We start from the raw sequence: 144,179 nt of genomic DNA, 5'->3' as shown, positions 1-144,179 counted from the left end.
ACTAAACCCATAACAGTTAGTGGGGAAACAGTTTGAAGGGCAGTGTTGGTATGCACAGTTAGATACCTTCCAGTATAGCCTCTTCTGAAAGGAGTCTCTTGACTATCTCAATGAAATCATAGATTACTATATGGTTGAATATCTCATTGAAATGGGTTGAAACAGCCAGACAGATCCCTAGATGTATTTGGTCAGAGTTCATCAGCTAGGTGCTATTGCTCAGCTGCCATCTTACCCTGTAGGTTCTTGTGTTTCTGCTGTCAGTCATGTCTAGAGGGCTGATTCAGCTCCTCAGGCCTTGCAGTACTATAGCCCAGACTGAAGCCTGAGGTTCCCTGAAGCAGGATTCTTGAACTCTGAATGTATTTTGGACAAATCCCTTACCATAGGGTAGTTTAAAGATTGTAACATTCACATTTGATATGTGACCCTGTGGTTTGATGGAGCATCAAAACTGGCTATGCAAGATGTGAAGCAGAAACTTGCACTGGATTTCCTGCATTCCAGATGAGTGCATTAAACACTGATGCAAGACATGTTATGGGATATATTTTCTCATTATCTACTATTAACTTTCCTTTGTTTTAAAAAATATTTAGGGCAGAGTCTTGAGCCTGTTTTTATGCCTTAGGGAGCTGCTGGCTATGAAACTAGTGTGATGGAGTCCCCTTGTCCACCGTATATAGACCAGAGGCCATAATTCATTGTGCCCAGTTTTGTAACATGTTTCTTTAGTTTGGTCTCTGTTTAGTGGGGCAAGTTGATTACTTACAATATTCACAAGGTGGTATAATTGTTCCACTTAACTTACCAGTCGCAACAGATGAAAAGCCTTTCCTGATTTTGATTGTTTTCCAAGCAACGATGAATGGGCTAACAGGTTTTAAAAAAAAAGTGCAAAATGAAAGGGAAGATCTTCTGCATTTGCACTGAATGCAGAATGCTAGATGAAACCAGGCTTTTTTTGTCAGGAAAGCAGTTCAGAGTTTGAAGTCTTTACTTAGAAGGGCCTGCTATTTTAAGGGAGTCAAACCAAGCACCATTGCTTTTCCACAGACACCAAATGAGTATGCAGTATTCTGAAGGTGTATAAAACACTTGAAAGCCTGGGTTTCCTTTACTGCATACTTTAGCCAAGGTGTATTAATGTCTCATTAAAGAAATGAACAGAAAGGAAAAGAAGACAGGAAACGGAAAATGTTGTGTGAACTGAAAATGTTATGTATGGAGTCTACAGAGTGGAGTCTCTCTTAGTAGATGGTCCCAATCAGTTGCAAATAGTGAGCAACGGGAAAACACCTTATGACTGAAATTATCCACATACATGATATCCAGTCTGTCGTATTTAATATAATTTTGAGGACAAAATTGCTGGGCTCAGTAGCACTGAACTTAAGAAATCTATACCTAAGGTGAGGAAAAAAAAAAGGATTGTCTTCTACAAAACCTTTGTGATGTATCTCTAAGTGAAGTGCTGTATCTAGGGGAAGTTTGAAAGTGCGCCATTTCTCTTTTCTACTACTGCCTGTACAGAAATTGAAGCAGGGCAATTTTTTCCATTTGGTAAGGAGAACCAAAAGTCCTAATGCTTCAGAGTAGTCTAATGAATTAATAAATTAGCATGAGGCAGCATCTGTCTCCTTCTGCCCAAGACTGCATGTCCGATAACTGTGTAATTGCTTGGACTATAAAAACATGTAACATCAGGATATATTTGGGGAAGTGTATTTGGTCCAACAGATGTCTTACTGAAAAACTTAAGAGCAGGACTGATTCAAAATATCGGAAGTTATATTCCCCAAAGTGAGTGTGTGTTCTCAAAGTTTACAATAGTAACGTAGTAAATTAGTTATATTATGAAATAGTTTAAGTGGTGTCTAAGTATGTGAAGGTTAGTGTGGGTAACAGATTTTGAGTTTTTCTGAAGTATGGAGTAGGTAGAGCTTTTCCGCTGCACTAAAATAAACATTCAAAGGGCTCAGTGGTCTAAAAGTCACTGTACTCAATAGATGTTCCCTTCCATTTTAGGGACAAGGGGTGGTTAACCATCCTTTCTTAAGTTTTACTGTCATGTATGCTGTAATTCACAGAATTATATAGGTTGGAAAAGACCTTTAAGATCATCAAGTCCAACTGTAAACCTAACACTACCAAGACCACCACTAAACCATGTCCATAAGGACCTCATCCAAATGTCTTTTAAATACTTCCAGGGATGGCGACTCAACCACTTCCCTGGGCAGCCTGTTCCAATGCTTGCAACCCTTTCAGTGAATACATTTTTCCTAATATCCAATCTAAACCTCCCCTGGCACAACTTGAGGCCATTTCCTCTCATCCTATCACTTGTTACCTGGGAGAAGAGACCGACCCCCACCTCTCTACAAACTCCTTTCAGGTAGTTGTAGAGAGCAATAAGGTCTCCCCTCAGCCTCCGCTTCTCCAGGCTAAACAACCCCAGTTCCCTCAGCCGTTCCTCATCAGACTTGTGCTCTAGACCCTTCACCAGCTTTGTTGCCCTTCTCTGGACACGCTCCAGCACCTCAACGTCCTTCTTGTAGCGAGGGGCCCAAAACTGAACACAGTATTCGAGGTGTGGCCTCACCAGTGCTGAGTACAGGGGCACGATCACTTCCCTAGTCCTGCTGGCCACACTATTCCTGATACAAGCCAGGATGCCATTGGCTTTCTTGGCCACCTGGGCAAACTGCTGGCTCATATTCAGGCGTCTGTCAACCAACACCCCCAGGTCCTTCTCTGCTAGGCAGCTTTCCAGCCACTCTTCCCCAAGCCTGTAGCGTTGCATGGGGTTGCTGTGACCCAGGTGCAGGACCTTGCACTTAGCCTTGTTGAACCCCGTACAATTGGCCCCAGCCCATTGATCCAGCCTGTCCACGTCCCTCTGTAGAGCCTTCCTACCCTCGAGCAGATCAACACTCCCGCACAACTTGGTGTCATGTGCAGACTTACTGAAGGTGCACTCGATCCCTTCATCCAGATCATTGATAAAGATATTAAACAGGACTGGTCCCAACACAGAGCCCTGGGGGACACCACTTGTGACCAGCCACCAACTGGAATAAACTCCATTCGCCACCACTCTTTGGGTCTGGCCATCCAGCCAGTTCTTTACCCAGCGAAGAGTACACCCGTCCAAGCCATGAGCAACCAGTCTCTCCAGGAGAATGCTGTGCAAAACTGTGTCAAAGGCTTTACTGAAGTCTAGATAGACAACATCCACAGCCTTTCCCTCATCCATTAGGCGGGTCACCTTGTCATAGAAGGAGATCAGGTTGGTCAAGCAGGACCTGCCTTTCATAAACCCATGCTGGCTGGGCTTGATCCCTTGGTTATCCTCTACATGCCGTATGATGGCACTCAAGATGATCTGCTCCATCAGCTTCCCCGGTACCGAGGTCAGGCTGACAGGCCTGTAGTTCCCCGGGTCCTCCTTCCGGTCCTTCTTGTAGATGGGCGTCACATTTGCTAATCTTCAGTCAACTGGGACCTCCCCAGTTAGCCAGGACTGCTGGTAAATGATGGAAAGGGGCTTGGTGAGCACATCTGCCACTTCCTTCAGTACTCTCGGGTGGATCTCATCAGGCCCCATAGACTTGTGTGTGTCTAAGTGGTGCAGCAGGTCACTAACCATTTCCCCCTGGCTTATGGGGGCTCCATTCTGGTCCCCGTCCCTATCTTCCAACTCTGGGGGCTGGGTACCCAGAGACAATTGGCCCTGCTATTAAACACTGAGGCAAAGAAGGCATCAAGTACCTCAGCCTTTTCCTCATCCTTGGTCACTGTGTTCCCTCCCCCGTCTACTAGGGGCTGGAGATTCTCCTTATCTCTCCTTTTGCTGCTAATGTATTTGAAGAAGTATTTTTTGTTGTCTTTTATGGCAGTAGCCAGATTGAGCTCTAGCTTGGCTTTGGGCCTTCTAATTTTCTCCCTGCACAGCCTTGCTACACCTTTGTAGTCCTCCTGACTTGCCTGCCCCTTCTTCCAAAGGTCGTAGACTCTCCTCTTTTTCCTGAGCTCGAGCCAAAGCTCTCTATTCAGGCAGGCCAGCCTTCTTCCCCGCCGGCTCGTCTTTCAGCACCTGGGGACAGCCCGCTCGTGTGCCTTTAGGACTTCCTCCTTAAAGAATCTCCAGCCTTCCTGGACTCCTTTGCCCTTTAGGGCTGCCCCCCAGGGGACTCTGTCAACCAGTCTCCTAAACAGGACAAAGTCTGCCCTCCGGAAGTCTAAGGTGGCAGTTTTACTGACCCCCCTCGCCACTTCTCCAAGAATCAAAAACTCTTATCATTTCGTGATCACTCTGCCCAAGATGGCCTCCAACCATCACATGGCTCACAAGTCCTTCTCTGTTTGTGAACAAGAGGTCCAGCGGGGCACCTTCCCTCGTTGGCTCACTCCCCAGCTGTGTCAGGAAGTTATCTGCCACACGCTCCAGGAACCTCCTAGACTGTTTCCTCTCTGCTGTATTGTATTTCCAGCAGACATCCGGCAGGTTGAAGTGCCCCACAAGAACAAGGGCTAGAGATCGTGAGGCTTCTCCCAGCTGCTTATAGAATGGTTCGTCAGTCTCCTCATCCTGGTTGGGTGGTCTGTAACAGACTCCCACCACAATATCTGCCTTGTTGGCCGTCCCCCTGATTCTTACCCATAGACACTCCACTCTATCATCACCATCATTAAGCTCTAAACTATCCAGACACTCCCTAACGTATAGGGCTACCCCACCACCTCTCCTGCCTCGCCTATCCCTCCTGAAGAGTTTATAGCCATCCATCGCCGCACTCCAGTTGTGCGAGTCATCCCACCATGTTTCCGTGATGGCAACCATATCATAGTTTTCCTGATGTACAATGGCTTCCAACTCCTCCTGCTTGTTGCCCATGCTGCGTGCATTGGTGTAGAGGCACTTCAGGTGGGCTGTTGTCCGTGTTTCCTTCATAGAAGAACACCCCTTGAGTGCTTTGAGGCATTTCGCTGGCGTTTCCCTCTTGGCTCCTATTGCCTTGGTATCCCCTGGCTCAACTCTGTTTGACTTCGGCTGTGCCCCAGCGTACCCTGCACATCTCAGAGACACAGGCTGAGGGCCCTTGCTGGCACCCGCTCCCTCTAACTGTGGCACGTCGTCCCTCGGCTTCCCGCAGGCAAGCCTGATATTATCCCCCTCCCCCTTCGAGTCTAGTTTAAAGCTCTGTCGATGAGCCCCGCAAGTTCCTGAGCAAAGATTCTCTTTCCCCTTTGAGAAAGATGAATTCCATCAGACGCCAGCAAACCTGGTGCCGTGTAGGCCATCCCGTTATCAAAAAAGCCAAATCTGTGGCGATGACACCAGCCACGGAGCCATGTGTTAATAGATTGGATACCTTGGTTCACTTCTAGTGTCACTGCCCACAACTGGAAGGAGAGAGGAGAAAATAACCTGTGCTCCAGAGTCCCTTACTAGCCGTCCCAAGGCCTTGGAAGTCTCTTTTGATTGCCCTAGGACTTCGTGTTGCAGCTTCATCGCCCCCCACATGGAAGAGCAATAGGGGGTAATAGGCCGAGGGCCATACCAGGCTAGGGAGTATCCTCGTGACATCCTTCACCCGGGCCCCAGGGAGGCAGCAGACTTCCCTAAGAGGAGGGTCCGTCCGGCATATCGGACCCTTGGTTCCCCTCAGAAGGGAGTCACCCACAACTATAACCCGTCTTCTCTTCCTTGTGGAGGTGGTGTTAATAGGAGAGGTACGTTTTTCTGACCTGGGTGACACCTCTGGCGTAGATGCACTGTCATCCCCATCCTCCATTGCCTGGCCTTCCACCTCCAGGGCCACGTACCTGTTGTACAGAGGCACCTGGGAAGGCAAGGTGGGCAAGGAGGGCATTTGTCTGCTGCCACGAGCGTGGACTTGCCTCCATTCACTCTTTTCCTTTGAGCTGCTGCCTTCAGCCCAGTGGGGGGGGGATAGAGGATCCCCTTGATCATGGGTTCTTACTGGTGGCTGCTGCTGCTCCTGTTCTTGTCTTGGGGGGGCAGAGCATGGCACCACCAGTCGATCTCTTTCTCAGCCTCCCTGATGCTCCTTAACCTTTCTACCTCCTCCTGTAGCTTTGCCACCATGCAGAGCAAATCCTCCACCTGGTCACACCTGACACAGCTGTCCACACGGCTGCCATGCGTGAACAGCGAGAGGCCCTGGCACTCCCTGCAGCCTGAGACCTGGGTGGCTGCGTGTTTTTGTGGGAGCTCCGTCTGGGTAGCCGCATCCATTCTGGCGAGTGCAGAGGGCATCGCTTTCTGCCGAGTGAATACCATAGCTAAGTTTCTTCTGGAATTCTTTCTATAGTACATCTGGGGAAGGCACTCATTTGAGGATCATAAGCGATTGACTCCAGTTTTGTATTGGTGGCATTATGAAATTGTGGCAGCTAGAATAATTTTATATCTGTCACTGACCTTTTCCAAAGATATTTAATGTGTATGACTTCAGTGATTGGAATAATTCCTTGATTAATACCATGCAGATATCGAAATTGTTTGGTGAATTAGGGCCTAAGAGAGATGTTTAGAAACTGATCAGCAGGTGTGTGTCAGCCTCAAGTAGTTCGGTTTGGAAGTTCAGTTTAGATCATTATTTGTTGTCAGAAAAATGGCAGATTAGCTAGAAGCAAGACATGTCTCTACATGTGGAATGCTGTTCTGGTTCACTTGTGTCCGCTTCCCTCTGTTATTGCCATTCTTGTTCTTCAGTGCTTCTGTCTCAGATCCTGCCACTTCTCCAAAGCAGCGACTTTGCTCCAGTAACCTGAACAGTGTTTAATTAAACTTGATGTTCTATGACAATTAAATAGTAAATCTTTATAAAAATGACCCAGAGTGGTTCATTTACATTGTTAGACACAGAAGTGTCTTACTATGTACACCTGTGTTTTGTTGTTTCCTTAGCCTAGGGTTCCATGTATGGGGTAAACTTAAAGGATAAGGATTATTTACATCTGGTGATACTAATTAAAGTTACAGACAAAGCTATTACTTTCTGCCTTTCATTTCTGCCTTCAGAACAGAGGAATTTTCTGATTTCCTGCTCATCCCCTCCACAGGAGGGACAGATTATCTGTGCTGGCCTTATATGAATCTAAGTGATGTGGCTCCCAGCTACTACAATTGAAGTTGGTCTTGGCTTTCTGCCAGTTCCAGGTCTCTTGGAATTTAATTTCATAGTGAAGAGAAGAATAGAAGAAAGGGTAATGATAATCTGTCATGCTTTAGGATGGCTGCTGCTTCCATATATGCTCAGAAAAGTTTCAGCTGTTTGAATTGCAGTAGCTGTTTCCTTTGGTGCCATATAATGATGTGAGCTCTTCGCCTGAAGATATTGTCCTAGGTACCCCTCTGACGTGAGGTCACATTCAAGGTTCTGATTCTTCTCTTCAAAGCACCTAGCAGCAATGTGTCCAAGGAGGCACTCCTTTGCTGTGGTATCCAACTGACATAAAATTCTGCAAGAGATCAGGACAAAAACATCAAATCTCTTAAGAGGACAGTTGATGTGTTTTAGTGCTGACATGATTTTGGACAGCTGCAAATTCTGCACCTTCAGGATCCTAGTATAAAACTCATGTCTCTTTAAAATTATTTTTCCAGTGTCAGTGTATAATAAAAAGAAATTCTAAATGTGTGCTACTGTCTTACCTCTAAGAAAAAAGGAATAGCAATTTGTCAACAGTACTACTAATGTGTGGAGGTGCCCTGATGATGAACCTGGCATCATACCCGAATAGACAAACTAAAATGCACAGAAATCATCCACGATATAAAGCAAGCCAAGACCTATTTCACATCTTCCAAAAGAAGGTGCAGAAAAATAATTCTGTATCTTCTGTAAATGTTGCAAGACTGAGTACTCCAGGAGTCTGTTATAAAAAAATGTAAACTCAAGAATCTGCTAAACTTTTAGACTAAACCCATAATCTTTCACCAGATGATTTACTGCAGTTTGCCGATTCCATGGTCTGTACAGCTGAAGTGCTGTGTGTTGCAATTTGTAGTTCTGTTCTTCCAGTCCTTTTCTGGTGGCTTTCGGGCACGCAACTTAGCAGTCTGTCTGGGTGCAAACTGAGATACGCTGCAAAACACTGTGCAGCTTTGTGCTCCTCTTGCATTGCATTGGGATTGGGAGAGCACTCATGGAGATCAAGCGCTGATGTTCAAATGTAGGCTTGGTCAAAGTGGAACTGTTAAATCTTCTCACAGTGCAAAAAATGCTAAATAGAACTTTCCCTGAAAATTAGAAGTATCCTTCCCACGTATTGGTCAGTGATGAAGTCAAATTGACAAGCACGTGGTTCTGTAAAAAGAATTTTTTTAGATAAGTTGTGGTCTTTACAGAAGAGTTAAAATGTGCAATGTAGGGTCATACAATGTTAAAAGTAGCTATGGAACAGATTCTGTCTCAGAGCACGCAGGGGTGAAGTAAGCATTTGGAGAAGGTTGAGGTCGTTCTGTGGTGAATATGTGACTTTCCTCTGCCGTAGACATAGTACCTGAAAGCTTAGAAATCTTTACATTGGTCCTTGACTTTTTTTCCTTTTTCTTTCTGGGCTTTTGGGTGTATTATGGATAGTTTTTCCTAGGTATCATCTGCATTCCTTTCTCTTTAATTACTAGGTTTTTTTCTTTCTGCATATCTGACACCAAATGACTATAGCACCTTTTATGTTTCACAGCCTCCTTTAATTTTGAAAGATGCAAAGTGCTGCAAAAGGACAAATATGTGAAATATAGGTGGGTAACAAAAAAGGACAGTCAGCTTAACATTTCTTTTTTTTTTTTATCAGCAAACAAATAGCAAGCCCCAACACATCTTTGCTGACTTTTATAAAACTTCTGTATTTTTTATGTTTTGCTCAATATTTACCAGTTTCATCAGCCTTGAAATGGGAACTACAATTGCTTTGAAAAATGGATTGAGGTTATTTAGTTTCACTCTACTCTCTATAAGCAGCAATGTGTCTTCTGCTGAAATGCTATTTTGTAACTTCAAGGAGGGTTCTTAGGAAGTTATGACCTATACCCTCTCCCTCCCATGAAAACAGTGGGAAGGGGGTGGTTTTCTAGCATACCAATACTTTCTAGAATGTAATAGTGTCAAGCCTTTCCTTCATTAGAGGAACATGGAGTCAGTTGTAACTACTTTGGTCTTGCAGCATGAAGGTTAGTATAGTCTAGACCTCATTTGGTAGAAAATAATATTTGGATCAAAACTGTCAGCTCAGGCGTAAATAATTTATTTTCCCTCACTCATAGCGAGCCACTTATCTGACATTCTTCCTGTGGGTGAGAAAGGATTTGTTGAGGGGTTTGTGGCATGGATATGGCATGTGAATGCCACATGTTCTGAGCAGTATGGATGAGCACTAAAAGAGCTGGTATGAGAACTGATACAGGCTATGACATATCTAGTGAAATACTCATCAGGAATGTTCTACAACAGCCATTTAGGCATGCCCACTAAGAATTTGTGAATTATTCAGCTTACCCTGAGCTGTCTCATCTGTCAGTTCAGAACCTGTAATGTTAAGACTGAATGAGCTTGCATTGAATGTGTGTTATTTAAAGAATACTAGACAGCCCAATGTTTTAGTCTCTTCAAGTTACTAATTTTCAGTTAAACATAACTAACAAACTTGACTAGGCTTGATGGACAGGCTTTGTGCAAGAAACTTCATCATGTTTGGAGAGAACTTGGAGCTATGCCACAAATACAGTTCCAAGCCCACCCAGACATCCTCCTGTGCTCACTCTGCATTGGTAAATCTCAGCCTTTTCCCTTACCTGCTTTGCATATCCTGCTCCATGCTGGTTTCTTTAGAGCTAATGCAGAGCCTATCCGTGTTTTATATGAAGTACTCTCTGTATAGTTGATTTCTTTCATTTGCCCTCTTGCTGGTTTTTTTGTAGGTCTTCCATTGCTGTGAGTTTCGTGTTTTTGTCAGTTGTGTGACTGTGTTGTAATTATGCACGTGTGCATGATTACACTGACCTCGGTGCAGCCCTGCGTTTGCAATTAAGTACATTAAGATTAGGACTTTACTGTTTAATCTTTCAGTTCTTCTAGGAAACAAGATTTTGCATTATCCAGAGGCACACCATCATATGAACAACACTGTAATAAAAATATTTACTGCTAATAAAGAGAAAACTATTCTTAAATAGGAACGTGGGCCTTGATCCAGTTTTTGAGTTATCAGCAATGCTTTTGCAAACTTGCAATGTGCAGGATTGTGTATGAATTTAGCTGACACGGGATAAATTTTTAAGTCTGTGTTCTTGTTGGGATCCCAAATTTAGAAAAGTAAATGATCTGGAAAGTTAAAAAAGGGTAACTGCAATGGAGTTAAAGAATGCGACGTTGAATATGTTCTGTATGTATGTGATATTGTCTGTAAATATGACCAGTCCCATTTATCATGCAAATTAAACATGGCTAAATCTGCAGGTTTCAAGTTTCTTTTTTTGACAGGAAACCACACAGGCTTGTTTTAATTTGTTCCATCTTAGAGAAAGAAAAAATAGTAGTTCTCTATTGACAACATAAACCCTACTGTTCTGATAAAGCACCTGTAGCCTATATATTTAGAGCTGCTTGTCTTTGGTCTGGGAGTCTACCTACCCTTTCAATCCATTTTTATATTACGAAATATTGAAGTTTTGCATGACATTTATCATCCTTCAGCTGAAGGAAGAAAATTCATTACTGGCAATAAATGGATACAGCCATACTGCTCTAACTGAAATAACATCTGCTTATGTGGGGGGAACTTTGGTCCAATATTTAATTTTTTTTTCTACATCAGTAGAATTAAATTGGGAATTAATTTTTCTACATAATAATGCTAAATATTCTCAGCAGTTGAAAATCAGTAACATTTTATAAATGAGCATATCATATAAACTCAAATATGTATTCCTTCGGACCTTTAAATCCTGCTTTCAGCATAAAGACAGATTGTTGGTGTAGTAAATTAAAGCTGCCTTACTGCAGCTATTTTGTCCAATGTTCTATCACAGACCCATATTAATATTTTATCCCCTTTAATAATATTACATGATGCAGGCTTTATTTAAATGGATTTGACGGGCCTCATGGTTGGCTTGACAACCAGAGGGAAAAATTAATGTTCTGCATTTAATCTCAGCTCAAGGCGCTAAATTATTTTGGAGGTCGAAGCTGTCATGCATATCATGCTAAATTATTGAATGTAATAACTATTAGCCTGATGTCTATTTATAGATATATATATATATATTTAAATTGTTGTTTACTGCATGCATCTTCAGCTAATTTTGAAGGGAACATCTCTTAAGTTTTCCTCATCCAGTACAGTACTAATGTATCTTTTACAGATACAGCACTGGAGGTTATTTAACCAGCAATAGAAATGGAGATGATGGAGTCAGCAATCTTTAAAGCTGTGGAAATAAAATAGCTTTCACGCTGATGAATTGTGTGGTGTACACAGCCTGTGTAACATATGCAGTCTTAACTACTTCAGTTCAAATATATTTAACTTTAAAAGTTCATAAAAGAAAGAATTATTTCCTTGTTTTTCCTATCATTGAAGAGATGTAGATCCCAAGGAGGAACTGAGCTGCTAAGCATGTAAGTTAGAAACCCAGATTTAAAGCTTAAGGACAGTGACTTGTTACCTGAAGAGTACCATATGCTTTAGGAAAAGTGTAATGCAGGATAGACTGAACTATGAAATGTTATTACCAATTGTTTAAAGAATGCTACAATAGGAATTGTCACATTAAAGCTTGAGATAATATAATTATTCTCAGTGATGTTGGTACACGTTTTCATAGCTTTACATCTCCCCTGCTTTCTTAATCTGCCATGCTAAATATGTCAAGAAGTGTGATAATGTATATGCTCTAGAACACTGTTAGGCTTACAGGCCTGTTTGTGTAGCGAGGGCTCTGAGGAAAACCAGTCTCTAAAAGTGGGTGTGTATGACACATCACTGTCTTCTGAATTGCCTCAGCTCTCTCCTGGCACAAGAATCAGTTTCTCATCTCTGTGTTTTATTCTCATCTTTTTGAGTATGAAAATAAGAGGTGCTTTTATCTGTATCATTTAATAGCGATCCCTATAGGATGCTCTGTGAAGTCAAGCTTCTGTAACTGTTTCCCTTGAAGCAGCATCAGTTGTGACCAATGGATTATAAGAAAGTGCTAATATCTGGAAGATTTTGTCTTCCTTGGAGGGAGTGATGGACCAAAAATATTTCTGTGCTATCAAACAGCGCATGCTTATCACAAAGGTGGAGACTTTGTACTGATTGTATATGAGTTGACACAGTTTTTGTGTAGATGTATAACAGCAGAGAGAAGCCAGCCTATGGTGGTATGTCTTGTAGGATCCGTTGATTCGATATTAGACAGCTAATGTAATAAACTGACTCCTTTTAGGCATTAGTATAACCAGAGTAACTGCAGCGTTGGCTTGTCATTCTAACAAAACAAATTAAATGCATCCTTGTACAAAAGCCCACAAAAAAAAATTTTTTTAGATTCGTGTTACTTTGAACCAAGGCAGGATGAACAAATACCGTTTTTTACATAACTAATTTAAATAGTTCTGCTGTTCACTGTTTTGACTGCAGTAGAATGATATGTTTTCTTAGTGGAGTTAAATTTTCCTTTGGTGGTGTTTTTTTATGTGCCCTCTAAAACCCAGCCCACATCCATCTCGCTAACTCTTCAGCTGCTGCCAGTTCATTGTTGTAACACAGGATTTGAAACTTCCCTGTAGCAGACTCTATTGAATAGCTTGAATTATGAATAGAAATGGATAGATGAAATAATTGCCTTGGCATCACTACACAAATGTCTGTAGCAAAGCTGGGGATAAAGCCTTAGGTGGCTCAACTCTTTGTGCCTTGACCATGGTCCTTCTTGACTAGGGAAAAGACTTGTGTCCCTTCACTTCAAGAGCCAGATTGTCTTTTCGAAAAGATTGTCAGTTACTTGATGCAATTTATCTTCTTTGTGATTGGAAAGGGGGATGGGAATAAGCCAGTTTGTTTCTTTCTCTTGACCCCTCTCCCCCCCCCCCCTTTTTTTTTTTTAACCTGATCGTTATAAGTGGAGAAAATAACCCTAATGGTGACATTAATCCTCTATGGACTTGTTCCCACTTTTCTCTAAAAGATGTTGGAAAAGGAGAGGAAAGATAGAGGGCAGGTTTTTCTGATACAGGATTAACTCCGTAGTCCATGTAGTGTCTCCAGTGTTATGTCTCTGATGGTAAGGATTGCTAGGTACTTCGGAGGGTTTTTTGGTTTTTTTTGTTGTTTTTTGTACAGTCTTTTTATCATTCCAGCATTCTAAAGGCATATCCTTAGATTTCAGTCACAGAAATAAAGGAGAGACTATTTTCTCTGGTTTTCTGTGAGTTTTGTCTTTTCCCCTTAACTTGAACTTTAACCTCAATGTCTTTTTAAATGAAGTGGATCTGGATTGGTTTTTCTCACCAAAGGTATTTGGTAGTCTTGAACATGAATGTTAGTGTTTTAAGCTTCTTTTTTTTTTTTTTTTCTCCTGATAAAGGTTTACTTGCATTATATCCAGGTCTCTATACTGGATGGGTGAACAGCCAGAATTCTTACCAGACTCCTGTATTTAGCATCCATATGTATGTGGGCTTGGTACTGTGGTTTTAGGTACGTTCCAGCATTACCTCATTTTTGACCCCGACACTCACCCTCCACGTACTCTGCCTCCTACATCAGGAGGGAAATGGAGTGTCTAATTGCTCAGCAGTCCAGGACCAGTGCTGATGCTTTCCTTACAAGTTCTTAGTTGCTGAAGCATGCTGTTTTCCAGAGGTTTTGCTTACTGTTTTGTGTATTTCTTAGTGGACTAGAGAAAATTGAAGATAGGTATTTCTGTCTTTTTGCAAAAAGATATTCTAAACAAGTACAGCTGGTAGAGGACACATGCTGTCCAGACAAATGGTAGGAGCCTGTGTATGCTTTGTTTGCCTCTTCACCATTTATTATTTTTATTTGGTCTGAATTACCTAAAGTATTTATTCCCTAGAAGATTTTTTTTCTTGCATGTAGCTTCTCTTCCAAGTCAGGTAGCCTTTTAGCCTTTCATGCTAAAACTGATGGGCATTTAACTGTAAATAGAAGAACACTGAGTCTTAGTTACCTGCTGGGGTGTATTACTACTACTAACTTTACTAAATTACTTCTTATTTGTATCTTATTATATTACTTTTTGTCATGTTGCTACTCTTTAAATTCCTGATCAAAATGGAGATATAAAGGCAGTCCACTAACTCTGAGTGAAGTAAGATTTGTAGTTTTAAAAGTGCAGGAAATTCAGTCTTGAACCAAAATTATAAATAGTCCATAGACTCCCTTATTCATCACAGCTTGCGTTTTGCTGTGCCCTGTGACATGCTGATAAAAAAATGTATGGCTGTATAGCAGATTAGAATAGTTTTCTGGATACAGTACATAAGTCATAGCTTTCTGTGCTGTGTTTCTGTCACTTTCTCTTCCAGTGAATTAACATGACATGCCACTGTTAAAACAGTTAGGGTATGTCTTCATAAGCAAATAGGAGTCTGTCCTTCAATCTTGTGAGCTCAACTAAATGAACTTAATATGATTAAATAGTGTCATCTTTAGTTTGGTCAGCTAATGTGGCTTTAGATTTTCTAGCCTGCTCCTAAACAGTGCTTCTCAATCATATCACACCCATTCAGTTGAGTAAACACGACTGAAAAAACACATTCAGTTTTTTGCTCATTGAGACCCAGCCTTAGAGAAATTGGTTGGGAAAGAGCCTGAGGATGCCAAGTTCAACCTTATTTAAAGTCAATGGTAGCTTTGCTATTAACTTCCGCAGGATCACAAACATAGTATAAGAACATGATTTCTCAAGCTATTTCACTAATTAAAAATTGATTTTTGGCTTTGTGTGGATTAAAGCTGCTAGATACAAAGTTGTAGGTGTTTATATGTTTCCACCCTGTAAGCCCTGTTGCCATACAGCGCGTACAAGAACTGAGCTGGAAATAGTGGTACATCAAATTCTGCTTTAAAAACAACAAAAAATACTGGCAACAACTGTGTACAACAACTATATACACAAATGTCTGGTACCTGCAGAATTTCACTGACTTCAGTATAAAGCACTTAACAAAACTGCTAGAATCAATGTTGGCTACATTTTTTTTTGAGGCGAAATCCAAGTTCTGACTGTATATCAATTTCTTTTTTGCTAAAATTCTGTAGCTTATTAAGGTCTTTTTGGACTGCCAGTTTTCACTATCCATGATGATTTAAATTAGTTATTCCTGAAGGGAAGCAGCAAATGCCTTCTGGGTTTGGTTGTTTGTTCCTTCTCACATGGAAAAACCTTCCAGGTGACAACAGTCTACTTTCCAGAAACACTGGTGCAGGATGTCTCTCCCTGCATCTGTCCAGCAGCAGTAGTCTGAGTAGAGTCTGAGTAGATTCGTTGTGATTCTGAGCTGCTCCCATAAAAATTTTAAATGAAGAACTTTTTTCATTACCTATTTTCAGTTGGAGCAATGCGTTGAAGTTCATAGCTGAAGTCAGAAGAAGGTCTATCTGGACTATAAACTTCCAGTACCATTTTACTATTGGACAATTCTAGTTATTTCTTCAGTGTATTCTCAGGAATGAATTATCTTAATAATCTTTTTTTTTTTCCCCTTGGTTTGGCCAGGCAAGTGCAGGCTGGCAAGTATACAAGAAGCCTACAAATCTGCTGGAGGACTGAAGCATGTTGAGTATATTACTTGCATGCAGTGACTATGGACTCTAAGACTGCATTAAATGAAGTTTTCCTACTGAGTTAAGTGGGAAATTCTCAGCTAAGCAGAGAGCTTAGAGCTCACTTAGAGCTTCATCCAATGTATCTACCATTTAACATTCCACTCTGTTTTTCCTCATTGTGACTTACACTGCAGTGAGGAGAATTTAAGTTAAACAACAGGATGAGCTTTCTGGTTGTAAGCTGTGAAGCAAAGGGATAGACTGTCTGGGGAAGCTCTGGACCCTTAGGGAAGCTAAGAGGTTAGACATGTATCTCAGAATGGTTCAGGTATTCTTGATTCTGGTTTAGGTCAAGGATGTGGACTAGATGCCCCCTTTAAAGCCCTGCCAGTGCTATTTTCTGATGGTTCTGGCTTAGCCGTGTTATACCTTATAGTGAGCATGTCAGTATGGGTGAGTGCAATATAACGAGAAGAGAGCTTGAACTTAATAGAATGTACTTAAACCAGTACAGTGTATTTCTTTGTGTCATTCAGAGGTGGGAAATCCATGTATTTTTTAACTTCCTACTATCGTAGACATATAATGAGAGGTTTTACTTGCTCAGATTATAGCATTCAACTGGAAAAACAAAACAATTTGGGGAAAAAGGTACTCTTGTCTCCTTATAATGCATAGAAATCTGATGCACAGTGATATTCGGAGTCAATCAGTGAGCCTGAAGTCCAGGATATGAACCAGTACCATTAAGTCATTGACCATAAGCAGCATTTGCTTAGCTACATGTCCCCAGTGTAGCAGTAAAATGTGTGGGTGTCCAGAAACGTGTCAAAGAGTCATTTTGCTGTTGTAGAGATATGCTGTCCCTTTAAGTATTTAGCCTTTAACACTGTTTTTAATGATTCTGTGCTTAGTAACTGAGTTTCTTAGCTTAAATAATTAAATAGAATACGCAGGTTAACTTCTATCACTTGTTCATAGGTGAAAGCTGATGAGAATCCTTCTCATTTTGCATTTTTTCCTAGGGAAAGGGACAATATTTTTCATATTTCCTAGAGCAGACAGCCTCTTTTCTATGCTGCTGTTCAATAGGATGAACTAAGCTCTCTGAGATCAGCAAAAGGTGTTTGAATGACAGTAGACTATTAAAAAGGATTAAAAAAAGTAGCTAGCTACACGTTTTAATAGAATAGATATTTTAATGGTGAAACGTTCCTGTATAAGCAAGTCTATTGCTGAAAGTCCACAACCTTTTAATGCTCCTTTCATTATTTTCTGTAATTTCACATCATATTTACAGTTACCTAGAATTCAGAAATCCCAGTGAATAATATCTAGTCTGCTTTCATTTCTTAGCAGTGATCCTCCTATGCAGTCTTACCTTCTGTTGACCTACATTTGAAGTGCAGCTCTGTGCTGAAAAGCTGCAACCGTCTGTTGAAAAGCATTGTGTAAAATGGACTTACTGCTCAACATCCCCTCTTAGAGTGAGAAGTCAGCAAAAAAATAACATTCCTGCTTTTTCCTGTGAGCAACTTGGAGGCAATAGTCTTAAAAAGAAATACAGGAAATTTGCATTGCATATCGTTCAAGGATTGGTTGTTGAGCTTCAGTGAGAAAATTGAATTGTATAATTGCAGAAGGTGTGATGGTGACAGTTGCAAGGGCCCCAGCAAAGTGGGGTGGGGGAGTTGGTGCCAGCAGGAAGCCTCTCCTCAGCTGGTTAAGATCTGCTCAGAGGCAAATCAGACATATTCATTCCTTCATGCTGCATAAGCAGCGCGGGTGAGTAGCATTGGAACAGGGCCCGAAAGATGTACCAGATTTTTTAGCTTTCCTGGCTGGCTGACTTTTCTTTGAAGGAAGCTTATTTGAAAGTGGTATTTATGTATGTATTGACTGGCGAGGAACATTCTGGATTGAAACACTAGCAGCTGTGGGGCTAGAGACATTAATTTCTCCTCTGATTTTTCTTTCTGAATGTTAGCTTCCCTGTAGGTAGAGCAGAGGCTCCTCTTTGGTATCAGTTCTGATTCTGAGTTTTCTTTAACCATTATCAGGGCTGGAAGTAGAAATAGAGAGAATGGAATAACAAACTTTGGAATATCTTAATCAAGAATCATTGCAGACGATTGGAGAGGGATCACGGATAAAAGTAATCTCTTAAGTTAGTGAAGTTATGGAAATTGATTTATTTAATAGTATAGATTTATTTAATGACATGCAATCCAGTTATCAAACTGGTAAGGAAAGAGGAATGATGCTGTGCTTTGTGGAAATAATTTTCGGAGAGGGATTGCAAAGAGAAAGAAGTTGGATAAACTTTGGAAATGTTTTGAAAGATTTGAGACTTACTCAAGCATGCAGTTTTTGAGGCTGGTGGAACCCCTAATTGAAACCGTGTTATAATGGAGCACTATGGTAAGAAAAGACTGCCAGAACATCCTGGCGGGATGTGGAAAAATCAATGAGAATTTGCCTGCTGCAGTGTGAGATCAGGCTGTAAACTTGGAAAAAAAATAGGAAAATGTTATCCTTGAACCTAAGAAGGAACTTATAATTTAATCAAAAGAAGCTTGTAAGAAATAATACAGAAGATTTCACAAATCACGAAAGAAAACCCTGTCTTAATCTGTGTCCAGTTTTTGGACAGGTAATTGTGAGAAGTGAGAGAGGTGTGCCGAAGCCTGAAAGTAAGAATGGAAAATACCTGAGGAGAAGCAAAATATATTTTGTGCAGCAGAGGAAAGTAACTGCGAGAAGTTTTCCATAGACCTTTCTATCTAGTGACTAAATTATCACCTTGAACACAAATGAAATTTATAGGCTTATAAATTTGACCGGTCATGCAGAAACCAATACACTGTAACTAAAGTTACAATAAAGGATATATGACCCGGTCACACTGAACATAGACAGGTGTTTGTGTCGTAGCTTGCGCAGCAGGGGAACATGCTTACTAAATATGTCTGTGAGCTAGATGGGATTGCGTCAGGAAATGAAAAAATCATGTATTCTAGGGCTGAAAATATGCCCCAAAAATAATTCAGAAAGACATGCTATCATAGAATAACAGGAACTACTGTAGATAAAGTGTAGAGAAAAAAGCCAAACTAAGTGAAAATATGGAAATACTCTAGGACAGGACAGATTCTGTGAAAGGAGGTGAATGATCCCATTAAGCAAAGGGTAAAGCTAATATTTAGCATGATTCAGTGTCTGACAAAGAATATTACTACATGTTAACATGCTTAAGAAAAGGTAAAGGCCTCAGTCTAAACCTGAAGTGTTTGTGCATCCTATACCATAATTATTCTATGTTCCTTCATATGTTTGTTATTTCCACAGTCCAGAAATAACATGTCAGAGTGCCACTCCTAAACATGTAATTTGATCTATAAATTCTGCACTGAGTACTAAATGTGACAAATACCCATAATAGATTCGTTTGATCCTTATGACTTGCCCTATCAAAATACAGGGCATCCAGGGTCTGTTCTAGTCTGTGGTGCTATTAGCTGAAATGCTGCTTCTTAGAAAACATGGTATCAGGTTCTTGGTTGTATGGTCACTCTTGTTACAATAGAAGAAACCCCAACCAGATCATATGCTACAGTGAGGGTAGACATGACCTACTTAGCTGAACCTGAGGCCACTAGGTAGATTAGGACCTGTGTGCTGGTTGTGGCTGGAGTAGAGTTAATTTTCTTCATAGTAGCTAGTATGGGGCTATGTTTTGGATTTGTGCTGGAAACAGGGTTGATAACACAGGGATGTTTTCGTTATTGCTGAGCAGCGCTCACACAGAGTCAAGGCCTTTTCTGCTTCTCACCCCACTCCACCAGCGAGGAGGCTGGGGGTGCACAAGAAGTTGGGAGGGGACACGGCTGGGACAGCTGACCCCAACTGAACAAAGGGCTAACCCTGACCATATGCCGTCATGCTCAGCATAGAAAGCTGGGGAAGCAGAAGGAAGGGGGGGACATTCAGAGTGATGGTGTTTGTCTTCCCAAGTAACCATTACGTATGATGGGGCCCTGCTTTCCTGGAGATGGCTGAACACCTGCCTACCCATGGGAAGTAGTGAATGAATTCCTTGCTTTGCTTTGCTTGCGTGTGCGGCTTTTGCTTTCCCTATTAAACTGTCTTTATCTCAACCCATGAGTTTTCTCACTTTTACTCTTCCAATTATCTCCCCCATCCGACTGCGGGGAGTGAGCGAGCGGCTGGGTGGGGCTTGGTTGCTGGCTGGGATTAAAACACAACAATGCGCAACTGGAGATGTTACAGAGGAGCATCTGGAATTTCAGCAACCCAAGAGAGCGTTATCCATGGGGGAACCAAGTAACAGCAGTATGAACGTCTGAGCAAAACAACACAGACTAAAACTGACAAGGTAGATCTTTTCATGTGGATGGTGCTATCTCTGACTGTCTGGCAACTTTGGTTTACATGTTATTTTATCAAGACTTTTTCTTTCTTTCAAAGAAGGGAATGATTAGACTTAGATTAGAGTTAGAGCCTGACAGATGGAGATCCTTCCCTGCTTCTCATGTATTGCCTTTTAAAAAGTAGTTTTGGTTTAGGTACCTAGTAATATATAAAAATCATAGCTACAAGATCATACTGAGTGTTTTCCTTGATTGCTTTCACCTAAAATACTGCAGGATGTTATTTGTAAGGCTGGTGTCTAATATTACAGTGCTAATTGGATATGTTCTTTTCTCATCTGTATTTCCTCTTACATATCAATGAAGTGCTTTTAAAATGTAAGATATCAGATGTCACAACTTTTCTTCCATACTTTGTTTTTCTGTTTTAAAAATTTTTTTTTTTTTTTTTTTTTGCTGTATCCACTAGTTCTAAATCAGCTAGCTGCATCTGCTCCTATAAACAAGATAGTTATAAGCAAATTATCAAGAGACAGATGTGAAATCTCTTTTCTCCTTGTGGCTAGTCCTCTCTTCATTACTGTTAATTATCATGGAAGTTCCATGGACCAGAAGGCTGTTTTGGCCTCAGATTAATTTGGCCTGTGAGTTGCTCCACTTAAGGACAAATATCACGCTAACTTCTAGGAGAGAAGTTTGAAGCAGTGTAGCTTGGGGTACTTCAAACATTTCAAAGTCTCCACTTTTGAATCAAATTTGTCCTGGCGCATGAGGAAAAGCCAAGGGGTCTTGAATTTTACACTACTCTTTCCTTGATCCTCTGGCATGATAGCGTAATATGTAGTTCTGAATCTGGCTCACTGAATGCTTTTTGTACAGTGGTAGTATACATAAATGCAGAATCCCACAATTGCAGATTCATGTAACTCAGCAGAATTTTAACCTTCTATTTTATGGCTTTTCTGTGCCAAACTTTCAGGTTCTGATCAGGAGCATCTCATGATCAACTTTTTATTTGAAATCATCTACACTGAGACACGTTAAAAATCTACATAGATATTTAGCATCTAAAGCTTTTCATATCTTTACCATTATCACTTCTGGATTTTTTTGAAAACAGAATCCTAACTTGTCAAAAGGAAACCTGGCACTTTCCATCTCATTGTGGTGGCATAGGATTTTCCCACAAATTTCTGAACTATGATAAATTCATTTTATAGTGGAAGCATCTTTTAGGCTGCTGAATTGCTTAGTATGTTTTTACATGTTGAAAGCTGTTCTTCAAGCACACATTACTGCAGTTTAGGCTGTTGGACAAAATTGTAGACAAGTTTTGTTGTTCTGAAAAGGTGGTGGTGTATTCAGTGAGAAGTAATGTCAATGGCACATTCCATCATTCAGTGGAGGAAAAGTATTAGAAGATGAATTTAGAGTAGAAATCTCAAGGACTCCGTTTAAATGTATTTGAGCCTCTGGGTCCATGATCTTGTTGTGCAGCCATGGATGTAGCAGAATGCTTGTCTCCAGGGAAAAGGAATGCAAGATGATGGTTCACTCACTCTGGGACAGTGGATATGACAGATAATGGAGAATGTCCTTACCTGCTGATTCACGTCAACCGATAACTTATTTTCATTAGCAATAGTCCAGTCAAATCCTTTCATCACACTTCTAATTCAGTGACCTGTAAAATCAGAAATGTCCAAGTCATTGTCATAGAAATATAGGTCTTATAAGTGCACATTACAGTTGCTAGTATTCAGTTCAAGCTGAAAATAAAAGGTGAATTTCATCTTGTAAGGAGTGTTTGAAAGGATGTTTTAAGAAAAGTGATATGCAAATATGATTGAGGTTGGTAATTAGCTATAAATGCTTGTCTTCTGGGAAACTGAACTAGAGTAGCAACCAGCATGCCAGAGGCTGTCCCCCTCTGACCTCTCCCAAAAGGTTATAAAATAACAGTATTCTGAGATCCCAAGTGCTGGTATTTTTGGCTGTCATGGAGATTAGTTGATTTAATTGCATTTAATTTATTGATTGAAATCAATTTAGTTGATTTAATTATATTTAATTATAGTACTCAGATTCTTCTTCAGAGTACTTTTGACTTATTAACAATTGTTGAAAATATTTGTCATACTCAAGATGAAATTCTGTCCACAGAGATGAATGGCAGTATTGCCATGGACTTTAAACAAATTGATCTCTTATCTACTAGACCCTCCTGTAAGCAGTAATTATATTGTATTAAAACAAGAAGTCAATGAGCCAAATTTTCAGTGAAAGGGTGAAATACTACTTAAATCAGATCTTTGCTCATTAATATGTTAACAGCATGGCTGGCTTTTAAATAATGTTAAGTTTGCTCGGTTAAGGATTCAGAAGCCAAGGAAATGGCAAATCTTGGTCTTGTGGATGTGTAACGTCACAGTTCCTGATTAGATTAATGCGTACTGTTTCTCAGATCATGCCATATGATGTTTAACTGGCTAATTTATTCATTAGATTGTGTTTTCAAGCCTTTGTTCTTTGTATAATTTGAAATCCATGGTTACATACAAAACTAATCTTTCTAACACATAGAATTCAAATAATGTGAGAAGACAAATCTTTCTTACAGGGAAAAATATAGCTTATCTCTAGAGATATCTTTTATAAACTCCTTGCAAATGAATCCTTTTCTTTCCCAAATACTTTATATAATGGTGGTACATGTGCTATGCTTTTCAGTCTTTACATCTTGTTTAGAAAACGCCCCTGTGATTAAAGAAAATTATTTAGATTAAATTATGAAGATTCACACTTGATGTATGTAAAGTGTATTTGTTTTGATAGTTTTCTCTTTATTCCTGCAGTCCTGAACTAGTGTTTTTTGTGATGTCCAGCATCTTAAAGGGGGGAGGGGATAAAGAGGGGAATAATTACTTTGCTAACAAAGTATAATGTTATGGCACCAGACTTCCATCAAGTGATATCTAATATTCCTGAAGTGTGCGTCCTCTCTCTCCACAACCCCCTTCAAAGCAGAGTTAAGTAGTAGAAATAGGTGCTAATGGTCATATTACAGTAAATTGTGTTGGACTGTGGAAAGGAGGAATGTCAAGAAGCAAAAAAGACATTAATTCTATTACATTTTATCCATATTCTACAGTAATTTTACCCCCACAGTGATAATGGCAAGGGGTAGATATACTCTGTATATAATGGATGACTGCTCTTCCCAGTTCTGTTACTGCATCGGTGCTGGTTCTCTGATGCTTGCAATTCTTTTTTTTTTTGGGTCTAGACCAGAGCCAGAACTCAGATTTTCTTACTCAGTAGTTTAGAAAATTTAAGAATATGTCTGATTTGAAGCCCCAGACACCTTATTCGGAAGAAGAATCACACTGCTGCTTTAGGTATGTTCATGCCTGTGATTAAAAGCTTTTTACATATGCATCCATCTCCTTTAGCTGTTCTGCTGCCTCTTTTGAGAATAACAGTGCTATCAAAGTGACAAAAGGCTAGGTTGTACTCCTAAGGGAAGTAATTAGAGCAGCATAGAGCAGCAGGTAAAATTATCATTTGTTTGCTATTTTATAATGCAGTACCAAATATTTATCATAGTATTAGTAAAAAAGCCATAAACTTTATGTAGATTTTAGAATATAACAATAAATGAACTTGTACTGCAATGAAAAGCTAGGTTTTCATGAGACCAAAAGAAATCTGTTCTAACAATGGCTTAGTCACAGTACAGAATATGCAGGATACAGTATTCTGCTGTCTTGTTTTATACAAAAAATTTGGTAGTTTTATCCATGGGTACTCTTACAAGTTTGGAGAGACTGTTCTCAGGCTAAGCTCTAACTGCCAGGGCTTAGTGTATCAGAAGGGAGATGTCACACATGTCAAAGGTAGGCAATGTTTTTCATGTTTTGGAAAAAGCTATCTGCAGGATGGCCTCAAAATCTGTATATTTACCTGAGGTATCAATGTAAAGGAATATTTTGCTGATCTGCAGTTATTTGGGATAGTCTGGACTGTGGCAGTAACAAGTTAGACCTTTCATGCAAGTGAGAGAAGGGGACCATATGCGCTTCACAAGAGACAGCTATGGTTTTGTACCTCTTGTTCCTTATTTTCTGTACCGCCCTTCATGCAGTATATACCCCCACAACAATTAATCCAGTCCTTGAATGTGCCCACTGCAGGAAGTTAAATATTTGTTCAGCTCATAAATGACTTATTTCAAACAATGCACTGGTGAGTTCTTACCACCGTGCAACGTAATGCATACAGTGATTATACTTCTTGAACAGGTATAGCCACAGGGAAGATGCAGACCTCTGTCAAATCGTGTATGCTGTTCATACTTGTGAAACTAAATGCTTGTTTGTCCCAGGGCAGGCAGTAGGACAGGTTGTTCAGTATGTGATCTGACACGTTTGCATGGCTCAGGCAGCATACAGGCTTGGTGCCCAAGTGGTGTAGGAGAGCACCCCAAGGTTTGCCTGCCTATGTGGTGGGACAGCTCCCATCGCCCTGTGGAACAGGGTAGGTGTGATCGGCTCCGACGGCTGCCCTCTGTCCCCTAATGCATGTAGTAGCACTTCAATGGAGGGGGGCGGGGGGGAAGAGTTTGTATCCCCAGATTCAGTAAGAGGAAGGTTAATATTAAAGATAACGCTTCCCATGGCCAGGTTTCCTCTAGCAGTGAAGAGTTGTTCTGATGAATGCAGATCAGATACAAGAAAGTTTTTTTTTCTGTGGAAAAGTCAAGGAGATGTATTTTCCACAATACAGATGTGTAGGTGCTGAAGAGCTCGAGTTAATGTGACTTGGTGAAGGCTGCATTGGATTTGTTCTCCTATTTTACGTTCCTCTGAAATCTTATCTGCTGGCTGGTGAAATTTTGAGATGTAACATAACAGACCTTCAATGTGACTTCAGTACAGAGACCATTTAAAAGCTCCAATCTCGGATTCTTCTGCGAAGTTCTACAGATACTCATTGTGGCTCTGTTGATAACACATATGGCCCTTAAGGTGAGGCAAGGGAAAAAAACCTGGCATAAATAGGAGTAAGCATGTAGATTCATACGCAACATTATGGTCCATATATTGAAGTGTGTTATTAATTGATAAATTCATGTTTGATGAAATGTTTAGTAAACATTCATGCCAGCTATTCATGAGTCCTGCTCATACAATGAAGCTAAAAAAAAAAAAAAAGGATGTAATTTCATTTTGTCTGCACAGGAGAATAATGCTCAACTCTGTAGACCATTAATGATTTGATTGATGCATTGATTAATTTTGGTGCATTATGCTAATACAGATCACAAAAAATAAAGATACATGGTGTTATATATCATATGGTATATGATTATACATCTAAATTCTATATATTTTATCGAATGTAATTACTTTCTGTGCTTTTTTTACCTGCTTCTGATATTATCTTATAGAAGAATTCTGTTGAAAGAATCTGCTTTTAATAAAATTTTGAATTAAAAATATTTAGCATCACATATCAGTAACACACTCCAAAGTACATTTACCTTACACTTAATCAGTGTGTATGTATCCAGTAAGAAAAATCTCGATTTTTCAGATCACTGGGTTTAGGCACTTCTCTATAAATTTTGAATTAAAATCTTTTTGAGCCACGGAGCATTTTCCAAGTATGTTATACTGGAATATTTTTAGTAACTTTATCAATACAATTAATACACTTTAGGTAGGACAGAGTAAGTGCTATAAGCAGTAGTAGATTCCAGGTTGTACTCCCAGATGGGGGCAGCATTGCTTTAAAAAGAAAAACAAGAATCAGGCAGTCCTGGACTGATAATTAAACTGTTCACTCTGAGGAAGTAGATAGGCTCCCAAATCAGACTAATAAATCTGTGGGTTTATAACACGTTAGTTAGATCAGCATGCCCCATAATCACTGCTGTTGATCCATTTGTCTGTCTTTACACAGTAAATTGATTTTAACCAAGGATTCATCAAAGAGGAAACTTCCATAAGAAAAAAAAAAAAATCAGAAAAATTAAGAAAACTACCATGCTTCTTTCTTCTTTAGCCTTAGTGGATAATTTCTCCTTAAAACTATGCTGCTATTGTTAATCCTGTTGGGAAATTAATTCTTGGTGTTGCAACTTAAAATATTCTTCAAATGTCACCCTGTGTTTCCCCAGTATTTCTTATTGTCAGTAACTGATTATGTAAAGAATTGCAAGAAACAAGGCTGGTGCTGTAGAGATTGAAGGCAACTGAGTTTACTGCTAAGAGCCTGCAAAAGCATCAGCTTCTGGGCTTTGTCTCTGGTGGTGCATTTTTGGCTTCTCCATAGCAAGAGAGGAATTCCTTCTCCTTCGGTCAGACAGGTGTTTATGCATGCTCACTTACCTCCCCTGTCTCAGAGGACCACTGCAGCAGATGGAAAATCATCTTTATTAATCCTGGAAAATGGGGAATACATTGAGCAAATAGCAGTTTGCTCAATAAAGGGAAAAAAAAAGGCAGTTAAATGATATTTAGAGTGTGTTACAGGTACAGCTTAGACCAATTTAAAATTCTGGCATTAACTTGCTTTGGAACTAGATCATCATCGTTTTTCTCCAGTTCATAAAGTTTAGTTGCATTGTCAGTGTTTCTATGGCGTAAAGATAAAAGCTGCACAAAAAGTTAATGAATTTCTTGGAGGTAATTTTTTTGCGGCTTGTTTTTCTGTGGCTAGAGCAAAGGATAGAGTTGAGAGGAGATGTCCCATTGCTGCTCCTGCAGAACTGCTAGATTAATTAGTCTAGAAACCTGCTGCCAATTGCTTGTTCATTTGTTAACTAGAAAAATCCATTCCTTGTTCAGTCTGAAAATGGAGGTGTGGCAATCGGAGGATTTGCATCTTTGTTTTTATTACCAAGGATGGTGATCAAAGCCTTGTAAGAATAAATTGGTGACACTTGCTACAGAAAATTTCTTCTTCCAAGCAGATTAACTGTCAGCTGTAAAATCCCCTTCTGGGACGAAAGCAAGCTGGAGAGAGATACCTGTAAAACTGCACTTGTGCACATAAAGTTTTTGTGGAAGTGTATATAACCCAGGGTATATTGGCATAGATATATTTAATAATGAAAAATAAGTCGTCTTTGGATGTACAAAAGCCTGCAGAAGTGTGTTATAACACGGATGGAGTTGGGATTATGACTGGTAGGAAAACTACACATTTCTCCTCAGAGATGCCTACATTCATAATTTGTGTTATCACGTTTGTGTGCGAAGAAACCCACCAAAGTGCTCATGGCAATGGCTTTCAGGTTTGTTATGAGCAGAGACAAGGGCAACAGAGCAAACATCCTTCTCCTTCCCCCCAAATTTTAGCATTAATAAATCATAAAGGTGTGTCCTCATGTCGAACACTATCCGAGAAGACTCACATGCTGCATGTTATTTGCCCCACGTATTCATTGGCTGACTCTGATGTTGTACAGGTTCAGAAATGCCACCGTGTGCTCTGGGCCAGCTCATGTGACGAAAGCATGTGTGTCTCTGGTATGGCAAAGGGGGACTGAGGTCTAGATAACACTGAATAAGGCTGAAATCTTTCTGGATGACTGAATGAATTAACTGTTGGATACACAGGATTGCCTGCAGCAGGTGTGAAATTACATTATGTTCAACCTTTGTGTGAGAATTGCAAGAAGAGTAGTTTTGAGTTGCAATTAGGAGGAGAATAAATCAAAATACTTCCTAGGGAGAGAAAAGCTAGAGGCAAGTTGTGTAGGGACGATGATCGTTTTGCTTCTTTCATATGTCGGCATTGCAGTGAGAGGTGTAATTACAGCATGCAAAGGCATACCTGAGTGGTCTTTATCCAACTCAGCTGAACACTGATGCCTTAAGGCCATGGTAATATTGATTTCAGAAAGGGAGGGAGCATCCAGAGATATTAGTGACTTCCTTTTTACTGAAAATAAGTCTAAAACTGCGAGAATGGGGTACTAAAAATGCCAACTAATATTCTTTAAAATAATACAACTGATATTAAACTTGAGAGCCATCTCCCTAGATGGGTATCTCATGTGCACATATTATCACTAATATGGCTTAATTGCACTGTTCATGTGGTCACTGTTAGAAATGTTCTCAAATTCTCAGAAATTACTTATGTAGTAAAAGATGGGTCTGAAGTGATAGCATTTCTTCTTTTACCTGATTATGGTAGATAGGCTGAGGCTGTAGGACCAGTTTAGAAACCTAGTACTTTGTTGGATTTTTTTTAAGGACATTAAAAAAAACAACCTGCTTTATTTTGCATTGTCTTCAGGAATATGCTTTGAAACAAAACACTGCTGCACATATTTCAAGAGATTGTGTGGCTATGCAGATCTGTAAAAAATGGAGGACCTAGCAGAGCACTAAATATTACAGTACACAGGAACAATATTTTCTTTCTCTCTTCCCTTTTCATGGTAGATTCTTTTAATTGGAAAAAGTAAGCTATTAAACAGATATGGTTGTTTTGATTACTCAAAATATTCCCAATGTTTTATGCATGCAGGTTGATTGCAAATGTATCATGACTAATTTATTTCTCAATTAATGTTAGTCCATTAACTAAAATATTTGTCTACTTGGACATATTTTTTTAGACAGTAAACTAACTCTGGTTCTGTGCAGTTGCATTTCAATTTCTGCATTGAAACAGTGTTTGCAGAATAAAGATGCTTTATCACATCTGTCCTGGTGAAACTCCATTGACATTGGCCGTATTTGACTGTTAAAGTCAGCCAGGTTTTACTGCACATGATTGGCTCTACAGTGATCAATGATGAAACACTAATGTTATGTTCTTCGTGGTTTCGGTAGGTGAGTAACGTTCACTGGTGTGTATAGCAGATAGATGGAAAACCAGATCTTATTTTCAAAAATGAAATTTGTGCAGAATGTAATTTTTAAACCATGTTTGCTGTATTTCACACTTAAGGAAGCTTCTCTTCACTTTTATTGTTCAGAAAATCTGTAATACCAAAGCATAACAAATTGTTCTGTTAAGCCCAAGACAGGTTATGAGGAAATCTGTATGCAAGGAAGATATGACTACCTTCCTATCTTTAATTAATGATATATTTAGCAGTAGTAACATATCTAACTCCTGGTCAGGGAATAGCAGAAGAGGGTTAGCTTCTGTCATAAAGCCTTTTGTACTCAAATATAATGGGGCGGAAGTATAGGGGATGGGAGGCAGTATGTTGCCTTTAGGCCTTGTATTTCATCTTTAAGAAAGAAGTAGAGTTTGTCTTCATTGTATTTTTTTTAAGTTACCAACTGATTTCTTCTTTTCATGACGTGTACAAGACAGAGTACTGGTCCTTTCAAATGATATCTTATTTTTGGTAACGTAAAGTGAAACTAAACGTATCAGATACAGCACGATGGTACCATGGCATTGTGAAAGCTATCAAGAAGTGAATTAAAAATAGAAAATACCAGGGAATTTCTGGTGGAACCTGTGTCATCACAAAAGGCTTAATAGTGTTGGTATTAATCAGGGATGTTAGTGACCCTGATCTGTATTCTTGCTCCCAGCCAGGGAGCAAAAGTTGTTAAGATACAGGAAATCTGGATCCAGGTGAGTGACCAAACACTGATTGCTGCTCTTGGCTAGGCCTCTCCTTAACTTTATGTGAAGCTTTTTGAAAAATGTCTGTTTTGTCCTCATATAGAACAAAATAAACTTCTCAGCCTTGAAACTTTTTAATTGAAATGGTATGTTTAATTTCTGACCTGCCCAGTCATTTGAGCCTTGTGATTACTTTCAAACTCTCTCCAGGACAGCATCTCCTCTCCTAAGGGCACTGAAGCTCAACCATATTTTATTGTTTCTTATATATTTCTCCTTCAGCAATGCAGGTCTCTGTCCTAGGTTGATTCTACAGCTCTTTTCAGCCTTTCCCCACTCATTTATTGGTATGGAGAGCTGCTCAGTAAACTAGACGTAACAGTCGGTTTATGTCTGGAAAAAAAAAAAGTAGAAATGCCTACCCCCTTTACCATTACTCCCAATTACAGTCTGTATAAAGTGCTTAGTCTGATAAACTCTTTTAATATACCCCAGGTCTCAGGCAGTAAAAGCCAAAATGAGACCCTTTGTTATCAGAATTTTAGGCAACTAAACAAATTTAAATGTACAAAAGTATTTAATAGCAGTTGATTTTATCACACTAATGCAAATATCCTGGGTCACTACGGGTGAATTGTAATGTCTTAACAGTAAAAGCTATGTGAAAATTCTAACCTGAACAAAGCTCAGTTCAACGAGGGTTTTCTTCTCAAGGCAAAACTCAGCCTAGTGTGTTCAGGGGGATTTGCTCAGGTTCAAAGCTCTTTCTGGATAGCATACATGGTAACATTGATGCTACCTACCTGTGCTGTGTGTTTTTCACTGGTTAGTATCCATTTAGTCTGCTAACTGGAAAGAAGAGTAATACCAGTTAACAACTTTTCACTGTGGCACAATCTCAAAATTAGATTCTAGGAGACTTTTTCTTGGCTTCAGAAGCCATGAATTTGAATCAAACTTACTAACCCTTCCTAAACATGTGTTCCACTTAAGCTCTAAAGTATTTTGAACTGTTTCGCAGTTGGTAAGAAAAGATATGTCTTTGAGATGTACTTTTTTTTGTATTTGACCAATTTCTAGCATGACGATTAATTTTTTTTTAACCAGAATTTTCCTATTCTGATCTTAAATTTTCACCTTCCTCAAATTATAGCAGATGCTTTGCAAGACTGGAGAAGAATAGAGTGAAGGTTATATTAGGAGTATCTCAAGGTTATATTAGGAGTATCTCTCTTTATCTTCCCCCCCCCTTATTTTTCCCTGGAAAACTCTAACAACATTATCATTTTGTGGCCTGACTTGATTTAAGAGTAAGGTAGAGAGCAAATTTCTTAAGCAGCTTCTTTTCAAAGAATCTGAACCATGTCCATGGAAACCACTCCACTGAACTACTTAGTTTCTTCCCAAAAGTGAACATTTTCATGCCACAAAGAAGAGAACTTGAAAAGCAGTCTGGAATGTTACTAGCTAACATTTCTTTATAAGGATAAATACCAGATGTGGAGTAGGAAATTTCTCTTACCTTTGAAGGTCCTTGCTATATACATGCAGATGTTTAACTCTGTGGCAGTCCATGTAATGCATCATTAAATAGTTCTGGGCTCTCACTGGATTTTTATGGTTTCATAAAGTATCTAATTAAGTATCTTTTTTTTTTTTTTAAATGTAAATCTGCACTTCTTTCTCTATACCTACAAGAAAAAAAGGGAAGACAAAAAAGTGTAAAGTTCAGAAATGATGTGATTTGCTAGCAAAAAAGCAGCTATTTAAAACTACAGGATGATAGTTTCATAAATGAATGTCACGGTAGGAACATCATTATATAAAGACCTCCAAAATTTTATTTTCTTATTTCATTTTTATTGGTGAAGTTAAAAATGAGGTGGATATCTTCTACATAAAAAATTGTACTGCTCTGAGTGCATCTCTTTATATAAGGAGATTTAACTAAAACTTGTGTCTTCAATTTTTGAAGGAGGTTCAGTGGTGAAGTATGGCCTTTTATAGGCTTATCATGGAGCATGTACTACTGTGTAGAACCACATGAAGAAAGAAGTTTACATGACACCTTGAAAATGTAGGGGGAAAAAAGTAATATTACAAGTTGCTTTAATGTTTGTCAGGGCAAATTTGTGCAAGGATGGTGACTGTGTGAAATTTGACCTATCAGTGGAGCTGCTCTAAGTCTGAATAAATGTACAGCTGCATTTCATGTAGTGTTGAGTACACCCAGAATTACACCACCCAGGAAAAGCAAAGAATCAAACAAATGCTCTCTTTATCCTTTCTCTTCCACTCTGTTGATCCTTGAGGCGGTCTTTACAGCTACGAGGGCAGCTGTTTGGTGAGCCTCACATGGGCAGTCCTCTACTTTATGCCTCAGATGTTGCATTCTCATCTTACTGGTTATCTTCTTCTAGATGAAAACAAATATTTCTTTTCCATAAATTACAAGCTTGATATGTTTTAAGGAGCACTTAAAAGCTTTATGCTGTGTTCTATTGTATTTCCTTACTCATCACTTTCATGTGTCCTTTCTTTTACTCTCTGAAGTGCAGGAATGAGCCCAGTGACTCTGGCAGGTTAAGGGTGTTACCAGGACGAATCTGATCTGCACTGACAATGGTGTGGGACTGAGCAGAGAATACATGGTTAGTGTGAGTATAAGGATGGGAGTGTCAAAGATTTCGTATGTGTTACTCTTCAGAATCTATTTGCTTGCGTGCCATGTTCTTCAGTTGTCTTTTCTGACCCTCTGCCTGAGTCTTATTTGATGTCCTTTGTAATCGTTAATAAAAAGTCAAAACCACTTTGCTTACTGGATTAATGATTTAGAAGAAAAAAAGCCCATATTGCCATGCTTACCGTGTTTAAAATTACTGTGACCTAACTTTGCCACATAAGAGTAAGGGACAAGCAGGAAGAGCAACTTAAAAAAACACAAAACCAAAACCCCACTGTTTTTAAGAATTTGTGCACTCTTGTGTGTCAGGTTTTACACACTCAAACTCTTTGGCGTTTGTATGTATACCAAGTGTACATACAGGTGCACTGGAAAGGTGAAGGCAGCGCAGGCTCCTAACTAGGTGTCCCTTTCCTTTCTGAATCATATTTAGAACAAACATGAATTTTTTTCTGTTGTTGTGGGAATGTTCTTACAGCTGTTTGGAGACCAGGTGAAAGTTTGAAGCTGTGGGCTCCTGTGAGCACACGTAACACAGCTTGCCTACTCTGCCATAGCACTAGACCCTAAACAAAATAAATAAGGCATTCCATGGTAGTTTTTCCCATAAACTGAAGTAATTGATTGTGACTTGCCTGATAGTTCTCAAGGGCTCCAAAGACCTATTACAATCTGTTAGTTAAAAAGAAATATGCTTTGTAGAATTCCACCAAGAAAGGTCTGCTGTTGTCAAAATGCAATCCTGTGTTGTTTTATGTATTTATACAATACTGGAAATTTTGTATGTAACTGATCATATGCAATTGATGTAATATTGTACTGCTACTCCATGCAGCTAGGGGCAGCTAGTGTTCCTTCGATAAGCTTTGTGTGAGTAAAGTAGATGATTTTAACAGAACCTGCTGGATGAGTCATTGTTAAGAGATTAGGAGCCCCAAAAAATTAAAGGAAGAAGCCTCTAGGAAAATAATTGCCAGTTGTTAGATAAAAGAATTACAGTAACAATGTTATCCATAAACTTGGGGTCTGCCTAATTATTCATAATCTTACACTCAAAGAGGAAAATGGAAGGGGAGGTAAAGCAGGCTATTACAGTAAATGTTGGGACTTAATGGAGGAATTGTTCTGTTTCCATCTTTGCTGTAGACTTTCTGTGTATTGAAGGCTTGCTACTGCTCCACAGAGTCATACGGTCCACCTCTATAAATGAGGCTGCTAGTTTTTTACCTGAAAATGAATATACAAGGCCTTTGTGGTTGTTCATTAAAAAATAAAATCAGATCTTAAAGCAGGAGACTCATTTCTGTTTATTGCTTTATGCCACCACAAAATAAACGGATTAATAATGTAAACAATAAAAGACTGGATAGGAAGTCTTGTTCTGGAGGAATTTTAGAAATAATAAGAAAATTCAATCTATCTTTGACAATAAGCTCTGAAAGCAGCCTGTTGTCCCCAAGTTTTACAAAGTGCTGAGAACCTGAAGTAATGGTGTATGTTGGATGTGCTACGATATCCACAGCCTTAGGGCTGAGCTGAAGAATGAATGTCAACTGTGATGACAGTTCTCTTGCTTTTGACAATTTGTACCAGATTTAACCTCTCCTGAAGTGTACTTCTGCATTTGCTTTTTAGGTTAATATTCGCAAAAAGGATGTAGTGTATGTTTACAGTTGACTTTTAGGAATGTTAGTTATATCTTCCATACTATCACAATCATGGCCCAATCCATTTTTTTAGAAAACATACATAAATTATAATCTAGGAGGAGGGAAATCACATTTAGAACTGAATAAGCTGCCATCCCACTGAAGTGTCAAATGTAACTTATTTGTGCAAAAACTTAGTCCTAGAATTTGATCATGGTTCTAAATTGATTAAACTTTTTTACCTATTACATTTCTTACGTATTTTTCTTTGCTAAGACACAGTTACTAAAGATGGTGTTAAAATGTTAATGTGAATCTGACATAAGATTTTTTTTTTTAAACTTCTCACCATTCTGCTCATGTGTTTTACAGTCAATACTACTGCAACTGCCTCTTCTCATTGTGTGCAGGTGTCTTAAAGGAAAACATAGTTCTGAGGGAATTCACCCTTGGGGGACAGTCTACTAAATCAGAGCCTGGAGAAATTAGAAATTGAGAGTGAAAATGCAAAAAAAACCAGTGCAGATGAAGACTGGCTAATTGCAGTCTACATGAGGAAGCAAGTGCTTGCAGAATTGGTTACTGACCATGCCACAAAAAGACAAAAATGCAACTTAATGGCTCATTTTCCAGAAATAGGAGCTCTTTACTGAGTGCACACAGTTGCATATGCTAAACCAGTTATACAGCCAGACATTTGCCTGCACATAGCCATTGAGATACTCACCCTAATACCTAAAAGGCATTCATCACCATGGCAGAGGTCTACAGTGTGATTTCAGGGAAATGAAATGGAAAAATTGCTTGATCAGAACACATTACATTTCAAAAATTTTTTTGAAATTTGCCTTGAAGCAGCAAATTATGACAATAGCACTTTTGCCTTTTTCTTGTTATCTTAATTCTAGAAATAAGAGGCATCTGTATATATGCAATTGTATCTCAGATGTTTTAAGTTCCTTTCCAACTTCTTTTTCCCCTTCTGTGTACACGCTGTATACAAGGAAAATTGTATTGCAATGAACGTGTCTATTGCAATAAAGACAGTCTTTAGTGATGGGGTTGAGAACAAATGTGGTAAACATTTGTCTTTCCATCTGAATGAACTTCTCTTGCAGTTTTAAAAACTGTGGTTTTTGTGTAGTCTTTTTTTTTTTTAACCTTCTGGGAGCTATTGATGTGAATGGAAGATAAAGCTGTTAAAACTAGGGTAGTATATGACTTCAGAAATCAGGGGAGTAACTAGCTTTAACAGTGTAAAATGATTAGTTAATTCTATGTGCTAGTTACTTTCCTTTCAAACTTCATCTTGCTGTTGGATGTGGATAAAAACAACACAAGTTTGAGTTACAGTCCACTTAGTGAAGCTAGACCATGGTAAACGAACACTATGCTACTGTGAATATTTGGGTTAAACTATGCGCTTGCATTTAGAGTTCCTGCTGGCAGAAGTGACTGACTGAGCATGTTTTAAGCAAGTTATTGCCCCTCCACTGCAGCTTTACCTTTGCATTGAAATAAAGCTGGCTAGTGTAATGGCCTGGTGATGGTTTTCACAAGCCGGTTTGGGGACGGGGGATATTGGGCAGTCAGAAGTCAGCATCGTGGAAGAAACCATTCTCAGCAGGGAGCAATGGGTAGCAGCTGATATCAGTAGCTTACTCAAAGCAGGTCGATGTGCTCACTGGTGGGGCCCTTGGAGCTTTAGATTTTCTATTAACCCTAATCCTAACCATTGCTGAGCCACGCACAAGTAACCCAACAGCCATCACCCAGATGGAAGATTTTCCCACAGTGGAGTTATCTTGAGAAATTTTTCATTTTGGCAATGTTTGGGGCTTCTCTAACGCTTGGACTGAGGTGAGGGCAATCAAAGGAAAGTGCAGGCTGCAGCAAGAGCTTGGCTGTGTTTCGGCAGTGGCTGCGAGGCTTATCGAGTAAGGCTCAGCCAAGTGCTTATGGTGGAGAGAAAGCTTTGAGTCTTGGTGGTAGTGGGGCTAAACAGAGACTGTCAAATAATTATTGTAATGTCATTCTTTTCAAACTAGTCAATTTTTGAGAGAAAATATTTGAGAGAGTCAATTTTTGAGAGAAACCAGGGGAGTCAAACACAGTTTATGTTCTAGAGAAATAAGGTTGGTTTTATCTCCTCTTCCATCATAACCATTTTGAATTTTGCTCATTTTGTCTTAAGTCAGGTTTATAAAATATTCATTCTAGATACTGTATGGAAAACAGGGATAGGAATGGCTTTTGGTAGAGAAGCGTGTATGTTCAGAAGTCTGTTTCTGATATGCACTTTCTCTCCCATTCTTGTGTTTTCTGTACTTGTGATTTTGTAAGGATCTGAATATAATGTTCTTGGTTCAGATGGGGTTTCTTTTTCTTTTTTTTTTTTTTTCCTCTTTTTGCTGTGGCCATGTGATCTCAGCTGGAGCCTGAGATGTGGATATGACTCACAGCACCCCTTGAGCAAGGGACGCTGAGTGAGAAAGAACTGATGACCTTCACATTATTTTCTGATAATTAAAGCTGTGATCTAATTGACCCTCATTGCCATCACATGGTTCTTCTGAGGAAAACCATTTCTCATTTCTTAGTGGAGTTCCCATGCTTAATCAAAATTGCAAGGAAGTGGATAATTCTGGACTAGAGCTTACCTGAATGCTTTTAAAACTCCTTTGCTGTAGCATTGCTATATGACATCATCTTCATTACCTCTAGTGTTACTATTTTTATGTATTTGTCATCCTAAATTTACACTGGAATTACATATTCACTTTGGGAACGCAAAGCCATTTAAGTCCTCTGAAATTTGCTTTGCTTAGGAAGGGAGGTTTTTAATGCCTAAAATAAGATAGAGGCAGGCAGAATTCAGGACACACACTGTTCAAGAAATTGGCTTAGAACAACTGATCTTACTAATGTGACTGTAGTGAATCTTCTCTTGCTTTACCTCTTCTCTTACAGCTGACAGGATTCAAAATGATGCTTTCCTTACTGAGTCCACTCTTGTCTTCCTCCCCTATTTTCAGTGTTTTCTCAAGGATTTAAAGAGGTGGAGAAGGGATTCATCTTTAATGACACCCTTTATCCAGAAGGCAGCACTCTGTTTTCTAACTTAGGATGCCTTGCCAGAATCCTTCTTAGCTAAATTCTGAAGTGCCAGCTTTAGATTTAGTGTCAGTAGTCAGGAAAATGACTCAGACTAAATCAACGCCACTGATACTCAGCTTGGAAGAATTCAACACTATGGATTCCAAAGCAGATGGAGAAGAGTTTCAGGGTATCTAGTGTTTAGTGAAAGAAGGAAGAGGAAAGGGAGTAAAATGATGTGAAAATTACAATTGCCTATTTTCAAGTGATAGAAATAGCATTTCTTTATTGTAGGAAAACAAATAGGAGAGCATGAAAAGCATGATGTCTTCCCATGACTAAGCTGTTCCTAAGCATATTCTTTCCTTTAGTCTGCACAACGTTCTTTCCTGTTCCTACACAACAATGTAGTCCCAGTCAGGCAAAGGCTGTGCCTTATTTTGATTTTATAAATCACTACATTCAATTATATATTAACAGCAAAAAATCTAGAAATTCCCCCAGAGAGTGCTGATATTGTTACTTTAGTACTTTAAAGTCTAAAGAGAGGTTCATTGCATTTTGTCCTGTATATAGTATTTAAATAAAGCAGTATATGTAATGATTATCATCACTTAATGGTACCTTTCCACCTCCCTGCTAAAGATAAGAACAGAAGAGTTTAGGTAGCTGCGTATGGACTGTATAAAGTAAAATCAGCTCTATAAAGTGAAGATTACAGTGATACATTTGAACTCTGAAGGAAGTTGATCGTACAGCCCTTTTTCAGTCCAGTAATGCCAGAAGGGACCTAAAAGATACTAATCACTATGCCCTGCATTGAGCAAAGCTTTTAAACATATGCTTTGTTTTAATACTGGGATTTTATTTCCATAGTGCTTTAGGGATTGCTGTTAGTACAGAAAATAAAACTGGAAGCACAAAGTACAGCCTGAACCTGTCCCATGGAGCAGGTGGAGCTGAAGGAGCTCAGCTGACTTTGTTATACTGCCTGACTAGATAGGCTGCCTCCAGGTAAGTGTGGCAGCCCAGGCTAAATAGCTGCTACTATTCATCTTGACGCCTTTCTTGTAGACTGATGTGAATAAACTGATGTAACAGGTTTAGTGTTAACATTTCGGCTAACGGGCTCTGCACAGCTGTATCTTCCTTTGGACTAAACCTTGTGGGACTCAGTTTCTGATGATGAAAGTACAAAAGCATAGAAAAAAAAAATAGTTGCAGGCAAAAATATACCTTCTAAGAAATAGGCAATGCCAGCCACTTAACTACAGTTCCAGATATTTCAGTGGTTGCATCCTGACTTGCAAGAATAAAGTTCTACTCAATTTATTCTACTAAAGAAAAAAGTAAACTTCCCTATGAGATAGATTAAATCCAGTATCTGATGTATTTTATTTGACCATACCCAAGTTTTTCATAAGATGAAGCAATTTTAAACTTGTGTGGCATTCTCATATATTCAGATGCTTGTGATGTGTCCTTAGTGACTTGCAGTATACAACTATTTAAAATTTAAATTAGGTTTTAAAAGGAAGCATTTAATAATTGTTTACATATCTTTAGAACTAAATTAAGTGTTGGGTATCTGCCACAATAGGAAATTTTAAAATGTTAGATATCCAATGTATTTATGCCTTTGAAATTTTTCTCTAACTAAATTTTAGTTCTTGTGGCTGCAGAATGTGACTAATCTTTCTTTGCTTCTTGCCTCCATTGGGGAGATCTGCTGTAATCAAAAAAACTTTAAAAAAAGAGAAGAAAAAATAAAAACCCTCTGTCATGGTTTAACCCCACTGGCAACTAAGCCCCACGCTGCTGCTTGCTCACTCCCCCCCGGTGGGATGGGGAAGAGAATTGGAATGGTATAAGTGAGAAAACTTGAGGGTTGAGATAAAGACAGTTTAACACGTAAAGAAAAGCCATGCACGCAAGCAAAGCAAAGCAAGGAATTAATTCACTACTTCCCATGGGCAGGCAGGTGTTCAGCCATCTCCAGGAAAGCAGGGCTCCATCATGCGTAATGGTTACTTGGGAAGACAAACACTGTCACTCTGAACATCCCCCCCTTCCTTCTTCCCCAGCTTCATATGCTGAGCATGATGTCATATGGTATGGAATAGCCCTTTGGCCAGTTGGGGTCAGCTGTTCCCCCTCCCAACTTCTTCTGCACCTGGCAGAGCATGGGAAGCTGAAAAGTCCTTGATTCAGTATAAGCACTACCTATGGGCCATCTAAAATGTCCATTGAGTTAAAGGATTTTAAAAATCTGAACACACGGGAGGAATGTGCTGTTTTCCTCTAATTTTTAGGGTTAACAAAGGTCTAACTTGTTGAGAAAACTTTTAGCTTTAGATGCTTAATTTTATATCCGTATTCTAGAAAACTTGTATGATTGTCTTGTCTTCCATCTCTTCTTAGCAGTACTAAAGCATTTCTAAAGGACCACATTAGCCTGTTGAGTCCAGTCAACACCTGCTCTTTTGCTATGCAGACCAAAGTAATACTCAAAGTATTCTTTTAGGATGGGGTGCATAATGCCTCTTACAACTGCTAATGTAGTAGCAACTTACACAAGAACAGGACAAATTTGAATAGTGTCAGAAATGGCGTTTAAACCTTTCTGCCATGGCCTTTTTCTTATGAAATGGTGAGACCTGGCAGCAGAAGATAATTGATAATGGATCAGCATTCATTGCTAGAGGTAATAACGTGCTCTTGCTTTCCTGATCTTAGCATTTTGATTTTCATTGCAACCTTCGTGCATGTCTCTCAGAACAAAGAGTGATTTGCATGGGTGTAGTGTTGCACATGAGCTGACTTCCCTACATCTGCTGCAAATGGAGTTCCTTTGTTAGCAGTCATATTTTTCTTACGAGGCTGACAATAAAAAGTCAAATTACTGCTAATCATGCCAGAAGTTTTAATAAATAAGAAGTTATTTATGGTTTCACGCTGAGTGTCAGCTTTCTTAGTGATATATATCAGTATGGTGTGTTTTAGCTGAGAATGTGTGTCCTCATGTGACAAAATCATTGGCTCAAATCCACCCTTAAAAGAGTTGTGTTCTCCTGGCAGCCAAGCGGGGCAGAAGGCCCGTGTGTTGATATGTTCTTTGACATTGGGTTTGAAATGTTGCTCTACTCTGTTGTACGGCTATCAAAAAGAAACTTATCTGACATTTAGTGGTTGTAGGAATGGTTTTCAATGCAAACCAAGCTGTTGTCAGCAGATCTGGGAAGACGGTGAGGGAAAGGGAAAAAGTATTTCAAGGCTGAGCATCTAAACTTAGGTGCCTAATTTACCAAAAGTGAAAATGTGTAGTGTAATTGACTTGATTTCTGGAGTTACTGAATACCCATCTGAGTGTACTTAGCAAGCCCGTTTGGGTGCTGGAATTGACTCTCTGCCTAGCTTTAGAAATTCAGATGTCTTTACCTTGGTTTGGTTAGAGGAATAATCCCATGTTTGCCAAGAACGTTTTGGCTAACAGACAAGAACTGTTCATTTCATGCCAAACCTGGCTCTGGTAAGCTAAAAAAACTGTACTACTTTGGATCTAGTAGTGGCAATCTGTAATAAGATGATGGGATGTTGTTAGTGATGCTAATATGTTATTGAGACTTGGGATCTGAGGGAGACCAAGGAGTGCTGAAGGTACCTCTTTTCAAAGCACTACTACTCTGGTATAGTAGAAGAGAGGCAAGTGAGAAGGGGGAATTTCCTTCTTATCATCTTATATGTTAATATATGAGCAGGAACACCATCCAGTCATAGGAAGGAAAGCTATTTCAGACAGCCAATTGCTTCAGTATCCTTGACCCCCAGCTATAGTCAATCTCTTATGCTTGTGGGGAGAAGGTTATCCTCACAACAGTCCTTCAGTAGAAGTTATTTACTGGGGAGGAGAGAGGTCAGAAAATAACCTCGTTCTTCTATAGGGACTTTATAAAGTATTTATTATAATTATTGTCTTAACAACCTAGAAGGTCATGACCATTTTGGGTAAAATGAACAACCCATTATCCAAAGAGACCTGACAATATTAGCACAGAGACTGGAATAGAGATCTCTTGCCCAAGCAGGCCAAAGGCTACCCCAGGAAAGCTGGATCCAAGCATAACTCTTAGTAGAAAAAAAAAATTAAAAATCCTTCTTTTAAAATGGTAAATCCACCATCTGAGGTAAGCTGTTTCAGTGTTTGTTCATTTTCACTGTTCGTTTGGAAAGTTTCCACTTTTTGTAGTCTAACTCAATTTAACTCCAGCTTGCAATTACTATTTTTTGTATCATTGTCAGCAAATGCTAAATACATCATCTACCCCCAGTAACAGATCTTTTTCTCCACAAAATTCTGTATGAAGTGATAATCACTTTACAGCCTTCTCTTGAACAGTGGAAAATGGATGTGAGTTAAAACAGCTTTTTTTTGGGAAGCTTTCTGCTGTGTGCTACAAACTGTGACTTATAAGCCTGTATTTCTGTTATCTTGGACAAATGTTTATTTGCCTAACATTAGCTATCCAACTTTGCAAATGCTGATATGAAACTGGTCCTCTTTTGTGCATTTTGTATAATTTCTACAAAGGATTTTCTCCTTACTTAAGCATGATATGATTTGGGGTATTTTCCACTTTTAAAGAGTAAACCAAATTCTCCACATCATTATCTGGATTAATGAGAATGATCTGTTATGCTTTTAAAATACTTAATCTCTAAAAAAATTTTGAAAGCAATTCAAGACTTTAACTCAATGTCCTTATTAGTTATTTTTCATGATCTTGTGTGGTAGTTGTACTCTGTATATATGGATGTGAGAAAAATTTGAGAGGCTTGATTAAAAGAGGCACTGGAAAACATTTCATTACTTAATGAAACCGCACAGAACAGATGTTAACAATCTAGCAATTTACTCCGTAGTGTGAGTTCCTAGTTGGGAGTAACTAGTAACAGGAGAACCTGTATTACTGCGATTGCAACTTGCAGCTGTTATTTGGAAGTTACAATTAATTGTTCTAAAAGCATGATTTTAAAATACTGTTCTGCCATTTCTCTTAACAGCCTGAAATTTGTACTTTCAGATATAATGATTGAGACAAACTCAGCATTAGAAGTATGCAGTCAACCTAAAATGTACTCAACTTAAAAACAAAGTCAAGCCATGTCAGAGATGATACCTACTCCTGTTTTGACTACGTACTGCAGCACATTTTCTCTTCCCTCCATTGTTGTGAGAAAAGAGACAGTAACTAATATCCAGCTTCTGTAAGGAACAAGATATCTGGTTAAATCTAAACAGATGAATAGTCTCACTGAAATCAGTGGGACTACTGGGTAGCTGAAAATAAATTGAGTTTACTTCTAAGTGATTTACTTTTTTTCCTATTAAATATATTGTCTATTTCTTGATATTTCTTATGCTTAGATCAGAGTAATTTTTCTTAGATAAGTGTCTAAGCAATCACTACAGAAAAACTAAATAAAATTTGGAATTAAATTTTATAACAACATCTTATTATGGGATATTTCAAATGTTCCTAGTGAGATTTTGGAACTTCATTTCCTTGAACTTTGAAGTTATTAAAGCTGTAATTGCTTTACGGGTCTAGATTTATATGCCTAGTACATCAAGATGCTTTTGATAATGTGTCTTAACTGTTGGAAAGAACTTCAGATGGTGAGTTGTGGGCATATCATTATACTATTTCTAGGATCTTTCCTTGAAAGGAAAAGTATGAGCCTTTTGACAGTAGGAGGTGTTTTGGTCTCCTTACTAGGCTATATATTCAAGAGTCTATCTTAAATAGAGGTATACTTGCAGAAGTAATTGGTAATAATGTCTGCTAATAACTCCTAAGACTTGATTCTTGCTGCTGCGAATGTGCCACCTGTGCTGCTGTGAATATAGTTCAGTGTTTTTCCTCATTTCTTTACTTTTTGCTGTCTAACATCTAAATATCAGTGCAGGAGTCAACATTAGTAATATTCTTAGATTTGTTTCTTTACCTTGGCAGGAGATTATTTAGCAGTTTACTGAACGTAATAGTGCTACAGAGTCTAGCGCTGATGTGCTCATCATCATGATGTGCCTCCAAATGGCCATTAGTTTACAACAGTTTCTGTACAGTTTCTGTATTATCTTTTGGGAGTCATTGAAGAATGGATTCAGCCAAACTGCTACTTAAAAAAGTAAACTCAGAGATTTTCTTAGAATGTCTGAATTATATGAGGTCATATTTATTTTCATAATTTTTGTTTCTGACTTGTGATCATGAGATCTACTTCTGTAACTAGACATTTATTCTCTGGCTACCTTCCTTTTTATTGAGGAAGCAGAACAAAGCTAGGATGCCCAACAAAGAAACAAAGCAGCCACAAGGGCCTTAATGAAATAGAGATATGCTAGCCAAAATGAAAAAAAAAAAAAAAAAAGTCCTTTTGCCTGTCTAGGTTATTAAATTCAGGAAAACAGTACATAAATAATCTTCTGCCGCTATAGGCTGCCCTTTGACAGATTAACTAAAGTTGAATATGAAGTTATCAGCAAGCCCTTTTAAGCAAGGAGGGAGCCTAAGGCATGCTTGACAATGAGATTGTGTTCCTGGGTGCATAAATGGTGGCTTCTGGGCAGTTTCATATACCTGGCTTTTAGATATCTATGTACTGTTGGTTGATATACTGGGAGAAAATTCTCTTTGGACTTTAGTTCACTTCAACTTCCAAGGATAATGTGAAATGTAGTAATTTGTACTACATAGAGTACAAGGATAGATAAAGGAGTAATTTGCCATTTGTAGCAGATTAAATCAGGCTTTTAGTTGAATCAAAACAGCTCGCAGCTGAGTGTTATAATCTGATTACGTGACATTGGGAGAAAAATTGAAGCTTGCCAAAAGGCCTCCTCAGGTTGTCTTCATGAAATAGAATTTTCAGTTTCTCCCAGTTGCTGAATGGTTTCAGATTTACAAAAAACATCCCCCCCCGCCATGGTTACCTCAAACTTGCATATTGAAACTTAATGAAACCATTAGTATAATGCAATATAATGCTGGTGCTGCTATTCCATTAAAATCAATGAGGCATTTGGTCAACATGCAGTTAGAGTGGGGAAGGATACTTTTGACAATGATATCTTTAAAACTTAATAAAACGTTCTTGTAAAGTTATTTAGCTGAAAGTGTCTGGCAGCACAGTCATATATTTAAAAATGCAGTAGTTTGATTTTTGCTTTTTGTTTTTTTTGCAAAAAATAGAAAGAACTTCTGTCTGCTCATACTTGCAGATTTCTTATTTTACAATTTTGACCTTGGCTATTGAATGTATGCCTGCTTGCTTTCTCTTGGTTTTATAACATTGTGGTTTCTTAATTAATCTGAGTCCTGTTTCTTCTGCTGCCACATTTCCATGGTCCATTCATGCCAACTGGCTTGCAAAGTTATCAAAACTCTTTTATTGGATATCTTTCATAGCAGCAATCGTGCCTGTCTGTTTCCTGTGTGACTATGTAATTTTATAAAAATATATTAATCCTGAACTCTTGCTCCTTGCACAGCAAGCTGACAGTTTGTAAGTGACACATCTGCTGGATGACTTTGCAAATAGAAAAAGAATTTCAAGTAACTGAATAATTGCTTCACAGAACCTTTCGTGTCAGTAAGAGTCTTTTCATAGAGTGCTGTAATCTTTGGATCCAGCCTATATAGCCCATTAAATGCATTTAAAACACTGTAAGGGCATAATTAAATCTTGCAGTATTCCTGTATTCCTTGACAGTATCTCCCTTTAAAGTCGTAACATCCTATTATCTGAAGTAGGTTTAAGTACTAGGTGATCTTGATGTGCTATTCAAAATGGTTTTTGTCCTATGGGAACAGTGGGCCCATCATGTCAAAACCTTTTCTCATTAGCAGTTACAAGTGCTTTCTAAAACTCTCAGATTCAATGATCTAAAAGATGGATCTGTCATCTTAAAAAGAGTCTCCTTCTTGACCGACCTTTTCTCTCTCTCCCAGCCAAGAATTCCTGGGATTATAGGAGGAGTGAGTATTCAGATGGAAACTACTACAGTTTTTTCTCTTTTTACTTTGATGTCACATATGATGTAGTCAATGTTACTTATTATGCTATGGCTGTACTGCAGTTCCAGAGGTGACAAAAACAGGAATACTGGTGTGAAACTAGCTAGAATTGAGTCTAGCTATACTGAGCAGGACAGGGTAGGACAGGATGGTGTGGTAGCTCACTTTGGTGATTGCATTGCTTTGGCTGAAAATTGTGAACTTTCCTTTTGAGGGTTTTGTGCTGCAACAGGGAAAGGAAACCTCTTCAGACTTAGAAAATGCAAATATTTGTGCAAAGACGGGAAGTTCTTTGAGCCTAATACGGTTAGATCACCTTTTGAATAAGACTAGTCTGGTGGTTTTTTTTATACAGCTGAGTGGGCTCTTTTACAGTATACCAAGCAACTGCTTGGAGGTGGTCCTTTATTTATGGGAACTTTTCTCTAGTCCTGCAAAATATGTTCTTAGGGCCGCAGGGGAATCCTTCTCTTTCTTACTGAGGTAATCCAAGTAATTTCTGCTAGGCTCTGTGGAGTTCCTTTGAATTTTTCAAGAACGCAGAGGAAAACAAAACCTGAGTTAGTCAAAGTGAGTTGAAGTCAAAACAAAACTGCAAAGCTGGCGTTGCTGACCAGGTTTTTAAAGGTAGCACCAGTGTGAGTGGCTGTTTAGAGAATTGTAAAAAGGATCTTATAAAAGGGTTAAAATAAACATGGTATTTTAAAAGAAGCAGGTATACAGATGTCAAGTTCTTGACGTGGCTAATGATTTGAAGAGGTCTGAAGGTAAGAACGTGGTGTTTGAAACTAATAGAAACAGCAATATTGACAAAAAGGAAAAAAAAATACACTTGTGAATCGGCAGTCACAAGTCTCACCAGGCGTCAGTTCCAAGGAGCTGCTAATGAATTATTAAACTGAACTGTGGACCTGAAAATAGATTTTTAAAAAAAGGCAGTGGGGAAAATGACACTTCTTGAATGATCTGAAATAAATGTGACAGTCATCGACTTTGGAAACATTGTGAGGATATTAGGAAGATACTATCTGATTCATACATTTCTACATCAATTACATGGCTTAAAGTAAATGTAAAGAGGTTCCTAATTAGTTCTTTGTGCAGCTGTCAGGCTACTTTTATCTTTATTTAGTATTATGCTTTTGTCTGTGATAGAACACAAGTGATTACAGAGACTTAGAGTGACGGAAATAATTTGAAATGCACTGAATGACTTGAAAACAATTAGGTAAGTGCTAAATGGCATTTATCTTGGGACTAGAACTGGGCAAAGGACTCATGGTGAAAAATGTTTTTCTAAATGTTATGGTTTATTTTGTGTGGTTTTTTTTTTTTTTTTTTTTTTTCCCCATAAAACACTTGGAAAAGTTTTATTAATCTGGAGAATTAAATAGTAAGGTTGAATATAACTTCTTTTAGGAAATTCAGTAAGACACTTTGGGCATGCATATATCTGCAAACCAAAACACATACACACTCTCCCTCACACTGTGTATGCTATCTCTTTTGCCTGTAGGAAGAGTTGCACCGATAAGGTACCAGTGTCTGAAATAATATTTCCATACACAAATTTGTCACTTTCCATCCGTATAGGTTTAATCTGAATTTGTTTTCTGTAACCTTGAAATAATAAGATAAAACATACCCCAGTGCAAGTTTTGAGTAAGAAAAAAAATAACAAAGATAAAGTTTCTTGAGGAGACTGTAGCTGCACCATCAATGGGAACAAAATTACTGGGGTGGTTCCACAGAGAAAAGAATGTCTTATTCTGCCAAGGGGATAGTTGGAGATCAAAGAGGATCCTTATCTTCACATAGAAGTCTGAGTGAGTGCAGGCAGGCAAGCGAGTGAAGACCACCTGAGGGAGAGAGAATAATTACATGGGTATCAAGTTATGCTGCTTTTCCTTTAAAATGATGGAAGTTACTTGAGTTCATGGGGATAGAAAGTGTGAGAAAACTCTGCAAGCAGCCCTGATAACTTTTTGCTTAATGGGTTGTCTTGGTTTAGCCTCAGTCAGCCACCAAGCACCACACAGCTGCTTGCTCACCCTCCCCACCCCCAGTGGGATGGGGGAGTGAATCTGAGGAGCAAAAGTGAGAAAACTCATGGCTTGATATAAGAACAGTTTAATAATTGAAATAAAATAATGATAAATTGTAATGAAAAGGAAAATAACAAGAGAGAAAGGAGCAAAACCCAAGGAAAAAATCAAGTGATGCAACCACTCACCAGCCCCCAACCCATGCCCAGCCAGTCCCTGAGCAGCGATCGCTGCCCCTGACTCAACTCCCCCCAGTTTCTATACTGAGCATGACAGCATATGGTATGGAATAGCCCTTTGGCCAGTTTGGCTGTGCCCCCTCCCAGCTTCTTGTGCACCTGGCAGAGCATGGGAAGCTGAAAAGTCCTTGACTGGTGTAAGCACTACTGAGCAACAACTCAAACATCAGTGTGTTACCAGCATTATTGTCATACTAAATCCAAACCACAGCACTATAGCAGCTACTAGGAAGAAAATTAACTCTGTCCCAGCCGAAACCAGGACAGTATCCACCCCTTCTTCTATACCGTCTACGTCATGCCCACGTCCTACCCTTTCCAATACATTCCAATTAATCACCACCACTTTTCCTGTCTTTTGATATATATACACACACAGATATCGTTCCCTTACTCTATGGGCCATCCCTCTAAAATGTCTGTTGAGTTCATTTAGTCCATGACTTTGGGCTCCATCTGTCCTAACAGTCATTCACGGCAGGAGAGATGGTGTGTGGTGTTGGACTGTTGCATGCTGAAGCCAGTTCTGGTTCCATTACTGCTGCACTTTTCTTGGTTTCATCAAAGCTCATTCTTCATTAATCTGGGTGATTCTCACTGAAATACTGTTGATATGGTACATAGCAACCACAAAAGTGATGACATCCAGTATTATATGGCAATTAACATCATACCTTTCAGTTCATTGGCTATTCTCACCCAAAATCAAATCCCCTTGAGGTACACAGCAGAATTCCCCATCCTCCCACATCACCCACCAAGTACACCCAGGTCCTTGACCAAAAAGTAATCCCACAGATGGGCTTGCCTTTGCCCGAGGCAGGAGTAACCCAGACTGTGTCTTCCCTAGCATGTTTTTTATGTGCACTACAGGGATGTTATCCCCTTCTGCAGTATGTAAACGTTTTGACTGGGCAGGGCCAGCTCTATTGGCAGATCCCCTAGTGTTGACTAACCAGGTGGCCTTTGCTAAATGTGTATCCCAATGTCTGAATGTCCCACCACCCATTGCTCTCAGTGTAGTCTTTAACAGTCCATTGCATCGTTCAATTTTCCCAGAGGCCAGTGCATGATAGGGGATGTGATATACCCACTCAATGCTGTGCTCTTTGGCCCAGGTGTCTATGGGGTTGTTTTGGAAATGAGTCCCATTGTCTGACTCAATTCTTTCTGGGGTGCCATGTCACCATAGGACTTGCTTTTCAAGGCCCAGGATAGTGTTCCGGGTGGTGTCATGGGGCACAGGATATGTTTCCAGCCATCCAGTGGTTGCTTCCACCATTGTAAGCACATAGTGCTTGCCTTGGCAGGTTTGTGGGAGTGTGATATAAGCAATCTGCCAGGCCTCCCCATATTTATATATCAGCCATCGCCCTCCATACCACAGAGGCTTTAACCGCTTGGCTTGTTTGATTGCAGCGTATGTTTCACATTCATGGATAACCTGTGCAGTAGTGTCCATGGTCAAGTCCACCCCTTGATCACGAGCCCATCTATATGTTGCATCTCTCCCTTGATGGCCTGAGGTGTCATGGGCCCACCAAGCTATAAAGAATTCACCCTTATGTTGCCAGTCCAGATCCACCTGAGCCACTTCAATCTTAGCAGCCTGATCCACCTGCTGGTTGTTTTGATGTTCTTCAGTGGCCCAACTCTTGGGTACATGAGCATCTACGTGACGTACTTTTACAACCAGGTTCTCTACCTGGGCAGCAATATCTTGCCACAATGCAGCAGCCCAGATGGGTTTGCCTCTCGCTGCCAATTGTTCTGCTTCCATTGCTGCAACCACCCCCACAGGGCATTTGCCACCATCCATGAGTCAGTATAGAGATAGAGCACTGGCCACTTTTCTTATTCAGCAATGTCTGAACGGTGCTGGTGAACGGAGTTTACTCCAGTTGGCGGCCGGTCACGAGTGGTGTTCCCCAAGGCTCTGTGTTGGGGCCAGTTCTGTTTAATATCTTTATCAATGATCTGGATGAAGGGATCGAGTGCACCCTCAGTAAGTTTGCAGATGACACCAAGCTGCGCGGGAGTGTTGATCTGCTTGAGGGTAGGAAGGCTCTGCAGAGGGACCTGGACAGGCTGGATCAGTGGGCCAAGGCCAATTGTACGAGGTTCAACAAGGCTAAGTGCAAGGTCCTGCACTTGGGCCACAGCAACCCCATGCAACGCTACAGGCTTGGGGAAGAGTGGCTGGAAAGCTGCCTAGCAGAGAAGGACCTGGGGGTGTTGGTTGACAGACGCCTGAATATGAGCCAGCAGTGTGGCCAAGAAGGCCGTTAGCATCCTGGCTTGTATCAAAAATAGTGTGGCCAGCAGGAGTAGGGAAGTGATCGTGCCCCTGTACTTGGCACTGGTGAGGCCGCACCTTGAATATTGTGTTCAGTTTTGGGCCCCTCACTACAAGAGAGACATTGAGGTGCTGGAGCGTGTCCAGAGAAGAGCAATGAAGCTGGTGAAGGGTCTGGAGAACAAGTCCTGTGAGGAGCGGCTGAGGGAACTGGGGTTGTTTAGCCTGGAGAAGCGGAGGCTGAGGGGAGACCTTATTGCTCTCTACAACTACCTGAAAGGAGGTTGTAGAGAGGTGGGGGTTGGTCTCTTCTCCCAGGTAACAAGTGATAGGATGAGAGGAAATGGCCTCAAGTTGTGCCAGGGGAGGTTTAGATTGGACATTAGGAAATTTTACTTCACTGAAAGGGTTGTCAAGCATTGGAACAGGCTGCCCAGGGAAGTGGTTGAGTCACCATCCCTGGAGGTATTTAAAAGACATTTGGATGAGGTGCTTAGGGACATGGTATAGTGGTGGTCTTGGTAGTGTTAAGTTTACGGTTGGACTCGATGATCTTAAAGGTCTTTTCCAACCTATATGATTCTGTGATTCTGTCTAAAGCCAGCTGGATGGCCTTTACTTCTGCAAATTGGCTCGATTCACCATCTCCTTCAGCAGTTTCTACAACTTGTCATATAGGACTTCATATAGCAGCCTTCCCTCTCCGATGTTTTCCTACAATATGACAGGACCCATCAGTGAACAGGGCATATTGCTTCTCATTTTCTGATAATTTATTTTACAGTGGGGCCTCTTCAACACGCGTCACCTTCTCCTCTGGTGATATTCTGAAATCTTTGCCTTCTGGCCAGTCTATGATTACTTCCACGATTCCTGGGTGACTGGGGTTTCATATTAGAGCCCGTTGTGTAATCAGTATGACCCACTTACTCCACGTAGCATCAGTTGCATGATGTTTATAGGGGACCCTCCCTTTGAATATCCAGCCCAGCACCGGCAGACAGGGTGCCAGGAGGAGCTGTGCTTCAGTACCAACCACTTCTGAAGCAGCTCAAACCCCTTCATATGCTGCCAATATCTCTTTTTCAGTGCTGCCTCGGATCCTCTGTATCCCCAACTCCAAAACCCTAGGGATCGACCTTGAGTCTCCCCTGGTGCTTTCTGCCAGAGACTCCAGGTAGGGCCGTTCTCCCTGGCTGCATTATAGAGCACATTTTTTACATCTTGCCCTGCCTGGACTGGCCCAAGGGCTACTGCGTGAACTATCTCCTGTTTAATTTATTCAAAGGGTTGTCATTGCTCAGGGTCCCATTTGAAATTGTTCTTCTTCCAGGTCACTTGATAGAGAGGGCTTACAATCAGACTGTAATTTGGAATATGCATTCTCCAAAAACCTACAACACCTAAGAAAGCTTGTGTTTCCTTTTTGCTAGTTTCTGGAGACATGGCTGTTATTTTGTTGATCACATCCATTGGGATCTGATTATATCCATCTTGCCATTTTATTCCTAAAAACTGGTTCTCCTCTGCAGGTCCCTTGACCTTACTTTGTTTTATGGCAGAACCGGCTTTCAGGAGGATCTGGACTATTTTCTTCCCTTTCTCAAAAACTTCCTCTGCTGTGTTGCCCCACACGATAATGTCATCAATGTATTGCAGATGTTCTGGAGCTTCACCCTGTTCCAGTGCAGTCTGGATCAGTCCATGGCAAATGGTGGGGCTGTGTTCCCACCCCTGGGGCAATTGATTCCAGGTGTACTGGACACCCCTCCAAGTGAAAGCAAACTGTGGCCTGCACTCTTCTGCCAAAGGGATTGAGAAAAACGCATTAGCGATATCAACTGTAGCCTACCACTTCGCTGCCTTTGACTCCAGTTCGTATTGAAGTTCCAGCATGTCCGGCACGGCAGCACTCAGTGGCAGCGTGACTCCATTCAGGCCACGCTAGTCTACTGTCAGTCTCCACTCTCCGTTAGACTTTCACACTGGCCATGTGGGACTGTTAAAGGGTGAGCGAGTCTTGCTGATCACTCCTTGGCTCTCCAGTCAACGAACCAGCTTATGGATGGGAATCAGGGAGCCTCAGTTGGTGCGATATTGCCTCTAGTGCACCGTTGTGGTAGCAATTGGCACCTGTTGTTCTTTGACCTTCAGCAACCCCACAACAGAAGGGTCCTCTGAGAGACCCGGTAAGGTGGACGGCTGTTTAATTTCCTCCGTCTCCAAGGCAGCTATACCAAAAGCCCACCGGTACCCTTTTGGGTCCCTGAAATCCCCTATCCTGAGGTAGTCTATGCCAAGGATGCACGGAGCCTCTGGGCCAGTCACCATGGGGTGCTTCTGCCACTCCTTCCCAGTTAGGCTCACTTCAGCCTCCAATACAGTCAGCTGTTGGGATCCCCCTGTGACTCCAGAAATACAGATGGGTTCTGCCCCTGTATAGCTTGATGGCATTAGGGTGTGCTGTGCACCGGTGTCCACTAGAGCCTTATACTCCCGTGGATCTGATGTGCCAGGCCATCAAGTCCACACAGTCCAGTAAAACTGGTTGTCCCTTTCCTCCACCTGGCTGGAGGCAGGGCCCCTCTAGTCCTGGTCATAGGATTCGTTGCCCACTTCTTGTAGATATGAGTCAGAAGTCCCTTCATTAAAATCAGGAGTGAGATCAGCCCTTCTGCTCTATCTGGGAAACTGCCCACTGGAAACTGGAGCAGCAGTTTTCCTGGAAGAACCCCCTTGTGTGATTGTTTTTCCTTGCAGCTCATGTACCCGTGCCTCTAGGGTCGAGGTAGGTTTTTCCATCCCACTTCCTCATGTCCTTTCCATGGTCACGCAGGTAAAACCATAGGGTGGCCTGTGGTGTGTACCCTCTATATCCTCTCTCTTGAGCAGAGGAACGCTGACTCCTAATAGCTGAGACACTGGTCTGAGACACTAATAGCTGGTCTGAGACCTAATAGAGACAATGGTCTGAGACCTAATAGCTGAGACACTGGTCTACAGGTGGGGAGTAGGACCTATCCTTCTTGAGTTGCTGGACCTCCTAGGACAGTTTCTCCACAGCTGAGAAAAGGGAAGAAGAGATACTTTCTTTGTATTCCTGGAGCTGGCTAGCCGCTTCATCCACCATTGGTCCCTCTCCTTTCCAGGTCAGTACTGCCAATGAGTTGGCATACGATCCTGGTGTGTTCCATACCAACTTCTGCCACATGGGTTGCGTGCACTTGATTTCATCTGGATCTTTGGATAACTGCTTGTTGTCCAGGTCATCATAAATCACTTTCAGCATGGCTAATTCCCTTAGGTACTGGCTACTTCTGTCCACAGTGGTCTATTTGTCTAGGCGATATATAACATCTTCCTTGAAGGGTTATCTTTCCTTCATAGCTGACAGGAGTTGCCTCCAGAGGCTGAGGACCTGTGCCCCTTCTCCAATCGCTTTGTCAATGCCCCCTTCCCTAGAAAGGGATCCCAGCTGTTTGGCTTCCTTACCCTCTAATTCCAGGCTACTGGCCCCGTTATCCCAACATCAGAGCAGCCAGGTGACAATGTGCTCACCTGGACGACAGCTGAAATCTTTTCGCATGTCTCGCAGCTCACTCAGGGTTAGGTATCGCATGGTTTCTGTCTCGTTTTCGAGTTCTTCATCTTCATCCTCCCTCTCCTCACGAGGGCCCTTTCTAAATGAGCTGACCTTTGCTTCCAAGATTTCTTTTTGTGTATAGGGGTGACTGATACAGGCATGGGTTGGTTCTCTGGTTCAGCTGCAGTGCCTGTTGCCAGGGTTGGAGTAGCCACAGTGCCCATCACTGGCATTGGAGTAGCTGCAGTGCCTGTTGTTTTGTTGTTAGATTCAGAGATCTTCTCTTCCCTTTGAGGGTACTGAATAGTGTTGACCAGGGCTTGGTAGGCATCGGCCAGGCCCCCCAGCACATTGCAGTGATTTGTGTCTCCCTAGAATTGCCAGGGTGACAGCATACTTTTTCCAAATATTCTACTAATTTTTCAGGATTCTGCACTTGTTCAGGGGTGAAGTTCCAAAACACTGGAGGTGTCCACTGTCCTAGGCATTTGCCCATGCTATCCCACACACCCTGCCAGTCATAACTATCCAGCCTTAGTAAGTATATCAGCCTCTGTATGGTATTCTTAAATTGCTTATTAACCTTAGACAAAACCAAAACAATATTCCCAAGCAATACCGATAGGAGTATCTTAACTACCCAAGGATGTTCAAGATACTGAAAACTTAATGTATGAAGGAGAAGACATCATAGAAGAAGGTAGCAAATATGCCATTCTGTATTTCCTCCATAAAAAAAGCGAGGAAGAAGTATAATTGCTGATTGTTTTCATGAGGTGGTCCCCAATGTATGGTAATGACTTCAGTACAAAACTCAGATACCAGATTAAGCACAAGGCCAGTGTTTTAGTAACAAATCTCCCAGGAAAAACATCAGTAATCACTGCAGAGCCCAGCAAACTGCAAAACCCAACATCGATCTTTAACATGTGCAGCAAAAAAATGAGCATGGTGCAGATCAGGTAAACCAATATTGAGAACAGGTGAATCAATATTGTGACTCACAACTGTTAACAGATCTAAATTCCTTAATACTCTCTGGTTAATCTGTTATTATCTCAAACCCTTTGGGCCCCCCATGTTGGGTGCCAAAAATGACTGTTGTGGTTTAACCTCAGTCAGCACCACGCAGCCACTCGCTCACCTTCCCCTCTGGTGAGATGGGGGAGGGAATCTGAAGAGCAAAAGTAAGAAAACTCATGGGCTGAGATAAGAACAGTTTAACAACTGAAATAAAATAATAATAATACATTGTAATGAAAAGGAAAACAATGAGAGAGAGAGAGAGAGAGAGGAACAAAACCCAGAAAAAAAACCAAGTGACACAACCGCTCACCACCCACTGACCAATGCCCAGCCAGTCCCTGAGCAGCGATCACTGCCCCTCAGCCAACTCCCCCCAGTTTCTATACTGAGCATGACGGCATATGGGATGGAATAGCCCTTTGGCCAGTTGGGGTCAGCTGTCCTGGCTGTGCCCCCTCCCAGCTTCTTGTGCGCCTGGCAGAGCATGGGAAGCTGAAAAGTCCTTGACTGGTGTAAGCACTACTGAGCAACAACTCAAACATCAGCGTGTTATCAACATTATTCTCATCCTAAATCCAAAACACAGCACTATAGCAGCTACTAGGAAGAAAACTAACTCTGTCCCAGCTACAGACAGGACACGGGTAAATAAAAACACTATGTTTTTGGAGAGGCTTGAGTTACTGTGTCACTTGCATTGTAATTCTTACCTGAATGTGCACCTATGGTGTGTTAATACTGGTTGGAATTGCCTTGCATGTGGAATTTAATAAAAGAGATAATTGTAATCCCATGGCTCCTCTGCCAGGAGAATCTCTATATAGTTCTTTAAAAAATTAAAGCATGGAATCCCAGGTTTGTCACAGATGGGAGTACAAATATACAGCTTTCTCTGTAACTATGACAACCTTTAAACTCAGGTAACAGATGATGCTCATAATGAGTTTGGTTATTTCAAATCCTTCAGGGGAGCCACAGAGAATATTAGTACACCAGAACTTAGGTTTAAAATTAATGGAACAAATTAATTTCTGCCTGATATTTAACTAGCTCTAAGGGTTGATCTTTCACAGAGCATCTTAGTGATGAACATTTCAGCTGATGTGATAGCATTTAAATTTCTCTGAGTTTTCCAATTTTCTGACTAGAAAAATTGTTTCATCTTTCTGGGAAAAAAAGGGCCACTGTCAGTTAAAAAGCCTTGCCTCCTCCTAACGGGGATAAAAGCCTGCACTGAGAGCAAGAAAGACCACCTCCTGTCCTGTACTTTCTCTTTATAGCGTTTATTTTTCTGTTCACTCTCAGTAAATCTGATTTTTTTTTTTTATTAAGAACAGTTGTATTTGATAGGAAAATATGAAATTTTAAATACCATTGAAAGTATCTTATTTTTAAGATGGTAACAAATTGTCAGACCAACTGGTGAGTTTACAATGCCTTTGACTCCATTAGGCTTTCTCAATAGTGTAGCTCATAACAGCATATTATGCCATAAGCTGCTTGTGCTGCAAATTAATCTGTGGGATGCAGGTGTCCAACTGTGTGGAAGTCTATAGGATTGAAGACTAAGGATGCTGTGTTCTCTACATACTAGTTCTGCATTCTCAGATATCCAGGTTTCAGATGTATCTAGTACTTAAAATAGTGTGTGGTACTCATAACATTTGTTTTATATAGCCTTATTACAGCATAAATCTATATTGCAACACTTCAGTTTTCTATAAATAGCTATGTCGTGTGGTTAAAACAACAGATATAATGCCTTAACTAGGATTTTTGTTCTGCTTAAAAAAAAAAAGTGAAAGATGAATAACTGATTTCAGGTTCTATCTAGTTGCTTATATTTGCTATGTATATAAAAATAATCCCTTCCTTTAAAATACTCTTTCCTCAGCTGTGGTCTTTGCAGCCAAGTGATACCTTTTATTTTTTTCCATGCTGTAAAAACCTTAATTTTCTGGTGAAGACATTTCTGTATTACATTTTGCTGTGTTCTTCAGTGAGTTCTCCAGATGATCCATGAGATAGAACATGGAAAAGCGTGAGGGTCATATTTCTTCTACTTTGAAAAAGTAAATTAGTGATGGAAAAAAATAGAGATATGTACGAGAATACGTCAAAGATGCACTATGTGAGAAACGTACGTAATTCATCAGGAAATGCTATAACACAAAGGATATACACATGCGGCTTTTAGTTGCACTGATAGCTCCACAGGTAAACTCTGATTAACAGTTTCCTTGTGCTGGGCTAAAGTCAGCCAGGATTTGTAAGCTTCTCCTTGCCTGGAACGTGCAGCAGTACTGGAATCTATAAAGACGATAAAAACTCTCTAAAACAATAGCCTGCTAGTCCCTGTTGTTTTGCCTTTCACATTGCATCATTTAAACAATCTTATGCATGTTTTCTGAAACTGCGTGTTTGCAATTCAGTTGTAGTCATGTCTGGGGTAGCTTAGAGGATCCCCCTGTAGACCTACTCCTTGCTTGTCTGCTCAAATTAGGAAAATGTTGCACTTGCTTTAGTCTATTACTTTTGATTGGCAGAATTTTGGTGGTTTGTGGGTTTTTTTTATTATTATTTTTTTGGGTTTTTTTGGTGTTTTTGGGGGGTTTTTTTTGGGCGGGGAGGGGGGGTGAGGAAAACAAGCAACAAACCAAACCATAAGCCTTACAGACTTCTATTTTGGTGGTAGCAAAATCTCGAATTTAATTGAGTGTTTTAAAATACAATTTGGTTGCTGAGAAATATTTGGGTTTGTTGCAGGGCAGAGATGGTCTATCTTCTACAAACTCCAGCAGAGAGGTCAGGCTCTCAGCTGGTGCTAAGCGAAGTGCTTCACTGAATTCTGTAGGGCTTTCCTCACTAACTCCAATATTGCCTATCTCCTGTCTCAGGTATTACAACCAAAGTATTAAAAAAACCTCCAAACCTCAACATATTCCGCTCCCCCTCCCCCCAAGCTCCTATACTTGCTGCATTAGAAATAAATCTAAACCCTTTTTTAGGCAGGGTCATCTAAGTTCCTCAGTACAAGGTAATAAAATCCTTTCCAGGCTTATTCCAATATAACTAGTGCAAAAATTCTTCCTAAATAGTCTAGCTCCATTCTACTTCTACAGAGATGGAAATATAGGCTGATAACCGTGGAGACTTGAAAGAAGAATTTTGCTTGCGGTAGATGACGAAGTTAACTAAAACTATGCAAAAAATATTCCATTGTTTTAATTATCTTTGTGGTTTGGTGGTAGATATTGCCAGTAGTCCAGTAGAAACGCTGCAGTAGGCAATTTTGTTCATGTCGTACAATATATATGGAAATTCTTCCTTCTGTTTTTAAAATTTTTTTTTACTGGTGTCTGTGAATTGTCTTAGAGGTATGAAAACATGGGTTATTTATTCAAGTTTTCAGCTAGGTAAGTCTACACTGCACTGATTACATATATTTGCTTTTGCTGTGTTAATCTTGCTAGTCATTGCGTGATGAACTTTCCCTGTCCTAACTTTCCTCTCTTCCTGACAGCATGGATTAACAAGTAAGAAAGTGTGGATTAACAAGTAGGAACGAGCAAGCACATCTCTCTTGTTCAGGCAGACAATCAGTCCTACTGTGAACTAGCTGGACCGTCTAGATGTTACTGTGTCGGCTGCCGTGTAGATCTCAGTACTTCTGAGAGAATGAAAGTAGCTCTTCTTACATCTGCTATTGGCAATATATGCCAGTGCAGCTTCTTTTGCCCTTTTCAGTGGAAGTTATTTTTGGTTATTTTTCTTTCACTGCACTAGGGAGAATATAGATATGAAATTTCAGCAGAGATGTCTGAATGCTGAATTCTACATATCTAAATATGCAGTTAATTTACACAGCAGATGGATAGAAATTTTCATTAGAAATGAAATTTTCCATAGATCCTTCTGACACAAGATATGAGTATATTTTGAAGCTAAATATTGTTATCTGGAGTACAACTATGGCATGCAGAATTGTATTTTGAGTGATGATTTTTGAGACAAAATTGTGCTGAATGCTCTAAGGTCACTCCTTTAGTTCTATATAGTGGAAAGGTTCTTCTCAGTACTGCTGTCCTCCCTGGTTCTTAAAGCTATTAAAAGGCAGAAGGAACTAGCTAGCGTCTTAATGACTGTTCAGAGCTTACTGTATGCCTACATATACACACCTATACACACTTTTTCTCAACAAATTCTTGCATGAATTTTCAGTACTATGGTACCAGAGTAAATATTATCATAGTTGTATGTGCATGTCCGTAGCTCTGTGTCCTTTTTACCTTTGACATTTCTTATTATTGCAGTATGCAGTTAGGAGTGGTAGACCAGCGAGACCAAATGCCTTCTGTGCTCTCTTTTAGCTTTCCTTTGCTTCCAGTTGCAATTCAATATATAGAATGTTTTCTTAGATCAGCTGTGATGCAGAAATAGCCAAGACTTTTTTTTTTTTTTTTTTTTTGGCAGGGGTGTGTTATCAACTACAACTGCAGTACCGAGGGACTACCAACTAAGGGAAATTCTTGAGGCAGTTCACGGATTGTAATTACTGAAAATAAAATGAGTCGTGTATTTGTAATTTTTCACCTTGGGTTTTGATGTACCCAGGATCATTCTTCCTGGATAGATTATAGAAAAAAAGGATGATTAGTCTGACTTTATAACTGGATACACAGGAGTTGCATTCCCCCTGGTGTGTCCTAGGTAATATTACTTACAAAAATTCCCAATATTAATTTTAGAATCGCCAATGACAGAAAATCAACTGTTTGTTTAGGAAACCATCCTAAAAGTCTTTGCTCTTAAATGCCTGGATTGTTGGGTCTAGTGGTACTTTTTTTGTGTTGTGTTGTAGAGTTTACTGTCAAAATTTCCTTCCCCTTTTTATTTAGTTTTTCCTTAACTAACTTTTTGATTGTTCTCCTGGCATCTTCTGTAATGTCTGTTTTCTGGTAGTGGAATTTTTCCTTGTGGATCATCTCTGAATCCTTTCTAATTTATGAACTTTAACACTGCAAGATACATTATTCCAGTACTGATCACATTGTAAAAGTTATCTCACTACTCTGACTTGATTCCTTTGCTTGCACACACAGAGACTGCAGTAATCTTCTTATGGTGCAAAGACTGGTCAGTCATCTTCTCATTGTCTGATGGAAGATATTGGTGTCTCCTTCACAACTGCTCTACTTGGGCTATATTTTTAAGGAGTTCAGTATTTAGCTACAACCATGTGATTACTAAAGTTAGTGCAATCATTTATGTGCTTAAACATCTGCAGGATCTGGGCATTAGCTCTGCTCTCCTCTCCTCTGAAGAATATGGCTTTGTAGTATTTGAAATACCATACTTTTTAATTTTTCTTTAAATGCTGTTATTGTTTCTTGCTTTATTCTCTTCTGCTTTTAGTCATAAATCCCTTTTCCCAGATTCTCCTTGACCCTCAGCATTTTTCATTTATGGGCTTTCTAGTTTCTCCTTGACTAATCATCTTGTATTTTTGTAATAGCCTGAAGAACTTTAGCCAAAATGCCATTTTTAATCTCATTTTCTGTTTCCAGCATGCATTTTAGTAATCCTCTTTTCTTATACTACTTGCAATTAATGTATCCCATTAGTGTCCCAGACTATCAATGTTTCATTTGCTCAAAGGATTAATGTTGAAAAATGTATTAGCACTAATACATAGTAAATGAGAGGGATTCCACTTATGCCTTTGACTTCAGCATGCTCAGTGGAAACAAGGATACTGGCTTTACCTGGAGTCCTAACTAGAATGAGTATAAAATAAAAACTAGAATTATTTCTTCATAGATGGATTCTCTCAAAGATTCTTTAAAACTCATTTCCAGTAGTAGGCAATGTTCTCCTGTAGTCTGTTGAGAATCTTTTTGTGGTTGTGTGCTGCATGCTTTATGGTGATAGTCTTTGCCAAATCAGCCTGCAGAAGTAAAAGATAACTGTAATTGTTGAAATATTGTGTTGAATTGGCTTTATCGCTGTAGTTCTGAGAGGAAAGTAGAGTACAAAAATAGCTTTCTGGTGTCTTTGGGCCTCTTCAGTTCTGGCCAGTCCCTGATGGGACTAAGATGAACCTTCAGAGGGATTATGCTGTATTGCATAGGAAGAACTCTTTGCCGTGGGGAGGTCAGGTACCCAAAGTGCATCCTAGTCCAGGCAGGTTTGAGTCAGTCCTGTACCTTCTTGGGAACTATATTGCAAGACGTCAGAGTAATTTCTGTTTCCTGGCCTGGACTGAATATATATGCACTCATTGTCATGTCTTCGTTGATCTAACAGATATTTTGGATGCCAGTGAAAAACAATAAGTTGGCTTAACATGTGCTTGGGAGTGTCTTACCTGTGGGCATTACTATTTTCCCAGCCCACAAGGAAAAAACACTATTTGGGAAACTGATATTTTTTTGCTGGGCTAACCAAAGACTGAAGTGTAAGGGTTTTCACTACTCATTGTTTTATTGTTACAGGATGATCTTGAAATCGATACATTCTTTGTTATGCTTTGGTGCTGACAGAATTGGTGTCTTTTATAATAGAAGCAGGCTCTACTCTCGATATTGGCCTGAACTTTGCCAGAATTTAAGTGGCATTTTCTTCACTGCCTTTTCTTGGATCCTGTTCATCAATATGCCAGTGCAATTCCAGTTTCATAAAATGTTGAGTTTATAGTAAATTATAAATGAAATTAACTTGAACTGTATGAATTTTGCTAACAATTTGCTCAGTTTTGTATTTGTATATTTCTGAAAGATAACCTTCCTAATTAAAATATGGACTTTATTTGTAAAATACCATATATGCATGGGAAAGAAGGAGGATCCAGGGAACCACAGGCTGGTTGGCCTCACCTCAATCCCTGGGAAGAGGATGGCTCGGGGGAATATTATCAATGTGTATAAATATCTGATAGGAGGGAGTAAAGAAGGTGTGGCCAGGCTCTTCTTAGTGGTGCCTGGTGACAGGACAAGAGACAATGGGCACAAACTGAAATACAGGAAATTCATAAGAAAAAACTTTCTTTTTTTTTTTTTTTTTTTTTTTACTGTGAAGGTGATCAAACATTGGAGCAAGTTGTCCAGACAGCTGGTGTAGCCTCCATCCTTGGAGATATTAAAAACACAACTGTACACAGTCCTGAGCAGCCTGCTGTGGCTGACCCTGGTTTGAGCAGGTGGCGTTAGAGTAGATGAGTAGGTGATCATAATGGTATGGAGCTGCGTCAGGGGAAGTTCAGATTGGACATTAGGAAAAGGTTCTTCACTGAGAAGGTGGTCAGTCACTGGCACAGGCTCCCAGGGAAGTGGTCACAGCACCAAGCCTGTCAGAGTTCATGGAGCGTCTGGACAATGGTCTTAGTCACATGGTTTATTTTTAGGTAACCCTGCGAGAAGCAGGTAGTTGGACTCAATGGTGCTTATGGGTCCCTTCCAACTTGAGATATTCTATGATTCAATGATTTCTAGCTGACCCTTCCAAGCTCAGCGATTCTGGGATTCTGTAATTGTTCCTAGGGTGTAGACAAGACATTTGATTGGGATTTTTATAACTGATGAATCCTTAGTATGAATAAGTAGATTAACAAGCATGAACAGAAACAGTGGGAGACAAGCTCCTGGTTCTGTAATAACTGAGTTCATTCTATGATGGTTGAGAGCCCTGGTGCACCAGGATGACTTTGTCAGTTGTTTCTTTGTCAGTTGCATAATCTAGCTTAGATTGGAAATAGGAAATGGTTGCTTCCTTCTGTCATATACCTCTTTCTGCTAGATGTTTAACATCAATTCTCTCAAAAACCAACCTAAATCCCCACTAGAGTATTTGAGGGTCTTGGCTTCAGTGGTCATAAATGGTCTGTACAATGTCTTTAGAAAGAACAAGTTGCTTAGAGTTGAAGATATGGTCAATGTCAGGTAGTAGATACCCTTAAAATTTGAAGACAATTGAAACTGTGTCCAAAAAGAGTCCAGTCAGGATCTGAATTGTGTTTTAGCCTTATAAGTTTATTCTTACCTATAAGGATTCAGAGTGGCCAGATGGGCAGTTTCAACCATAACACCCATGTACTGCAAGCCAGTTAAGGTGGTATAAGTAGTAGAGCTGGATGGAAAAATGAAAATATGAAAATTAGATTATGAAAATTAGGTAGTAGATCGGAAAACCAGCTTTGATTTTTAAAATGGTTATTGATGTTATTAATTGATGGTTGGATCTCTTCCCAGCTGGTGTTGTTGAGAAGAATGTACTCCTCTGTCATGCAGAGGAAGAAGATGTATCGTTCCCATCACTAAGATTTTTAAAAGTACCTGCATTGAGGAAGGAAGAAAGATTTCAGAGGAAGATTGAAATGTACTTATTCTCCCAAAGTTTATATGCCTTATGCTTACATGCTTTCAAAGATGTTCGTTGGCTTCAGTGATAAACTCACAGAGCATGAAAGCATGCGCGTAAGTGTTTCATTCTGTGAGACTGAAAACTGAGGTGGTGCCTCCATTCAACCATTAGCTAAACTGATAAGGCATGTAACGGGGCTCTTCTTTCTTTTCTGTCAGTTACCAGTACTTGATGCTTTGCCTTGTTCAAAAATATTTACTGCAGAATTGTTTCTTAAATAAACTTGAGATGGGCAAGAGCTTTGCTCTTCAGTGAATGCCATGATATGTAATTTTGGGGAGGAGATTCTCACCAAGTTTTAGTTATTGTGTCTTGCTGGATTTCATAGACAAGTACCACTTTCCATATTTTGGGAATTTTGACTTTTCTTAGTATTCTACACACTGTTTGAATGATTTCCAAGCCCTTCCATGAACAGATGTCAAAGTTGGCTTGGGTGTGCAAGTATTTCATCTGGATCCTCTTCAGAACTGGACATCATGTGTTGCAGAAATACAGAATATTCTAGATAATGTTGAATATTCTTGTAGATAAGTCCTTTGTTTTGTCAGTCTTTCAGCTAGTTATATTAAATAAAAATGTTTAGTGAGTTCATCTCTTATCTTGCAAAATGACTTGCTGTATGAATGTATCCCCATTACTTAATAAGAAATAATTTTAAGCCAACCTTAATGTGCAGCTTGTTACAGATCTTACCGTTGCCACTAATTATATGATACAAAGATAGTGCAAAATTTATGGTTGTTGATGCAAGCTGTTAACTGGGTGTTAAGGCAGTGTCGTTTCATATGGTTCAATTAGTGGTTTGTTGACATTAGGAAATAACTGAAACAATTTGGAGGTCAATTTTAATGGTCAGTTATTGCCTCTTGTCTTAACTCATTCCTTGAATATAATTTGACATCATTTTCTGAAGGAATACAATATCCTTAAATCACCATGAATGTTCTTGTTGTCACTATTGTCCAATTAGCATTTGATTTTTTTTCAGTTTTCATTTAAAACTGTTGCTTTTCTCATTTCTGCTTTAATTTTTCTCTCCCTCTGTTCAACCTTCTTTTGTAAAATCTGTTTTGAATACAGCCCTTTATGACTTGCATATGGCCTAAATTCAACACAATTCCCTTGGCATTCAAAAGATCCTACTTCTGATTTTTGGCCTGTCACATTCTTCCCACAAAGCCCTGAGACTGTTGCATGTACGTCACTGCTATATATTTGCTTACAGGACCCAGCTATCACATTCAGATTTTTTTCCAAACACCATTTTCAGATCTTTTTTCTTAGACTTGGGGGCTCCCAATGGAAGTTCTTCCAGTTGTTCTGTGGGAATTGAAAGCCAGAACATCTTACCACATTCACTAAATTGCAAAGCTATTTCAAAGACCTTGCAGGACTTAAAAGTACCTGTGATCATTATGCTTTAGTGACAAATTGGAGTTCTTACTGATATCTTTTCAAATGTCTCTGGCAGTACAACCCTGGGGAGACTTCAGTCGGTGGCTTCCCTTTGAACAAGGTTCCCTCATGATTGATTTGAAGACATCAGGGAAAAGAGAAAGAATGGGAATCGTGTCTAATTTTTTTCCTGAGTGCCAGGTAAAGAAAAAAAGAGGGATTAATTAGGAAGAAGTGATGAAATGTAGGTACCTAACTCCAAAAGTGTAATCCTGGAAACCCTAAACTTAGATACTGACTAACCCTGGAAGCACAAAATTGAACAGGAGCTTCAGTGATAACTTCACTTCTCTTTTTGTTTGTGAGAACATTCTAGCATACATCTTTCCTTTCTTGGAATATCTCAAAAAGACTGGAAATTTTTAGTGCAAATCAAAGATTATATTACTTACAATCCTCATTAAGTAGTGGCTGCTTGTTTCTGATCCCTTGTAATTATTACTTGATCATCTTGTGATTGTGCTTTTAGGTTTATTAAATCCATGAACAGGCATAAGTTGTGACAATATAGCTGCAAAATTAAGGCAAAAGAAAGATGAGTTAATGAAAAATGAATTAACATCCCGTCATTCAATAACTCATTTTACATTTTGGCAGACAAAAGCAATCCCACTCCCATATGTTGCATCTATATAAAGCTCCTGCAGGCTTTTTCACCTCAAAGATTTAGTGAAACTTCATAGTTCCAGAATAGCTCCCAGCCTAGCAGGTAGTGCGTTCTGCTGGGGAAGGGTTGGATGGGTTTTGACCAAAACAAAGTTTTGATCTCAGTACAGAAATGGAAGGAGCTGCCCTTATTTCTAAAATGACACGTGATATCCCTTTGCTTAATCCCTGAATGACTGAGCATAGGGGATGGACTTCAGGAAACAAGTACTAGGTTGGGGACTCCTTAAATGGAGGAAGGAACTGGCTGGTAGGCAAGAAGTAATGCACCAAACCAGAAGGTATTGGGATTGAAGGTATTCTTTCTTTCTTTTTTTTCTTAGTTCATGCTTTTTATACTGGCTATCGGTATCCTATTTTAGGATGCCTGTTTCTGTATGGTGTATGGAAAGCCTGAATGCCTGACATGGACTTTCAGAGTGCTTAATGCTTACATAGAAATGCTGCAAGAATTCATCTTCATGGTGCCTAAGCTGTTTTCTGGACCTTGCTGCAAAGGGGTGTATAGTAAAAACACTTATTTCCCTGACATGCTGCCTTTGCTTAATTGAGATCAGGAAATCAAGTGCTTCCAGGAAGTGGGACGATGCAAGCCTAAATTAAATTTGTCATTTATTTCTAGTGTTATGTTAAAAGCTTGTATTGACCTTCTCTACAAGGAATGATATTTAAAGGGAAAACTAAACAGTTAATGGCATTACTAAATTATCTAATATGGAAAGATAATGGTTTGTATATCTGCAATCTTGATTACAGGAAAAGAGGAGTAGTTCTAACATTTTGTATCCATTTACGATAAGAAGCAAACTCCATTTTTTCCCCTCCATTTTTTTTCCAGTAAAGGAGACGTGATTTATTTTTGTTCTGAAACTTTTCTGTAGTCCTTTCTCTACCTGTCAACGTTGATCAGAATTCTTTTATGGTAACCCTTGTATCAGCAGTTTCAAATGAGGTCAGTATCCTTCTGTGTTTCTTCCTTATACAGACAGTGGCAGAGAGAAAGTATCTGATAGAGAATTTGGATTTCCAGGCAAAGTGATAATGGTACATAGCAAAATTTTATTTGTAGGTATGAATCTAAACCAGAGAATTTGTTCAGTGTCGGCCTAGTAAGTTTGTGTCAGAATCAGTATTGCACCTAGATCTAGTCAGTCTGAATGTATTACCTTTGCTGCAATACTTTTTCCTCTCTTACTTAAAATACATGTGTGTATGCATGTGTGCATACACACACATATGCACAGACATGCCTGCATTTGAAAACAATGCAATTCCCAAGACATTTGATCATAAAGGCAAAAGAATTATTCCTACTGGTATATAGTTTTTGGACAAGAGAGTGAGGTGGAGTAAACAGATGTAACAGAACCTGACTGCTCAGGCTTATTCTTTGTAGTGTGTAGCTATTTCATGACTCCTGTGAGAAATTGCATGCCTACTGAACCTGATAGTTGTTTTAGCTAAAGGAAAGCACAGCTACTGGTTTGTGTAGTACAGAACCTTTTCTGAATTGTGGAAGGGATGAGAATCAGAAGACAAATCTACCTTAGGTTTCCCAGTTAAAATGTTACAACTATTGAGACTGGCTGGTTTTTGTCTTAAATTTATGTACAAAAATTATGGTTTTTGCTTGATTTGTAACAATTTATTTTTCAGGTGCTGGTAATTTATCCTGAAAGCCTGTCCTTCCCACCTGTCTTAGTTAAGTGTTCCACTATAAATAGTTGATATTTTGTTAGGTATACATAAATAAACAAAATCTATTCATGAATTTTTTTTTTATACCAAAATAATCTCTAAAAAAAGCTACATTTATTACCTGTGTGCTTTTAATTTATTGATTACATCAGGACAGTTTCATGTCAGATAAATCAACCAAGAACACATTGAAATGTTTATAGGTTTATATATAATGCTTATGGAATGTAATAATGTGCTATTTCCATTCCTGTAAAAGTTAAAGATTATAAACAAGTTTTTAAGTACTTGATACTCAGGCTGCTGGTAGATATAAATTCTTTCAGGTTTTGGCAAATGTGGTTTGATCTTTGTGATGAATGTGGTGTAAATAGTTGTCTAGAGGGAGGTCAAGAAGTTCCCATGTCCTGCCCTATCATCACCATAGACAGAATCTTCTTTACTGTCAGTTATTTAACATTGTGGGAAACTCTCCTGTATGTTTTAATACCTTTCCAAAGCCACACTTAACAAATCAGATTCTTCTTTCATCCAGTCTGTTTATCAATGATCTAACCAAGCTGCAGGACTGTGTCTTCTCCATGAACGTTTTCAATTGTATTTGTCCAAAGGTCAGATCAAAAGTTGACTGTGTGTTAGTGGTTTGCCCTAAAGGGTTTAGAGACCTGGATGAGCAATAGCAGCCATTCTACTAGATGTGGGAAAATTGAAACAAATATAAACCTTTCCTCTTTCTTTTCCGTTTTACGTTGGTGGAACAGGGTGTGATATGTAGCTTCTGTTCTGAAACCTATGTGGACTTTGCGCTCGTAACTCTGGCAACCGCAACCATAGTCTAAAGTGGCTTGATGTGAGCTGGATGCAGGGAAAGAGGAAGAGATGCTAGGGAGTTGCAAGCGTTCTCCTCTTTACAGGAAAGGGAGACCCACGCTCCTAGTATGCCAAAATAACCATGGCCTCCATTTACAATAGTTCCCAAAGTCCTGAGAAGTCTGAATTTTAGACATTGTCCTACATTTTTACAGTTGTAATCAGGTGTTGGTGTTAATACTTCAGATGTCTGTGAATAGTAATTTGGGCAAAATAAAAGAAAACAAACATCCCTGATTACACGATCTGAATACATTTGAATAAAGATAGTCTAGCCTTGCAGTCTAGTTATAGCACAAAAATCTTAATATCTGTACAGCACTAAAAATGCTATTTTTCAAATATCAAAGTAAATCTTGAGGCTAAAAGACCCCTTGCTTATTTCCAATTTACATCCATATGCCTTCCCGACTCTTACAATAAGAAACACTATATTCCTCCATCCCTGTGGCGCTCTCGTAATTTATTTACCTGGGGAAGATCTGCTTTTAGATGCAGCATCTGGTTTTCAATGATTTCCTGCTCTTAGCCAGCTGAATTGACTGAACCAGAAGGAGGTCAAGTCTGTTGCCTGAGGTCACACATTGAATGAATGCCTGAGCTTGGATTTAAAGTTAGCTCTGGAGTATTCCCTCTTGGTTCTTTGCTGCTTGCAATAAATGCTTATTCTAAAATGTCAGATGTATTTGGGAACAATCAATCTGTATTATATGCAAGCAGAAAATTATAATGCTTAACCTGGTACTTACCAAGTATGTACATAGTTCTTGCAAATATTATCTGTCAAAACAGCTAGTAAGCAGGAAAAGGGTATCTTACAGTTATGAAATGTAAACATACCTAAAGAATAAAAAAATGGTGTAAACTGGTAAATGAGGAGACACTTTTTTTTAAAATCGGATAATTATTTGTGTTAATGGCAAATTTAGCACAATGCTATTTCCTTTAATGGTAATTGTGAGAAGAAAATATGTTCTTTTTTATCTCTGTTCTCAATAATAAATTACACTGTGTGCATCTTTATAGGAATCTGAATTGCAGGACCTTGGACCTCTGTCTAGCATTTTGGTGATATTCTGCTTGCATAATTCTTTTTTTAAATTAACTTTTATGTGAGAATTTGTATATCAGGAATTGGAGAAATTCAGTCTTTACATTATTGTATTGCAAAAGGTTAGTCATGTGATTAAGGGCATGGAAAAATGCGTTTATCTCTATAGTTCAGAAATATGAAAATGTTTGTCATAGATGAAATATAACTTGTAAAGATGTTTTTTTTTCCTTGCTTCTTCTGTAAGCAGAAAAAAACAAAATGTGTGTCTACAGAGATGCTTTATTCAATTTGGAAAAAAGCCATTGATATTGTCAATGGGACTTTTTATGTCTCAACCCAAGCAAATTCTGAAATACTGTTCCAAACTAAAAACTGAATTATTTCTGATGGTGTTGAATTTTTCCAGTTGAAAAAGTACTGCCATAGTTTTGTGCAATTATAACTGCAGTTTCTAGATGGAAACAGTTCATTTGAAACAGGACTCCGTTTTCTGGCTACTGTGAAGTTGGCTGGTCATAAAGCACCTAGGAGAGTAGTTGAAATGACAATCCAGTCTAAACGGAGTAGGAATAATTATGCTCCCAAGTCTTCTTGAAATGAACCTCACAGTCGGTCAGCAATAGCAGTTATCCATAATAGTAGTTTAAGCAGCTCCCGGGAATGTTAACAAGTCCTCTCCCGTCATGCAGAGGCTGAAAGAGGAAAGAAGCTGGGTCAGTCAAGAAGAGAGACACGCTTCAACAAAAATAGCAGAAAGCCTCGACAAGAATTATTTTGACCCATGACACTTTTTTATTTCCTTTTACTTTCTGACCTTATTTCTTTAGGTAATGAAAGGGACCCTTAGAGGACATGTATGAGAAGTTTTATCTTGGCTGTGGAAACAGTGTCATACTAGGGGTCCTATAACACAGAAACAGAGGCTGGAATGATCTGGGAAAGACTGTATATTTGTGAAATCAGGACGAGGGGGGTTGGTTTTGGTTTTGTGTTTTTTTTTTTTTTTTTTTTCTTGAAGAACCCACTGACTTGTTTCATGGAGGTCTGGCAGGAAAACAAAATTGTTCCTGCTTTGGGGCTCCCTGCTTTCTCCACGAAATGTCCCCAGGAAGGATAAAAGCACTTTCCTTTACTGTAGCGTCCCAGGAGCATGTGAGTAGAGAGCAAGGAATGAGATCCCAATGGGAGGACAAGATATGGTGAAGAAGAGACAGGAAAAGCAAAAGCAGGGGTCCAGGGCTGATCGTAAGGGGATCTGTGCAGCCTGAGAGGCAGAAACAGGCTATTTCTCTGAGCTAGCTTTTGGAATAAATACGTGTTGAATTTGGAGACTGTTCAGGCCATCTTTTCTTTTATCACATGAAATACATGGAGGAAAGCTGCAAGTTTTTCCTGCTGCACTTAATCTAACTGTGGGCTCTCTGACAGTGTACATTTTTACTGTGGTTCTGCTGGAGGACTGTAGCATGAAACAAGCCATTGCAGTCAGTAGTTATTTCCTTGCATGGATTTAAAATGCAAAAAAGAATGAGTTTGAAAAAGTTAACCAAGTTATTGATGGAGAAGTTAGACTTGTTAGGAAAAGACTTAAAAATCTGTATTTAACAGAGGGAACGGGCTTTTGGCATCAGTATTGTTTGGAAGATTAGGGGTTTTGACACATCATTAATTTATAGAATCTTTCTGATTAATTTCAGATAGACTTCCTTATTATCACTTTACTGAAAATGCTTGAACTTATAGGAGAGCATTTAGTAAGCAAGAGAGCTAGAGCTTAAGGTGGAAAGTAGTCAGCTTGGCAAAGTTAAAGAACTATTAGGTCTTTCAGACGAGAAGTAAAGGTTTCCCTGTATCTTCATTTGGACACAACTTGGAAATATTTGCATCCTCTTTAAACCATCATGTTTCAACTCTGCTATCCAGCAAAGACAGGAGATACTTAGTTCTATTCTTTGTATGGATAAAGCTGGAAGTGAGATAAGCATAATAAAAAACAAGGAGCAGAACAAATAAATGGTTGCTGTTAGTTAAAAATGACAGTCAAGTTACAAAAAACCGCATTATTCAGATGCTTCAAACATGTTTTGAAAAGATGGTTTAAGTGTATAAGAATGTTGCACTGTTTTGAAGTTACAATTAATAGCCTATTGCAAAGCATTCACTGCCTATGTACTGCTGCAACCAACATATAACCCATAAAATGGTATTGACTTCAAGTATGAGTGGACTTGGACCCTTTAAAAAAATTAAACTTTCGGTAAATACAGTATATAGATTGAAATACTGTATTTCTACTTATACAAAATACTCTATTGGCATATTTTGTAAAGCTCCTTTCGAGGCTGTATTTTGCAATTGCTGCTTTTTTGAGGTCACTGCAAGTTTTGGACTTCCTACACCAAGCTTTCTATACAAAGTTTACTTAAAAAGAAGTCTCTCCCTTTGCTACTTCAAATGCACAAAAATCATATGCTGTGTATATACTTTGGAGGAATGGCAAGAGTGGTTGGAGATGCCTACCTGTAGTGAATGCGTGCTTTATGAGTGAAGCTTACATGGGAGTACCCAGCTCTTGCTGGGCAGCTCTAAGCTGGTACTGCTTAAATGAAGTACAGCAGAGACCAGTGCAGGCTGCAAAATCCACTTGAAAAATGGAAAAAGGTTAGTTAGCGTTCTGTTATTGTGGCTACAATGATAGCAGCTATCAATTAGCTTTTGGTTATGTTGCTGAAAACTGGTCCCCTTAACTTAGAGCATAACCAAGCCCTAATGAACTCTCCTAGACCTGCTCTTTTCTTAGAGGTATGATCTGCCATGAAGTAGTCAAAGCTCAGCTGAAACTCTTTTGTGACATTTGCTATGAAGTGTAAGTGGTCCTAGAAGCGTCTAACGCTGCTGCTAGGCTGAACAAGTCAGAAAGCTTATGGATCTTTTCCTGCAGTGCAATGTCATGTTGGTGGATTTCCATCTGTTTGTTAATCAGTAGCTTGCACCAACTGAAACATGCCCATTGTCATAAAATGCATGGTGGTGAGTAAAAGCTTTGGGCTGGAGGAGTACAAATATTTCACTGTCCTGCATAATATTAGTAAATAGAAGGATCGTATCTTTCCTTTTCATTGTCTGCTTTTTTGAAACATTGCTCTTATCCCTCTATCTTCTCACTTTGGCATGTAACTAAACTTCTGAGGCCTCAGGGAATAGTGCATACTAGTCCTTTTTTCCTTTAAAATTCTTTGCTCTCTCAACACAGTAAGAGGGTGTGCTTTTGAGAGCTGTTTTTGTTGGCATTTTTTGCAGCACACTCAATATTGTAATGCTGTGCTTTGAGTAGTCAAAAGTTATTGTTTCTTCAAGCTGTTACAAAGCTAAACTTGTACTCCAAGTTTTATATGCATATCTGGCTTGAAGGAAGCAAGTTGCTTTATGGAATAATTTATTTCTCCATCAATTATTAATTATTTATGCGGCTCCAGCAGGTGGATTTAGGGACTCATTGTTTGATATACATAGAAAGAACTAAAGCAAAGATAGTCTCTGCTTTATAGAACTTAACATTTAGGATCTCAATGACATCTGTCTGCAAGAAGTGCGTTCTTAGCCTAGCTTCTAATTCTGTTAAATTTTTGCATTTGTTTTCTCTTTTATAAAGCATTGTTTTGGAAACAAGTCCCTTATACACAGGCTAGTGGTATCGGAGAGATACTGCATTATGATTTTTTTTTTCCTAGTTCCTTGAAACCACTCACTTCATTTAAACTTCCATCAATTCAAAATTTCTTCTTTCCCTTGAGCATGCTTTTTCCATATTTTTTGACTCAAAGTACTATTAATACTTTCTGATTATTCAGCAGAAAACTAAAAATGTCTCTTGAGCCACTCAACCTGATGTAATTGGTTTTGGTGTATGGCAAGCTAAATTCAGATCTCCATTTATCAAACCCCAAGTTGCTCCTCCCCTCTAAAACTGAGCAGTGCTCAGGTGAAAAAAATCATGAGGCAAAAAAATCTGTTTGGGACGGTGCATAAAAGATTTTGTAACATTCACAAGGTCACTGCAGTGCACGAATTAAAGGAAGGTTGGTTGCTTGCATTCCTCCCCACCCCCCTCCCTGCCTTCAGTGCTGCTCTGAGCCCCTAGACTCTTATTCCTGACAGCTTTCCAGGTTTCTCTGAATTGGTTTGAAGTAATATTTTTACTTTCTTCTTTGTTTCTCCACTTTTTACTTACTCTGGCAAAAAGAAAAAGGGGTAAGGGAGCACATAAGAATATAAAATATTCTTTTCTTGTGTATCAAAGGCAAGGAGTGTATTCAGAAGGTCAAAGTTTCTTTCTTTCCTGAAGAATTTCAATTCCTAGGCCCCTTGAGGTACGTGCAGTTGAGTAGGTATCACCTTAAAGACTTTGTTTTCTATTGAAATTTCACATGCTTTCCCACACTTACCCTGCAACCCCACCTCCCCCAACCCCTCTGAATTCAACCTGCTAAGCTTTGCTTACTGTAGACTTGTCAAACTTCAGGACAGTGCATAAAACAAAACTTGAAAATAAATGACAAAACATTTGGAAGAAATTAATTAATTCCATTTTAAGTTATTTACATGTTTAAATAAAAGATCTGACATGCATATTTGTCCCAATCTTGGCTAAATGTCAATTGCGTAATGGTTCACAGTTTCAGAACTGGACTCTTATTTCAATTCTATGCTGTTAGCACCCCATGTCCTGCTGGTTCTCCTGGTTTATTCTTCTAGAAGTGGACAGAAGAGGAACAAGGCCCCCAGCTCAATTCCTGCATCTTCATTTTTTCCTTACTTGGCAGCTAATGCAAGCACCCTGTGGCAGAATTAGGAATAACACAGACTACTTTTCCTTCATCTGGTGTAAAAAAAAAAGGGATGTAAAGAACTGATTACAGCTAACCTTGCAATATATGATAGTCCTTGGCTGTGATGCCTGTATACATGTGTAAGTGGGAAGAAGAGATAGGAATGCAGAACTGTGTTAAGTTTCTTCCTTCTCATCTTACTGAAAACCTTGAATTCTCCTCTATACAGTTGCCTAAGACTAGGGAGAAGAGTTAACCACCAAGTACAGTTACGGCCTGGTAGGCCACTCTTCGTGGTTGCTGTAGGACCAAGGCAGCAAAGCACTCCTATTTACAGGGGAGCGAGGTCGGTCTATACGTGTACAGATAATATTTTCCCGTAGGTCTCTGCATACTTTCTGCTTTGCAAACAAAATATGTCTGGCTTACTTGTTCTTATGTAAAGCCTCAGTGTCCATTGAATTTACTGATAATTTGCCCTCCAGAGGCTCAAAGGTACAACAGTATACCAGAAGCTATGCAGGATGGGCATAAAAGCTCCTGGGGTGATGCCGTTTTGCTGCAGCGTGAGAGAGGTTGGCTTTGCCTCCCTACGAGGCTACCACACCGGAGCACTGGAAATGTCTGCGTAATCTAACATGTAATTATGAGCACTGGCAAACTGTCTTCTGACAAGATCTGAGCAACTGTTCAAGCCACGAGGGCTGATAATGTAACTCCTCTGCAATCTACTCGGTTCTGTTACTGCGTAGGTCACCATTAAAATAGGTCAGTAGTATAGGATAGAGGTAAAGTTTGGGTAAGCCCTTTAGCCCTATAAAGTCTAGAGTCATCTGTTAAGGATGCTTATTGCCACCATGGCTTCATCAAAAATAAACATTTTCAATTTTTAATAGCATGATTTTTTGGGGTGGAGTGACTAAGTGAATAGTTGGAAAGTATGCAGTTTATTTGGGAGTGTGGGGAAGTTATTTGTAAGAAGTTGGCTAAAGTGTTTCACTGAAAGTTTGTAAGGTCAAAAATGCTGACATGAATAATGGAGAAGTCAAACCAGTTGCTAACGGGCTGAGTTCAGAAGGAAGAAATAAATGGGAAACGATCTTTCTAGCAAAAACTCATGAGCAGAACCCCTGGAGGGGGCTGGGGGAATATTTCCATTTTCCGCTTATACTGTTTGTATATAGATGGGACTGTGGTATATGTTTTCATCTGAAGATTTCAGGCCTGGCTGCTGTATGTGCAGTGGAAAGTTTGAGGGAAGGAAGGGAGACACACGAGCAGCACTCCTGCACATTCAAGAAATCTAACTTTTGAACAGTGTTTAGTTATGGCAAAGACAGGGCAGAATAAAAAAATCCTTGCTGTGCCTGTATGTACAATAAGTGGAAGATAGAAAACCTTAGTACGGTGATTGCTAGAAGGGAGTGAGAAGCATCTGAAGTCAGTCAAATGGTGGTAAATCGAGAGAGTTAATGGCTCAGCTAAGTAGCTTTAAGAGTACCGAGTAAACCTGGACTGAAATGATCCCTGTTATAATTAGAGAGGCTGCACTGAAATTGAGCAAAAGGTGAATCAGGCCCTGAGCCTGGAGATCATCATGCTGTTCAGATTTCTAGGAGATCATGGAAAAGAACTGAAATAATTACTGGGGTAATATGTGGATCTGTAAAGAGAAATCTTAAGAGCTTCAGTTGGTTAAGCACATTTGTGGGAAGACTATGGTATGGGAGCACTTAAACTGAGTTACACAAAACACAGGTTTATCCTAGTAACTGGTGTTTTGGCTAAGTCGGTGGGTTGGAGACAAATGAGCTTAACTGACTGGAACATACTCCCGCTCACTTGCTGCGCTTGGTCCATATGCCTGAGTTGGGTCTGCTTTAAGGATGCTATATGGGAAGTTGTACTGTCAGGCTCTTGTGAGTGGGACAGGCGCATCCCCATACAGTAAAATGTCACTGAGGTGCTCAGGGACCAAACAAGCTGCTGGGGACAAGGAGAGAAGGTGGTTTGCCTGAACGTTATAATTTCTGGTTACAATCCCTGTGCATGGTGCAAGCAGTATTTAGGGTAACTTGAGGATGCTGATAGGAAGGAATAGCTGTACCAAGGTACGTTTGGTCAGCAGCTTTGAAAATGCCAGCAACACCAAAATTACACCTACTTGCCCTTTTAGGCACTTAAGTATGGTATAGAAAACCATCAAATCACAGACACGTGCTGTATAAAGGTAATTCTGAGTATTCCTGTACAGGTCAGAGGCTTTCTCTAACACCGAATCTTGTAGAGAAAGCCCTTATATATCTTTTGAAGATCTCTCAATTTAAGGATCTGTTGGCAGTTAAGGATAAGGCAATACTGTGTGGGGGGTGGGTGTGTTTCAGTAAAGTCATCAAGTTATTAGAGTTCATAATTCCTAAGATATTAAAAGAACAAAAAGGAGAACAACATTTAGGTCAATGAATAGACTTCCTCTCATTCACACTAGAGTAGCAAGCTTAATTAACTGGGTGTTTTATGTCATTTGCAAACATCATCATATAGACTCTGCTCAATTGTGCATCTGTTTTGTCAGTGCCAAGGGAATACCCAGGGTTCAGCTGATCTCCATCTCTGGAGTGCTCCTGTGCAGTAATCTTCTGTGTTATATTTAATTAATAATAAAGACAGTCATTACAGATTTCTTTCATCTTAAATTCTTTGATTTGCAGGCTAAGACTGACATCTCTACCCTCTGCCTGATTGCTCCCTTTTGGGGCGGCTGGGGCAGAGCAGAGGGGAGAGGCTGGATTCACAGGGTGTATTCTCCGCTCTGCTGCTGACTTCCACTTTTGCGTACTTGATCTCCAAAGGAGTCCCAGTCCACACCCCCATTTGGCTCTATAAACAATATCATAAAAAACCTGAGACGCTCTTAAGAAAGTACATTTATGTAAGGAGAGCCAGTCCTTGCTGCCTACAGGCTAGATATTGACTTTAAATACAGCCCCAAGCAAGTGAAACCACTGTGCTCCTCATAAGTAGCCTCAGGAAGCACTGACCCCAAAACATACCTCCACAACACAATCCTTCCCTCATTTACTTTCTACCCTGGAGGCCGGTACCTCAGTGTTGGCTTATATCAGCAATAAATTACTGCTTTCTATTGCTTTGGTTTCAGCCATGCTGCACCTTTGAGTGAAGGTGACATCTGCCCCATGCCACTCACTTCTTACTTTACAAAACAAAGAAGTATGTGCAATATTGTGTTGGTCCTGGATATTTCGTTATTGCTTATGTGCAAAAGCTGTGCACAGCTACAATGCTGGAGTTAGGAGTTTACATTAAATTCCTCATAAAATGAGCAAAGCCAATAAGAGCAGAAAGAGCTGGGTTTGCTTAAAGTAGCTTGAGGAAGTCTGCCCTCAGTACTAACGCTGCCTTGGCTTTGTCTCACCTAATGCTTGCACTGATACTGAATTATCGGTATTAATTTTCCTACCATAGACAAGGTCATAGTGATCAAGTGACTTAAATGGGTTTATAATCCTGGGTATGCTGACTCCTCATGCTTAATTTTTATTCTAGGCAATTTCTTCATGACATCAAATACTCATGAAAAATCAATAGTCAAACTCGCACTGTAGATGACTTGAGATTTGTAGGAATATAGATTAATCCCTTTGGTGTATTTTTAAGAAGTTTGCCAAAAACCAAGTTTCTGAGACATCACTCGCCCCCCAGCTCACCACTTCTCACATCAACTGTTGATATAGATGTGGTTGAGGCCCACATTTTAGTTTCAGGGCCTAATAAAAAGTTTTAAAGAGTGAAAGGACCAGTACAAAATGTAGGAGATATTCACAACTGCATGGCCACATTCAAATCTTCTCTGGCAACATAGAATAAAGATTTGTATTTATTAGTACAGAAACTCACTCTGCTTGAATGAGCCTGCTGTACTACAGTTTGCTTACTTGTTTGTCCCATTCGTTGTTGAGAATGTCTAGTAAAAGCATCTGCAGCCAAATGGCTTGCATGTCTGGCTCCTTTCACAAACTTTTTCCGTAGAGGAAGGCTGATTAGAGACCTCATTCTACTGATTAAATAAGACTCAAATATTTAAATCCCTCTTCTCTTGCAAATAATCCAGACAATCCAGATATTTCATTTAATATGTGTGTTTTCACCTATAATTTAATTACAAGTAGAAATTTATGTTCTGAGAAGTTAGAAGAGGGTGCAATCCTTCCTGAAATGACCAATTAATTTCCATGCACTATTTTACAAAAGTTATTATTGAGGAGATGGGCAAATATGCAATCTGTCAAAGGCCAAACTGAGGGTGGTGTAAATTTGTTTCTGATACTATATGTACCTAGCTGGTTCTGGTTTGTCAGTGTTGTATGGTAAAATTATAACCTAATTTAACTTCTTCTAGCTGTTTTTTCTGCCCATGCTTAGAGTATTTTACAGGACTAAAAGTCTCTTAATTTCCTAATTATCTGAGAAGTTTAAGATAGTTGTATAACAAGCTTATCTAAATAAGCAGTGAGAATGTTGGTGCAAGACAAGGAAGGAAGTGCATGAAAATCACTGTGAGTGACTAGCAGAGGAGAACGTTCCTGTCCATTCAACTGAATTTATTGTCACCGCATTCCTTCCTCACTCGCTGTTCATCAGCTACATGAAAGGCAAAAGGCAGTGGTGCAGGAAAGAGTTAAAACACTGCTTTTGCTGTGCTGTAATTGGTTTTGCTGTATCATCTTATATGGCTAACTTGTTAGCACCATAGTAAAAACATGAAGGTGGGCTGCAAAGAAGAAACTGTTGTTTCTGCATGGAAAAGGCATAAGAGTTGTGGGCCAAATGGGCAAGTAAGGAACAGAGATCATTAAATATTTTGGCACAGTGGGCAGTGCAATAGGAGAGAGCAAATATGCAGAATTAGGAAGAGCCTTGAAAACAAGAGAATGAGTTTTGAACTTTATATACCTGGAAAAGGGGAGCAATGATGTGAACACGAATGGAGTGGCACTTAAAACAGTGGGGACTGGCAAAAACAGCACTGTGGAAACTGTGGTTGGTTTGAACTCTATGGAGGTAAGTTAAAAGAGAGTCAGGCTTGTATACAGGAATTTTTGGCAGTAAAAATGTGAGTGTTAGATACATACCAAATACTTGGATATTTGTGTTCTGGATGCCTGAGGAGAGTGGGTCAGGGATGTCAAAGATGCATGTGCTTGTGTGGTGGGAAGGTTAATGATGTTACCAGAAATGAGAGAATAGGGGGAGTGTAAGAGGAAAGTTAAGCATGTCAAATAAGGCCAGACTGGTTATATAGACGGTGAGGCCCCAACAAGACTCTGTTTGAGAGACAGCTGAAATGAGGAATGGTAGGATTGGAAAAGTAATTCTTCAAGTAATCATCTATAAGGAATGCAGGGAGGTAAGTATAAGTTGCCTTAGAGTAGCACTCTGTGGTATTGTTTGAAGTCACACCTTCAGTCTTTGGGTCTTTCACCTCTGTCCAAGAGTCAAAATGTTCTCACAATTTGTGTTCACTATGATGTCATCATGCTCAAAGCTAGTCACTGGACTAAATATGCATGAAGAAGTAAAGACTGTGGGTAGATCTCAACAGTTAATAAACCATAGTCCTAACAATAAAAGATATATAGGGACTGTTTTCCCCATTTATATCGCAAGCCCCAAAGAACTTGGACTGTTCCTGAAAGCCACAGGGCACAGCATTGCTGTGGTGTTCAAAGGAGGAGGTGCTTTGAGGAAATCACATCATTCATCAAGATTTTGTGCCTTGATTCTTGCTGAAATAAGTTTAATTGAAAATGATAATTCATTGCTGTGGTGTGGAGGGTGATTTTTTTCTTTTTTTTCTATGAGGTTGGTGGCATTTATTTCCTAGTAGTATATATTTTGCTTGCAACCTTTAAACTTCATTAGTTTGTCACAGATTTTGCCATTATACTGCAAAACCATCTACCTTTGCTCATAAAATGCATTTTTGGTAGTCTCAATTGCTTATTTTCCTAAATGGTGGTGAATAGGGAAATTAAATGAATTAACATATTCAACTTTAGTTAGGTCACTGGACTTCAAAAAGAGCCTCAACTAGCCTCAGTCGATTGGTTGGGTTAGACAAGCATGCAGATGTTACATTCATCAAGAAATAACTCTAGCTAAATGCACAGAGGGTTTTTTTTTTTCAGACTTTTTTTTAATGGTAGTATTACAGTATCTAAGACAGTAGGAATTCATCCAGCTTTAGGGAGATAGCATAAACACTTTCCTACTAAAAAAAGTGATAGTCTGTGATGCCTGAAACTGTAAGTCTGCTGGTGGTCATTGCAGGTTTTTTCATGAAGTGTAACCCAATCCTGTACAATAATGAGTCCATCCTAATTGAAACTTGATGATCCCGAGGGCAAAAAATAGAATGCACTGTATTCTTTAGATTTAATTTCTAACCTTTTCGGCTCCTTGCAGATGATCAGAATTGAAGTATCGTTGCAATGTTTTTCAGTACAGCTTCTGTAAATGAATCTCATGTTCAAAACCAAAGCACTTGTCCTGGCAAGCCACACTTCTTAAAATAGCATCTGGGAGCTTTTTTGATGATTTTGCCTGGAGTGGGAGCAGAGATGACAAGCACCATATATCTTGAAAACAAATTATTTGTGGAATGTCTGGCATAACAAATACAAGAACCTGGCTAAAAAGAACTTAACTTTTTAAAGAAAAACATTTCTTGCAAAATAAAATTTAACAATGCTTTCAAGCATGAGGAGACAACCGACGAGTTAACATCTGCAGCATAATCTTTCCTCCCCTCTAGATTCTGCCCATCTTCCCAGAGTGCAGTGCAAAATGTTGATAAGTTAAAAATTGTCCTGTGTTCTAAACAGAAAGTAGGATGGAAGAGTACAACAATAAAGGGAATAAAGTAATGTCCCAGCTATTATAAATAACACCATGGAACTTCTGATAGTAAGGCTAAAAACTGGAAAAATTGTTTGAAGCAGAGGAAGAACAAGAGAGGAGATATGAAAAAGGTGAGGAATGCAGGTAGAAACTGTTAGGTTGTGTGTCACTGAAATGGATACTTTATTTGGATGCCTACTTTTTTGGATTTTTTTTGGGCAAAAATAAGGCAGTGCAAGTCAGGGGCCTGGCTTTTTGCATGCTAAAAGTCAGAAAAGATGTATCAAATATAATTCAGGATCTTCACTTGTCTTAAACCCTATTTTCATTGTTATCTTCTTCCAAAAGATTTCTTCTTCCAAAAGATTTCTGTCAACTTTACTGTATTTTAAACCTCTTCACGATATGTTGAATGGTACTTTAATTTTAAAAAATTGGGATGAAGGAATGAAGTAATGTAGTATAATAAATCTAGTTTTGTAAGTTAAGCTTAGAGGGCTGCTGCTCTGTTTTATACCTGCAAGTTGCTATACAAGTACTAACCTTTAAAATAATCGTCAAGTTACTTTCATTATTTCTAAGTTATCCTAGGGATAAAAGAATTTTACCATCATGGAGGAAAAAAAAAAATCTCACTAGTGGTATTTAATATTTCTATATTTATATGAGGGCTCTTCAGAATTTATCAGAGACATGGGGGTATCAGAAAGAAGAAACTCTTCAGTAAAAGCATCCTGTTGTCATCATCTGTGATACTGACTGATAGGATTTCATCTCTGAAAATGGGAGAAAAGCTGAAGACACCATATAAATAAGTTTTGGTTTATGGTGTGGGGTTTTTTTTGTTTGTTTGGTTTGGTTTTTTTTAAGTAAATGTTTCCTATGCTTTATAAGTTTTCTTAAAGACGCTATGGTCGTCCAAAAAATCCCATAACTAAGTAGCACTGAATGTTTTCTTTGAAGCTGGAACAGAATGTTTTCTAAAGCTAAACTTCTTAAGAAGAAAAGATGAGGCAATTATATTCTAAAGACCACATACTAAACCCAAACTTTGTCTCAGACAAGGTTAAGGTCTGTCTATGTGTCATAAAAAGTTATCTTGCTTATTGTTTTTAATTGTTTCTGTAGCATGTGAATCCAGAGTGTAATTAGATACTAGTCACATCATTTTTTTCATTGTTATTAAAAGCTTGTGTGTCAATGTATTTGGTAATTCTGTAGTGTTTAATATCCAGATTTCTTACTGTCATGGGAAGTGTCATGCTTTTGCTTCATAACCAGACAGTATATGTTTTCAATGAAATCTTATTTAGGAAAGTACAACACATTCATCCTTGATATTTAAGCAAATTCACATTGCAGAATGATTAATTGCATTCAGCCTTTTCATCCACTTCTAATTTTTCAGGGGACATAATTGGATGCAAATTGGCCAGTGTTAAACACTAGATACCACTAATTAAAAACAGAAGCTGTAGGTAATGGTATGATTATTGGTAGAAATAAATGAAGCAGATCAGGTAATACTTTTCTTCAGGGACTCATGACTTGTGCCTGAGCCTCATTAAATTCCAACATGTGAAGGTGCCCTGCTGGTAGAGGCTGCAGGAGAGATGTATTTATAAATAACTTAAAAGTAACATAGGAGGGCAGTGTGTGAAAAAGGAGGTGGGGAACATTCCTGTGGCTCAAGGACTCAGCAGTTTAATAAATTAGGAACTTTAAAAAAGCAATTTAATTAGGTGGAAACTGGTTTTGCATAATGAAAAGCCAGTTGAAAGAGAAACTAAGGACATTTCTTTTCTGACCCTGTTTCTGAAGCATACCAAAATGCCACGTTCTGAAAATTCAATGAGTATTTTTTGAACCCAAACAATTAATTTCATACTTTGTCTTTTAAAACTGACTGTGATGTTAGATGACCTGTATACTGAGTAAGGTGGAGGCTCACTGGAAAAACTCATGCAATCAAACCGATCACAGTGTTTTGTGCGTACATTGAGAGGAGATAATTTCCTCATGCAGAATCTTCTGACTTAGCTTTAAAACTACTTTTAAAATACAGTGACAGCCCATTAAACCTTTCAGTCCAGTGATTTTTTTGCATCATAATCACCAAAGTTTATCAGGATTAAATGTTAGTAATAACTACCTTCAAGGGATTCGTACAGTGATGGAAAACACCATTTAAATGATTCAAATTAATGATACCAAATAAGAGATACCAATAGCAGGTACTGCACACTTGTCAATCTTTTGGACAGAATTAGTGAATTGGGTGTTTTGAGGAGTGAGGAGAGCCATGAATGAGAGCCTCTTCATTTTCACTAGACTCCTATTCCCCACCAATGCGATGTGCATCAGTGATGCAGGTAGCGACCGGGAGCTGAGATCCCTGTTTTCTGGGAACACACGGATTGCATGCTGCTTCCGCCCAGCAGCTTTGCTCTGGCACTGCCACTCCGGAGAAGGGAAGGGACAAGCATGACCTGACCACGGTCTTGCCCGTCCAACGGCTGGAGTGAAGGACCTGCACAGAGGGTAGTGCCCCAGCTCTTCGGAGGCAGAGACTGAGGAAGGAACTCTAGCAACCGGAATTGGGACCCAAGCTTACTGCTGTGCATACTGCAATTTTACACACATGTACCACATTTAATCGTTTTCATAATGGCTGCTATTTTATATGCTTAGAATTGCAACTACTACTGTGGTATCAATATATTACCACCACTCATCCATAAGCATAAATGATGGCTTCAGCATAAAAAGTTATACTGAAAATAGATATTTTTAAATTTGATAGTTACAGTTTTAATGGCATAAAGTTTATCATATCCAGTCAGTTTATTATCTGACACAAATAGCTTTCTTTTTCAGTGCCACATTCTTATGGCTGAAATGAAAGAAGTATTTCATATTGCAGGATTATCATCAAATCTGAAAATACTGGGTTAGTGCCAGCAGTACCAGAGAATATGTGCAAAAGAATATAAATGTAAGTACAGTTTCTAGGACTAGCATCAAATCACAAAAGGATATTTTTACACTGCATAGGTGCTGGATTCACAAAATAGAGGCCATCAGAAATACAACTCTCTGATTACTACTACATCTGGTCTCAAATCAGTGGGAGAGTTTCATAAGGGAAGTCCAAGCCAATAAAGCTTGTTTGAGTAATCTTGCTTCTAACACATGAAGTTCATCTGCAGTGAATTAAATTTTACTGAACTGTATGGCTATATGACTACTTTTTTTTTTAAAATATGGCTTTTTATATATGAACGTGAAGCCTAGTGAATACATCATCAATATATTTTTAAGAGACAATACTGTCCTCTGAAATAGTCAGTGGAGCAGATAGACTGAAAATTCTACATTTGAATTGCCAATTGTAAATCCAAAGTCTAAACGTTCTTCTAAAATAAGAAGTATCTGAAAGGAAAAGCATGTGCTCAGTGGGGCACTAACAGAAAAATTGGAAAGTATATATGTATAGGTGTATTGGATGAGTGAGGGAGAAGATACTTGCCTACTGCAATATTACAAAGTAAGTACTCTTATTTCAAATTACACCTTCCATGTGAATCTATTTCATGGAAAACAAGAAATACAGGATCACTTATTGGCAGCTATCTTGAGGATGATCTGGGAGTTATCATGAATCACAAGTGAGCATGAGCCAACAGTATCATGTAAACATTTTGGGGGGCTGTATGTAGGTAAGGTTTTAGCTACATGGGGGGTGGTATCCTGTTTTGGCCTGAGCTCTGTGAAAGAGATGGACTGATTAGGGAGATCTGAGAGGAGGCGAGAAGTAAAAATGATTAGACGTTGGGAAGACATCACTGACCTGGAAAGACTAAATGTGTTGGGGTAGGATGTACTCTAGTGAAAAGAAGAGGTAACAGGTGGAGGTCTTTAAGTCTTCAGGTGCCACAGGGTTGTGACAAAGAAATAGTAGATAATCTGTTCTCTAATTTGTGTTGCATATATTAAGTAGCGGATTTGGACTGCACAAGGATGATTAGATGATAGCAAACCCCTTTTTCAAGTGAAGAGTTAAAATAGACTGTTCTCCCACACTGGAGATCTTTAGGAGCAGGCTGCATCTTCAAGGGATGATGTAGATATAACTGAATCTGTCTTTGGGCAAGGGACTAAATTAGGTCAGCCTGTGACAGCTTGGCCATTGATAGTCTTTATGACATCAGGGAGTAGTTTGGAAAAATGACTGTACAACATCTTAAAAAACAGGTGCACAAATATGGCTCTATGAACTAAGAAACTAAAAAATGGGGGAAGCCAAAAGTCATCAGCATTCAGAATTTAATCCAGTTTTAATTCAGTTGTCATGAGAAACAACAGTGGCAACATGTACAAATAAATAACCCCTCCCGTGGATTAGATAAATTATTTCTAATTTGATTACTGGAATTCTATTTAACACTTTTAAATAACTTATATATAAATATATATGTATTAATAAACATATAGAGTATATAATTTTTAAAAAGCATGCTAAAATTCCAAGCTTGTGCACAGGGGACCAATCAGTGCCATAGTGAAAAATACGGCCCTGCTTTACTTGTCTGTTGTGTGTTATTTTAACCATTTATTAATATTTCCAGCTCATTCTGTCTATAAATGCAAATAAGCGTACTATGAAATCATTGATAAGACCAGAGGATACTTAATATTGCGAATATATGAGCTACAAGGAGATGTTAGTTGTTTCACACTACTGTGGCATTTCTGTAATACCTCTTTATACTAAATACATTACGAGTTCAGATCCTGGTGCTGTTGAGGTAGCTTGGCGGTCCATGCTACGGCTGTAGGCTGGGGGCAGCGTGGGGTGTGTGAACGGGGTGGCTGCAGCAGGGGTTTGTGTGAGACGGTGCTCTGCCACCCCGATAAAAGCTGGTTCTGCTGCCTGGGCTTGCCTTGGGAAGGTGTGTTGGAGGGAAGAGTGGCACCTTGGTGGTGTGCGCTCCGCCTCGGGGAGAAGCTGGTCACACTGCGTGAGCTTATGCAGCCATGAAAGGATGTCTGCCAGAGTTACCCTGTTAGAAACATATGCACCCCGTGTTTGATACGTCTGTGCCAAACTGTGGGGGGCACCTTGCTGGCAGATACTTCTGTTTCTTATCCAGAAGTACCCTTGGCATCTTCTGCTTTGTGTGCTACAGTTGCCATTAGATACTGTGAGCTGACAAATACTCCTTCTACCCAGACTGTGTATGCTGCCTCGTGTCAAAAAACATCTGACTCAGGCACAACCATGACTTCTTTTCCCTGACTGCACAAGTAGAAAGAAAATTAACTTCAGCTTTTGCTCTGAATTCCAGCAATCAGGAGCATGGTGGTAGCCCAGAGGATGGGCCCTCTCGCTGCCTTAGCTTCTTCCAGTGGCATTGAGGCAGACCCCAGTGAGGAGAAGGGTGCTGGGCTCTTGTTGCAGGGTTGGCCACCCTAAGGGACTGTTCCCCATGTTCAATCATTGAGTGCAGCTCAACATTAAGGACAGCTATGCCAAGTGGCACTGGTGTGGCAGTGACTATTCTGGGCAATAATGGACACACCTTTCAATTTTGTTCACCTTCTCTCAGCACGGAGTGAGTGCTGGTGCAGGTGCTGTGCAAACAGCGACTGTGATTTGATGATGTTCTTTGCAGTAGATTCCACCCAAGTATCCTTCACCCATACTGCTCTGGGTTCTACTTTGCTGTGCAAATGAGCAAAGTAGACGTCTGTTAGGCTGCCCTGGGGAATGGACATGTTATAGCAATGCGAAAGATGTGTATAGCATAGTCTGACCATCAGGCCTGCTAGAAGATTGTGCCACAGAGAGAGCACTAAAGTAGCAAGGAACCATTAACACACAAAAAAGCAGAAAAGTCTGTCCTTTTCATACCTCCCAGCAAGCCTGTTCATAGGCAGCTTTCTCTGCCTATGAAGAAAATCAGTTTTCACTCTAATTTTCATTCCAAGGTAAGGACAATAAGTAAGCGCACTGTTGAAGTGATACTAATCAGTTGTTCAACATGCAAATTCAGTGCTGTCAATGTGATACAATAGTACAGGTTTAAACAAAACTGTTAGCGTGTTTTCTGTTTACGCGGTCAGTGTAACAGCTGTCACTTTGCAGGTGACTGTCTAAAGCTAAACAGGCTAATGAGTCAATCCATCATCATTAGAAATCAATGGAAAGGCTTCCATTGGGTTAGTGAATAGCCTCATCAACTGTCGTTATAGCAGATTTTCTTGACCTGTGCATTCAGAGAAGCAAAATAATGAGCACTGGTAGAACTCCTTCAAACACAGCTGGACTGAGTGGAATGGGTCCCGTTGTACTAAAGACTTACCAGGTGGAGAATGAAGATTCTGGATGCCTTCTCTGAAGCTCTGCCAGTCCCCATGTACCAAGCTGGGAAATGCTTTTTCTTACTTTTTTTGCCCCTGGTGACGTGTGCTCCTTAGACAACTTTTTATTTTAAGTACAGTGCTTAGTGTTCAGTTTTTACAGAAATCTTAAAAAAAGAAGAAAAAAAAAGAAAAAAAGCATGTAGTAGCTCCTTATGCTGAGAGATAATCAGAAAGGTGGACAAACTCACGTGTTTGGTTTTCCAAGCAGGAACATGGGTAAATTCCATGCTAACTGTATGAGGAGTTCATAAACCTGTTTCACCTGTATTTGCTCTGGGTTATAGTGTTGCTAAACACAAGCGCTATTGAGTCCTTGTGCCTGTCACCCAGTCCGTGTTTCAGATCTCTGTTGCTTGTATGACATATGACTCTCTCTAATAAAAAATTAATATGAATTAATTAATACTTCTTTTTGTGCTAGTAATTTTACATTGTTTTTCTGTAACTGTAAAGAACAATATTCTGGGTTTTATGGGTGATGACTAATATTCACTAAAGTTTATTTGCAGGTGGTTTTCTAGAATGGACAGCCAATTTCATGTCAGCTGTGCCTTCACACTGAGTAAGGCAGTATTGTCTTTCTCAAAGATCAGCAGCTTGTATCATCTGCCATGCTCAACATCCTTGAGCTTTTCTATAGAAAACTGCAGTGGCAATGTGGTGGCATGAAACATTTAATCCCACTTGAATGTGATGCATGCATTTACGCACCTCGTCATTCTTGCTTAACATGCATGAAGGTGTGTTACATGTGGCATACCTATAAAGGGCCTATCTTGTCTTATTATGATGTAAAAGTTGATGGAGGTCATTCAGTAGCAGGTCTCATTGAATTCTTCATGCACTTGGCAGAGGCTTTATTTTCATTTTGTGAATTGTTACAAGAAGAAACCAGTTTCTTGACTCATATCGTTACTGCTTCAATCACAGAATTTCAGACTTGTTCAGCCACAAGAAGGGAGAGAAAGCCTCCATCAATACTCATCGTTATCACAAACTGCACTGAAAGACTTTTCCTGACATTGCAATGGCTGAGGTCAAGAGAAACTGCAGGAGTGAAAGAGCTGTGGAAAAGCACTAAAGCCCTGAAGTGACCAGAAGCTGGGATCCTGGTGTGTGAATCCTGCAGGTCCTGCTTTTGGCTGGCTCTCTGCGTTATTCCTCTCTCCACCTAAACCAAGGAGAGGGAGAAAGAAGGGTGTATGGTTCTTTCCCCCCAAATTCTTGTTTTTAACATATTTGTAGTTGTATATCATGACTGGTATGAATGTAAGTGTTGTTGGAGTTAAACCTGAGAGCGTATATTAAAAGAGTAAAAAATGTGGGGGAACAGAATGGAAGTGTCAAAATATGCCTTCCAGAAACTGCGCCTAGCATGCTGATGTTATGAGTCCACCAAATAACTTGAACTGACTCAAAATGAGAGATTAGTGATGATTAAGCTAAAAATCATATTAAGCGTAGAGGCTTGAATCTTTTGATATATTTTTTTCTGCAAATAATAATCTCAATATTACACAATCTATAGTTCTTCCAATTTTGTGAAAATGTCATGCTTTTGAAGTGCAAATAGTGGTGATTGCTTTGCTTTATCCACAGTAATTAAAAGAGGGCTTCTTTACCCTGCTGTATGTACATCCTCTATTTTATCTTGCAGCAAATCTGTTTTACTGGAATAGCCTTGTAATTGGGAATCTGTGCTTATCTATCCCATGCCCTTCTTTTTTCTGAAGACTGAAATATTTAATGTTTGAGGTTGTTTCAGTGCACTGAAGTTGTATCTATAGATAAACATGAGCCTGAATTTTCCAGCTTTAATAAAGTAGCTTTTGGAACTACATTAAACACTCATAACATTAAATTTACATCATTATAAATACTCAATATATGCAGTCTTAATCAGCAGAAAGTGGGTACCCCAGGTGTCCTGTTCTGATTTCCAGTAAATTGCTGTTTAAGCTCCTGTAGATTTCATACTTTAGGCAGATATGATACCAAGTGAAATATTTTATGTGATTTTTAAATGAATTTATTTCTTTTTCTTTCCTTTTTTTTTTTAAACAAAGCTTCTTTTCTTTTAGATGTCAGCAAAATTAAGTTAGCTGCATCTAATTTCAGACATAAGCCAGCACGGCCTATTTTCCATACAAATTTAATCCAGTGTAGTGTGCATTATCCATGACTCAGAATAGCATAACAAAAAAGCCATCAAAGGTTTCCATTATGAATAAAATAACTGCTAGATAAGACAAATATTCAAGACAGATGATAGCGGAAATTAAAATTTTATAATTGGCCTTCTACAATTAAATTCTAAATTGAAAAAGAGTTTCTTCCAGTTCCATCTATTCTTCATAAACACCATTTGTTACATCTTTGTGTAACTTGAAGAGGGGGAAATGCATTAAATGGATTGTTTTTATAACAGGATTATTATGATGCAAATTGCAGCCTGTAATGTGTGGTGCACAATACTGCTAAGAAAGAAGTTCATTAGAGGAAGAGTGGACAGCTCAGTGGACTGCAGATGGGAGAAAAAGACTTTTACTTGTGTTTCGGTTTTGGGATGGAATCTGATAATAGTGCAAGGATAGTTATAAATGGTTATGTGTTGATGATCTCATTTATTTTCAAGTGAGGACAAAAATCACCATCACTGCTATAGCGATCTTTTTCTCACTGATAAAAATGATCAGCACCGAGGATCTGGAGTGCTCTCTCCTGTCAATGCATTCAACTTGTTAGTGACAGCAAACTTTTCTCCTCAGTCCTTTCGTGTAGGGAGCATAGATTAATTAGTAATGCCAAATAAACATTACATGACCTGTCCTGTGTAGTCAGAAAGTCCCTTTGCTGTTTGAATGTTTAAAAGGAAACAAAGAGGGAAACAAGAGCTTCTCAGCTCAGGTTCAAAGAGAAATACCAGTGATTACATGAATCCTAAAGCAATGATGCTATGTTTTGTTTAGCTGGCTGTTTGCTATTGCATTTTTTAGGGCTCAGTCTCTTTCCTCCTTCTTAGGTCCTGTGCACGCACAGAGCGCAAATGATGGTTTCTAATGACCTTCTCTGGTTTTGTGCTTTGCAACGGCAACTTTAGGGTTGAGTAAATCATGGGCATGAAACAATCCTTGGGGAAATGTGAGTGAAAAAATAATTGGTACCGAAAGCAGTATATGGAGAGGCACTTCTCACATTTGGAATGAAGGCAGTCTTTAGAGGAAGGGGGGCATGATGAGCGGGAGGGAGGCACACTGGAAAGGAATACAAGGAATCGGGGCTGGGGGGTATATTAGGAGAAAAGTGAAGTTTCCCCATTCTGATCTAGTAGAAAATGATACTAGATGACTAGGTAACTGTGCTGTGGACAAGAAATGCAAAAATACCTGATCCAGTGCCAGACCCATGAAACCCTCTTGCTTTACAATTTTCTAGAAAGCCTTACATTTTCAGTTTTGTATAAAAGCTGTTCTATCTCCCCCTCATCCATTACCCTCATCTCTCTCAGATATGGACAAGCTGGAAATATGGAATATGTATCAGAAAGCAGTGATCACAGAAAAAAATTACAACTGTTGTTTGATGGAGTGAAATAAGATAGTAAATACTGAATAAATAAATCAAAAAGCATGGTCATTGTAGCTGGGAGTGAGGCACACTAAAGGAGCTGTCTGAATTGTGATGCTCTCTTTGCATACTGTTTTGGCTACATTTGCCCGAGAATGTAGGTGCGTTAATGCAAAGATAAATGAAAACAGAGATTCTTAAGTTCTTCCAGCAGGCAAGGGGAGCTTGTAATGTATGTTACTCTGATTGCAGTTGTGATATGGTTTTTCTCAGCAGCAACTCTTGCATCATTTATTGTTCCTAATTTCACATATTTACTTGGAGATAGGGGACATTAAAATAATGAAAATAGTTTCCCTGTGGCCAATGTTTCTATTTCAGAAAGAAGCTGCACTTTTTAGCGATATGAAAAAAAAAAAGCATACTCTTATCAAATTAGATGTATTTGCTTACTGAAAAAACTGTACATCAATACTAATTAGAGTCATCTTTACTCACAGGCTAAATGACAAGATGCTAGATTTCATTTTCGTCATGATGGTGTTCCTGTTGTTGTAAAGGATAGGTCTCTTAATGAAATGTGATCACCTCAGAGTGCTGGTCTAGAGTGTCTCTGAGCAATGGCCAAATCTTCCCTGTGTGATGCTCCACGGAGTAAGAGGCAGTGAGGAATTCACTCTGCAGCTGGGGATGCTGTCAGCCCTGCTGTCACCTCTGCTGCTGCAGTTACATTCCTGATAGCAACCGAGACATGGTCTTACTATATATGGGTCTATACTATACATATTACATGGTCTTACTATGTATGTGGTTCACTAGAACGCCTTTTGCAAGGACATGAACTAGCAGAAAGTAGAATTTTGCTGTGTTGGTTTTACAGCCCTTATTCTTGGTCTGGATTTAAATTTACATTAGATATAGCTTCTTTGGGATCATTTTTAAGCTAGTGTAAATACAGGATTAGCTGAGAAGCAGAGATCTTTTCTCCTCACCAAGGAATATACTTAAAAGTAATATCTGTGATATGAAAATGCAAGTGTTTTTTTTAAATGTAGCAAAGTGTAACTTCCCAGTTAAATACCCCTTTTGAAAAGTCCTGTTTTGAAAGTACACACAAAATTCATGCATTTAAAGGTATCTGAAGTATACAAGTTTAATTACACATTTAAAAAAATAAGTTTTCAGTCTATTTATCAGTCAGCTCTCTTAAAGACCGTTGAAGGGTTTTATTGGCACTTAGGGAAAGAAATCTTCATTAGTAGAACCATCACAGAAACTATCTGCTTGATGATGACTGTTCTGGAAAGCTGTTGGAGGTATTGAAGAAAAAACATTTATCTTGAAAACCATTTTGTACTAGCAACTATAGCAGCATAATATTGAGTATGCAGAGCTATTTCCTCTATGATTACCAACTTACTGGGTTTTGCTGTTTTTAATACGTACCCTATTCTGTCTTTTTGGTGCTGATGCAATCTTATTGCTTACATGAGAGAAGCTAAAGATCTCAAGAAAAATAGCTGCCTTAGACGTTGCCATACTCTGAAAAAATAAAGTGGTCATACTATGACATGGAGAAAGGGAAGTAAGTTGTTCATTAAAAGGTTCTTTTTTTTTTCTCATTGCAAAGTTGACTTGAAAGAGTAATAAAATACAAGAGCTTAATTGTGTGTTATCTTGAGTACAACCATCTACACGTATTGTCAAAAACTGAGAAGTACGAGCCGGGGGATGCCTTGGCTTGAATAATCTGCAAATCCATGCTTGAGTGAACCCAGGAGCCCAAGGAATTAAAATAGTGAACCAGGTGCCTTAACAATGTCAGGCCATTAAAGAGCAACACATTATTATGTGACAGTTTTGGGCTATCAAAATATGACACTGAAAGTTAAGACTGCATTGAGGTTTAGGCTCATGCTGTGAATACATAAGTCATAAATAGGTCTCTCCTGGCAGTGGTTGTCTGGTATGTCACAGAAGTGAACAACTGCCCCCGAGAAGCGAAGCAGGGAGCTTGCAGAGCTACGTGAGGTTCAGCTGTGCAGCACTACATTCGCAGCTCACCTTGTGGTGGTGAATAGTCTGTGGATGCCATAGCTTGCTGGGTTGATGCGGTTTGTCCATTGGAAAGAAGAGGCATGGAAACTTATAAATTGTTTAGGGATTTATATATTACTTAATCTAATCTATTACAAAATGTGGGCTGAGTTGGGATGATAGGAAGTGATGCTAACGGACAGTGTCTAAAACACATGGCTAAAATCATTACTTGTCATACTTCTGTCAAGCGACGACAGCGGATTATTTATCCTTGCTCATTTCTAAAATTAATAAGTAAAAATTACTCTGTATTCTTCCTCTCTGAATGATGACCGAGTTAGAGCCATCATTTTGAGGCTTCTAAGCCAGTGAAAGAGAAACTTCTAAATGGGTCTGAGTGACTCAATAGTATTGTGTGCAACTTACAAACGACCTTCAAAATGTGAGTGAGAATAACTCTATGATACTGCTTTTTTAGCTAATGACTCTTTTCTTCTTCCCCAATATAACCTTTCACAATTAGATCAGTCCCTGGTTAGAATACTGACAAAACACTTTCGTATGCTTAAAGCTTAGAATGGCTAATATGTAAATATGTATAACAGCACTCATTTAATCATTTAACTAAATAATTATATCCCCAAGAAACAGTCTGACGGGATGACATGTCAAAGAAGCCAGAAAGAACTTTTAAAATCTGCAGCGATTTAATTAAACAAACACATTTAATATTTGCATATAGAGATTATATTATTTATAATTAACTTCCCAAATAATTTATTTTGCAGCCTTTTAATTTCCTCCATATCCTTCTGCCTCATTGATAAATCCAGTCACATTTGACAGCCCCAATCTGGCATTTAAATGTGACCAAAGTAGACAGAGCAATCATTCTTTAAACAACTTATCCTGAGTGACATATTAAAAAAAATCTTAAAATCAGTGCCAACAGCCACTTTTGCCTATGGCAGTCATAGATCAGGCCATTTCAAGGCCAAACATGCTTTTTTATTATGTAAATAGAGCTTACTGTATTCTGGTTAATTTTATCCACAGTGTAAGAAGTACTAAACTCTCTGGGTGCTTTCTCATGGGAATTAGTAGCCAGGAAACACTACAGACAACAGGAAGTTTGTTTGTCTTTTTAATGGTAACAGAGACAATCAGTGAAGGATTAAATTCTTTTTAAATTACTTTAAATTTATAGCAAAGAACATATATATTCTTCTTTTCTATCATCAGTCCATTTCACTACCCAAATTCTTCTCTGCCTCCAACTCAGCTGCTGATCTTTTCTTCCAGCTTTCCCAAGAAATACAAAGGATTTTTACCATATGAATCTTCTACTTTTAGCATCTCAGTTTACTCAGCCTCTCCTCAAGCATGGAAAGTGATACACGTTTCTTACTCATGTCTAGATTTCAGCCCAACCCCTGTAAAAGTTACTAGAAAGATTATGTTACAGTGAGAATTGAATCGCTCCTTATCAAATTGCCTTTATCCTGCTTCATCCAAGTGTGTTCATCATAATTATTCCTACTGTTTGATTTCATGATGTAACCTAGTTCTCTGCTGTCAATCCACTTCCAATAAGCAAGGATGGGTGAAAGAAGAAAGGAGAGGGGCATACAACAAAGTGGAAGGTGCTCTGGGATCAGCTAGTTTCTTCCTTTCACCCTCATTACTCCCAAGCTTGCTACCCAAATTACTTAAATAAGCAAATACCTTTTTTTATTAGACTAATGTTTCTTTTCACCTGAGTGCCCTTACAGCCACATAAGTTCGATATTTATTGTTCATAAAACATTGATGTTAAATGTTGAGGATTACCTGCTTCCTGAAGTAAATGTAGAATGCAGGGGAGAACTAGTTAAACATTGTCTTTATTATCTGAACTCAAGGCACATGCTGTACATTAAAAGTCAAATAATGATTTAAACCAGACATACATTTCTGTGACTATGACTAACTCAAAGAATAACCAAGTATATGTCTAGTATTGACACCTAGATATCTAGCTTTTGCCGGGAACTGGTGCCTGAAGAGCTTGCTCTGCTTTTCATCGTGATCGTTCCTCTCCAGATAAGGAGAATATAGGGGCCTAGTGGGCTGCTGTGTTTGGTACACCCCCTATTACCTGGTTTTGCTGGTTTTGCTAAGTTGTGATTCTAGGCGCAACACTGCTGTTGTCACCTTGGTTACCTTTTTATGTGTGGGATTAAACCACAGAGTGGTTAGTATACATCATTATATTAAAGATAGTACTTACACAGTTCCATTTGATTGGAAATCTAACACTTTTTTCTGAACTGAAAATACTTTTAGCTTGATATTGTAGTATTTTCTATTCTGCATCTCTGTCCATATGTATATTCATTTTCTCTAGGTGAAGAAGTGTCTGATAGCAATACTACCCAAACATTGTTGGGTGTGATGTGATGCTGTCTTAAATGTGGGTCCACTGAGTCTACTGACATTAAAAAGAAGAAGAAAAAGTTATGCAGTTTGCACTGACTAAAGAAAAAACTATTGGCATAATGGTTGCAGAAGAGCCTTCTCTTAACAAACAAATAAATAAATAGCCTAATGGAAGCAGGAAAAATGCAGTCATCATTTAAAAGTTCTTTAGCTTCACCGATGTACTGTAAGTCTTTTGGAAATGATGGAGCAATCTCGTGAGACTTAAGTCTAATCTGTGATGGCCTCTATTCAGATATTTAGTATGTGAAACACTCATCTTGGCAGAATCTTGATGGATTTGATCATTTTTATGTAGAATGTTGCTGTAAGGAACTGTGTTTTTTGACTGTCAGGTGAAAATGTGGTATATATGCAAACTGATTTTGTAAAGCAGCATCTGCTGTTTGCTTTTTAGGGCCTTATTCCTGTAAAAGTCTCAGCAAAGTTATAAAAGAAGGTTAATTTAGGATAAAGCTCATCTCTTTTAATACAGCCTAAAGGCAACAATTGAGCTTTTGGGAAGAAATTCTTTCAGAAAGGTTATGGTAAATGTAACATCCTGATGTGGATGAACACGTTGGATGTGGCAAACTAGACTTGGTCAGGTTAAGCTTGCACTGATACAAATCTTTGCATCAAATCTTAATCCAAGCTTTCTTACATTTTTTTGAAATGGATTCACCTTTTTCTCTGTGTTGAAATTGCTTCTACTCCTAAGCAAACACACGGGAGATGGAAGTGCTTAGTGGACAACTGTTTGGAGCTTTTGTGTTTGTCAAGAGTCTTATGAACTTGAGCAAGTTACTTGCTATTGCCATATTCAGTTGATGCCCACAGATACACTGAACAACAAGTTCAGTTTTCAATCACTGTAATTCCCATTACTCTGTCAGACTATGAAGGAAATTTTGTGTATTTAAATGAATGCAAAGAATGAAGAATGTGATCCAGACCCCAGTGAAGTCAATCAGATTTTTTTATTTAGGGAGGCAATCTTCAATTAACTCAGGCCATGCATGAAAAACAGATGTAAAAGTTAAATGGGAATTAGTACTTTCAGGTATTGGTATCTTGCTCTCACTGCATCCAGTGTCAATGAACTCTTTAGCACAGTTCTCAAGTATTTGCCTGATTAGCTATTTTACCCTTGTTTATCACTCTGGTGTTACTATTCCATATGTTTTCCTTGTGACGATGAGATAATGAAAAATAATTCCTCATGTAGGTCATATGTGAATAACTAACATACAGTCATACTAAAACAGTCCTGTTAACTTAAATCAAAATTACAGTTACATTATCATACATCAGCTATAATGCCTTTGTAGTAAATGGGAAACCAGCTCTATTATTGAATATACTCTACTTTTTGTTGATGATAGTAATAAAATGTATTCAGAACCATACGAGCTTCTGGCTTCAAGCCTGCAGGCATGTGATCAGTATACCGACCTGCTGCTTTCTAGAAATTAAGAGTATGGTAAATCCCTGAAGTGTTTCACCCCCACCATTTCCTTTGACAGTCTTTCACAGAACTTCCACTGATTAATTGTTAGGCTGAGTATGCTTGAACTAAGTCATTAATTTTGTCTGAAAAGGCATAATTCCAGAGCACTTTCTCTAGCAAGATGATATTGCTTGCATTATTAAATACTTTCTCTAGTGCCTGTCATCCATAAACCCTCTGCTCCCCAAGCACAGATCCCTTCTATTTACCTGCAGTTCACAGATAGAGACAATAAACTAAGATGAGATTTTGTACTTCAGGTGTCCTTTGATGAAATAGTTGTTTTTCTGAATCTAAAATAGCAGTAAATTATGAACTTTGAGTATTTTGAAGCTTTTTGTTGTGTTAGAAGCAAAATTGCTCATACTTAACTTTTTGTATACAAATTTTTGCATAATTTAACCAGAATTCCCTCTCTCCCCAGAAGGAATTCACAGGCCTGTTAACTGTGGCCTGACAATGATAAAGCGAGTTGGAAGAATGGAGAGATAGTGAAGAGAAAGATAGTTAAAATGTAATTCTTTTTGCTATAAAAAGTCATAGGATATTAGACACTTTTGGCAAATAGTTTATTTTCATTTTAATTTAAAGTATAACATAAATAAAGATTTCATTCTATTGGCATACACAACTACCTCAATTTATCTAGTATGACTTTATACTAACATAATAAATTGCTGCAGCTTTTTTTATGGACGTTTAAGTCAAATGAATATAAATTCTTAGCATCAATAAAAGAAATAAGGATCTTGAGCCTTATTCATTTAGGGAGTGTTCCCAGCACACTTGTTTGTCTGAAAAGATCCATATTACTTATTGGACAATGTAAACCAGTATAGGATATAGCCTTGGCCTATTTAACACTTTGTAAGTGCAGTGTGTATGATTTTAACCCCCTGGATATGAACATAAGTATGGTCACATAAAGCTTTCACCATTATAAGTTTATAATGAAAATTAGCACAAGTTTACATACAGACAAGTTCTTCTGACCACAGTCATTGAAATTCATTGAGATCTAAGTGCCTAACTGCTGTTATCTTCAAAGAAATCATTCCAAACTCGATTCAGCAGAGTTTAAGAATTTAGTCAATTTTGACCATGACAGTATGTATATTCTTATTCTCCTGTTCAGAGGCAGGGAGGCAGAGAGAAGCAGTTATCTCTATGCTTGCAATCCATTCAAGGAAAGAAAAGATTGTAGCAGGTGACATCATTTTATACAAATCAAGTATGTTGTGTTTTCTCAGTTTGTGTTCCATAAACACTAGTAAATTTGCAGGATAATTAAAAATTCTTCTGATAATTCATGCTGGGGTATGGTGTTAATACCTTGCATCTAAGCAATGGAATGGAGGTCGGGGTGGTAAGTGTGTGAAGCAAGGTGATAGAAGTGAGGGAGCCCTCAGGTAAGATAAGAGGCTGAAACGGGGCTCATCTCAAGTGCTTGTAGATGAAAGCACGCTTGCCTGGGAAACAAGCAGGAGGAGTTAGAGCTCCCTGTGCAGACACTGAAGTATGGCACTGTTGGAGTAACTGAGATACAGTGGGATGGCTTGGATTACTGGCCTTCTGTGATGCATGGAGACAGGCTCTTCAGGAAAGACAGTCTGGGAAGATGAGGAGGGAGGCATACCTTTTACATGAAGCAGCAGCTTGAATGTATGGAGCTTTTCTATGGAATGACAAATAGGGCCTTGTGGAGCAGGATCAGGGAGAGGCAATTAAGGGTGATGTGTTCATGGGTGTTTTTTACAGGCTACCCAACTGACGTGAGGAAGTGAGTGTAGCCACCTTGGATCTCTTGGATCTGCTATTCACTAACAAAGCAAAATTAGTCAAGGAGGTGATTACCAATGGCAGCTTTGTCTGTAGTGGCATTCAAGATCCTGAGGGAAGTGAGGAAGGCAAGTAGAAGACTGCAGTTTCTGAAAACAAAGGGGAGTTTAGTTTGCAAGATAATATACTTTTCAGAGGTAAATGTCTCTTTAATACAAAACAAAAGCTAATGGAACACATACATCTGAATTAAGACCTCCCTTTCAGTTTTCTCAACTTTCAGTCACAAGGACTTCTCTGGAAATCAGGCACAAATGGCTTGAATGTCTGTGAGGTAACCCTGCTCCATTAGGGTTTCAAATTACTTTGTACAATTTTTACTTTGCTGTTAGTAAGACTTGAAAAATATTACTTATTTGGCATTCTTTAAAGCAGGCATGGAGTGCCCAGATTTGATTGAAAGTACAAATTGGCCAGCAAAACCAGGCGGTGTGATGGCTGAGAAGGCAGGAATCCAGCTTGGCTTTTAAATTCTAGATTGTTTGCAGTGTTGGCTTTTGGAAACATCCCCTCCTCTGCTTTGTTATGTGTATAAATGGCAGGCATTGAAAACTGGTGCTACTGGCAGAGCAAGGAACATGAAACCTCATGACAGTAAACTGTGACCTGTGGGCTTTCTTCAGAGCAGAAGCAGACCTTAAAAACATCCTAAACTGATGCTATGAATGTAATAATCATTTAAATGTGTTGATGAATAATTCAAAAATAACCAGTAACATATTTATAAAGACTACCTGGGAAATAATGAGGAACATCTTATAAGAATGTCCATTTTTATGAAAAGTAAGGGACATCACATGAAGACAGCAGAAGGTGGGCTCAAAATAACAGGAGTGGGCTGAGGAGGGGATTAGTTTTTAGTCAAGCAGTAGAGCTCTTTACCACAAGATATGGGGAGGCAAAGAGCCACATGGAGTTAAAATGAGCCCAGTTATCCTTTGAGATAGCTAAATACAAATTAGCTATATCAGTCTTAGTAAGTCCATGAACTAAAATGATCAGAAGCTGTGAGGCTGTTTTGCAAATATACTTATCTTGTTCTGTTACTTCTCAAGCATTCACTTTTGGCCACTGTTGAATAAGATGTTGGGCTAAATGGACTTTTAGCATGAGTCTGTGGCTCGTATGTGCTTAACTGATTCACAGATAATTCAGTGAGGAGAAAAAGCAGCTACATTTTATGAGTTAGTCATAGTGAAAAATGTAACAAGATCAATCAATTTTTAGTTATATCTTATGTAGAAAGATTTTTTTTCTTACAAAAAGGCTAGCGAGGCAGAACATTAGAGTTTAACAAGCTGTTTGCTGTAATATGTGCTGTAACATGTGCATGTGCATGTTATATGACCATATAACTACATAGAATATTTCTCAACCCATAACCTCAGTATTTTACAGAATACAGTTGGAAAACTTCAGTTGAATTTGAGATAGTTGTGACACTGTTGTCAGGTGTTAAAACACATGAAGCACATGTTCAACTTTCGATACATGTATTTGGCAGTATTTAATATTGTTTTATAAAATAAATAAAGATCAGACCAGAAAAGAAGGGGTATCATTGTGGGAAGTTCATGACATGGGCAATTAGAAGACACAGCTGACAGTGGTAGAGCATTCTTTAAAACCTTGCCAGTTTTCTTCTTGCAACACATGTTGATTTACAAGCACAGGCACAAAAAGTGGGGTGATTAAGGAATTTATTCTCGTTCATTGAACCCTGTAGGCAAATGTCTTCAATATTTAACCAAGAGATCAATGAAAGCAAATTGTTCACTGACAACCAGCTAGTTACTTTCCTTCAGGTGAATTACTGCTCCAAGCACTCTACCGTTACGAGGACAGTTCTCTCTCTTTATTTTCCTTTATTTCCTCTGTTCATTTTCCTCCTTATTTTTATTACCTTTCTTCCAAGAGCCTCCTTACAAGATAAAACTGGAATTACTTAGAAACGCAAAGCAGCTAGTTGCTACTGTGTCATATATCAGTCAAGCTCCAGTAAGGAGCTGCATGTTTCAGTTTCATATATGTTAACTGTAACTTCAAAATGAAGTCTAGAGCCCAGACTATAGAAAGGTATTTCAGTAGGATCTGCATGCAGTCTCCCCAGCTGGGCAGTGCCATTTCACTTGTTGACACCATTTTGTCCTTTGTTGGGCTAAGAATTTACCAAATATCACTACTAGCCAGTACTGGAGGGGGCACAGCCCCTGTAAAAACGATGTCAGCGTTTCCAAGGAGGTAGTAGCTCTTTTTCACTGCTGTAAGGTCAAGTCTGACATACTGTATGATTTTTTTCATAGGATGTGGGTAGCAATAAGAGAAATGTCTCTCTTGTTATGTCCTCTCCTTGTTATTGGAAGTGTGACAGTAGTTGTGAAATTCTTTAAATAGCTACTAAGCTGGGATGCAGTATATTTCAAAAGTCGCTTAGACTTAAAAACTAACCATCTTTTCATCTTTTGTGCCCTTGTGGTTAGGGAAGTGGCAACACGTTGTCAGCTTACTGAATTCTACACGAGAATTATTTGGGCCGTTATTTTTTGTGTAGGGTTATAGATAATGAGCTTTTGATTGTCCTTAGCCAAATGTATCAAATCCTAAATTGTACACCTGTAAACCCAAAGAAGCTGATCCATGCAGCAGACAATCAGCTTACATCATGCCAGCGTTTCGAACAGCCACAATCTCTTATCTCTCTAGCAGCCCACATATTGCTTCTGTCAGTTCTGTCAAGAGATGGCCTCGTTTGCACAGCTCTTGTATGCCACTCGCTGTTATTAGATCTTGACAAATCATTCTTCTCAAGGAGTAAACTGGTATTTTCCACACCCATCTTCAGCAGTTTCTCCTCCAAGTGCAAACAAGGAAACAAGAGAGAAACAGTTTCAAGTTAAGAAGAAATTGTAAAGACATTTAAAAAAGATCTAATGAAAAAATATATACTTAAAAATAAACTGCATAATACCGCTCTTTAGACACATTCTATCATGTCCTAGAAGCTCTTATCTGTTGTCTAGGATCCTATTGTGTTTTGTGCTCTACAATCACAAAACAAAAAGATGTTTCCTGTAATATGCTCTCTATTATCCTATGCCATTGTATGTTCTGAAAATCACTTTACGAAAGACTTTTAAAAAATCTAGAAGCATCCTTTGTGCTAGTATGCTCCTTGGTTTAGTTAAGAGACCTATAAATATTCTCTTGAAAATTCATTTCTCAAAATTTCCATAGATAATGTTTTTGTGAAGTTCTTTATTTCCAGACAATTTACTTGCTTTTAAGACATATGATTTCAAAGAAAATTTTGTTACCAGAACTGGTAACATTAATGCAGAAGCAAGAGATAATAGCAGAAAAAAAAATAATACTGTGTAGCTAAAAGAACTTATTAAATGGGCTCTGAAGACATACCTATACATATGAGGAGACACTAGAAAAGTAGGTTTTTTAATTAGAAATTTATTTTCAGACTTCATTATGCACTGCAAACAGTTTTCCCCCTAAAATTAAAGGTTACACTTTCCGTTGATTTTAATAGGTCAGTACTCCACCCTGTTGATTATTTATTAAATGCTGTCATAATAGCATGATAGATTTGGTCAACAGATCTGTAGGGCAAGATATAAATCAATGTAGCGATTTTGACAGCAAGAAGATTACAGCTGTTGAGATACACTGAGGTTTTGTACCTATGTCCTAAGCATGTTTGTTAATTCTCAATATGTCTTTGAATGGGCATTTCTAATCAGTGACACCATCTGGAATGACTATATCTACTAATAAGAACCTAAGAATGGTGATCTTGGGTCAGATCACGTGTTCATCTAGCCTGACATCCATGTTTGTAGCAGATGCTTAGGGGAAGAAAGCAACAACAGTGATACTTCCCCTGGCATGTTCATCCAATTTCTGTTTTTAGTAGCTTAAGTACGTCCTGAGCTGAAGTCTATTTTACAATTCTGGGTACGCTGTACTGTTAGTTTATCTATATTTTTTCTTCCCTCAGGTGAATATTTACCTGAAATTTTATAATTTCTCATATAGAGCAGAAACATTATATAAAATAGAAAGGTTAAAGTCTGTATGGCGATGAGAACATGTGGCCCGGCCACTTCAATGGGACCACCATAAATACCCCAAAAGGATATGGGTAGACTTTGCACATCACATCAGTGGGCATATGGATCACATGCTTCTGCACATAAAACCCTACTTCTGTATGATTTCTCATAGAATCCTCTTTTTAATCATTCTGCTTGTGAGTCAAAGAGAACACAGGTGTACGATTTGCACAGTTTTAATGATTTCCAAAATTATCTCTGTGCATGCAACCTTCTATGGATTTCTGTAACTCCAAAACTGGAGAGAAAAAACAAACAAGGCAATTCTTTAAATACGAAATCCAGTGTAAACCATTTCCCAAAATACATTAAGAAATGTGGAGAAATGTGCAACAGAAAAGGTTCAACTCTTGGACAACTTCAAATAAAGAATTATTTTTCTTTATTGTGTAACTTACTCTCTGAAATAGTTACTGTCATGACATCAAGGTATTTTTTGTTCATATGATTGTGTCACTAGACTCCATTGATTAATCACAATTCCACAAAGCTGATCTTCCTGCTTTAAGTAGCTGCAACTCCTGCTTCAACTCCAGCAGAGGCTGCCAAGCAATAGACTGAAAAAAGTATTTGCCAATATAAAGTGAAAAGAAGTTGCATTTATCTCCTGGAACATTTCGTGTCCCATCTCTATTTGCTATAAAAGAGTAGGTTAAGGATTACTTACCTTCCAGATTCTCTGGTCTTGATTCAAATATACTTGACTTTATTACACAAGATGAAAAAATTGCTGAGATCATCTACGCATACCTTTCACTTCAGTTTTTCCCATTTGTGCTCATTTTCCTCTTATTCCTATACGTGTTGTATTGACGTGACATAATTCCAGTCAGTTATTTGCAGGCATTAGTCTGAACACTAGACAGACAATATATATTTGACAGCAACCAACTGGGTCGGTAACCCATATTTTGTTGATAGCAATAGACACCGGGCATTAGGGGATTGTAAACGATGTGCTGGTGTAGCGGTAATTAGAGTCAAACTCAGCAGCATTGCCAGAGTTAAAGACTGAAGTTCGCTTTAAAGTCTGTTTTCAGTGGTTTAGGTAATGTAGCTTGGGTAATTTGCAGTTGAATGAAACCTGACACGGAAATTGTCAGTTCAAATGCAGATTTCCTTCTGAAGAGGGTTCAAACAAGAATCTAGAACACAGCGATCCTTAGACAGGAAGTTCATTTTGCCAGATATGGTTAAGTAATAAATCAAGCATAAACATTTGCAGCTTCCAAGAGTTTATTTTTGAATGATTTGCAGCTTTGTTTTTAAAATACATTATCAGTGAAAAGGTACTTTTTGTTACTACTTTATGAAGCTAGCTGTCAAACAGCAGTCACTCCGCATAAATCAATGAAATGACAGTGGTACAGAATGGTGTAAGTGAGACCACAACCAGAAGAACAGTTTAACTCTGAAATTAGTTCTTGGTCCTCATATGAGTAGCTCTAAATGGCTACTGTTAATACATTATTCACGCTTTTACGTGACACTGAAGCTTGGTCTCCTAAAGGGTCACAATAGGTGAAAGCAAAAGAAGGAATTAACAGGGCCTCTAAAAATTCAAATGGATATTAAATGAAGTTTTCAGCAGTGATGTGGCTGCATTTCTTAGAATGTCAGATCACTATGGTCCTTCACTCACTTCATTTGGAGCTTTCTCTGTATTGCAGATTAAGAAGTTGAAGAAGAGGTCACCAGCCAATCAACACAGCAAATTGATTGTAATTACTCCAGTCCCTAAAGGTAATAACATTTTGCTTCAAGTGACAGGTCTGCATAGCCTTGTGGTAACCAAGGTCACCTGAACAACTTCAATCCTATGTAAATATTGCACCATGGGAAAGGAAACCCTGCTCTAGGAAGACCTTTTTCTTGATTAAAACCTCTGGAGTTCAACATTAAGTCCTTGCTCGGTTTAGATTCCACTTTGCTGTATTTATTTTCTAGTACTGTATGCCTGTGCTTACTATTATGTATTTATTTTCTCAGAAAAGAAGTAAAAGAACAGATTAAGTATTTCATATTAAAGGTTAATGTTACTTCTATGAGATGTAATGCAGCGTCATCTTCTGGATTATGCTTTTTCTCTTCAAGATCCCTTGGCTGCTATTTGTGCCATTAATTTTACAGATGTGCTATTGAATTTGTAGGGACAGATATAATGTTCTACTTTAATAGTGAACCATGCTTAAGCCAAATAGAACAAACTTGCAATCATTTCTCTTTGGGCTCAGACCTCTTTAGTTGCGATCTCAAGGTTCCTGTATTGCTGGTGTTCACCGTGATGGGATTTCCTTCTCAGAGGTTGTAACATGAAATAGAAAAAGTTATAGGCAGTATTACTATTATCATTTGTTGACGTGAGCAGCACAACATTCAGGCTTGTTTCAATTATAAGGAGAAATTGGATGTATTTCATTGATGTCACTTTATTTATAGAATCTGTTTTCCTGAATATGGGATGAATTAAATAGGGACATTTTGTGGTCATAACCTCAAGACTTTTTCCACTACCTCCTGACACAGAAACCTCTTACTGTTGGTTCTGAGGTTGCATTGATCATAGTAAGCACTTTATGGGAATTTAGGGTGCATTGGTCTTGGAATGCTCAGCCCCAGTTTATTGCTGCATGGAAGGAGTTTTAATTAGATGGACAAACTTGAATTCTGTAAATGAAACAACTGCCTTTGTGGCACATTTTATTAATAACTTTTCTTGGTCAGCTATACTAAGTTAAGTACTCAGCTGTGAACCTTGGTTCTCTCCATGTGCTAATATTGACAAAGCCCAAGTAACCTCTTGTGCTGAAAGTCTACAAAAATAATATAGCATGTTTGACACTCATTTCGCTGTGTTATTCTCCACTCCTGTCCTGGTTGCAGCTGGGATAGAGTTAATTTTCTTCCCAGTAGCTGCTATAGTGCTGTGTTTTGGATTTAGCATGAGAATAATTTTGATAACACATTCATGTTTTAGCTGTTGCTAAGCAGTGCTTATACTAAGTCAAGGACTTTTCAGCTTCCCATGCTCTGCCAGGTGCAGAAGTTGGGAGGGGACACAGCCAAGATAGTTAATCCAAACTGACCAAAGGGATATTCCATACCATACAACGTCATGCTCAGTATAGAAACTGGGGGGAGTTGGCCAGGGGGCAACGATGGTTGGGCGTTGGTCGGTGAGTGGTGAGCAGTTCCATCACTTGGGGGTTTTTTTTGTTTTTTTTTTTTCCCCCTGGGTTTCCCCCCCCCCCCTTGTTTTCATTACAATTATCATTATTATTATATTTGTTGTTGTTGTTGTTATTTTATTTCAATTATTAAACTGTTCTTATCTCAGCCCATGAGTTTTCTTACTTGTGCTCTTCAGATTCTCTCCCCCATCATCCCACTGGGAGGGGAGGGTGAGCGAGCGGCTGTGCGGTGCTTGGTTGCTGACTGAAGCTAAACCACAACTGCGTACCTCTCTCCTGTGAGAGAGCAGAGAGGTACTCCTGTACCAACACAGTCTGTGTTGCTGTGTGCTTTTCTCTATTTCACATCAGTGTGTTCTTGCTTAAATGGAAAATGCTGTATAGTGCTGAGGATAGTTTGAATTCTTGATGGAAATTGTATACACTTTTTGTGTGTTTTCAGCCTGAAGGAAATGAGAGGGAGTGCTGGTGAGAGATTGTTATTTGTACTCAGTACTTTTTTCTTGAAATTAAGTAAAGAATAGGTGGATATGTATTACTGCTGCCAGATTTTCATGAGATCTGTGTTGTGGGTTAACCCCATGGGTTAACCACTGTTCATGAGAGCTGTGCTCAGGTGGCTTTGGTTCTCTTCCTGACTAGAATCGTAGACTCGGAGGCCTTGGGAAAATCAGCGCCCTTCAGAAACAAGGGTTGCTTGGTGTCAGTGAATTCCACTGGAGTTTCATATTTAACATGATAGTGCCAGAATTCCATATTCGGAGCACCTTTCAACACTTAAGTCCATGCTCTGCTATGACTGCCCTTGTGAAGACTGCATAAACCTCTTACAAAGTATATTCATGGCGCAGCTAAGGGAACTTGCCAGTTTCCCTTTCCAGAGCTTGTAAATAAATTACAACCAGTCTGACCATAGAAAGGTATTAACTCTGAAGAGATGTATAACTCATGTAACTTCTTGATCTATCTTACTGATAAATGTTATGAGACACTTTATTTGTCTTATTGTTCAGATAAAAAAGAATGAATGAGCAGAGTTTGTCGAATGAAATGCAAATCTTTGAATTTGGTCTTGGTTTCTTCTCAAGTTCCCACTTAGCTTTTAAAGATCTTTGTTGATACTGTTGTTTACTTTTCTTGAATCAGTTGCATATGTTCCAAGAAGTTTCATAGATTTCTTTTGGCTATGTTGCTGTGAGAATTCATTCTCATTATTGTGTCCTTATGTGTTGCATGAAGTACTTTGTAAATTACAATTTATGTTCTTCCCACCATGTGGACAGCTTCTAGGCTCTCTGTCTCCTGACTCAGAGTTGTGCTCAAACGATAAAGTTGAAGAAAATGTGGAATTATCAAAAAGTCTTTGTTAACTCAATGTCTTCACTTGGGATTATGACACCTCAAGCTACATGAACTAGATTTAGATAGCAAAGGAACCTACACTTAAAAGCTGCTAGCCTGTTACTGTGTGTTACTGATTTTATTTGAGTGGGGAAGGAAAGGAAACAACCCCCCAACTCCTCCAAAGCTTGAAAAATGCTAAAATCTCTTGGTTCTTTGTCTAGACTACATTACTCCTTGTTGATGATAGAAGCTTTTCAGATTCCTGCACTCAATTTCATGGCTGTTTAATCCAAATCAGGATTTAAGCATACCCTGTGGAATAACAGGACTTGCCTACAAAGGGGAATTGCTGCAAGTAAAGCAAGCTGTATATTAATCTATGTAATTTGTTCTAAGTACCTTCTTTATGCGAACTCCTTGCATAGACAATTTTAGAGCATGTGCCCACAATGCATGGTGCAGAAGTGCCCATGCCAGCTTCAGAAATTGAAGCAGTATGGTTATGTCAGAGCTGCATTGCAATGAAGTTGATGTAGCTATACTCCTTTTAGATTGATCTGGTTAATAGCTCTTCATAATGTCATGTGTGTGTACCAGCTTTGTCAGAGGTAGCTGCAGGCTGTCTGTGCTGTATGCCGCTAAATGGTGTAGGTATGCTCTTTCCATGTTTTTCAATAAAAGAGTATGTAATCTTGCTTAGATTAAACTAGGATTGTTTGCAGTGGGGAATTCTCACAACATATCAAGTGCACTGTGTATTTCACACAAGTTGGTGTGCAATATAGGTTCTCTATGTAGGCAAACTAACAGTCTTCAGGACAGAGACGGTGTCCCTCATTGCCTCATGATGACCTGAAGGCAATTCTGTGACCGAGGACTAGTAAATTGTTAGATTTAAAATTCCTGGCATCTCCCACTAAAGCACTGCAGCTGTTGAAATGAACAGTTAAGAAACATTTGTATAGTGGCAGGAGAGTATTTTATTTCTCTGTTTGTTTAGGATCTGTGCAAAGAATAATTTCTTTTGTTCATTATACATTAATGACACTGCACAAGCTATACTTCATGATGCACTCGGGTACAATAACTTAGCTGGATGGTTGAATGCAATTTAAATATGCAAAGAGAATGGACTAACGGACTCAAGGACCAGATGATACTTTTATTTATCATTACATCATACTATCTAAATTTGTGAAGCTTTGTGTTCATCACACACATTGTGTTGTTGAAATGTAGCATTTTGGATTTAAGTATAAAAGGAACTCAGTATTTTCTCTGTGGAAGTATGTTACTCTGATTTGTGTCTTTGCTTTTTTTTTCATCTGTAACCCACCACCAATTCAAATGCCTCCTGAGAGTGGGCTCTGAGAGTGCTTTTAGTGGGTACTGCTTCCTCACTTAGAAGAACCCTACTTACAAAATAAAAATAAAAACTTAAGCACATTTAGAGAGGAGAGGAGCAATGGGGGAAAAAATAGCAATATTTTATATCCAAGGAAAAAAAAGTGCTTAGCCTGGGAACTTGGAGTAGTCTGTGAACTTGGTTTAAGCTCAAGGGGTTACTGTCTAGTAAACCCTGCTCCATGTCATTTTTCCTGCTCCCCATCTGCCAAACTCCACCTGTCAGGAGTGCAGAGTGCTGGGACATGTTCTCTTGGCTGGTCTTGTGAAGAAGTGGAGGTAGGTCCTCTTCTGGGGCTCCATCCCCTTACTCAGCTAGGGTAAAGCTTCAGGTAATTCCTTCAGGCCTGCTACTGCCAGTAGTACTGCACCTTTTCAACAACAGTTAGCTTCTGCCATTTCTCCTTGTGAAATTCTCACTGCAGGACCTCAGTTTGTAAATTCTGAGCTTGCCTATTGATGCAAAGCTTAATCTTTGGATTAAGGAGGAACATGGTTTTCAGTGGAAGAAAACCAGTATTGCGTAGGAGCGTTAAGTAAAGTGTTGGCCTCTGTATGGCCTTTTCTCTTCTGACCAGTTTAACTGGCCAGTTTTCTGTTTTAGTGGTTTTGGGGACTCATAAATAGTCATCCAAATAATTTACAGATGAATATCTTTCTAACCTCCATAAGGTATTTACCTAGAATACCAGCTGGACATAAGCACCAAGGACTCTGGAAAGCTCCTTATTTTCTAGAGATTAACTGCTGTGTTGTAGGCAAAGCTTGTCCATCTATTTCTGAAAAAATGTATGGCCTGGAAGATCTAGAACATCCACTTTCGTTCAAATAGCAGCATAACCAGTTGTGTGTGTTGTGGCCCCAAGGGATATCTGCTGCCCCTGAGGAATTTTCATTCCTCCCAAATTTTATTTAAATGGTTTGTTTTGAACTCTCCTAACGTACTTTCACAGACACTCCTATTCATATGCAATGGAAGATATTTGATTTTCTGATACTCTCAATCGCTTCAATCAATATGATTGTCAGCTGCTAGTTAAAAAATGGACTTGGACATAATTACATTTTTTTCATCTACAGTCTGCTGGGCTTGTTTCTAATTCATTTTACTGCTCTCCCGTCTGCTTTTATTCATTACAGGAAATTTAAATACCCTATTTAGTCTGAGTATAATGTTCATTTCCTTTGTATTTGTAAAAGTAGTAATCTCAAAGAAGTCATTAGGTTTAATGTTAACTTTTAATGTGATCTGTGAATATGATGAACTATTCTATGAGTTCTCTAAAGTTTGTATATGACATTTCTATGTTGCCAAACCTGTCATTGATTAGCAATGTAGTGGTGCATTTACAGTTTCAGGGCAACATCTCAATTTTCTGAGGTTTTGTGGATGATGTTGTGAAGTGTTTTTGGTCTTGCAGTGCTGATTTTCTTGCTCTAGATTCTTTTTCAACTAATATCAAACATGACAGGACTCCAGCTTGGAGTTTCAGTCCCACTGTTTAGTAATACTGCTAAACTTAAGTTTCAAGCACTGTAATACTTTTTTTTTTCCTTGAAGAGCCAGAGGCATTAGGCATTTATCACTTACTTTGCAGTACCTTATCCTTCCAGCATTCACTGGGCAGTCTGGAACATGAGTCAGCGTAATGAACTGCAGCAAGAGCATCTGTGACTCAATAGACAACCTGCTTAATAAATGTTTATTGATTTAAGTTACAGATTATACACATGCATGAGATACTGAAATAAATTAAATCAGAGCTGGTTATGCATCTGGCTACACTTGGCTATATGTCTAAAATAATTATGGCAATATTTGAAGCAAAGCAAAAGGGTTAACAGGTTGAGGGAGCAGCTGGTGGGTTGCTGGGTTTCTTTCTGAAGGTGCTAATCAGCTGCAGCACCCCAGAAGGAGGTTTCTGAATATACCCCCGAAGACTGAAGACAGCTTTTCAAGTGCTTACTTTCTGTACATTTTCAAGGACCTTTACCTTGTGGGAAAGTACTGCAGGCCACAGCTGGTACAAGTAGAAGTAAAGGCACTTACTGTATGACACAGCAGTAAGTTTGGCTTTATGTCTTTCTGCTTTGTGACATACTTCCATGGACATATTGTATGGGAAATTAATTTTTCTCTTCCTCAAAAAGCTGTTGACTCTAATCAACTATTAGAGGTACAGTGCATGTAGCTATCATAACAATTTTCTTACACTTCTTGTGCACAATGACAATTTTCCTTATTATTATTCCTGACTTTTATCCTTTCTCTCTCCCCAAGCCTCCAGTTTAGAGGTCTGTCACATACAGAGGACTTTATTATGTTCATAACAAAAGCACCTCTGAAAGCTCTGCTTTTTAAATCACTGCCTTTCAGTGATGATTTCTGGACACTATTGCAAATAACTGCAGTTCTGTGTGACTGCTTTAACTATTTGAAATAATACAGAAATAACTCAGACACAATTTACCTGCGTCATTTACAGTGTCAGATCATCTATTTCAGAAGTTCTGTTCTTAAGCTAAGCTGTATTTATTGCAGAGCTGTGTGCGTAGACAGCAGTATTATTTTATATTAATTTTACAAAGTATCCAAAATGATCTAATTTTGCTGATCATCATGTTCTGCAGTATAACTCAGTGGATCATGTTTATGTTTGTGCTAACAAATGAAAACAAGTTTGTAGTTCCAGCTCTGCGATACTTTTCAACACTATCTTGGCCCCAGAGTTCACTTAAGCAATCTTTAGGATCCAATTTTTAGGTGATGGTTAGATGTTTCAGGATGTAGATTTCTGCTTTTTCAACTTCAAGGACCTTGTACAGATCTCTCTGAGTTGAAGTCATAAGCAACTGTTTCTGCCTGGAAAGTTTCTATCAGTTTTTCTCCCACATGGGAATTCATCCTATGATTCTCTAGCCTCAAGGCACTTACTAAGGGTAAAAAGGGATTTTAGGATGCCTAATGATGACTGAAGTGATGTACAGTATAAGAGGGTTTCTTACTTTCTTACTGTTACTACCTCTGTTTAAATGACTCCTGCTTTATTCTTTTTGAGGAGTTCAGAGATCTGATCCCCACATAAAGAGCCCAAATACCATAGCAAGGTGAGATGCAAGATGAACACCAGTCATCAGCATTTCCTCTTAACTGGCCTCACAGTAAATGTAGGCAGGTCAATCAGAGCAGCGTAACTGTACCCAGTCATACACTTGCACAGCTTATATGTCCCAGTCAGGGCTGGGAGTGTTCCTACCAGCCACCTCAAAGTGGCACGGGTACACTCCAGGGTGTCTGCCCAAAGGTGAAGATATGGCCAGTTCAGAACGCTTTGTGCTGCTAGAGCTGCCCAAATGGGCTTGATTGTGGTTCTGACTTTTCTCAAGGAATATGACCAAAAGCCAGCAGGCATAGGGGGTGAGAGGCCATGGTGAGACACTTGATGTGGTTCTGTCTAATCAGGTTTCTCATTTCCACACCTGTGGTGAGAGCACTGGTAAGCTTGGTGTCCTGGTTTCGGCTGGGATAGAGTTAATTTTCTTCCTAGTAGCTGGTATAGTGCAGTGCTTTGGATTTTAGTATGAGAATGATATTGATAACACGCTGATGTTTTGGCTGTCGCTAAGCGGTATTTACATTGGTCAAGGACCTTTTTTTTGTTTTTTTTTCCCCAGCTTCTCATGCTCTGCCAGGCGCCCAAGAAATGGGAGGGGGCACATCCAGGATAGTTGATCCAAACTGACCAAAGGGCTATTCCATACCATATGATGTCATGCCCAGTATATAAACTGGGGGAGTTGGCGGGGGGCTAGCGATTGCCGCTCGGGGACTGGCTGGGCGTCGGTCGGCGGGTGGTGAGCGGTTGTATAATTTTATTTTATTTTATTATTTTTTTTTTTTTTTTTTTTCCCTTTCCCTTTTGTTTCCCTCCCTTGGGTTTTGTTCCTCTTTCTCTCTCATTGTATTCCTTCTCAGTATAATTCATTATTATTATTATTATTATTATTATTATTTTGTTCCAATTATTAAACTGTTCTTGTCTCAACCCACGATTTTCTTACTTTTGCTCTTCCGATTCTCTCCCCCATCCCACTGGAGAGGGAGTGAAGAAACGACTGTGTGGTGCTTAGTTGCCAGCTGGGGCTAAACCTCGACAGTCCTTTTTGGCGCCCAACGTGGGGCTCGAAGGGTTGAGATAATAACAGATTAACCAGAGTGTATTAAGGAATTCAGATCTGTTAGTAGTTGTGGGACGTGATATTGATCCATCTGTTCCTAGCATTGGTTTACCTGATCTGCACCATGCTCATTTTTTTGCTGTACATGTTAAAGATCGGTGTTGGTTTTGCAGTTTGCTGTGCTCTGCTTTAATTGGTGATGTTTTGCCTGTGAGATTTGTTATTAAAACAGTGACCTTGGGTTTATTTTGGTATCTAAGTGCTGTACTGAAACCGTTATTGTATGTCGGGTATCAGCTTATGGAGACAATTCGCAATTATACCTCTGCCTCTGAGAGGTTTTTATGGAGAAATGCAGAATTGTACCTTCACTACTTTCTTCTACAATGCTTCCTCCTTCATTACAATAACTTTTCAGTATTTTGAACAACCTTGGGTAGTTAAGATACTTCTATTGGGTATTGCTTGGGAATATTGTTTCGATCTTGTCCAAGGTTAGTAAGCAATTTAAGAACATAATTCAGAGATCTGCCCCAAGGCTGGATAGTTATGAGTGGCAGGGTGTGTGGGATAGCATGGGCAAATGCCTAGGACGGTGGGCACCTCCAGTGTTTTGGAACTTCACCCCTGAACAAGTGCAGAATCCTGAAAAATTAGTAGACTATTTGGAAAAAGTATGCTGTCACCCTGGCAATTCTAGGGAGACACAAATCACTGCCATGTGCTGGGGTCTGGCCCATGCCTACCGAGCCCTGTTCAACACTATTCAGTACCCTCAAGGATCCGGTGGCAAAATGCCAGGCACTGCAGCTGCTCCAGTCCCCCCTGCGACAGGCACTGCGGCTGTTCCGACTACCCCTGCGACAGGCACTGCGGCTGTCCCGATTACCCCTGCAACAGGCACTGCACGGCTGCTCCAGCCCCCCCTGCGACAGGCACTGCGGCTGTTCCGACTGCCCCTGCGACAGGCACTGCGGCTGTCCCGATTACCCCTGCGACAGGCGCTGCGGCTGTCCCGATTACCCTGCGACAGGCACTACGGCTGCTCCAGCCCCCCCCTGCGACAGGCACTGCGACTATTCCGGCTACCCCTGCGACAGGCACTACGGCTGTTCCGACTACCCTGCGACAGGCACTGCAGTTGCAGCTGCTCCGGATAACTCCGTTACAAGCATTGCGGTTCAAACAGGGAACGAACCCGTGTCAGTATCAGTCGCCCCTATACATAAAAAGAAATCCTGGAAGCGAAAGTCAACTCGTTTAGAAAGGGAAGATGAAAGAGCAGGGCTATCACAGGGAGAGGAAGAGGAAAGAACTCGTAAATGAGACAGAAACCACCGATCCCTATCCCTAAGTGAGCTGCGAGATATGCGAAAAGATTTCAGCCGTCGTCCAGGGAGCACATTGTCACCTGGCTGCTCCGATGCTGGGATAGTGGGGCCAGTAGCCTGGAATTGGAGGGTAAGGAAGCCAAGCAGCTGGGATCTATTTCTAGGGAAGGGGGCATTGACAAAGCAATTGGAAAAGGGGAACCAGCCCGCAGCCTCTGGAGGCGACTCCTGTCAGCTATAAAAGAAAGATATCCTTTCAAGGAAGATGTTGTATATCGCCCTGGGAAATGGACCACCATGGAAAAAGGCATCCAGTACCTGAGGGAATTAGCTGTGCTGGAAGTGATTTATAGTGACCTGAACGACGTGCGGTCACCCATAGATCCAGATGAGGTCCAGTGCACAAGACCTATGTGGCGGAAGTTGGTACGAAACGCACCACCGTCGTGTGCCAACTCATTGGCAATACTGACCTGGAAAGACGGAGACGGTCCAACAGTGAATGAAGCTGCTAGTAACCTCCGGGAATATGAAGAAAGTATCTCTTCCTCCCTTGTCTCAGCTGTGGAGAAACTGTCCCAGGAGTTCCAACGGTTCAAAGAAGATATGTCCTACTCCCCACCTATACGGACCAGTGTCTCAGCTATTAGGAGTCAGCGTTCTTCTGCTCAAGAGAGAGGATATAGAGGGTACACACCACGGGGCACTCTATGGTTTTCCTGCGTGACCACGGAGAGGACATGAGGAAGTGGGATGGAAAACCTACCTCAACCCTAGAGGCACGGGTACGTGAGTTGCAAGGAAAAACAATCACCAAAGGGGGTTCTTCCAGGAAAATTGCTGCTCCAGTTTCCAGTGGACAATTCCCCAGACAGAGTAAAAGGGCTGATCTTACTTCTGATTTTAATGAAGAAACTCCTGACTCGTATATACAAGAAATGGGTAATGAATATTATGACCAGAATTAGGGGGCCCTGCCTCCAGCCAGGTGGAGGAAAGGGACAACCGGGTTTACTGGACTGTGTGGATTCGATGGCCTGGCACATCAGACCCACAGGAGTATAAGGCTCTAGTAGACACCGGTGCACAGTGTACCCTAATGCCATCAAGCTATATCGGGGCAGAACCCATCTGTATTTGTGGAGTGACAGGGGGATCCCAACAGCTGACTGTCTTGGAGGCTGAAGTGAGCCTAACTGGGAATGAGTGGCAAAAGCACCCCATTGTGACTGGCCCTGAGGCTCCGTGCATCCTTGGCATAGACTACCTCAGGGAGAGGGTATTTCAAGGACCCAAAAGGGTACCGGTGGGCTTTGGTATAGCTGCCTTGGAGATGGAGGAAATTAAGCAGCTATCTACCTTGCCTGGTCTCTCAGAGGACCCTTCTGTTGTGGGGTTGCTGAGGGTTGAAGAACAACGGGTGCCAATTGCTACCACAACGGTGCACCGGAGGCAATATCGTACCAACCGAGACTCCCTGATTCCCATCCATGAGCTGATTCGTCGACTGGAGAGCCAAGGAGTGATCAGTAAGACTCGCTCACCTTTTAACAGTCCTATATGGCCAGTGAGAAAGTCTAATGGAGAGTGGAGACTAACAGTAGACTATCGTGGCTTGAATGAAGTCACGCCGCCCCTGAGTGCTGCTGTGCCGGACATGCTGGAACTTCAATACGAACTGGAGTCAAAAGCAGCCAAATGGTATGCTACAATTGATATTGCTAATGCGTTTTTCTCAATCCCTTTGGCAGCAGAGTGCAGGCCACAGTTTGCTTTCACCTGGAGGGGTGTTCAGTACACCTGGAATCGACTGCCCCAGGGGTGGAAACACAGCCCTACCATTTGCCATGGACTGATTCAGACTGCACTGGAACAGGGCGAAGCTCCAGAACATCTGCAATACATTGATGACATTATTGTGTGGGGCAATACAGCAGAGGAAGTTTTTGAGAGAGGGAAGAAAATAGTCCAGATCCTCCTGAAAGCCGGTTTTGCCATAAAACAAAGTAAGGTCAAGGGACCTGCACAGGAGATCCAGTTTTTAGGAATAAAATGGCAAGATGGACGTCGTCAGATCCCAATGGATGTGATTAACAAAATAACAGCCATGTCTCCACCAACTAGCAAAAAGGAAACACAAGCTTTCTTAGGCGTTGTGGGTTTTTGGAGAATGCATATTCCAAATTACAGTCTGATCGTAAGCCCTCTCTACCAAGTGACCCGGAAGAAGAATGATTTCAAATGGGGCCCTGAGCAACGACAAGCTTTTGAACAAATTAAACGGGAGATAGTTCATGCAGTAGCCCTTGGGCCAGTTCGCAGGGCAAGACGTAAAAAATGTGCTCTACACTGCAGCTGGAGAGAATGGCCCTACCTGGAGCCTCTGGCAGAAAAGCACCAGGGAGACTCGAGGTCGACCCCTAGGGTTTCGCACTCGCGGATACAGAGGATCTGAGGCCCGCTATACTCCAACTGAGAAAGAGATATTAGCAGCATATGAAGGGGTTCGAGCTGCTTCAGAAGTGGTTGGTACTGAAGCACAACTCCTCTTGGCACCTCGACTGCCGGTGCTGGGATGGATGTTCAAAGGGAGTGTCCCTCTACACATCATGCAACTGATGCTACGTGGAGTAAGTGGGTTGCACTGATCACACAACCCAGGCTCGGATAGGAAACCCCAATCGCCCAGGAATCTTGGAAGTAATTATGGACTGGCCAGAAAGCAAAGGTTTCGGAATATCGCCAGAGGAGGAGGTGACGCGTGCTGAGGAGGCCCCACTGTACAATAAATTGCCAGAAAATGAGAAGCAGTATGCACTGTTCACTGATGGGTCCTGTCGTATTGTAGGAAAGCATCGGAGGTGGAAGGCTGCTGTATGGAGTCCTATACGACAAGTGGTAGAAACTGCTGAAGGAGATGGTGAATCGAGCCAATTTGCAGAACTAAAGCCATTCAGCTGGCTTTAGACATTGCTGAACGAGAAAAGTGGCCAGTGCTCTATCTCTATACTGACTCATGGATGGTGGCAAATGCCCTGTGGGGGTGGTTACAGCAATGGAAGCAGAACAATTGGCAGCGCAGAGGCAAACCCATCTGGGCTGCAGCATTGTGGCAAGATATTGCTGCCCGGGTAGAGAACCTGATTGTAAAAGTACGTCACGTAGATGCTCACGTACCCAAGAGTCGGGCCACTGAGGAACATCAAAATAACCAGCAGGTGGATCAGGCTGCTAAGATTGAAGTGGCTCAGGTGGATCTGGACTGGCAACATAGGGTGAATTATTTATAGCTCGGTGGGCCCATGACACCTCAGGCCATGAAGGAAGAGATGCAACATATAGATGGGCGCGTGATCGAGGGGTGGACTTGACCATGGACACTATTGCACAGGTTATCCATGAATGTGAAACATGCGCTGCAATTAAACAAGCCAAGCGGTTAAAGCCTCTGTGGTATGGAGGGCGATGGCTAAAATATAAATATGGGGAGGCCTGGCAGATCGATTATATCACTCCCACAAACCCGCCAAGGCAAGCGCTATGTGCTTACAATGGTGGAAGCAACCACCCGGATGGCTGGAAACATATCCTGTGCCCCATGCCACCGCCCGGAACACTATCCTGGGCCTTGAAAAGCAAGTCCTGTGGCGACATGGCACCCCAGAAAGAATTGAGTCAGACAACGGAACACATTTTCGAAACAGCCTCATAGACACCTGGGCTAAAGAGCATGGCATTGAGTGGGTATATCACATTCCCTATCATGCACCAGCCTCTGGGAAAATTGAACGATATAATGGACTGTTAAAGACTACACTGAGAGCACTGGGTGGTGGGACATTTAAACATTGGGATACACATTTAGCAAAGGCCACCTGGTTAGTCAACATTAGAGGATCTGTCAATCGAGCTGGCCCTGCCCAATCAAAACTTTTACACACTGTAGAAGGGGATAAGGTCCCTGTAGTACACATAAAAACATACTGGGGAAGACAGTTTGGGTTACTCCTGCCTCAGGCAAAGGCAAGCCCATTCGTGGGATTGCTTTGCTCTCAAGGACTTGGTGTACTTGGTGGGTAATGCGAGAAAGGATGGGAAGTCCAATGTGTACCTCAAGGGGATTTGATTTTGGGTGAGAATAGCCAATGAACTAAATGGTATGATGTTAATTGCTATATAATACTGTGTGTCATCACTTTTATGGTTATTATACACCATATCAATGGTATTTCAATAAGGATCACCCAGATTAGTGAAAAATGAACCCGATGAAAGCAAGCAAAGTGCAGAAGTGATGGAACCAGGAACTGGCTTCAGCATCAGAACAATCCAGAACAATTCAGATTCAGAACAATCCAGCACCATGCAGCATCTCTTCTGCCCTGAAGGACTATTATGACAGATGAAGCCCAAAGTCATGAACTAAATGACCTTAATAAACATTTTAGAAGGATGACTCATAGACCAAGGGAATGATAATTGTGTGTACATATATATATATATATATATATACCAAGAGACAGGAAAAAAATGGTGGTGATTAATTGTATTAGAAAGGGTAGAACCTGGGCATGACGTAAATGGTATGGAATAAGGGGTGGATACTGTCCTGGTTTCGGCTGGGATAGAGTTAATTTTCTTCCTAGTAGCTGGTATAGTGCAGTGCTTTGGATTTTAGTATGAGAATGATATTGATAACACGCTGATGTTTTGGCTGTCGCTAAGCGGTATTTACATTGGTCAGGACCTTTTTTTTGTTTTTTCCCCAGCTTCTCATGCTCTGCCAGGCGCCCAAGAAATGGGAGGGGGCACATCCAGGATAGTTGATCCAAACTGACCAAAGGGCTATTCCATACCATATGATGTCATGCCCAGTATATAAACTGGGGAGTTGGCCGGGGGTTGCGATCGCCGCTCGGGGACTGGCTGGGCGTCGGTCGGCGGGTGGTGAGCGGTTGTATAATTTTATTTTATTGTATTATTTTTTTTTTTTTTTTTTCCCTTTCCCTTTTGTTTCCCTCCCTTGGGTTTTGTTCCTCTTTCTCTCTCATTGTATTCCTTCTCAGTATAATTCATTATTATTATTATTATTATTATTATTATTTTGTTCCAATTATTAAACTGTTCTTGTCTCAACCCACGAGTTTTCTTACTTTTGCTCTTCCGATTCTCTCCCCCATCCCACTGGGGGGGGAGTGAGAGAGCGGCTGTGTGGTGCTTAGTTGCCAGCTGGGGCTAAACCACGACACTTGGACAGTGAACTGGGCGAAAGAGCTGGTTCAACTGAAAAGAAACCATGCCAACTCCCATCCCCACTCTTTTATGTTTGGAACATATGAAGTTTTATGTTTTACTAAAAAAAAAGCTGGATCAGTTCCACTGTCTGATTTACCAGGCTGTTGTGGTTTAGCCCCAGTCAGCAATTAAGTACCACACAGCCACTCGCTCACCCTCGCCCCCGGTGGGATGGGGGAGAGAATCGGAAGAGCAAAAGTAAGAAAACTCGTGGGTTGAGATAAGAACAGTTTAATAATGGGAACAACAACAACAAAAATTGTAAGGAGAAGGAAAACAACAAGAGAGCGAGAGAGGAACAAAACCCCGGGAAAAAAACAAGTGATGCAACCACTCACCACCCACCGACCAGCACCCAGCCAGTCCCCGAGCAGCGATTGATGCCCCCTGGCCAAGTCCCCCCAGTTTCTATACTGAGCATGATGGCATATGGTATGGATTAGCCCTTTGGCCAGTTTGGCTGTGCCCCCTCCCAGCTTCTTGTGCACCTGGCAGAGCATGGGAAGCTGAAAAGTCTTTGACTGGTGTAAGCACTACTTAGCAACAACTCAAACATCAGTGTGTTATCAACATTATTGTCATACTAAATCCAAACCACAGCACTATACCAGCTACTAGGAAGAAAATTAACTCTATCCCAGACAAAACCAGGACACAGGTGTTGGCACAGGCTGATGGTGGGGAAGCTGGAGCAGGTGGGCAAATGGTGTGAAGGTGAGGAAAGGAGAAAGGGCAATGACTGGCTTAAGCTGCTTGTTGGACTGTATTCTCAGTGCTATATAGTGTTGCTTAGTTGTCCTGACCATCCATCTGATTTGTCTTTTTACACATGTGAGAATCTCATTAACTCCTCATAATTATTTTACATTTGGGTTTACTTAAATTTGTTTTGTCATATAGTCTTGAACTGACTGCAGTCTAAAGAGGTTTCTCCTGAATCCTCATAAATACTTTGCTTACTTGGTATTTTGGATCTAAATCTCATGCTTGTAGCTATATTACTGAATGGCTTTATTCCATTTAGTATATCAAGATGAATATTATGTTAGCAAAAAGGGAAGTTTAATGCTCCCTATATAGTTAGAGAACTATATGTATCTTTTACTAATTATGCTGGCTGACTGCTGAGTTTTGGAAATGTCAGCTGCCTTCCATGAGTCTTTTGTACAATTCATAGAAGTAAGTACTAGTAGCACTTACTTCAGAAGGGTGTTGCACAGCTAAATTAATGTTTTTAAATTATTCTGAAACTCTAAGATGCCAAATAGTCTGGTGCAACAATTAATGTTGCTAGTGTTAAGTATAATCTAATTTCTGTATTACATATTCATGTCCTTTAACAAGGGAAAGGAAGCAGAATGTAATGCTCGTTGATGTTTTTAATTCCTTTATTAGTGCTAATGTCTTATTAATAGCCTGGAAAAGCTTCTTTACAAGTATGAGGTTTAGTTCTTTTTCTGCTACTTTTGAAGTCTGAAGACTTTAGAGAGGAGCTATTACTGTTTCATAAACACTTTCTGGGCTGAATTTGCAGATTTATTCATGTCTTATCTTGAGGTAGTCCTAGAGATACTAGATACTATTTCATGAATATGTAGAGTATGTTTGCTATCATTTTTTATGCTATAGATTCATGGCAAATTCCTAGTTTATTCAGAAAGTGGCCTGCTGTGGAATACTCTCTAAATAACATAGGATTGTTTCTTTGGCAACTCAGACTTTGTTATTAATATGAAATGAATCTCTAGTGCACTATTACTATGCTTTGAAAGCATTAAATGGCATTGGTAGTTCCTCTGTTCTTCTTTACAATGTATACTGGATTTTTTTAAAAAACCTTAATTTTCTGATACCAGATTTATCTCTATCATTCATGATTTTGCTTGCCACACCACAGATAATTTTCTGTTGAGTCAGCTCCCTCTCATTTTCTGTATAAATACCTATGCTAAGTCCTTTTTACTCAGAGATCTTTAGAACTATGCATAGTTTTGACAATTTACCATCTTTCTTACACTGTTGCTTCTCTTCAGTTCTCATGGTCACATTATACTGATTTATATTTTAGTTTCTTTCTCACTATCATTTTCTCACTGAAGATTCCCTAACGTGGTTGGAAATGGAATCATCAGGAAAAGGCATTTTTAGTTTGAAATTAGCTGTAGTCTACAAAAAGAATGAGACAATCTTGTAGCTGAGACAAAGCAGGATTTAGAAGAACCTGTGTATTACTGCAGGAAATTTGGTAGTAGTTTGAGTGGCAGAGATGTCTACATGAAAATAAGAGATACTTCAAAGTAAGTTTAACTGAGTTCGGTGGGCAGGTGTTAATAAACTTGGAAGGGAAAATGAACAGAAATTTGCACAGAGTTCAAACCATTCAGGCCACTGAAATGAGAATGTAAACCATGTACAGTGGTTATTGAGGAAAATACCAGTGGTCATAAAAATAAAATTCATCTCTCAAATTTATTCAATAAACTGCTGTAGAGCAGACAAAATATGCTACAAAATGATTCAAAAAATACCAGGACATTATGCAAATTGCATTTTAAATAAATGTAGAAAGTGTTATGTAGTTTTAACATGAGGAAAATATAGTGATAGAAGAATCTGGAGTTCTGCTACAATGGTTATTTGCCTCCATGCTTATTTGGCACACTTATTACTAGATAGATTCCTAAAAAAGAATTCCATGAAAAGTGCTGAAAATAAAGTACTGAAATATTGAGAAAGTACCAAAAAGCAATTGTAGCTCAAGTATATGGAAAAATTAAAGAAAGATGGTATTGTTTACAAGGGCATCAAGAAGAGAGCAATACTTAAAGAATCTTATGGTTTGAATACAAATGTCTTCTAACATCATTAAAATACAACATAACATGATTTCCAATACAGAAGGCTAAAAGTTGTTACACATTTTTGTAACAGAAATTGCTTCATAAAACAGACTACCTGGGATACCAATGTTCTGGAAGTAAGAGTGAAATGAAAATTTCTACAGGAACTATACTTTAATAAGCAAATGAAGAATAGCATAGAAGTGGAAAAAGAAATGTTAGCTTGTTGGATGTAGACAGTAAAAAAACCCCAGCAGAACAATATTGATTTTGATTGCAGAATTCAGATGTCTGATATGATGCTGCATGCATTAATAAAACTCAAGCTGTGGGCAGCTAGCCTCCATTTCCCTTCCATGTGAAAATGTAATTCTACTCAGTGATTTCCTGTGATTTTACTGCCAACATTTGCAGGTGTGATTATAGTGGGATGTTTGAAAGTAGATGCTTCTTGCCAGTCATGAATCTTATGCTATCCCTTCTCAGTGTAAAAGGGAAAGGTTGAGATCATAACCTCACACAGTGAAGTGGGCCTCGACATTGCAAACTTAATCTCTCCTGAATGGCCCAGTGATTCCAGAAGTGAAATTTCTGGTTTCTGTAATCTGCTTGCCTGCCTTCTCAGCAGTCTGCTGGGATAAGAACAAAGGACTAGAAATTTCTGTTGAATCTAGTCCTCTGCTGTCACAGGTAAATGCATCATTTAATTCCTTTCATTGATGTTTTTTAACCTTTTCTATTGCTGTCACACTGTTTCACCCCTGTTATAACATTATTCCTTCAAGAACGAGAAAGTCTAAACTGTCCGTTCTCCTGGATGTCAGAGTAGGAGCTGATGTTCAGGATGCAGCACATGTGCACTGTGTGCTGTTCAGAACTTGGAGAGGAAGTTTGGCTCATGCACTTCTGCACCGGAACCTCAAGTGCAGGACAAAATCAGTCAGGAGGTCTAAGCTGCTATAAATAATGTAGATGCTCAATGTAGCTACATTAGTACTTTTTTTCAGTTACAAAGATTCACTCCTCCATTTTGAGACACGTTTTTCATTTCACCATTAAGGCTTCTCTTCTGTATTCCATTTTTCATTTTCCCCTGTATTAGTTATTCATAACCTTTATATTTCTATGATTAGCACAGGCTACAACATTGTCTTTCTTTTTATCTTGCTCATTTTTACTCCAACAGTGAAATCCATGCTGATTAAACTGGAGCAAATTCTTCATCCTGTAGTAGCTTATATAGCCCTTAATGTAGACATTACCTTTTTACAATTCACTTACTCAGTCTTTATGTGTATCGTGCATATAGATGCACATCATTTAGACCCCGTGCATCTACTTGATTTATACACATCTTTTGAAACCAGACATACTTTTCAAATAATTCAAATTCTTTATAGTAAGGTTTTTTCCTTTTCTATTAGAGTAACTCATCTTAATTTCTTTCTGTTCTTATTATCCTCTCAGTTTTGTCTTCAATATTTCAGTTTCACTTTTTCCCATCCATTAACTGTTAGTAGAATTCATGAGTTTGTCTGTTTAAACAAAATTATTTTTACCACTTTCTCCTCCTCTTTCACATTCATCATCACTCACATTTTTTAGAGCAAAATTGACTTCAAGACTCAAGTGTAAGTGTAGATTGTATCAAAAGCAAACCCACTGGTTGGCATTAAAATTCCAAGGTAGCTTCTGTGAAATGATAGGGTAAAATATAAAACCTGCATATAAGAAGCACTATATGTAGGAACGTCACGGTAAAAATTCTGAGGAGCGTCATAATATCAAATGAGATGAAAGCGGTGAGAATTGTTAGAGCGAAGATAAAGAACATTAGGACTAGTAAAAAAGACTTAGTTACTTTAACACAAATATGCTTTCTACTGTGCCCGCCAAGAGGACCAATTGTTTCAACCTTTTCCTGGAGCAGACATTGATTATTGCCAGGTCTGACAGCCTCTGACGAGAACATCTGGCTCACCCGAAGGTTGTGTTGTGAACTTAGGTAAATTCATGTCCACAAGAAAGTGTGTGAATGTGTGCACCTCTGTAGCTTTCTCCCAAGTTCACAGATGTTTTACAAATATTCTCCTCCCATCCCCACACAGTCAGGAAAGAGAAATCTAGATCTGTCTTTTCCTCAAAGATAGACCTGTGCTATTTTTATGAACTTCTCACGTTCTTGTTCTTGGAACTTGATATCGAGGCAGTATGTCAAAAAGTAATTCATTTTCATACACATAATCCATCCTTTTAGAGCAGAACTGTTCCCTAGAAAAGTAAAAGTATTTAAAGATGGTTTTCAACCCAAGGAAAACTTCTGTGTGGATGTGTCTTCCAAAGACAGCTGTAGACTCCTGCAAATTCCCAGCTTTTGGTGAAAGTGATGGTGAAAGGCAGAAGTTGTGGGAAATAGGTAAAGAAAATAAGCTGGAATGGGTCAAAGGTAGAGGGGGTACTCTGGATCCTGTTGTGTTGCTGGTACTTGCTTTGATGAGCACTGCTGCTGAATCAGTTTGCTTTTAGAGGTTGTTTTCTTGTTTGTGGAACAGATAATGCTATGTAGGTGAAAATGCCAGACCATAAACTGTTGATGGGCCCCTGTCCCACCTAATCATTCCTTTGGCTTGCTAAATCTTTGTCATCTGACCCAAAATGAGGACTCTGCTGAGTCTGAGCTGGGGGAAGGGGAAGTGCCACGGAGCAGCTGAACTTCTCTTTCAGTGAGAAGAGAGTGATTTACATACACATACCTTCTCCTTGACTGGAGAGAATTTACTTGCAATTAATTTTTCCACAAATCTTCTGAGGCAAAACTTCCAGAGAGATTTGATACTGGCATGCTGGATAGTGATGTAGGCCAGGCAGAATGCCTGAATTATTTTATTGAAGGCTTGGAAAAAGCTGGATTTTTTTGGTTTTTAGGACAAGGTATTGTTTGAGGATGATTAGTAGTATACTTGAAAACCATCATATTTATTTACCTTTTCTTTCAGCATTAAAATGACCAGCTAAGACCATTGTTAGGTCAAATGCTTATTCCTGCATAATATTAGAATTCTAAATGCCAGATAAGAGTGTTAGTGTTTTCTCTAAAGAGAAAAATATTCTCCTTTCTTTGGAAATAATTCTGATTTTCTGTTTCCCTTGCATTTTCCTAACCTGTGTGTCTGCCTTGTACTGTTTTATGGAAAACAGTGTTAAGAAATGCACAAATAGGCTTCCATTCTGCTTTTCACAGAACACCCCCTGATGCCAGTAATTTGCTGAAAAGTGATTTTTAAAGAAAGGAGATGAGGCTGTAAGTACAGAATTATATTATAGAGAAACTGGAGCTTCATGAAGTGTGCTGATGAGTGTTTTTACTGGGGGAGGAGGTTTTCCAGGTATGTGAATCAGTTTTCACTGTAGAAAAAGGATTTTTATAATTTTTCTGTTAAATGAAAATAGAAACTAAGTAGCACAAATTCGACATAGTTACTTCTTCAAATATCAGCATACTCCGTTTCCCTGAACAGCAGTTTACTATAACATTACTGTCTTCCAACTAAATGGAAAACATTTCCTGAAATTAAAAAGACAACTATTTCAAGAAGCCAATGCTTATAGTTAACTTATAAAATACATTTTGTGAGATATTTTTGTGATCTACTGCTCCAGCTTTCTTTAGGAAAGTACCGAACTCAATAAAAGCAGAAGTTTAACTAGCAAATCTATATATACTCATACTGAATTTACCCAAAATAGAAATATTTTCTTCTCTAAACAGCCAAACTAGGTTATCTTTACTGAAAGAAAATTCTCATAGCAATTTTATATAAAAATGTTCTAGAAATAAATCACCTAGATTCCCATTCATCATCATACTGATTTTTATGGTCCAAAGAGAACGATGATGCGAGTGACGCTGTAGCCTAGTAGAGAGCATATTCATCTGAGAGATGTAGGTCTCAGGCTTTGCTTTAATGAATACTGAAGTGTTTTGCACAAAATGGAGCAGCTTTGACAGCACAGACTGAGAAAGACTCTAAAGCTTTAAATAGTGTTTCATACATTCTTCTCTTCCTAAATTATATGCTCACCCATGGATTGCAAGGAAAAAAATGTCTTTTTAGTATTCTTGGTATTGCCATATCAGCTAGCACTGCTAGTAATGAGCCAGGTATCTACTGTGTTAAGCTCTGAATGAAAAGGTAACTCCTGCCTTAGAAAGCTAACCTAGACTTCTGTATGCTATAGTAAGTTTAAAAAAACGATCAGTTTTACAAAACCAAACGATACTGTATTCTAGAGAGTATCACTCAATATTGGGAATAGCTATAGAGTCTTAAAGAAGATGAGAAAATAGACAATACATATATATATATAGCAGGTTGACTTCAGCTTGAAGTACTCTGTCATGTGCCTATTGATTGCTGCAATTAGTCTTGAACATGTCAAACTTCTCTCAGCTTGACTTTTCTGAGGAAGGTTTGATAAATTAATTCATTCAGCCTTATCTTACTGGCTTTGTTCTTAGAACTTACTCCTTGTTCCAGTCTTGGTGTTACTTCTCTTTGCCTATCAGTACCTCTCAACATAATGCTGTTTAGAAAGGTACTGCAACCTTTCAAAAGTCGCAACTGTTCTATTCTTTTTTAGTTTCCTCCATGTCTGATTAAACCTCAGAATCATTGCCAGGAAGATTTTGTGAAGATATTTCTTCTTTTTTGCTACTAAAAATATCGTACACTTACATTTGAATCAAATGTACATTCTGAAACATCTATTTTCATCCTTGGCTTTCTTCCATTGACTATTTAAAGTTGTTCTGGAACCTGCCCTAATAGTTAAATGACATTTAAGTAGTACCTAGACTTTGACCTTTTCTCCTGGGCAAGGAGAATTTTCAGTGAGTGCTCTTCTGAACAACGGAGAAAATATATGAGTAGATGAAAAGATAAATGTTGTGCAATTTTCCTGCTTCGTGCATAGTCTTCAGAAGATAATATCTAGTATGGGTGGCTAGACTAATTCAGTAATATGACGATTTTTTTTCCTGGCAAATGAGTATGACTCTGTGAGGATTTAGAGGGGCAGATTCTCTACTAAAATGTAGGACACTCCAGTTTGAAGGATTTTCCTGTAGAATTAGTGAGAAAAATCTTGCCTTCTCCTTTTCCTGAGTACTAAATTATGGACATCATGTCTATATTTTTGACCAGATGCTTTTCAGTCATCAGTTCCTTGTTGCTGAAGCACTGTGAATTTCTTCTGCTAACAGAAGTAGTCTCTAAGAAGACTTTCAGTTATATGTCGAGGTGCCATCCACATAAACAGGCAACCCAAATTTGGCTTTACATACATATAATATTGCTGTTATTCTGTGCCATTTAATTTTTGAAATGTAAACAAGATGCACATATATGACTAGGTCAACATAGAACTTTACAAGGCATGTCAAGTTATGAAAATAATTTCATTCATTAAAAACAAAGTGAATTTTAAATGTCAAGAAAAGCTCCCATTATGAGTCAGTCATTCTAAATAAACTGTATCAGTCTGAGATAATTTAAAACCAAACAAGCTGAAAATGCGTCTGGGTTTTGCATGATAATTTGCAGCATATTGTTAACATTTGAATTCTTTTCATTCTTCTATACTGATGAGTTTGTGACCATTTAACTTGGGAAAGGAAATTTAATCGTATGGCTGCATGCTATAGAACAGCTGTTAATAATTGCCTGATCTATAGAGCTGCTGCAGGAGGGGATCTTGCTGCAGTTCTTGGGAGGTATCTGCCAGGAATTTTACCTGAAGGAGTGCTTCATTGTCAGGCCCAAGCTAACATAGCAAATGAAAGTCTGAAGCACTATCTCCCTCCTTCTTTCTAGTGCCCAGAAACAAAATAAATGAGAAATATGTACCACAGGAGTGCTACTACTAGTAATTGAGCAAGCATTGACAAGTTACAAGCAGACCCAAAGAGATTTTACAGTTTAATAAATATGCCAGTTCTAAAAGGCATCATAAACTGTTGCTTGAGATGCACACTTTACATTACAGAAAACTTGTGGGATGTCTTTATATTGGTCTTGTGATCAAAATCATATGGTTAGTAGATACTTGCAGTTCACAAAAATCTTTCCATTAGTGCATAACTTTTTACCTACATACAAAGTCTGTTAATTCTTGCTTAGTTGCGCAAGACCTTGTTTTGCAATGCCAATGTATCTAATTAAAAAATGTTGGTTACTGGTGTATTCACAGATGAAAAAACAATATTTTTTTCGTGAATTGGCACCTTAACATCCACCTGATGCATGATAATACTCTTTCACAATAGTGCAGTAAAACTTTACTTTTTTTTGTCATTTACAAACTTTACTATTCTCCCTAAACACACTCAATCTTTTTGACTGGTGCATGGAAAGTAGATAATAAAAGTAATTCAGGAGGTTATAAGACCTGTTAAAGCACTAGGTATGAAATGGCTGTCACACTTCACTTTCACAACTTCAGACATAATTATTGTTGCTTAATGGTTGACAGGCTAAGTAAATTTTTACAGTCTAAATGTTAAGAGTGGATGATGGCAGCAATAAATACCTGTCAGCAACAGCTTTCAAATACTAAAAAAAAATCCACTTGTATCTGGTCAGAGTGATAAAAGCACATGAAAGTTCACAAATTAACTGACTTTAAAAGGATTTGTTAGGTCAGAACTGCTGGATTTCACAATTTATTTATCTTTTTTGAATAATATTTGTAGCTACAGATTAGCAACTATTGTAACAGAAAATCAAGTCAGAGATGAGGAGAAGGGCAAGTATGAGTTTTTAATCTGCATTTTATCAGGCTGCCTGTATTTTTGAATAGTGTATGCAGGACTTGGTTGTAAAGTACCTCATCTTGTGCTGATGAGGCGAGAAAAAGTGTTCAGCTTTGGGCTATAAGCTTAGCTCTCATGTCATCAGCAAACATGTTTAGGATACTAACATTTTAATGTATTTAAACTTAAATAGTATTACTTTAGGTTATATTTATTTTGGCTTGTATTATCTTTCAGCTTCACTACTAGAGACAGAAAAGAGGTAGTATCTGACTTCTTGATTAATGCTTAGGTAATGCACAATAAAGCCCTCCAAGACCCCAGACAGACTGTAAGCCTGACAGCTTCTTTGTTTATTTTGCCATTTGTCTTTAGTTCATGGTGGAAAGGGGGGAGGGATGGGGTGTGGTTACCAGAGGTGAGTAGGAGCCAATCTGCTGGCAGTACGTCTAAATGCCACCTTCTCGGCATTTAGATCTAGGCTTTTGGCACAACACGATGTTGCCAAAGCAAAGGCCTGTGGCTGCTCCTTCCTTCACACTTCCCTGCTCCACCATTGCTGCTCATGTCCTCCACTCCGACGTGGGTCCTCCGACGGGACTGCCAGTGCCAGCCCCGCCACAGAGCTCCGCCGCGGCCGCCCTCGCCCTGCCCCTGCCGCTCCTCGGCCTCCGCTGCCCTCGGCCTCCGCTGCCCGTGCTGAAGTAGCTGTCCATGGGCTGCCGCCGCCTCTGATTGGTTCAGAGGCGCCACAGGCTCCCCCCATTGGCTCAGCTGTGTCCTGCGCCGTGTGCCCTGGGGAACCGGCTGGAACCGGCTGTTGCCGGTGAGGGGGCAGCCCCCCCCTTCTCCCACGGGGGATCCCCCTGCACGCACCCCCACTCCCCCCTGCAACCGAAACTTCGCCATTTACACCCAATACAAGGGGAGGTGACAGGGCAGGGAAAGGGGGTGGCAGATGGCAGCTGAGAGTGAAGGAGCCACAGAGCCGCCCTGCAAAGGTGCCCTGGCTCCCACCCTGCTGCGGCATGCAGCACCTGACTATTCTTAAAGCAGCATCTCTGGCTATGCTGTAGAGTCTCTCCAACATCTCGGGGGCATCTCTGACCTAGGGCAAAGGCAGGGAGGTACAAGTTCTTGGTCTGAAAAAGCTCCTCTGCTGACCCTCAGCTAGTTGGCTGTGTGGCCCATAAGGGGAGGGAGAGACAGTACAGGTGGCCAGGAGAGATGGCCATGTCCCAGCACCAGCCACCCTGACTTGGGCCTTGCCTGCCTTGGGTGTGTCACCCCACGTTCCCCTCTTGGAGCCAGGGAAGGGCCCCACAGTCTCCATATCTCCCCAGGCAGAGCTCACTCACCAAGGAACTGCACATTGTGTACTGCAGATCGGCTGCATTCAGCCCGATGGAGAAAATGATGCCCTCCTGCAACCGCTTTGGCCTCAGAAATCAAACACAGAGGTAGAGGGTGACCTTGCATATCTGAAAAAGAGAGTTGTTCCCTCTTGTTCATCTTCCACTAGGGTGGCTGGGATCTTCCCAGGGAGTTTGTCCAGCAGAGGACTGCTAACCTCTCCCTAGCAGAGGGAGCTGCCCTAGAAGCAGACTCCAGCAGGGGAGGGCACTGGCTGCAGCCCTGCAGAGGGGACCTGCTTAATCACTTACGCCCGCCACTGAAGCAGCCCTGATGCCTGGCAGCTGTATCCATGGGGTTGCTCCTCACTGCCCTCTCCCGGGGCGGGGCACAGGCTCCAGGAGGTGGAGGCAGAGGTAGACATGAAAGCATGTGGCCAAAGAATGGCTCAGAAGCCTGAGACGGTTCCACTGAGGATGCTGGTAAGGCTGCCCTGGGCAGCACAACAGAAACTTGGGTAGAATACTTTCTGCAGAGACACCCAGCAGCTGCTGAACAGGTGGGAGTGACAGACCATCTGTGCCATGGCCACACAGCTTTCTGTGGCTTTGCAAATAAGCTCAAAGTGCTCTTATGTTGGAGACTTCGGAGTCATGGTCCCGGAGGTGCAGAAGAATGCTGAGCCATGTTTCCTTCACTTCTCTGGCAAAGAATGATCTATTTCCTGAGGTGGAGGAGGCCAGGGCTGCATAGAGGCTGAAGGTGGAGGAGCAAAGGACCTCTAGTTCCTGCAACCCAGAAACCTGTCTGTCAGCTGGGTAATGAGGGCATCTCCTACCAGACTCTCTTCAGCAACTGAGTGCTGGTCATGGAGGACAGCAGCCTGAGGAATCGCTCATCTGCTCATTGAGACCCTCGATAAATCAGTGTGTAAAAAACTCTTCAGGGATCAGTACATCAGTGTGCTCAAATGCACTTCTGTTGGAAATGGTGTTTTGGAAAGATCTGGAAACAAGGTGGCCTTGTCCAGGTTCCTTCCCTGCCGTGTAGCTGGCCCCTCCCTGAGCTGCAGGGAGGCAGGCTTTCAGCTCTGGGGCACCTCAGCAGCCTTTCTGGCCACAGGAGCAGTTTCATCCCTGAGAAACAGCAACCAAACACGTGAGACCATTGGCCTAGGAGAGCAACAGGTGCTTCACGGCAGAGCCCTCCCTACCCACGGGAGAGGAGGAAAAGGGCCAAAGCAGATATTCAGCCAGTGGAAACCCTCTATGTGGCATGGGCAGGCCCCTGCCCACCCCGCACCTCTCAGACAAGAGGGAGAAAGAATCAGTTCACTCACAGCCTTGAAGAACATCTTGGTGGACCTGGCGATGTCTTCGAAGGCAGATCCCAAGCCCTTTGCCTTCAGCAGCGTCACCACCTCAGCCAGCGTCAGGACACTCTCAGCAGCCACCTTGGGACAGGCAGTGTCTTCCAGGCTCTGCTGCAGCACCTCTAAAACAGCCTTCTTATGCTTTTGCACCTGTAAAGCCAAAGACACGCACCAACTTCTCGCTATCCCTGTCTCCAATAGCTGCTCTTTACCATTGCTTATGTTTTGCACCAGGAGGTGCTGTCTGTTACAAAGTGCGCTCAGACATTTTGCACCAGATTTCCTCTTTGCAACCCTGCTGACATCAGGGAAAGGAGCATGGTCTTAGGAAAGACCCCCATTTGCTTTTGCTAGTTGCTAGGTCTAGGCTCTTGAAGCAGCTCTCCACTGGGATCTTGCTAGTGAGGGGCTGCAGTCAGAGTGGAGGAAAATTTGTCTCACCTCCTTGGGTGCTCTGCTGACTGCGTTGCCCAGACTTCTCACCGCCATCTGCCACATGGTGCTGCTTTGATGCCGTGATGTCTCCATGAAGACACCTAAGAACTTCCTTGCCCTGACTGATGGGTCCTTCAGCAGCTGCAGTAAAGCAGTATGTCCTCAAGATTCAGGATGTGACCTCAGCCCAGGCACAGCATGTGAGGAGGCTTTGTACAAAGGAGGATCCATCTGAGTCTTGGTGGCAAGGCTTTCTTCTGGTCTCTTCTGACAGAAGGAGACATCTCAAGCAGCTCTTTTTTAAGAAAAGCCCTTTGAACCCTTTCTTCCCCATGCACTGCCTCACTTCAGTAAAGAAAGCCATCGCTGTGACCTGCAGGTTTGCCAATCGGGAGTCTAGCCATTGGGAGAGGACCTGTATCAGGCTCTGCGAGATGAACTGGGTGCAGATCAGGACACTGCACACAGAGCACAAGCAGGCAACACATGGTAAAGTGGGAAGGCTACAGGCTGTGACCCCAAACTCACCCTGCTCCATCTCAGGTGCTATCCTGCCCTGCAGAAGAGATTCCTGGCATGCAGGAAGGGTCCTGGCAGCCATTTCCCTGGGCACAGCCACACACAGGAAGGCAAGATGCAGCCCTGGGGCTCTCACCTAGTCAGGAAACACATGGCCTTGGCATGAGCCCAGGGATTGTCCAGGGACGCCCACGCTTTCTTCTTCCCCAGCAGCTGCAGCCATTTCTTCTCAGTGCATTCACTCAGCACCAACACTACAGCCTCACAATAAAGCCTGGTGAAAAGAATGGCAAAGAAATCTCAAATTGCAGCACTGTAGGAGAAGACTAGTCTTTAGCAGAGCTAGAAAGCTCAGCTGCTTTGGAAGGTGTTTGTTCACTCATCCCAAACTCCACTGAGGGAGAGACAAAGTACCCCTGAAATGATGCTTTGTAGCCTTCGAGTCTGTAAAGCTCACAAGAAAACTGCCTTTTTCATCCTTTTCCATGCCCCAAGCCACTAACAGCAGGAGGAAACCCAGGGTCCCCAGGATCACTCGATGCCAGACACCCAATGCCCTCTCTAAGGACTCTTCTCACCAGCATTTTGTGCAGAATGCACAAATGTGCATTTAAGACAAGAATTATGGCTAAACAGACAAAACCAACCCAACACAAACAGAGATGGGAGGAAAAAAAGCCCCAAATTTCCTGGGGTCAGACATGACTGACACAACCTGTCAGGTCTGGTCTTGCTGAAATGCCCAGGTCCCAGTGCCCTGGGCTCCACCAGCTCTGTCAGCCTCCAGTGACAGGAGGGGCCTCTCCCATCCTGAGAGATGCTGTGCCTGGCCAGCATGGCTTGGGGCTTTATTCCCTGTCTCTCCTGGGCACTGTTCCCAGGGGTCAGTTGAGGGAGAGGAAGGACACACTGCAGTTGAGGATGTGCAGGAGGCAGGATGAGAGCAATCAGCAGTACCAGCCCCATAATGGCTTCCTCTCTGTGAATGGACATTTCTCCAGGGAAGAAGAGAAGTCAAGCCAGCCCCAGTGACCTGTTTTCATGCTCAGGAACCAGGGCAGGCCAAAGCATTCCCTTGGTGCAATGAACAACCATGCTTGGCTAGGGAACTAAAGCACCCTCTTCCATGCCCCTCCTGCTCCTTATGTGCATGGCTTGTCCTCTTTCCCCTAGCTCCTCATGGAAGAGCCCTCTGTGGGGGCTTAGACACACAACATCTCCTTCCCCAGTGCCTCACCAACCTGCCTCAGGAGGCCTGGAAGGAGGTGGGGAAGGAAGCATTTGACTTCCTCCTCTGCTGGCAGCCCAGACAGCACTTCAGAGATGACATAGAGGAGTGTTGTGGTTTAGCCCCAGCCAGCAACTAAGCCCCACCCAGCCGCTCACTCACTCCCCCCTGGTGGGATGGGGGAGAGAATCAGAGGAGTAAAAGTGAGAAAACTCGTGGGTTGAGATAAAGACAGTTTAATAGGGAAAGCAAAAGCCACGCACGCAAGCAAAGCAAAGCAAGGAATTCATTCACTGCTTCCCATGGGCAGGCAGGTGTTCAGCCATCTCCAGGAAGCAGGGCTCCATCATGCATAATGGTTACTTGGGAGGACAAACGCCATCACTCCAAATGTCCTCCCCTTCCTTCTTCTTCCCCAGCTTTATATACTGAGCATGATGTCATATGGTATGGAATAGCCCTTTGGTCAGTTTGGATTAACTATCTTGGCTGTGTCCCCTCCCAACTTCTGCACCTGGCAGAGCATGGGAAGCTGAAAAGTCCTTGACTAGTGCAGCAACAACTGAAACATCTCTGTATTATCAACACTGTTTTCAGCACAAATCCAAAACATAGCCCCATACTAGCTACTATAAAGAAAATTAACTCTATCCCAGCCAAAACCAGCACAAGGAGCTGCAGGGAAATTCGACCAAGAACCACCTATTAAATGAGAGCTTTTCCACCAGCCTAGTCCCCCCTGCCTGCCTGCTGCACTTTCACTACCTGCAGGTGTCAGGGCTGGAAGCAGCAAACTGCCCTGGCCCCCTGCTACTGCTATTGCTGAGACACCTCAGCACAGTACCCTGATAGTCTCCACGAATATTCGCAAAGGGCAACCAACTCCCTTGTCCTGAAGCATTAGCTGGAAAGCAGATGCAAAGCTGCATAAATGCCTCTGCTATTGAACATATCATGATAGACTCCAGAGCAACCTGGTTCTTGTCTAGCTTGTGAGTGGAGGAGCTGAGCACAAAGCTGTCATCTCCCCCTGTCTTTAATTTTCCTGTTAAGCGCTTCAGGACCTGAAGCCCAAGGTTGCTTCTCCCCAGGCTTCTCCACAGCTCCATGCTGGTCCTGCAAGGGAAGAGATGTTCACCCATGGGCCCATATCCTCTAGTACCTGCAATGCCCTCACCAGAGGCCAAACACTCTCTTCTTCAGCAACAAGGTTTACGATGTCCAGTTCCTACCAGAGACACAAGCACACGGTCTTGCTGCACTCAGACTTTTGGGGGAGAAAAAGGACCTGCTTCTTCACTGGATCCCCCTAATGCGAGCAAACCATGGGTCTCTGTTTGACCACAGCAGGAAAGGGGGTAGAGCACATACCTGTGCAGAAACTTCTGGAGGAGGCTGTCAACTGTGGGCTGTTCGTACAAGTGGGCAAGGATAAGCACTGCCTGGTGCAGGAAGGGCCTGAAGGTGCTCTACTGCTCAGTCCACGTGCAGCTGTAAAGGATGTAAACAATTTCTGGCACCTGAAAGGAAGAAGGTGAGAAAGAATGACTCGGTGCATCTTTTCCCCATGCCTCTGTGAGGCCCAAACACAGTCATTCGGTGCATTAGCAGTGCCTGCTCACTTGATATGCTGTCAAGGTCTGAGCCTAAATGTCACTCCTCCCACCCTGTCCAAGCCCTGGCTCATGTTTGGGGATCAGTGTGCTCTTAGCACTCACACACATGCGCATCCTCAGTTGCTGAATGTGCCTGGGTCCAGTGGTGCCAGGAGCTGAGCACTGTGCACATTGAAGACAGAGACGTATCACAGTGAACAGCCTTGATAATCCTGACCACGTGGCTGTAGTGATGCAAGATTGTCCTGGTTTCGGCTGGGGTAATTTTCTTCCTAGTAGGTAATACAGTGCTATGTTTTGGATTTAGGATGAGAATAATTTTGATAACACACTGATGTTTGAGTTGTTGCTAAGTAATGTTTATACCCGTCAAGGACTTCTCAGCTTCCCATGCTCTGCCAGATGTACAAGAAGCTGGGAGGGGGCACAGCCAAGACAGTTGATCCAAACTGGCCAAAGGGCTATTCTATACTATATGTCATCATGCACAATATATAAACTGGGGGGACTTGGCTGGGGGGCAATGATCACTGCTCGGGGACGGGCTGGGCGTCAGTTGGTGGGTGGTGAGCAGTTGCATCACTTGTTTTTTTGTTTTTTCCCTGGGTTTTGTTCCTCTTTCTCTCCCTCTCTTGTTATTTTCCTTTTCATTACAATTTACTACTATTATTATTGTTATTATTATTATTATTATTATTATTATTATTATTAATTTCAATTATTAAACTGTTCTTATCTCAGCCCACGAGTTTTCTTACTTGTGCTCTTCAGATTCTCTCCCCCCTCCCACCGGGGAGGGGGGAGGATGAGTGAGCAGCTGTGTGGTGCTTAGTTGAAGCTAAACCACGACAAAGATCAAAACCAAACGGGATCCTCAAGCCCCCAAAGACACCTTGCAGTGAAAGAGGAAGAACGCAAAGGTTGGTGCGTCCCAGTGGTAACTGTCTCACTTGTGGCAAGGACCTGGAGACTTCGGACCACCACCGTCCGAAGCCCAACAGGAGACTTCGGACCACCCGTGCCAGTGTCTGCTCATCAACGCACGGAGCAGAACGCGGGGGGAGGTGCTCACGGACAGCTCGGACCAGCAATACCTCTCGCCTCTGCATTTGGGCTGTGTTTCTTTAGCCCGTGCACAAGGTGGCGTGCAACAGCCTACAGAAAAAAGTCAAAGCCACATGGAAAAAATGTCTCTTACCTCCTGAGACATTTCCTGACCACAGTTGATCGGAAGGGCAATTATCCACTCTCTAGCAGCACATGCATGCTCGTCTCTGGCATGCAGCATGCTTTGCCTGATGATGGTCATAAAGTCTGTGGCCTGTGCTGGGGGGGAATTTTCTGCAACCAATCTGCAATGACATCAGAAACAGGAGAGACACTGTCACAGCTCTGCTCTGGCTCTTCAAAACGTGAAGAAAACCTAAGCGTATTCTTAGTTCAAAAGTTTGCTGGTCATGGAGGGGGCATTCACTACACTCCTGCTGTGCATACACTGCTATTTATACTTCATGTGGGTGAGAGATTTAGAAGCGTCTCCTCCCATGTTGTTTGCTTATATGCAAAACTCCTCTTCTGAAAACAGTGCGTGCACACACCCCGCAGCATCAGTTCCTTGTACAGTGTGCCTAAAGGCCAGGCATAAATCAAAGCATCCTGCTACTTGGTAACAACAGTGGTCCCAGCATGACAGCTCGCTCTGCAAATGGGGTGAGAGCCTGGAGGGAGCAGGGGGGTGTGCACTAGGATCCTACCCCCTTTTTGGGGGCCAGTTACCTTTGCTATTTCAGAAGAAGTATTGAGCAGAGATGTGGTGTCCAGGGCATTCAGACCCTCTCACAATCTCCCAGTGTCACCTGTCTCAGTTGGCATGCTTATGATCTTGGCTGGAACAAGCACCAGGAGAAAAGGGGAGTCATGCATACGGAAACTGAACCTCCAGCCCCACATTTCAATAAAGGAGGACCAAAGGCCAGGGCCCTCCTAAACTCAGTGCAGCAGGATGTCACTAGCCAGACTCTGCAGCTGGTAAATCCTGGGCTGGACACGGACCGATCCTTCTTTTCCCTGGAGGTGTTTTAGTAGCTGCAGGCTTCTGCTCCCAGACCCCGCACAGGTCACAAACATCCCTAGGAGGGAGGAAACCTCCCTACGAATTCCTCAGCACAGACACATGCTGCTCACTGAAGAGGAGGCAAGAACTCCCTTCTGACCAATTTCTTAGCAGGGACGGTGCCCCATCCACCACCTTCCTTCATTGTGGGGAGTGTTTCTCAACTGGCTGGAAGGAGGTTTAACTAAAACCCTTTGCTTCATGCTCTGGGCATGGAGTGCAAGTCCCTCCTCCCTAACTCTGGGCATCAAACTGAATTCCTCTCTCTGATCCTGAGCAGGAGGTGTCCTCCCTGGCAGGGGTGAGTTTGGGGATGATGCCTGGGGAGCTGCCTGTCTTCAGCAAGGGGAAGGGCACCCCCGGAATGTTAGGGACCTTGTCTGAGCTACTTATCTGACTTTCCCCTGTATCTCCTGGATGTGGAGGAGTAAGATGTAGAGGACGGTCCCTGGTATTAGTGGCAATGTCCTGCTCTCAGCAGTGGAAGATGGCCCTGGCTGCCCTCTGCAGTCCCTGGGAAGGTGGGACCTGGGAAGGTGGGACACAGTGACCCTCTTCTGGGGACCCCTCCTAAGGTGGCCGGGGAGGTGGAAGACTAATACGGTGGGGGTAAGAAACCCAGCGGAGCACATTGCCTCTCCCTTCCGTCCTGTGAACAAGGCCCAGCCCATGGGATCCTGGTGGCGCGAGGCAGGGAAGGGAGGGCTGGGAAGCACCTGCTCTCCTCACCTTGGATTTGGAGAAGGCAGCTGAGGCAAGCCCCTGCCAGCTGGTGGGACATAGCTAGGGTGTTGCAGGTCAGAGGCCCCAGCACTCCCACCAAGCAGCCAAACTGCTTGTAGGCATATCCTCTCTTCAGGGATAAGAGGCAGGAAGAAGGTTGCAGGTGACCCCAGCACCCTTTCCCACCTGTGCTGCCTGCAGGCTGTGACTGGGCATTGGGGCAGGCAGAAGGGCCACCCCATAACCCTGAGAGACCTGCAACCCAGTGCATCGCTGGGCAGAGCTCCTCTTCTAGGCCACAGCCAGTGGGGAGGCAGCACGGGGTGCATGTGGGGTCCCTACTCACAGTGAGCTGGAATCAGTCCTTGTAAACATCCAGCAGCTGGGCACAGACCTGCAGGGCCCCCTTCCACTCCCATGCATTGGCCAAGGAGAGTGAGCGCCACATGACCTGGGGGCAGATCTGTTTCATGATGGGCATCTTTCTCTTCCTGCATCCCTCTCTCTCTCCCTCCTTTTCTGGCACTTTCCCCCAGGGCTCTGTGTGGCCCCCAGCCCCACCAAGTACTGGCATTGCTGCCTCCACAGCCTCGCTTTCTCCAGATACCCCTGCCATCACCCAGGAGCTGTTGTCCTGCAGGCATCTCTGCTCTGGCCTGCCAGGGGCTGGCTCTTGGCTGAGATGGCTCTTGGCCGAGATGGCTCTTGGCCATCATGCCCTGCCCTGTTCCGTTTCCCCTTCAGGGGAATCAGGTCTATGGGCCCCCAGCCAAGGCACAGGGGCAGGCTCTCCTTACCTGGTGGTGCACAATGCTGCTGAGGGCGAGAAAAGTGCCCTGTGGGATGAGGGTCTGAACTCCCTCCAGAACATCCAGGAAATAACTGAGGCTCTGCAGGAGAACAGGAGAGGATAAAGGGGTTAAAGCCGCTTAAAGCTACTGGGGAATGGAGAAACCCAAATCAGGCTAAGGGAAGTCCTTAATGCCAGCTCCCAGGGAACCAAACCCCCTCCAACCTTCCTGCACAGGGCTTTTTGTTTGCTCTCCCCTCAGACCAGCATCAAGAGTCTTTCTCCTCTGAACAGAGCCTTGTTTTGGCAGCATTTCCAAGCATTTCCCACCCATCAGACCTCTGCTCCATGTTGGACAGACTGTATGTGGCCCTGGGTGTTAGGGCAGAGCTCCTCAGCACACAGAGCTCCAGGGTGGTGGAAAAGCCTTCCTTCCCTGGGAGATGGGCCCCAGCAACTCTTGGCTCTCTCCTGGCCCCATCTGGGTTGCTCTTTTCTTGCCTGAAGAGCCCAGGAAGTCTCAGACATCCCTTTCTCTCCCTGTTCCTCCTTTCTCTAAGGGCTCCCCATCTCCTTCCCACATCCCACAGATCCCTGATACCTCATAGCACTCGCACAGACCCCATGGCCATGCCAGGGCCCTGCACAACATCTCACCTTGGTCACTTAGGAGGTGTCTTGGACATCCGGATACTGGTACACGAGCCAGAGGAGCCAGAAGTACTCATGTACTTGTGTTTGTCCTGTTAAAGGGAGATGATCTGCAGGAGTACAGAGAAGAAACTGCTCTCTAGCAAGCAATTTAAATGCTGAGTGACCTTGCATTTTTAAGGGTCATACTTTGCCCTTGAACACAGAGGTTTCAGTGGTTTTTCAGTGGGAGCTCAGCTTGTAAGTCAAGGGGAAATATACCGTTGTGAGCTGGCTCTTAGATGCACGTGGAGAGAACTTGCATCTTGTCCTCTGGCGGCCTTTGTGGCAATGGAGAGGGAGAAAAGCTTCCCTTCACGTGGGTGGCACCAAAATTCTTCAGGCATCTGAGAGGCTGTTGAAAGAAGGTGGGAAGGGGTTATGTATGCTATTTGGCCTGTTCAGAGTGTGAGTGATTCTTGGCAGCAGTGCAGCCTGGTCATTTTGGGGTTAGCATCTGCCCCTTTTTTACTGACTTGTATTCTTCTGCTTTTCTTGATGGCTTTCTGTGCCCTTGACCTCTGCCTGAGAGAGAGATTGGGCAGCTTACTGCAACTAATGCCATAACACTTCTTAAGTGGTCTGGTAATGTGTTACAGAGGCATGCGCTCACCCTTTCTCAGAGACCAGCTGCAGTGTTTTGGCAGGTCACCCCTTTGTTGCTGCCTTCTTCGTGCCATTCTCCAAGCACTTGTGTCCATCTTGGCCAGAGGTCTGGGCACAGCAGTTTGAAGCCTGCCAACCCAGCAAAATTTCATTTGTTTTGTTACTGACAAGTGAATGGCTGGGAGTGGCTGCTTAGTGCTGTCCAATCTCAGTGGTATATGTAGGACTAAGTACAATTTCTGTGACACACTCCTCTTGCAAGGTTTGTGAGTCTGCTCCCATATATGCTGGGAGATCTTTTGTTGCTGGGTGCAACAGGGAGTCCGGTGGTTCTCATCTGTGTTCTTATGCCTGTGAGCGACACACTTAGATGTACACACGCTCTGCAAATTGCTCGTGTGCCACAGGAACCCTTGCTATAGGGAGGTACACATTCAAGTATCCTGACAGGGAGACCAGTGCATAAAAAGGAATAGAGTTTTGTGAGTTTAACTGACTTTGAGATTGGATGGTGGAGGATGACATGTCATCTTGAGACGTAAAAATCAAATCCAGGCCAGGGAGTTGTTGCTCTTGGATACGCGACAGTGTGTGCAGCAGGCTCTTGGACAGTATGAAGAGGGATGCTGCACAGGAAGCTAGACAAGTAGGCAAAAGAAGTTAGTGGCTTGCTAAATCTTTGTCATCTGACCCAAAATGAGGACTCTGCTGAGTCTGAGCTGGGGGAAAGGGAAGTGCCATGGAGCAGCTGAACTTCTCTTTCAGTGAGAAGAGAGTGATTTACATACACATACCTTCTCCTTGACTGGAGAGAATTTACTTGCAATTAATTTTTCCACAAATCTTCTGAGGCAAAACTTCCAGAGAGATTTGATACTGGCATGCTGGATAGTGATGTAGGCCAGGCAGAATGCCTGAATTATTTTATTGAAGGCTTGGAAAAAGCTGGATTTTTTTGGTTTTTAGGACAAGGTATTGTTTGAGGATGATTAGTAGTATACTTGAAAACCATCATATTTATTTACCTTTTCTTTCAGCATTAAAATGACCAGCTAAGACCATTGTTAGGTCAAATGCTTATTCCTGCATAATATTAGAATTCTAAATGCCAGATAAGAGTGTTAGTGTTTTCTCTAAAGAGAAAAATATTCTCCTTTCTTTGGAAATAATTCTGATTTTCTGTTTCCCTTGCATTTTCCTAACCTGTGTGTCTGCCTTGTACTGTTTTATGGAAAACAGTGTTAAGAAATGCACAAATAGGCTTCCATTCTGCTTTTCACAGAACACCCCCTGATGCCAGTAATTTGCTGAAAAGTGATTTTTAAAGAAAGGAGATGAGGCTGTAAGTACAGAATTATATTATAGAGAAACTGGAGCTTCATGAAGTGTGCTGATGAGTGTTTTTACTGGGGGAGGAGGTTTTCCAGGTATGTGAATCAGTTTTCACTGTAGAAAAAGGATTTTTATAATTTTTCTGTTAAATGAAAATAGAAACTAAGTAGCACAAATTCGACATAGTTACTTCTTCAAATATCAGCATACTCAATATCAGCATGAGTAATTGGGTTAATTAACACTCCTGCGAATTACTTCTGACCTGTAGCAGCGTCAGGCTGCCCCTTGAGGCCACCGGACCTTCTCGGCGTTTAGATCTAGGCTTTTGGCACAACACGCTTTGCCAAAGCAAAGGCCTGTGGCTGCTCCTTCCTTCACACTTCCCTGCTCCACCATTGCTGCTCATGTCCTCCACTCCGACGTGGGTCCTCCGACGGCACTGCCAGTGCCAGCCCCGCCACAGAGCTCCGCCGCGGCCGCCCTCGCCCTGCCCCTGCCGCTCCTCGGCCTCCGCTGCCCTCGGCCTCCGCTGCCCGTGCTGAAGTAGCTGTCCATGGGCTGCCGCCGCCTCTGATTGGTTCAGAGGCGCCACAGGCTCCCCCCATTGGCTCAGCTGTGTCCTGCGCCGTGTGCCCTGGGGAACCGGCTGGAACCGGCTGTTGCCGGTGAGGGGGCAGCCCCCCCCTTCTCCCACGGGGGATCCCCCTGCACGCACCCCCACTCCCCCCTGCAACCGAAACTTCGCCATTTACACCCAATACAAGGGGAGGGAACCCTCAGCAACTCACAGGCCTTGGAGAGCTACAACGACACAGGAGGAGCTGTGAGGAGCCGGCCTGGCTGGGTGCTCGTCCTGCCAGCCTGGAGCTGTCGACTCCTCACCTGCCAGCCCCCTGTGCCACGCTGTGCTGGGCTGCTGTCGGGCCTCTGATCTCTGCCCAGAGCCACGGAGCCAGAGCTCAGCCCCGCCCGAACCTACCTGCTACGAGGAGGAGCCTCATTTCCAGTTTCCTGTGTCACTTTTCCCAGGATTTAATTTACCAGTATGGCTTTGAAGTTAACGCTCTTCTATATGAGTGGTAGGGCCCCATAAGCCCTGCTGTGGTTTCCCACCTGCCCCCACTTAATTATTGCTATTTTTGACTACTGTTGTCTCCTACTCCTCCACAAAAACAACTCTATAATAGATATATCACTCCCAAGAAAAAAATACAAGCAGTAGAAAGTTTCACAAGGTCTCTACCAGAGCTTTCCTACAGGTTACCAGCTCAGCATTTGGCTTACATAAACCACAAACTATACCATCTCACTAGAAGGGAATAAAAACATTTTACCTTCCTGCTTGCAACAATTCTCTTATAGTAAAAGCCCCTTCAATTTTAGACAGCAGGTTTAATTTCTATCAGGCCATGCAAGGTATCTATGCCAGACCATTGTTCCCAGCTCAGCGCTGCCATCCTCTCTAGTTGCTGTTTTGGATCCTCAAAGGATGCAACCTCATTTGTTTCTCCAAACCAAAACCACCTTGGGCCCGTAATGGAAGAGCTGCTGAAAGACCAGTCACTCAGAAACGAGACATAGTATTTCATCCGTTCAGCACGGTGAACTGTGCATCGCCCACACCCAGAGGCCTGGGAGTTTTGAATCTGCTCTGTACCTGAAACACATGCTGAGCTGTTTCAAACCTTTCTTTTAAAAATCAAACAGCTTTTCTTTCTGCTAGAATTTTTTCCTGAAAATCATCTCCAAACTTGTTTCCATAGCACTGTCTTCCCTTAAAGAGAAACTGCTTGCCACTCCTGTTATCAAAGTAACCGTACATTTCACAAGAAGGGCACACAGGTTGTGCTACTATAGCTTGGATCTGAGCTTTTCTCTGAAGATTTCAGTAAAGGTCCCTTTCCATGCTTTGCACATTACAAGAATTCAGCCTAGGCATCTTTGGAAAACTGCTCTCAAAAGCCACGTTCCTCATAATACAGATCAAGCCCTTGCAGACAAATGGGTAGGGAGTGCAAACCTTGTGTTGCAAATATTCAGCTGCCCAGTACACGTCAACTGTTCATGCACAGAGGCACACACCTGCACAAAGACATTTACTGGTGGCAGCCTGGTCCAAGTGGAAACATTTTCTGCTATTACAGATCCCATGTGTGTTGCTTTCCAATCTTTCATCAGATTTACAAATAACTGTTCATTTGCTTTCTTCTTCTAGTACTGTGCTTTATACTGTTTATGCATTTGATTTATATAATTTATATTGCTTTTATATTGTTTATACTGTACTTTATACTGGTTGTTACAGAGCTCTTAGTCTATGTACACTGCCTCACAGCTCAGCAGACTTTGTGGTTACAGCAGTAAAAAGACTGCAAAGGTATTTTAGATTCATACTAGAGTTGAAAAGGCTGACTCCTGCATGAGCTGCGTTTGAGTTAAACACAAAGAGATTGTCACATCCCCTATAATCAGAACGACATTAAGAACCTTCCCAAGACACAAATTTATCTAAAATAAACCCCCAACATTGTCCCCTGCAAACTGTACTGTCTTGAACTGATCTTGAAAGAGCCCCAAATCTTAAGGGATCCACTCCTGACTGAGGGTGCTGTTTTGACA

This window comes from Ciconia boyciana, chromosome 5, assembly GCF_034638445.1.
Source record: "Ciconia boyciana chromosome 5, ASM3463844v1, whole genome shotgun sequence".
NCBI classification, from domain to species: domain Eukaryota; kingdom Metazoa; phylum Chordata; class Aves; order Ciconiiformes; family Ciconiidae; genus Ciconia; species Ciconia boyciana.
This window is presented reverse-complemented; position numbering follows the sequence as displayed.